Raw genomic sequence first — 136,427 nt, 5'->3', positions numbered from 1 at the left:
GTGCCCCAGGCTGGTCAGATAAAGTAAGGAACGCAGAGTTAAATTTGACTTTCTGATAACAAAAAAGTAATGTCTTAGTGTATGTCCCAAATGCTGCATTTGTTAGTTTTTATTTGCCAAATCCAGCAGCCCAACCCGTGGGGCTGGATTTATCTGTAAAGACCTAACCCAGCAAACTGAAAGTAGGGAGGTGACCGCTGCTCTGCCTTTCTTGTAAATACCCCAAACTCCCTGGGGGGCTCTTTCTGTACATTTCCTCCCCTTCCCTCTGCCCTCTGCCTCCACCCTCACCATTGCCCCCTGGACTGACTGCAAGGAGGGGTAGAGGGGAAAAGCTCAGACCCTCCCCATGCTCCCCTTCCTGCTGTTCACATCTTTACTGCTGGCAAGAGCCACCCTTCCTCCCCCTTGTCGCACCCCACCCACTCTCCTCCTATCTGCCTCACACCTGGCACAGAAGGCTTTGAACTGGCAGTTTGGGCCCTCCCTCTCTACTCCCAGCTGCTCTCATGGGGGCTGGTAAGAAACAGAGAACTTTGTCTGCTGTCTCAAGCTACTGTCCATGCCCCAAGCCAACCCTCGAGGCACATAGCCTTGAGCCTTGCTACAACCTGCCCATTTCACAGATGAGGACACTGAGGCTCAGAGGGGTGAAGACCTCACCCAGGCCCCCTGATGGTGAGTGATGGGCCACAGTCAGGTATCTCTTTCCAGGGCCCTGAGGCTGCCAGGCAGAGACTGCAGCAACTCAGTGGGCCGGCAAAGAGGGGCTGAGCTGCTGAGGCTCCAGTTCCCCCAACTTCTGAGTCCTTCCACATGGAAGCTGGAGCTCCAGCCGCCTGGTGAAGCCTCATCCCACTCCCCACAGCTAGTGGAGCCTCATGTGACATTTCCTCGTCAGAGATTAGCCACAGCCATGCTAGGCTGGTAGAGAAGGAAGAGAAGGGCCCATTATGCCCAGGAGAACTCAGAGAGTTCTGACTGTATGAGGTGGTCAGGCTCATGCATATGGGACTCAGGGATGGGGGAAGCCTCTCTCTGAACTCACCAAGGTCCTGGGCAAATCCCAGGCTCCAAGCCTCAGCTTTCTCACTCAACAAATAAATGGGGTCAACAATAGTTTCTATATCACAGGGCTGAAGGAAGGATTAAAAGTAGCCTTAAATAATAAAAATAACAGTTAACAATTATTTAGTCCATGTCATATGCCAGGCATTGCTCTGGGCACTTTACATAATAGAATAAATTATTGAATCCTCCCAACCACTCTGTGAGATAGATATTATGATCACCCTCATTTTATAGATGAAGCAACTGAAGCCAAAAAATGAAGTCTTTTGCTCAAGTCACAAGGCAACTGAGTCAGTATTAACTACCACAGCTCATGAGTGAATCACACAGCACAGAATTGCTTGATAAATCAGGTGGTACTAACTAAAATGGCCATAATGGACAGCCATCAGCAGAATGGACCAGAAAATCCAGAAACAAGAGAATTTAGTATAGCAGATGGCACCTTTTCAGGTTAGCAAGAAAATATGGATTATGCAATAAATGGGCAATGGGACAAGGCATAGCCATCTGCATAAATACTAATAAGGATGCTCCATACCTCACGCCTTATACCAGGATAAATGACATTAAAGATTTAAATACAAGCAATAAAACAGCAATAATATTAAAATAAAACATGTCAGATTTTTTTTTTTTTTTGAGACAGAGTCTCACTCTGTCACCCTGGGTAAAGAGCCATGGCATCATAGCTCACAGCAATCTCAAATTCTTGGGCTTGAGCAATCCTCTTGCCTCAGCCTCCAAGTAGCTAGGACTAAAGGCATGCACCTCTACACTGGCTAGTTTTTCTTTTTTCTTTTTTTTTTTTTTTGAGACAGAGCCTCAAGCTGTCACCCTGGGTAGAGTGCTGTGGCATCACAGCTCACAGCAACCTCCAACTCCTGGGCTCAAGTTATTCTCCTGCCTCTGCCTCCCAAGTAGCTGGGACTGCAGGCGTCCGCCACAATGCCCGGCTAATTTTTGGTTGTAGCCATCATTGCTGTTTGGCGGGCCCAGGCTGGATTCAAACCCACCAGCTCAGGTGTATGTAGCACCTTAGGCTAAGGCTGGCACCTTAGCCGCTTGAGCCACAGGCGCCAAGCCTAGTTTTTCTATTTTTAGTAGAGACAGGGTCTGGCTCTTGCTCAGGCTAGTCTTGAACTCCTGAGTTCAAGCATTTCACCTGTCTGGGCCTCCCAAAGTGCTAGAATTATAGGCAGGAGCTAGCCTGTAATCCCAGAAAAAAAATTTTTTTTTTTGAGACAGGGTCTTACTCTGTAGCAGCACTCTAACTTCAAACTCCTAGGCTCAAGCAATCTTCCTGCCTCAGCCTTCCAAGTAGCTGGGATTACAGGTGTGTGCCATCATGCCCAGCTAATTTTGTAGAGATAGGATCTCTCTCTTGCTCAGGTTGATCTCAAACTCCCGCCCTCAAGCGATCTTCCTGCCTCAACCTCTCAAAGTCTTGGGATTAGAGGTGTGAGCCACCAAGCTCGGCACCCATGTCAGAATTTTTTTTTTTAATCTCAGAATGGGGCCAGACGAGGTGGCTCACACCTGTAATCCTAGCACTCTGGGAGGCCAAGGTGAGTGGATTACCTGAGCAAGTTCAAGACCAACCTGAGCCACAGTGAGACCTCACCTCTAAAAATAACTAGGCATTGTGGCAGGAGCCTGTAGTCCCGGCTACCTGGGAGGCTGAAGCAAGAGAATCACTAGAGCCCAAGAATTTGAGATTGCTGTGAGCTGTGACGCCATAGCACTCTACTGAGGGTGACAAAATGAGACTCTGTCTCAATAAATAAATAAATATCTCAGAATGATAAAGGCCTAAGAAAACCTAGACATCATAAAATAAAAAACTGACAAACTCAACTATGTAAAAATAAAAAAGCTTTCCTGCAAACCCCAATGCATATTAATAGTGTCAAGTGACAAGTGAGAGGAGACCCCACTTTGGGAAGATCCAGCAAGCTGCACACTTCTGAATTCACACTGTGCTATGCATGTTGTATTCAGAAACAGGTTGTTGGGCGGCGCCTGTGGCTCAGTGAGTAGGGCGTCGGCCCCATATGCCGAGGGTGGCGGGTTCAAACCCAGCACCGGCCAAACTGCAACAAAAAAATAGCCGGGCGTTGTGGCGGGCGCCTGTAGTCCCAGCTACTCGGGAGGCTGAGGCAAGAGAATCACGTAAGCCCAAGAGCTAGAGGTTGCTGTGAGCCGTGTGACGCTACGGCGCTCTACCAAGGGCGGTACAGTGAGACTCTGTCTCTACAAAAAAAAAAAAAAAAAAGAAACAGGTTGTTGTTGTTTTTCTCATTTGAGACAGAATCTCACTATGTCACCCTTGGTAGAGTGCTGTGGAGTCACAGCTCACAGCAACCAAACTCTTGGGCTTAAGTGATTCTCTTGCCTCAGCCTCCCAAGTAGTTGGGACTAAGGCGCCCGCCACAATGCCCAGCTGTTTTTTTGTTGCAGTTGTCATTGTTATTTAGCTGGGCTGGGCTCGAACCTGCCAGCCTCAGTATATGTGGCTGGTGCTGTAACCACTGAGCTACAAGCGCCAAGGCATAAGAAACAGGTTTTTTTTTTCTTTGTAGAGACAGTCTCACTTTATGGCCCTGGTAGAGTGCCGTGGCATCACACAGCTCACAGCAACCTCCAACTCCTGGGCTTAAGCGATTCTCTTGCCTCAGTCTCCCGAGTAGCTGGGACCACAGGCACCCACCACAACGCCCGGCTATTTTTTTGGTTGCAATTCAGCCGGGGCCGGGTTTGAACCCGCCAACCTCGGTATGTGGGGCCGGCGCCTTACCGACTGAGCCACAGGCGCCGCCCAAGAAACAGGTTTTTTAAAAAGATAAGTGACAGGGAGGCGTCTGTGGCTCAGTCGGTAAGGCGCCAGCCCCATATACCGAGGGTGGCGGGTTCAAGCCTGGCCCCGGCCAAACTGCAACCAAAAAATAGCCGGACGTTGTGGCGGGCGCCTGTGGTCCCAGCTACTCAGGAGGCTGAGGCAAGAGAATCGCTTAAGCCCAGGAGTTGGAGGTTGCTGTGAGCTGTGTGACGCCACGGCACTCTACCAAGGGCCATAAAGTGAGACTCTGTCTCTACAAAAAAAAAAAAAAAAAAAAAAACAACAGATAAGTGACAGAGAAAATATATTTGCTCCTTGTGAAATAAATAAGAAAAAGCCTAACTATTCCAAAAATATGGCAATGGACATGAACAAATAGATCACAGCAAAGGAAATACAAATGATGCTTAAACATAATGCTCATCTCAGCTGGGCTGGTGGCTCACGCCTGTAATCTCAGCGCTCTGGGAGGCTGGGGCAGATGGATTGCCTGAGCTCAGAGGTTCAAGACCATCCTGAGCCAGAGTGAGCCAGAGTGAGACCCGTCTCTACCAAAAAAAAAAAGCCGAGTATTGTGGTGGGTGCCTGTAGTCCCAGCTACAGGCACCCCTTTGGGAAGCTAAGGGCAAGGGAATCGCTAAAGGAAGATAGCTGTGTAGCTCAGTGGGTACATGTAGCTCACTGGCTCCATGTACCCAGAGTAGCAGGTTCAAACCTGGCCCTGGTCAAACTGCAACAAAAAATAACTGGGCTTTGTGGCAGGTGCCTGTAGTCCCAGCTACTCGGGAGGCTGAGGCAAGAGAATCACCTAAGCCCAGAAGTTGGAGGTTGCTGTGAGCTGTGATGCCATGGCATCTACCGAGGGCGATAAAGTGAGACTGTCTCTACAAAAAAAAGAAAAAAACTTCAAACTAAGATGAGTGAAAGGCTTAGCGCCTGTGGCTCAAGCGGCTAAGGCACCAGCCACATACACCTGAGATGGTGGGTTCAAATCCAGCCCGGGCCCGCCAAACAACAATGACGGCTGCAACCAAAAAATAGCTGGGCATTGTGCCAGGTGCCTGTTGTCCCAGCTACTTGGGAGGCGGAGGCAGGAGACTCACTTGAGCCCAGGAGTTGGAGGTTGCTGTGAGCTGTAATGCCACAGCACTCTACCCAGGGCGACAGCTTGAGGCTCTGTCTCAAAAAAAATAAATAAATAAAGTACGATGAGTTTTAGCCAGTTGAAAGCAAAATTCAAAAAAAAAAAATGCTCATCTGTTTTCATCACCAGGCATGTAATTCCAGCTACTTGGGAGGCTGAGGAGGGACGATCCTTGAGGCTAGAAATTCAATACCAGCCTGGGGAACACAGCAAGACTTTGTCACTACCAAAAAAGAGAGAGAGAGAGAGAGAGAAAATATTTTCATAATAAGAGAAATGCAAATTCAAACTACAGTTTGGCAAAAGATTCAAGAGCCTGATAGCACTGTGAGCTGGCAGGGATGTGGGGTAACAGGCACTGTGGGCCACCACTTGTGGGAGTGTTAACTGGTCCCCTCCACCAAAGGGGGAATTTGACACTATCTATCAGAATCACACAGACATGTTCACTATGACCAAGTTGACTCCACTTTTAGGGATTTATTCTACAGAGATCCTCCCACGTATGTTAAATGACTTAAGTAGAAGATTGTTCATTGCAGCTTCTTTCTGGTAAACTATTAAACCCAGTCTAAATATTTGCCTATCACTGGAGAACAAGCTAAGGTCCATCCACACAAGGGCATACTATGCAGCTATAAAAAAGGATGCTCAGGGTGGTGCTGTGGCTCAGTGAGTAGGGCGCTGGCCCCATATTCCAATGGTGGCAGGTTCAAACCCGGCCCCAGCCAAACTGCAACAAAAAAATAGCCAGGCATTGTGGCAGGCACCTATAGTCCCAGCTACTTGGGAGGTGGAGGAAGGACAATCGCTTGAGCCCAGGAGTTAGAGGTTGCTGTGAGCTGTGATGCTACAGCACTCTACCCAGGGTGACAGCTTGAGGCTCTGACTCCAAAAAAAAAAAAAAAAAACGATGCTCAAGGCTTTGGGGTGATGATACCAATCTCCAAGATATAGCTTTATGTGAAAAAAGCAAGATACAAAGAGCACATACAATTGTACCACTCATGTAAAAAAGGAGGGGGGGAAGGGCGGCACCTGTGGCTCAGTGAGTAGGGTTTCGGCCCCATATACCAAGGGTGGCGGGTTCAAGCCCAGCCCCAGCCAAACTGCAACAATAGCTGGGCATTGTGGCAGGTGCCTGTAGTCCCAGCTACTTGGGAGGCTGAGGCAAGAGAATCGCCTTAGCCCAAGAGCTGAGAGGTTGCTGTGACTTGTGATGCCACGGCACTCTACCATGGGCAACAAAGTGAGACTGTCTCTTAAAAAAAAGGGGTGGGGGGAGAATGTGCATAGACATGTATTTGCTTACCAGAGACATGGAAAATCTTCAGGTAACCAATAATGACCCTACCTTGGGACAGGAACTCTGAGGCTGAGGATGGGGTGGGAGATATTTCCATGTATAACCTTTAGTACCTTCGGAATTTTTGTGTGGTTTTGTTTTTTAGAGATGGAGTCTCCCTCTGTCACCTAGTCTGAAGTGCAATGGTGCCATCATAATTCACTGCAGCCTCAGACTCCTGGGCTCAAGTGATCCTCCCTCCTGAGTAGTTAGGACTATAGGTGCATTCCATTACAACTGGCCAATTAAAAAAATTTGGTGGGGGGGGCGGCACCTGTGGCTCAGTGAGTAGGGCACTGGCCCCATATACCGAGGGTGGCGGGTTCAAACCTGACCCCAGCCAAACTACAACAAAAAATAGCCAGGCATTGTGACAAGCACCTGTAGTCCCAGCTACCCGGGAGGCTGAGGCAAGAGTAATCGCCTAAACCCAGGAGCTGGAGGTAGCTGTGAGCTGTGATTTCACTGCACTCTACAGAGAGCAATAAAGTGAGACTCTGTCTCTAAAAAAAAAAAAATTTTTTTTTTAAAGACAAGTTCTCTCTGTGCTGCCCAGGCTGGTCTGGAACTCCTGGACTCAAGCAATCCTCCCACTTCAGCCTTGTGAGTTGCTGAAATTACAGACAAACTCACCTTTGGAATTCTGAACCTTAGGAATTCACTGCCTGTTTTTTCAAAACACCTTATTAAAATTTAATTTTAAAACTTTTTTTTTTTTGTAGAGACAGGGTCTCACTTTTATGGCCCTCGGTAGAGTGCCGTGGCCTCACACAGCTCACAGCAACCTCCAACTCATGGGCTTAAGCGATTCTCTTGCCTCAGCCTCCCGAGTAGCTGGGACTACAGGCGCCCGCCACAACGTCCGGCTATTTTTTGGTTGCAGTTTGGCCGGGGCCGGGTTTGAACCCGTCACCCTCGGTATATGGGGCTGGCGCCTTACCGACTGAGCCACAGGCGCCGCCCAAAATTTAATTTTAAAACTTTTAAAATGAAATAAAATGGGGCAGGCGCTACTCAGCACTGGCCAGTAGTTGCCATGTGGGAATACAGGTCAAGTGTTGCTACATTGTTCAAGTGTTGGGGAGAAGGGGGAACTGGAATTTCTTTGCAGAAATCACCTGCGCACTTAATGTTGGCAAGGGTGGGGAGTTATGTACAAAACTCTTGTGTTTGAGGTTGCAATGTGCTCAGGTAAAAGAATACAATTCCTAGTCTCTCTTACAGTTAGGAGTGACCAGTGAAATCTAAACTATAATCTCCCGGGGAGGAGATTCATAAATTTTCTCCACTGGGGGCTTCTGATTGGTGGAAGAGGACTGATTTGCCCCTCCCCTTCTCCTTCTTCCTGTCAGAACACTGGCAGGAGCGTGAGCCCTGGGTTCTTTTTTGTGTGTGTTTACTCAGGCTGTCTAGGAGAATAGCCATGGGTTCTGATGCTGCATGCAGCTATCTATCAGAATCACACAGACATGTGATTCACTAGGGATGGTGGAGCAGAGAGTGGGAGGGACCTGGGTCCTGGCTACCCTGTGAAACTGGCCCATCTACCTGGATAGGGAAGCCACCACATCTGAAGGCTCACCATTCACGGAGTGTCCACTGCAGATTTATATGTGCATTGTGACAATTTTCTGGGGTATAGTAGTGGAGTGATTTATTCTAACAAAATCAACATATTACAACAATTTTTTTAAATGTGGAAACGAAGTCTGTAGAGGAGAGAAAGGGGAACTTTTAAGAGACAGAGTCTCACTTTGTCGCCCTCGGTAGAATGCTGTGGCGTCATAGCTCACAGCAACCTCCAGCTCTTGGGCTTAGATGATTCTCTTGCCTCAGCCTCTCAAGTAGCTGGGACTACAGGTACCCACCACAACACCCGGCTATTTTTTGTTGTAGTTTGGCTGGGGCCAGGTTTGAACCCGCCACCCTTGGTATATGGGGCCGGCTCTCTACTCACTGAGCCACTGGCACTGCCCAAATTTAATTCTATATGAAAACTTCCCATTGAATCCCACAACCCATAAATGTATACAGTTATGATTTATCTATTAAAAATAATATTGTATTTTTTGGAGACAGAGTCTCACTTTGTTGCCCTCAGTAGGGTGCTATGGCGTCATAGCTCACAGCAACCTCAAACTCTTGGGCTTAAGCTATTCTCTTGCCTCAGCCTCCCAAGTAGCTGTGATTACAGGCACCAGCAACAACACGCTCAGCTATTTTTTTTTTCTTTTTTAGAGACGGGGTGGGGAGGGGGGTCTCACTGTGGCTTAGGCTGGTCTTGAACCTGTGAGTCTTATGCTGTCACCCTAGGTAGAGTGCTGTGGCATCATAGCTCACAGGGACCTCAGATTCCTGGGCCCAAGCAATCCTCTCCTCTTGCCTCAGCCCACAACACCTGGCTAGTTTTTCTATGTAGAAATTGGGTCTCAGTCTTTCTTTTCTTTCTTTTTTTCCTCATTTGAGTGGTTTATTCCAGAATGTTCTATGGCATCATATTTCTTTATATTCACTCATGCAGTGAATACCCCCAGGGTTCCCAACCAGTAGCAGCAGTGGAGATGTCACTGCCTCCTCCAGGCAGCGCTCTAATCCCTTGTCCTCACAGACTTAGCTCAGTGCAGGCAGTAGCCTGCTGGCCTCAACTCCTGCAATGCATGCAGTATAAACTGTTTCAGAAGCCTTGTTTATCCTGCTTTGCACATGGATTTTGGCTAGAAAAATCAGTCCAGGCGCCTGTGGCTCAAAGTGATAGGGCGCCAGTCTCATATGCTGGAGGTGGTGGGTTCAAACCCAGCCTCAGCCAAAAACACACACACACAAAAAAAACTTATTAATAGAAAAATCAGTCCATTCAGAAAAATTCCCTGGTAGACACATGATAGTTTGTATTCTTCTTGAATTCCTTTTGACATTCAGCCACTCCCTTCTCAGCAACCTTCAAACTTTGCATATCAATAATTTATCTTTACAAGGACAGAAAGGTGCTATCTCACCACACAGCAGAGTTCAGATATGCATTAGTTTATATTAGTGGACGGCACAGACATAAAGATCAGAAAGATGTGGTCTCTTGGGGAAAACAAAATCTGAATAAATATTCATGAAATGATGCGGTGTGGTATTGGAATGTGAGTCTTCACAAAACAATACTTTTTTTGCAGATTTTGGCCAGGGCCAGGTTTGAACCCACCACCTCCCGTATATGGGGCTGGTGCCCTACTCCTTGAGCCACAGGCACCGCCCCAACAAAACAATACTTTGAAAGCTTACAGAAATAATATCTGGAACAAATACAGGAAAACACAGTATTTAATTATCTTTCCTGGACCAATCCAAATAGATTATCTCTATACTCATCGGATCACTCCTGCAGTATTAGATTCTATGTATTTATAAGTTAATGCTCATTGTTCCGGAGACTAGGACCTAATCCAAGATCAAAGTGCAGCAAGTTCAGTATCTAGTGGTGGCTCATTTCCTGGGTCATAGTGCCTTTAGCTGTGTTCTCACATGATGCAAGGGGTGTCAGTCTATTTTTAGTAGAGAAGGGGTCTCGCTCTTGCCCAGGCTGGTCTTGAACTCCTGAACTCAAGCAATCCACCCTCCTGGGCCTCCCAGAGTGCTAGGATTATAGGTATTAGTCACCATCTCCCAGTCTTTATATCCTAAAGGTTTAAAAGCTAGATCTCAAAGAGTTATCTCCACGCCCAAGTTCATAGCAGCATTACTCACAATAGCTAAGAGGTGGAAGCAACCCAACTCTCCACTGATGGATGAATGGATAAACAAAATATGCTATATCCATATGCCTTAGTCCGTTTTGTGCTGCTATAACAGATTGCCACCAACTGGGTAATTAATAAGGAAAAGAAATGTATTTCTTTTTTTTTTTTTTTTTTTGTAGAGACAGAGTCTCACTTTATGGCCCTCGGTAGAGTGCCGTGGCCTCACACAGCTCACAGCAACCTCCAACTCCTGGGCTTAAGCGATTCTCTTGCCTCAGCCTCCCGAGTAGCTGGGACCACAGGCGCCCACCACAACGCCCGGCTATTTTTTGGTTGCAGTTTGGCCGGGGCTGGGTTTGAACCCGCCACCCTCGGTATATGGGGCCAGCGCCCTACCGACTGAGCCACAGGCGCAGCCCAGAAATGTATTTCTTATACTTCTGGAAGCTGAGAAGTTCAAGGTCAAGGGATCTGCATTTGACTAGGGCCTTCTTGCTACTTCACCTCATAGCAAAAGATGGAAGGGCAAGAAAGAACTCAAAGGAAAGAGAGCATGAGAGGGCCAAATTATTACTATTATTATTATTTGAGACAGGGTCTCACTTTGTCACCCTCAGTAGAGTGCTGTAGCATCATAGCTCACAGCAACCTCAAACTCTCAGGCTCAAGTGATCTCTTACTTCAGCCTCCCAAGTAGCTATAAACACCTGCCACAATGCCCAGCTATTTTTAGAGAAGGGGTCTCACTCTTGCTCAGGCTGGCCCCAAAGTCCTGAGCTCAAGTAACTGACCAGCCTCAGTCTCCCAGAGTACTAAGATTACCAAATTAGGGCGGCGCCTGTGGCTCAGTGAGTAGGGCGCCGGCCCCATATACCGAGGGTGATGGGTTCAAACCCAGCCCTGGCCAAACTGCAACCAAAAAATAGCCGGCGTTGTGGCGGGCGCCTGTAGTCCCAGCTACTCAGGAGGCTGAGGCAAGAGAATCGCTTAAGTCCAGGAGTTGGAGGTTGCTGCGAGCTGTGTGAGGCCACGGCACCCTACCAAGGGCCATAAAGTAAGACCCTGTCTCTACAAAAAAAAAAAGATTACCAAGTTAATTTTTCTACGGACCCAGTCTTAGGATAATGAACTCACTCCCAAAATAATGACATTAATCTATTTATGGCCTAATCACTTAATGCTCCCTTAGTTGTCCTACCTCTTAAGACCTTAACAATGGTAATGAAATGTCTTTTGTGTTTTGTTTTGTTTTGTTTTTTTGAGTCAGGATCTCAGTCTATTGCCTGTGCTAAAGTAGGTGTCATTATAGCTCTCTGTAACTTCAAACTCCTGACCTCAAGTGATCCTCCCACCTCAGCCTCCCAAATTGCTAGGGTTACCAAAAAATGTAACAAGTTACAAGCCACCTCACCTGGCTAAATTTCAACATGAGTTTTGGAGGGGACAGTCAAACCCAAACATAGCCCTAAAAGTGAAGGAAATCCTGTTATATGCTACCACAAAGACATGAGCCCTGAGGACATTATACCAAATGAAAACAATGAAATAAGCCAGCCACATAGAACAAGAAACAGAAAGTAGAGTAGTGGTTATCAGGGGTTGGGGAGTTGTTTAATTGGTACAGAGTTTTAGTTTTGCAAGCTGAAAAAGTCTTGGAGATCTGTACAACCATGTGAATATACTCAATGCTATTGAACTGTACACTTAAAATGGTTAAGATGGTAAGTTTCACGTTGTATGGATTTTTTGTTTTTTTTACCACAATGTTCAAAAGTATTAAACACTTCAGCAGGCCACCAGTTTGCAATTCTCCTTTAGATAGTGCTTTCCCCAAGGCTGGGCACTTAGGACATGGTAGGGCTGGGAGGATCTGGGGGAACTTGTTATTTAGGGACTTACGGGCCTGCCTTAGCAATTTTTTAAATTCATTCACTCATCTATATTTGCTGAGCACCTACTCTATGCCAACCTCTGTACTGGGCCCTGGAGTGACAAAGACGGACAAGGAGCTCACAGTCTATAGAGGGACAGACAAGAAACAATACATGCATAAAAAGATCAGACTCAGCGCCTGTGGCTCAAGCAGCTAAGGCGCCAGCCACATACACCCGAGCTGGCAGGTGGTTCGAATCCAGCCTGGGCCCGCCAAACAACAATGACAGCTGTAACCAAAAAAATAGCAGGGCATTGTGGCAGGCGCCTGTAGTCCCAGCTACTTGGGAAGCAGAGGCAGGAGAATCGCTTGAGCCCAGGAGTTTGAGGTTGCTGTGAGCTGTGATGCCAGGGCACTCTACCCAGGGTGACAGCTTGAGGAGCTTTCCCAAAAAAAAAGATCAGCATTACAAAGCCAATTCAACAGGGTGATGAAATGCAGGGGGGCCCGAGGGGCAGAAAGTCACATGGAGTGGACAGTGAGGGCCCTCCAAGGAGGGGAAATTAGTTGGGATCCAAATGACAGAAGGAAGAGAACATGTGAGCACATGGGAGCTGAGCTCCAGGCAGTGGGAAGAGCCAGTGCAAACGCCCAGAGGCAGAAAGGAGTCCGGTGAGTTAAGGGTAGAGGGAAGAGGGGCCCACGGGGCTGAGTCAGGGAGCAAGTGGGAGTCGGATGGTTGGAACACTGCCAACAGCCCCACATGAATGGGGCGGGGGGAACCCATCTTTATCAGCATGAGCTTTTTTTGTGAGTTCAAATGTGTCATTGATCTTTTATGATAAAATAAATAAAGCATAACAACAAATTGCCTTGTCCTAGAGAAAGGCTAGATCAACAGAAACCCCTTAAGGCCTCACCTTTGCCTTGATGCAGCCCGTGTCTGCTGAATTCCTGCATTAGCGCCTCAGAGTTATTTACAAACCACTGCTCTTATTTTATTTTTATTTATTTATTTATTTATTTATTGATTTTAGATACAGAGTCTCACTCTATTGCCCTTGGGCAACTTCCTCTAACTCCTGGGCTTAGGTGATTCTCTTGCCTCAGCCTCCTGAGTACCCTGTTTCCTCGAAAATAAGACATCCTCCGAAAATAAGACCTACTTACAGGAAAGATAAGATGTCCCCTGAAAATAAGACCTAGTGCATCTTTGGGAGCACACCTTAAAATAAGACACTGTCTTATTTTTGGGGAAACAGGGTAGCTGGGACTGCAGGCACCTGCCACAATGCCCAGCTATTTTTTGTTGCAGTTTGGCCAGGGCCGGGTTCTAACCCACCACCCTCGGTATATGGGGCCAGCACCCTACCCACTGAGCCACAGGCGCCGCCAACAAACTACTGCTATGATTGACTCCCATGACCCCCACAGATAGGTGTACTGAGGCCCAGAGTGAGGAGAGGGCTCCAGGCAAGGGGTGGGGGGCAGAGCAGGACTTGGGCCTGGAGTGGGGGTAGAAAGGTATGAGAGAAGGAGGGTTCCATACTCCTTTTTTTTTTTTTTTCTTGAGACAGAGCCTCAAGCTGTCATCCTGGGTGGAGTGCTGTGGCATCACAGCTCACAGCAACCTCCAACTCCTAGACTCAAGCGATTCTCTTGCCTCTGCCTCCCAAGTAACTGGGACTACAGGCGCCCGACTATTTTTTGGTTGCAGCTGTCATTGTTGTTTGGCGGACTCAGGCTGGTTTTGAACCCGCCAGCTCAGATATATGTGGCTGGCACCTTAGCCGCTTGAGCCACAGGCGCCGAGCCCATACCCCTTACTTACGTAGGAGATGCCCTAACTGTGGGGCATTGAAGGGACCTTGGCCCCAATTCCCTTATGGGAAGCCCCCCACCCTACCCCTCCATACCTTCACCTCATTCCTGATCCCAGGTAGCCTGGGTGTGGGTGTGGAGCCTGGGTGGGCCTAGGGCACAGTGGTAACCAAAGAGGGAGGGACAGCTAAAGGAAAAGCCTGTGGCCTGATGGGCCGGATGGAGGTATCTGGGCAGGGCTGCTTCCTTCTGGTTTTCCTGAACTGCTAACCCTCTCCCATGATCCTCTGTGCCTGGCTACCCTTCCAGGCAATCTCTTTGGCATCAAACCTCTCCAGATGGTTTCTGTTGCTTACTACTAGAGACTCTAGAGGACCTGAAGGGTCTCCCAGCCTCCAACATCTTCACAATCATGCCTGCAGCACCTGCAAAGGCTGCTAGGATCCCAGCTCTGCCACTGATGAGCCATGTGGCCTCAGGCAGGTGATCCTGGACTCTGCCAGGCTGGAATTAGGACATAGTAGAGCTAGAAAAGGGCTCTCAGTCTTCGCCTGGCTCTGGGTTTCCTAAAATGCAATTATTTTTTATTTGTTTGTTTTGTAGTTTTTGGCCAGGGCTGGGTTTGAACCCGCCACCTCCAGCATATGGGGCTGGCGCCCTACTCCTTTGAGCCACAGGTGCCACCCTTGTTTTTTGTTTTTGTTTTTGTTTTGAGACGGTCTCAAGCTGTCACCCTGAGTAGAGTGCTGTGGTGTCATAGTTCACAGCAACCTCCAACTCTTGGGCTCAAGTGATCCTCTTGCCTCAGTTTTTCTGTTTTTAGTAGAGATGAGGTCTTGCTTTTGTTCTGTCTGGTCTCAAACTTGTGAGCTCAGGCAATCCACCTGCCTCAGCCTCTCAGAGTGCTAGGATTATAGGCATGAGCCACTGTGCCCAGCCTGTTTATTTTTGAGACAGAGCCTGCTGTGTTGCCCTAGGTGAAGTACAGCAGTTAGGACTACAGGCGCACACCACTGTGCCCGGCTAATTTTTCTATTTTTAGTAGAGACCGGGTCTCATTCTTGCTCAGGCTGGTCTCAAACTCCTGAGCACAAGTGATCCTCATTCCTCAGCCTCCCAGAGTGGCTAAGATTACAGGCATCAGCCACTGCGCTCCGTCCTGCCATAAAAATGCAATTCTTCTGAATCCACATTCACAATATTTACCCAATTCCCCATACCCAATTTTCTTATTAGTTTTCTTTCTTTTTAAATGACTTCCTTTTAAAACTTAAATTCACTTCAAAGGCAACTACATGTCACACCCCTAAATGGAAAACTAGTGTTTTCTTGCCCTAAATAAAAAGAAACCTGGGTGGCGCCTGTGGCTCAGTGAGCAGGGCGCTGGCCCCATATGCTGAGGGTGGCGGGTTCAAACCCAGCCCCGGCCAAACTGCAACAAAAAAATAGCCGGGCGTTGTGGCAGGCACCTGTAGTCCCAGCTACTCGGGAGGCTGAGGCAGGAGAATTGCCTAAGCCCAGGAGTTGGAGGTTGCTGTGAGCTGTGTGATGCCACGGCACTCTACCGAGGGCCATAAAGTGAGACTCTGTCTCTACAAAAAAAAAAAAAAAAAGAAACCTAAAAAGCAAATCCCAGAAAAATCAAAACAAATGATTAAATTCCATAGAGCTGCCTGCTCAGTGCACTGAACTTCCTCCCTCTGCCTGGAAGGGAGATTAGCACGTGTGTAAGAGTGTTAAATAGCTGCATCCCAAAGAGACTTTCTCTGCAACCATAATCCAAATTGAGAAGGAAGTAACTCTCTCTACACAGGATTTAAGAGGAATTAACACTGTGTCTGTTTATTTTTATTTTATTTTATTTATTTTTTTAGAGACAGAGTCTCACTTTGTCGCCCTTGGTAGAGTACCGTGGCATCACAGCTCGCAGCAACCTCCAGCTCTTGGGCTTAGGTGATTCTCTTGCCTCAGCCTCCCAAGTAGCTGGGACTACAGGTGCCCACCATAATGCCCAGCTACTTTTTGTTGCAGTTTGGCCGGGGCCAGGTTCGAACCTCCCACTCTCATATATGGGGCCGGCACCCTACTCATTGAACCACAGGCACTCCCCCAACACTGCCTTTGTTTAAAATGGACATGTATATGGCCAGCCCTGACTTTGGCATAAACCAGCCTAACTCATTCAGTGTCCTGTCATGTTGAGGGATCCTTGCTGTGTGACCTTGGGTGGGCCACTCAACCTCTCTGTGCTTCAGTTTCCCCATCTGTAAAATAGAGTTAATAACAGCATCCATCTCATAGGGCTATTGTGATGATTAAAGCAGTGAACATTAGAACGGGTCCATCACAGAGTAAGAGCTGCTAAGGTCTGCTAAAAGAATAAGCCTACCACAGTACGGATGGAACAACAGAGGCACAGGGAGAAAAGGAGAGGCTCAGATGCCAGGCCAGAGCCTCCCCTTAACCTCTCGACAGCCCCTGCTAGAACCTCAGACACCCTTGAAGGACACCATCCCTCCTGTCCTTCACTCACCCAAGTCCCTACTCTGCTCAAGCTACTTGATTTGATTTTCACACCAAGACCCTCAGCCCCTGAGGGAGGCAGGTTCATTAGGCCCAGTTCACTGGAGGATAGAACTGAGGCCTACAGAGGTGACAGAACCCCTCTGTCTGTCTCTTTGTGGACCAGGGCCAGGAGAGAGATGCAGATTCTGGGTTCCCGCCCCCACAACCCCCACCCACCCAGGCATTATCTCTAGGCAGCAGCAGCTCAGCCTCCCAGTATCTCTCTGATCCCCCAAATTTCCGGTTCCCCAAAGACAACTCAGGATGTGGGGAGGGAGGGGCAGGGAGAGGAGGAGGGAGACAGAGAGATCACAGAGAGCCACAGAGAGACAAGAGAAAGAGGGACAGGCAGAGTCACAGAGACAGATGGGGAGGGAGCACTCCTAAGACAGAGTGAGAAATACAGAGAGGCAGACAGGCCAAGGAAGAGAGAGAAACAGAGACAAAAACAGACCAGAGATGGAGAGAGAGAAAGAGCCAGAAAGGGGAGGAGTGACCCCTGGGACACACAGAGGTCAACCCTGTGTGACAACCAGGCAAATATGAAAGCTACAAGTGGGAAGGGAAGAGGGGGGCCTGGGGTATGAGGTGTAGGGGGACCCAGAAACAGAAAGAAATTTGATGAACCCAAGAGCCAGGTAGAAAAGGGTAACAAATGCTCAGAGGCCCACCAGGTGCACAAGGAGGAAAGCAGACAGGGACAGAGCCCCCAGCCATGCAGGCAGGAGGGCTCCCAGGGGGAGGAGGCCAGACACCTCAAGACATCTCTTTCTCAAGGCTCTGGGGATCCTTCCTGCCCCCTCAAGGGCATAGGTGCTCCAAGGGTCCACCTCACTGTGTCCTCAGCTTAGGCCCAGCCCTGGTGCCCCAGCAGCCTCCGTGAGAAGTCCAGGGAGAGGGAGGTGTGCTCTGAGTGGCCTCTCCTGCCCACCATGCTCAGGGACAGATATGGAGAGAGGGCCCTGAGGAGGGACATGATGATCCCCAGAAGAGGGACTTTGAACAGAGCTTATCTTGGACTGCTCCAGGAGGAGGAGCCAGTGCCCTGCTTGAGCAGGCCACCTGCATTCTCTGAGCCTCAGTCCCCTCATTTGTGAAAGGATGATAACAAGAAGAACCCTCCCAAAGGTCACAGTAAGGACCAAGTGTATGTACAGCGGGCGGCACTGTGCATGGCAGATGGTAGGCGCCTGACGACGGGAACTTGTTGGTGAAGGCTGATGCTCCCACAGCATCCTGTCTAGATGAGTCAGGGCACTTTCATTTGCAAACGACAGGAACCTTGCTGAAGCTAGATCAAGCCAAAGAAGGGTGCGCATTAACTCAGAGTAGGGAACCTATTCTTTTACTTTTAGGGACACCTTTTGGGGCTAGGGACCCCAAGGGTCTCATTCTAGGGACCCCAGAATGAGAAGGTTTTAGAACTTAAGTCCAACATCCTCAAAGGTCCACAAAGTCCCACCAGAGATCTAGCAGCTGAGTTGGGACTAACACTTAAGTCCCCTGACTTACATTCCAGTGCCCTTGAATATAAGTAGGACGTGCGTGGTCCTCTTTTGGAATTATTTGACACATCTGACACTAATAAAACCAAATATGTAAAACAAGAGTAAGGGAAGCCCAGAGATCTTCCTGGGGGCATTGAGGAAATGTGTGGGTACAAGTGCATGAGAGAGAGATCGCCTGCTATAAGGTGAATCAGGCTGGGGCAGTGAAACATGGAGAGAAATGTTGTCCAGGTACTCCTCAAGGGCAGTTAGAAGCGGTGCAGGAGGAAATAACTCAGTCTGGAAGTTTCTTAGATTGGCCACCAGGGATTACATCATTAGCCCAGGATGGCCTGATTGTGATTTAGTGGAAACCACAGAACCGTAGTAGTCATGGTTGTTATTTAGGAATATTTATCTGCAAATGGCAGAAATGGGCTCCAAGTGGCCTAAGGAGAGGAAGGGGTATTTGATTGTCTCATCTAGGAGTCATGGCTGCAGGCACACTGGATCCCAGGCGAGACCTGCCACCCGTACTCAATTTTCTATTTCTGACGCTGCTGTCTTCTGCAGTGCCTTCCCTCTCAGGAGGCTCTCTCCAGAAAGAAGCCTAAAAAGCTCCACCCCTCTGTCCTCCCAGCTTGGCAACCCCAGAGGAAAAAGAACTCTCTCTTCCGGGTTAGGAAGAAGGTGGTCTTTCCACCAAAAGCCTTAGGAACATATCTGATTGGTCTGGTTGGGGTCATGTGCCCCTGTATCAACCAATGATAGAGGCCACAGGATTGGCTATAATGATTGGCTCATCCCAGGTTACAAGCAGGTCTGAGAAGCCAGTTCCACCTAAGCCACCTAAACAGTTCCAGAAGGAAATCCAGATATAGTCATAGGAATGGATGCTGGGAGGGCAAAAACAAAAGACGTCCTCTCTAGATGTCTAAAGGGGTCTGCAAAATGTTAATAATAACATTTTTTTTAAGTTTGGGAAATACCACGTTAGGCAAAGAGAAATAAAGACATTCATCACTGATTTTTCAGAGCTGCTACCTTATTGTTGTGCGTTCTGACTCTGCAAGGGGTATTGTAGAGTATGCTGGTTTCCCCAGACTCTGCCCACTGCAGAAACCTTTCTTTAAGAAGCTTCTCACAGAAGCTGGGCCGGATGGCTCATGCCTGTAATCCCAGCACTCTGGGAGGCTGGGGTGGGTGGATGGCCTGAGCTCACGAGTTTGAGACTCTAAGCGAGAGCAAGCCCTCGTCTCTAAAAATAGCTGGGCGTTGTGGCGGGCGCCTTTAGTCCCAGCTACTCGAGAGGCTGAGGCAAGAGAATTGCTTGAGCCCAAGAGTTTGAGGTTGCTGTGAGCTATGATGCCACAGCTCTCTACACAAAGTGAGACTGTCTCAAAAAAGAAAATGAAGATTCTCACAGGACTCAGGTGCCACACATTTGGCGGGAAATGGCACTCACCATCACCAAGAGCCTGAGTACTGCAGCAGTCACTGTGGGTGCCTTGTCCACAGGCCTGTCCCCTCACCATTTCAGTTCCCTCCAGCCTGCCCTAGCTGCTGGCCACCAGAGCCCACTATGCCCATCTGTGTAGTATGTCAGAAATTCTGGAGAATTCACCCTGCAGGAGCAGCCCTCAAGTAGTGACTTCTGGGATGGGGTGTGTAAATATCCCAGCTCCCTCCATCAGGCAGGTTGACCCCACCCTGGCTACATGTGTCCCCTCCCAGGCCTGAGTTCCAGGTGCCGACAGTAGGACCAGGCTGCCTTCTCCTTCCTATCTCACTTCCCTGCTTCCCAGCTAGTGTGTTCTGGGCATACCTCCCAAATAAACTACTATCACTAGAATCCTCATCTCAAGGCCTGCTTCTGGGAGAACCCAAATTCAGAGAGCTGGTATCTCTTAATAATTTTTTTTTTTTTTTTTTTGTAGAGACAGAGTTTCACTCTATGGCCCTGGGTAGAGTGCCGTGGCATCACACAGCTCACAGCAACCTCCAACTCCTGGGCTTAAGCGATTCTCTTGCCTCAGCCTCCCAAGCAGCTGAGACTACAGGCGCCCGCCGCAACGCCCGGCTATTTTTTGGTTGCAGTTCAGCCAGGGCCGGGTTTGAACCCGCCAGCCTCGGTATATGGGGCTGGCGCCTTACCGACTGAGCCACAGGTGCTGCCCAATAATTTTTGTAAGCATCCATATGTCTCCTCAAGCAATTCCAGAAAAATGTTCTCTCTCACTTGTCGCTAAATCTACCTTTTCTAGAACACCAGAATTCAAGAAATATCTATTTCTGTTTCCCAGCTTCCACCTGCGGTTCAGCGACTGATGGAAGCAAAGCCACATCTCCTCTCTAGGTCCAAGACACACAAAAGAGAAGCTGATAGTGCCTCAGGGAAGGTCCCCATCCTCATCCACCAAGGCAAAGACTTAGTCATCCTGGGCCCTCCCCTGCTTCACAGCACATCATGGTTTCTTGGTTCCGCTTCTCAAATATCTCCTAATTCTCTCAGCCCTCTCCCTGGATCTGCTTCACAGCCTCCCTACTTCTGATCTAACAGACCTCACAATCCACCCTCCACATTAGGCAAGCCAGTGATGTTTTCTTTCTTTCTTTTTTTTTTTTTAGAGACAGAGTCTCACTTTGTCGCCCTTGGTAGAGTGCAATGGCATCACAGCTCACAGCAACCTCCAACTCCCGGGCTTAGGCGATTCTCTTGCCTCAGCCTTCCAAGTAGCTGAGACTACAGGCGCCTGCCACAACACCCGGCTATTTTTTTGTTGCAGTTTAGCTGGGGCCAAGTTCAAACCTGCCACCCTCGTATATGGGACCAGTGCCCTACTCACTGAGCCAAAGGAACCGCCCCAGAGATGTTTTCTAAAACACAAATCTGGGTTCTGGCGTGGTGGCTTATGCCTGTAATCCTAGCACTCTGCGAGACTGAAGCAAGTGGATTGCCTGAGCTCACGGGTTCGAGACCAGCCCAAGTAAGAGTGAGACCCATCTCTAAAAAATAGCCAGGCATTGTGGTGGGCACCTGTAGTCCCAGCTACTTTGGAGGCTGAAGCAAGAGAATCGCTTGAGCCCAAGAGTTTGATGTTGCCGTGAACCATGATGCCACTGCACTGTACAGAGGGTGACAAGTGAGACTATCTCAAAAAACAAAAAAAACCCCACAAATCTGATCACATGATTCTTTGCTCCAAAGCCTCCAGGGGCAGCTTGTTGGTCTCTGGATAAAGGTTTTATGCTTGCTCAGCCCCTATCTCCATCCACCCTTGCCTCTCCGTGCCTTCTCCAATCCCACAACATGTAATTTCTTTCAGTTCCTCAAGCACACCCCAGGGTCTTACATATGTTGTTCTTAAGGAGTAGAGCAGCGTGCAACTCATCTACTCTGCACAAACCAGATAGAGACTCTTGGCCTACTGTTCACTGTCTCCTAAAGCTGATTATGCCGCACCCTTCCACCCCCATCCAGTCCCTCCTCAGGCTTTGATCTCTCTTAGTTGTTATGAAACCATTCAGATCTGCAAATACTAAAAGAATAATGTGTCAAACGCTATGTCCCTCTCTCTCCTGCTCAAGAGTAAGACATTGCTCATCTCACAGAGCCCTCTTTGAACTTCTCCCTGGGTTACCTCTGTCCTGAGTTTGGTATCTTCACTCCTATGTCTCATATCTTGATACTTTTACATAAATGCACATCTCTGAACAATCAACATCATTTGTATATGCTTTTAACTGTATATACATCACTTGCTTTGCTGTGTCACTCACCTTCTGTTAGTGATACCCACTGTGTGGCTAGGCCTTGCTCCAGTTCATTTGTTCTGCCTGTGGTGAGCACCCACTGTCTGGCTGCAGTGTCCATTCTCCGGCCACGCGTGGTCTAAATTGTTTCCAGCCGTAGCTTCTACAATGCTGCCCTGAGCTTGCGTGCTACAGTTGGTCAGGGCTTGAACCCAGGCATTTGCTAGCTAAATGGGCATGCGCACATCTTTACTAGATGTTGCTAGGTTGGCTGCACCAGCATACCGTTGGCAAACTGTTTTGTTTTGTTTTTTAGAGACAGAGTCTCACTTTATCACCCTTGGTAGAGTGCTGTGGCGTCACGGCTTACAGCAACCTTCAGCTCTTTGGGCTTAGGCAATTCTCTTGCCCCACCCTCCTGAGTAGCTGGGACTACAGGCACCCGCCACAATGCCCGGCTAATTTTTGTTGCAGTTTGGCTGGGGCCAGGTTCAAACTCGCCACACTTGGTATATAGGGCCGGCGCCCTACTCACTGAGCCACAGGTGCCGCCCAGCACAAAGGTGTTCCTTCCCATTTCTATTTTCCCCAAATAAAACAATTTAACTCCACCTGTTGGTGTCCAGCCTCTAAGACTCCCCCTGCCCATCTTTTCCAATTGGACCTCTTCTGAGCCTCCCCGTTCAAGGCAGCTAGCACTTTGTATAATAAACAGGACAGGGTGGTGCCTGTGGCTCAAAGGAGTAGGGCGCCAGCCCCATATGCTGGAGGTGGCAGGTTCAAACACAGCCCCAGCCAAAAACCACAAAAAAATAAAACAGGACAAAGAGGCCCTGGGTCACAGCAGCAGTGACCCCCAGTAGCCTGGGGGCGAATAGCCACAGATGTAATCCAATCCCAGATTTACTTCTTAAGCTTTGGGCAAGTCACTTTGTCTTGCTGAGCCTGTTTCTGCACCTATTTCTACTTCCCAGCTTCCATCTTCCATTCTCCCCACTGACCACCCCAATGAGCTGAGAACTCCTAGTTCTAGCCCCAGAGATCCAATCGCATTGACGGCTCTGTCTGTGGTTCATCGACTGATGGAAGCAAAGCCACAGACTCTCTCTAGGTCCAAGACATACAAATGAGTGCCTCATGGAAGATCCCCATCCACCAAGGCCAGGCCCAGAGTGACCTGAGTCCTCCCCATGCCTTACAGCACACTGTAGTCCCTTGACTCTCTACCTACTAAGCAGAATAGTGGCAATGGCTGACAAGGGGAGGCCCAATCATTCATAAAATAAGCAGAACAAGCACCAGGTGCTTCACACCTTTAGCATCGACAGGGAACTGCCAACAACTTTGAGTATCAAGCAGAACCACTTTGATTGTAGTGACAGAAACCCCAAGTCAACCTAGTTGAAAAAAATTGTAATTTATTGGCCCAAGTAACTGGGAAGTCTGGAGAGGGCTGATATCTCACTTCAGGTGTGATCAGACCTATGAGTCCTAATGATGCCATCAGGAATCTGGCCCTGTCCTCTCGGCCATTCTCTCCTCCGTGGTGGCTTCACCCTTAAGCAGGCTCTCTGAGGGGTGTTTCCAGGCCTTCCTCCTCCCAGCTTAATAATTAAACTTCCGGGAACAAAAAGGGCTTCCCTCCCTGATGCTTCCTGCCCAGATCCCCGGGCTGCCCCTCCCGGCCCACCTGGGGCCACATGCCCACACCTGGGCCAGTCACAACGGCCAGGGAAGAGGACAATGGCCAGGTCCAGGTCTGAGTCACATGCTCACCTACTGAGGTGGGGGTGTCAGTTCAACAATCTCCAACACCACATCACATGAAGGGAGACTGGGAAAGAATTGGACCCCAGAGGAAAACTGAGGTGAAATTTCCAAAGTAAGGGGAAATGGACCCCAGCGAGTCAAAACAATAGGTATCCACCATACCACTGCTACTCAGGGTGAGGTTCATGGGACAGCAGTATCAGAGCCACACGAGAACTCCTTAGAAGCACAAAGTCTCAGGCCCCATCCCTGAACCTGCATCACAGCAAGACCTGCCAGTGAGTCGCCACACACCAAAGTGTGAAAGTGCTGTTCTGCATGTTAATTTTAGTTGCTTAGGCAACGTTTAAGTTCTATTTTATTTAGAACTACAAAAGGTAAGAACAAAGAGAGTCCTTTGAGGTTAGATCAGTACCTTGATCTAAAGATGCAGACACTAAGGGCCAGCAGGGAAGGGTCTTGCTGGCAATGCCCACTCCCCACCTAGGCCCCCACCTCCACCCTACCCGCAGGGGCTGCCTCTTGGGATGATGCGTTCAGAGCTCCAGCAGTGCCAGCCTGCGTCAGAAGGCCTCACTCAGGTAAGCATCCTTGTCGCCATCTGCTGCCACTCACATGCCAGGGCTGTCAGAAGTATGGGGCCCCTGTGGAGGATGGGAGACCCACAGATACACACACACACACATACACACACACACACACACACACACACACAGATCTAGGCTCTCTCTGGGTCAGATTCGTACACACACACAGACACATGCAGGCTGTCAAGCCCAATCTGACCCACAGGCCTCCCCTAAGGCAAGAGCACTACAGACCAAGCCGGCCTTTATTCTATTACAAGCAGAATGGGGCCAGTGTAGTTCATTCTCAGGCTGAGTCAGAAGGTGCAGAATGTCGGGGGGACAGACTGCACCCCAAAGTGACAATAAGTTAGGGGGGAAATTCTCAGACTGTTGTCATGCTGGAACCAGGGCAGGTTGCCGAGTGGAGCCCCCAGAGCCACTCCCAGCTGTCCAGCTCAACCCTCCCAGGCAAGGCTGTTTCCAAGACAGACATGGCCTCATACTGAAACACATCAGGGCAGAGGAGGGAGAGAGAGGTACTGGGGTCAGGTTGGCGGGCGTTAGCAGGGTGCCCAGGGTCAGGGACAGGCCTGAGGTGGAGGACGGGTCATAGAGGGTGTCCTCAAGGGAGGGACAAGGGCCTGCAGGCCAGGGGGAGGGCTAGGGCAGGAGGGCCTCTCACCAGGCCTCAGTTAAGCTCTTGCAGATTCTCGTAATCTGGAGCTCCTTCTTCCTCTTCATCCTCCACCTCCTGGGAGCTCAGGGTGGCTGCAAGGGGAAGGGTTTTCCGTTAATAGCTACAGCCATTCCTCCTAACCCAAAGCAGCTCCCCCAGCTTCTGCCCCCTCCCTCCCATGCACACACCAGGCTCAGTCCTGGCCACTGGCTGCTGCTCTTGGGACACATTCACGTACTCCAAGCTGCCATCTGTGGAGACGAGTTAGACAGAAGGCTGGACACGCACAGGGTAGGCCACATTGAGGGAGAGCGGGCAGAAGGACCCTCAGACAGAGAGGAAGGGGTGTGGGCAGCTCCAGGGGGAGGCCAGACCACACCGAGAGTGGGCTGGAGCACAGAAGGTTCAGGACAGGCATGGGGAGCACCAGTCACTCACCCAGAGACGCTTCTGCACTCTCCTCACTCTCAGGGATGTTCACATAATCTTTGCTGGACTCCACTGCAGGAAAGCCACAGAGCCCATCTGATCCCCAGCATTGGTACCAGAGACCTTTTACCACAGATTCCCAAAGATCCCCCAACCTCAGGTGTCCAGATCTCGCCAGGGGCAGACACCCAGAGGCTCCCAACACAGCCACCCTTCATCAGCCCCACAGGACATGATGAGAGCACTCCAGACTGTCAGTAATGGCGGCTAGAAAGAACAAGGGTATTCAGAGAGAGGAAGCCCACTTGACCAGGGCTCATGACAGTGAATGGAACTGTGAGAGGGCAGGAGGGTCAGAAGACACCAGGCAGGGGAGTGGGGACAGAGAGCAGCTCAGGGCCACAGGAGTTAGGTGGCACATCAGGAGGGAGAGGACATGCTTGGCCCAGCAGGCGCTTCCTGCCCTGACCCCTGCCTCTACCCATTAGCCACTGCCAAGGCTCTGTAGCACCTATTTGGTTCTTTTCTATGTTGCCATGAGGATGGGGCAAGGCGGGCTTTGGAGCTAGACTGCCCCAGTTCAGTCCCAGTTCCAGCATCAACCAACAATGTAACCTCAGACAAGTGACCTAACTTCTCTGGGTCTCAGGTTTCTCATCTGGAAAATAGGGCTAGTAACAATTCCTGCCTCATGGGATTGCTGTGACGATTAAAGCAGTGAATAGTAAAACAGGGCCTGTTGTCTAAAACGTGCTACCAAGTGTTTATTAAATAAATGCTGCCATCACACAGAGGTGACAACTGAGCCTTGAAGGGGCAGCAGCAGTCCCAAGAGCACCTGGGAACTATATTTTTGTTTTGTTTTGTTTTTTGAGACAGAGTCTCACTTGATCACCCTTGGTAGAGTGCCATGGTGTCATAGATCACAGCAACATCAAACTCTTGGGCTCAAGCAATTCTCTTGCCTCAGCTTCCCAAATAGCTAGGACTACAGTCACCTGCCACAATGTCCAGTTATTTTTAGAGATGGGGTCTTGTTCTTGCTCAGGCAATCCACCCACCTCAGCCTCCCAGAGTGCTAGGATTACAGGCATGAGCCACTGCGCCCAGCATGGAACCATGAGGTTTAATACACATAAAACACTTAGTGAAGCAGGAAGTGGGCCCTCAATGAACTATCACTACAGCCAGCCTCATTAACTGTTAGGTCCCTGGTATCAGCCCAGTAGAGGCACCCGGTAAGTGAGTGAAGGAATGAATGGATAAATCCAAGTGTGAAAAAAGGCACTTGGCCAGGTAGTCTGGAGCTCAAACCAGGCATGGAATCATGAGGTTTAATAAATTAATACACATTAAACTCTTAATGAAGCTGTAAGTAGACCCTCAATGAACTATCACTACAGTCAGCCTCTCTCAAGAGAGAGGTGGCAAATTTGGCATCTCGATGGCAAGTGAAGTGAGGGTGTGGAATTGATAGACTAGGAAGAGTATATTTAGAGAGGAGACAACAACAAAAAATTGAAATTCCCAGGACATCAAGGCAAGCCCAGAGGATGCAACCAGACAGGATGAAGGAAGAAAAGTAGCTCAAAAGATACTGAGACAATACAGGAACCAGAAGAAAACTTATACACACACACAGACAGACTCTAATATTCTTAGAGATTTACAAGATGATACCATCTCCATGAAACAAGAACAGGAGACTATGAAAAAGGAACATCTGAAGACCAAGAAAGAGCTTTTTAATAGGAGAAATGAAATTTCAGTAGAGGGCTGAAGAATCAAGTCAAGGAAATCTCTTAGACAGTAAAAGGAAAAGAAAGAGATAGGAAAGAGGAGAGAAAAAGTAAGAAAATCAGAGGAGGAGAGCAGGAAGTCTAGTATCTGAAGGATAGGAGTTCCTGCAGGAGAGATCCAAGAAAAAAGGAGGGTAGCAATCATCAATGAAATCACAGGAGAGCAAAGAGTGAGGAGCCCGCACCACACAGGGTAGTGGGAGGCCAGAAATACCTTACTCACCAGAGAAGGCACTGTCTCGGAGGCCAGGGTTGCTGGGCACCGGGGCTGACAGGGCAGCTGAGGTGCTGTCGGGAAGCACCTTCCTGAAAGGAAGTAACATGTAGGTGAGCGAGGACCCTGGCGGGCCTCACCCCCACTACCCACCTGGCCACTCACAGGTAGCCCAGGTAGTCATCCTCATCATCGTTCTCATCTTCATCCTCACAGGTTGGTTCTGGGGATAATAATACAGGGGTTACCTAGTCTGGGATAGGCCCCAGCCTCCCCACCCTGCCTGGGCACCCAGGATCCTGGACGCACCTTCATTCTCGTAGTTTGCCACACTGTTGGCTTCAGGGAGAGAACAAGAGGGAGACTGAGTCAGCTCAGGCAGGGCCCATTTTCTGCCCAGCCCCCAGCCCTTGGAGACCCTTTGTTTTTTTGAGACAGAGTCTCACTATTTTGTCCTCCATAGAGTGCTGTGGCATCTCAGCTCACAGCAACCTCAAATTCTTGAGCTTAAGCAATTTTCTTGCCTCAGCCTCCCAAGTAGTTGGGACGACAGGCACCTGCCACAACACCCGGCCATTTTATGGTATAGTTGTCATTGTTGTTTGGCGGGCCTGGGCTGGGTTCGAATCCACCAGCTCTGGTGTATGTGGTCGGTGCCCTAGCCATTGAGCTACAAGTGCCAAGCTGCAGAGATCCTCTTTTTTCTTGGTAGAGACAGACTCTTACTTTATCGCCCTTGGTAGAGTGCCGTGGCGTCACACAGCTCAGCAACCTCCAACTTCTGGGCTTAGGTGATTCTCTTACCTCAGCCTCCTGAGTATCTGGGACTACAGGCGCCTGCCACAATGCCTGTCTATTCTTGTTGCAATTTGGCTGGAGCCGGGTTTGTACCCACCACCCTAGGTATATGGGGCTGGCGCCCTACCCACTGAGCCACAGGCACCACCCAGAGACTCTCTTTACATGGACACTCACCACTATCTGAATCCTGCCGGGAAGATGGCATCCGGTGGGAGCCCCCAGGAGCCTGTGGGGATCTTCTGGGAATCAAAGGTTAGGGGTCATGCCTGGGGTGGGGCTCCAGGGACAAGAGGAGTTGCAAAAGGGAACAAGGCCCCCAACTGGAGAAGGTGAGGGGTAGAGTGGGGTCTGGAGGAAAAGGGGTTCCGGGGCTACTCACGGGATGGGGAGCAGGTCTGGCTGGCTCAGGGGTGGGTAGGAGGCAACAGGTGGGTAGGAAGTAGCAGGTGTCCAGGGAGCAAGTGTGTCTGAGAACACAGAACCAAGCTGGAAGGAAGGACTCCAGGCATTCTGCTCCTGTCCTGGACAAGGCCTCAAAGAACAGACTAATGCCCGAAAGCCTCTGTGCCCTGGACACACCTGGAGGATCCCATCTGCTCCCAGCCCAGCTCAGGTCAAGGCCATGTGGACAGCCCCAAGGGGGTAAAACAAAGGTACACACTCACTCATACACCAGGGGACCCTCTCCTCTGCACCCAAAGTGAGAGACCTTCCATGTACTTACGAGGCGGTTTGATCAGGATGCTCCGTGGGTACAAACTGGCAGGACAGACACTGCTTAGTTATGGGGCCAAGAAAGGCCCCAACCCCACCCTACCACAGGGCTAAGAGGGAGCCACAGGAGGGCAGGGCAAACTCACCTATCCGAGGTGGCACTGTCATATGAGCCTGGGAAGGAGATGGCAGGTGAGGCATGAAGGGGGTACTGTGGTGAGAGGCTGCTAGACCCCAGGGGGCTCTGCATCCCTGAGAGGACAGGCAGGGACAGTGTTGGGTGCACCGCCAGCTCCCCACTCACCTGGCAGCTCACGGCAGCGCACACAGAGTGCCAGCAGCAGCACAGCCAGGAAGGGCAGCAGCAGCAGGCCCAGCACATAGGGGACCAGGCCAGCCCCCTCCATCTGCAGGGGACCTCGCACCAGGCTGGCTGTACCCCACAACCCCTCCAGGACAGAGCCACAGTAGAGTGAGGACTAGGCCCAGCAGGGTCCAGGGGCCAGGAAGGCAGCAGACTGAGGGGCCGGGGGAGCCCCTCCTTGGGGTCCCTGGATCCCCTCCCTAGATGGGCTGAATGGGGGTCAGTGCTGGCTCTGGGAGACCTTTGGTTCCAGGGCAGTCAGGCCAGGCCCCGGGACTAAAGCCACCCGCTACACGGTCCCCACACCCCAGCCGTACCTGCCCCTTGCTGGCGCCCGCCTCCCCTCCACACCCGCCCGCCTGTGGCAGGAAGCTGTGGTGAGCTGGGCGAGGGCAGGAAATCATCGGGCTCCTCAGCTGGCTGCGCCCGCCCCTTCCCACCCCCACCCAGCCAGTGGGGAGGGGGCAGGAGGCCTAAGGAGCCACCCCCAGGCTCTTAAGAAGGTCTGCTGGCCTCCAGGACAAGAGACAACTCAAGCAATAGGAAGTGGAGACACCCTGGCAGGCCAGCCAGCAGCTGTGGCCTCCACCTCTGTGGGCCAGGGAGGTGGCAAGCCAGAGGCACTGGTAGCGGGAATTCTGAGGTGCAGAGGGCTGTGCCTACCCCCAGACCCGTGTGCCTACAGGGCCAGGTTCCAGGGAAGCATGGGCATGACTCATGGTCACACCGAGCCAGCTCACTCAGAGGACAGCAATCTACTCTTCAATCGCCCAGCCCAGAAGGCCAGAGACTCACCCAAAGCCCCACAGAAGTGACCCAAGAGTCCCCAGGAACCCTAGGGGTGGAGACGGGACATCCCCTGCTAGTCCAGAGGTCAAAGGTTACTAGCACCCAGAGAAAGACTCAAGCAGGCTCTTGAGGTCTGGTTACAAATTTTATTCCATTACAAATAGCACCAAGCCCCTGGGGCTGCCCCTGTGGAGGGGATTCCTCTCCTGGACCCCCACCTCCTCCCCAGGCTGCCCATGTAGTGTCTGGGAGCTGAGTCATGACCCAGGGTCCCTCCTGGAAGCTGGGCTGGGCCAGAGGTTTAGGCCCAGGCACCTCGTTGGGGAGGTCCTGGGTCACTGGTGAAAAACGTACACATAGGTACATGACGGCCTCTCAGATGAGTACACTGGACACAGGGACCCGGGTGGAGCGACCTCGTTGGGGTACCACGATCCGGTCATCTGTGGGCCCTGCCTCGGACAGCAGACCTGCAGGGGAAGGAGCAGAGCTGGGGCTGGATGGACTGACACAAGCCAGAGCAGAGACAAACAGTGGGAAACAAACAGGGCAGCAGCAGAGAGCACCAGGGCCATGGACCTAGGCAGACCTGAAGCTGAATGAGGGGAGGACTGTGGAGTGAGAGACCCCAAGTGTACAGATGGACAGACAGGCAGCACCAAGAAGCTAGGTGGGGGGAAGCCTCCAACTGACCCTGCACATGCAGCTGGGCCTGCCGTCGGTCACCCTCAATGAAGATGGCGGTGCCCAGGAAGGCCGCACCACCCAGTGCCCCGACAAAGGCGCAAAGCATGAGTGAGAACTGCAGGGCCCGGAACTCGGACAAGAAGGAGGGGGGCCAGCTCCGGCGGAGGCGGTCAGAGATCTGCAGGAGGAGGGAGGCAGGACAGTTAGAGACCCAGGGAGGGACCAGGGAGAGGGAGACCACAAACTCCAGGGAGAAAAGAAATGGAACCTGAGAAAGGGAAGGCAGTATGGACTGCCAGGGTGAGGTCCTTCCTGGCCTCACTGGTAAAATCTACCAAAACACAATTCTTCCCCTTTAGCTGAGAACAGAGCACAAGGATCATGGATACCTTAAATGGACCAGACCTTCTGATCTGGTCAGACTCAGGCCACTGGCCAGTGGCAGGAATGCCCAAGCCAGGTCCCCCAATCCCCACCCCCTACAGGCCAAGGGACAATGCTCACCAAGCCAATGAGGTAGGGGCTCCCAGCGTCACCCAGCAGGTGGGATAGCACAATCTGGAAGGCTTCAGCAGTGGAGCGTCGTGTGGGGATCACCACATACTAGGGGAAGCAGGAGCTCAGTGGGGTCTCAGGGGACAAGGGAAGGGGGCAAGGTCCAGGCGAAGGCTCAGCCTAAGCTGGGGTTTAGAGGTATGACCAGGGACAAGGTCACAGCAGAGTCCAAGGCTGTGACCCCTATAGGGCTGGAACCCATAGTTAGTCTGCGGCTGTGTTTGGAGGAGGGTAGAAGCCACACCCAAGAACAGGTGAGGCCTCCTAAGCTGCTCCCATCAGCCTCTGGGTTAACCATGGAGCCACCTAGCTACTCACCAGCAGAATGTCAGCCACAATGGCCCAGTTCATGGACAGCAGTGTCTCTCCGATAAAAATGAAAATCTGGAGGACAGGAGAGGGCAGGCTCTCATCACAGCAAGGTCTAACACACATGGCAGATGTACCTGTCCCAGGCCCCTCTATTCACTCAATCCTCACAACACTGCTGGGAGACAGGTGCTACTATTACTCCCATCTTACCGATGATAAAACTGAGCACAGAGAGGTTAAGTTGTTTCCCAGTGTCACACAGCTGGAAAGGGCCAGAACTATGATTCAAAACCAGGCATTTCATGGAGACTGGACTTGGAACCACATGCTGGCTGACCCCAGTCCTGCCTGATGCATTGTTTCACCGCCCAGGACTCAGATCACCCCTTTTGTCACCTTCTGGCTACTCACATAGGTGGCCACGATGCTACCACGGGCACAGGCAAGGGACAGGAAGAGGAAGGGTGCAGAGCCCAAGAGGCCAGCAGCACAGACCAGTGGATCCGCCCGGGGGTTGGTACGGCGCAGGCGGCGGCTGATCTCCACACCCAGGCCCACACCCAGGACCCCGGTCAGGCAGGTGATGAGCCCGAAGATGAGACTAGAGGGTGGGGAAGGGGTATGGGGGCCAGTCCCTCTGCCTACATGCCCCCCCTGGGCTGGCCCCCACGGCCTGTAGAGGAAGACGGCCCACCCCAGTACCCACTGGTGCACACAACCCCAAGAGGCAGGCACTGTCCCAGCATGTTTCCCAGGCCAGGAAACAGACTCTGGGAGAAGCAGCAACTTGTGGAGTCAGGATATGAACTCCCTGCTGGGTGTGGACCATGGACCCTCTTCACTCCACCCTTGCCACCCATAAGCCACCCAGCCCAGCCTCCTCCGGGTACCTGTCAGAGGAAGAGCAGGAATCTCCAGGGAGACAGGGTGGGGTCTCTCCCAGGACCACACGGGAACGCAACAGGAATGCAGGAGCCCACAGGGCCAGGGAGCCCGTGACAAAGGCCACAGCAGTGAAGCCAAGGGAAGAAAGGACGAAACTCGGACTGCAGACAGTCAGGGAGGGAGGAAGGCAGACCCCAGTGAGTGTCGAGGTAGGAGAGGTCCTCACTTCTCCCTTCCTTTCTGGCTTGTTTGTCTTTTTCTTGCCCAGTGTCTCAGCACTTGAAGATAGAACCAGCAGATAGAAAGCCACCAGCAACGTGACCCCGAGGGGGCTGGAGCCCTTTCCCTCTGCCTCTGCACATAACCAGGAGTGGGACCACATGCCCAGTTCCCACCAAGAAAAGCAGGGTGTAGCTTATTTTAGTAAGGTCAGAACGCTGGGACCACCTGGAGACTGTCCCAGCTCCTGGGACCTGGACCTGTAATTCAATAAGTTGCCACAAGGGGAAAGCAGTGACTGAATTCCTGGCCTTGGGGTGGGCCAGTTGGCAGAAAAGAAAAAAATAAACATGCTCCACTGAAATCTCAGATGTCAGGACCTCCCTAGGTTCCTCAGATGTTGGTCTAAGAAGGAACTAAACTTACTTTCTTCCCAGAGCCCTCAGATCTGCCCACCACGAGGTGGGGCTCAGGGGTGGTGAATCTGAGTGACGCTCCACAGCTCCCCTTGGTGGCTCCCGTACTACCAGGAACAGCAACAGAACAGCCACCACTCCTAGACCTGGTGTCACCTGGGGAGAGAATGGGCTTCAGGACAAGCAGACACATCCCCCGGGGCTGGGGGAGAGTGAGGGTATACAGACTACTTGGGCTCCAAGACCTCAAATACCCACATAACAAGATGAACCTGCAATGTGGAGGGGCACTATGGGCCACCCTATTTTTGCAAGCCTAATTTTGCTTCCTCTGGTAACTGCACCCTTTTCTTTTGGGAAACCACTCTCCCAACTTCTCTCAATCCACATAGTTCAAACAATTCTAGACTTGGCCAATGGAAGTACTGCAAGCCATTCCAGCCTCAGTTAACTGATTCCACAGCAGGCACACAACTCACATTCATCTAATCAAACACGATCCCAGGACTATAGCTCAAAGATCCAAAGTGTTGAAGTTTCTAAATGGGAAGATAATTATTTGGAGCTTTCACAGGCTTACAAATGAAGTTAACACAGAGGAAAGCAAAGGTAAGAAGAGGATGATTAAGTTCCTGTGATGATGTGGGAGCCCTGGATCCAGCTTCACCAGGAGCTCACCCTGGGACTTTCTACGAAGGAAGCCAATGTAGTCCCTTTTAAGGGCTTACAGTTTTACAATGGTCTTCCATCACCTGCAAGCTAGAGTTCTGTCTAGCATATGGCTTCATGGTGAGGGCAGCCAGCTTCCTGTGGGCTTTGCACAGTGAGCACTGCCTCCAAAAGGGGATGTCCAAAGATAGGAAAAAAGGATCATTGAGACTGTTGCTGCATTTCTCCAGGCCATGACCAGACTTACTCTCAGAGCCCAGTGCCAGTCCCCAGCCACATCCTTCACTTTGGAACCTGCAATGTAACCCAGACCACTGTGGGAGGAGGAAAAAAAAGGGGACAACCAGTCAGTCAAGTCTCCCATGCCAGGCATGTCTGCCACCCCACCAAGATGAAGAAGGCTCCCTCACCTGCCCACCGGGATGGCAAAGTAGAACACGCTGAGCATTCGACTCCGCTGGTCGGCCACGAAAAGGTCAGCAATGAGCGTGGGTGCAATGGTGGAGTAACTGGCCTCTCCAACCCCCACTAGGCCCCGGGTCAGGAGAAGCAGCCAGAAACGCTGAGGAAGGAGACAGCAGACAGGTGGCGCCCTGCCCTGAAGTTGCCTTGCAGGCTACCTCACCAGCTGGCTCCAGAGAGGCAGCAGGGATAATGGAAAGGCCTGGGTTTTATAATCAGACAGACCTGAGCTTGAATGCAGTCTCCACCACTGACTAGCTGTGACTCTGGGAAAGTAACTTAACCTCTCTGAGCCTCAGTTTCCTCATCTGCAAAAGGAGGATAACAACTTATTCGTATAGCTATTGTGAGGACTGGATAATAAAAGGTCTAAATAAGACTCCCTGGTGGTGAATAATAATCTTAGGTAGGGGATGATTTGTCTACCAAAGATACCTGAAGCTAAGGACAGGTATATTACCCAAGGAGAGTCGTTGGGGCTGAGGACAGAGTTCCGGGGCAGAGTGAGCTGACACAGGAGATTTCAACTGAGCAAAGAAGTACCATCTAGGGAGGCAGGAGGGAAACCAGAGGAGTGGCCTCATAGACATTAGAAAAGAGTTTCAGGAAGAAGTAGGTCAATCAGTGCTGGAGGCTTCCCAAGATCTAGCACCAGGAGGACGCTGCAGATTTTGGAAAGAGCAGGGTCATGGAGCAATGATTCCAGGGGTGATTGGGAGGTGAGGAAGGGATTCAGAAGGCCTTTCTGAAAGCCTGATCAGGAAGGTGAAGAGGAAGAGAGAGGTATTCCAGGTAGAGAAGCTTAAGTATCTAGGTAGGGAATGGAAGGAATCAGTGGTCAGGGGAAGACAGGACGATGGACAGAAGGTTCTGGAAGGAGTGGTTGCATGGGAAGATTAATACAAGTGTGTGTGGGGGGTGGGCAGGAGTAAGATGGCATGGGCCAAGGAAACTGCAGAGGTCTCCAGGGCCTAATCTGAAATGATTTCAGGAGCAGCAATAGTGACAGATGGGGACATAGGGACAGGCATTAGCAGGAGCCAGCTTGGAACCTCACCTCTCTGGGGATGAAGGATGACCCCAGTGTCACCAAGGACCAGAAGGCAATGCCCCCGCACATGAGATACTTCCGATTGTATCTGTCACCCAGGTAGCCAAACACAGGTGCCAACACCATGTAACTGGAGATGAACACTGGGGGGGAAACAGAGAGTCACAGCCCAGTCCCAATGCCCATGCCCCTACCCAACCCTAGCTGGAATAGCTAAAGAATAAAAGATGCTGACTTTCTCCTCCTTCACTGTATATCACCCCCACAGCCCAACCCTGAAACCCATCAGACCATCCCACCAAGGGGATAGCCCAGCCCCATCTTCAACATCTTTCCACATCTTCCATTGTAGAATGGATGGTCCTGCTGACTTGTCACTTCCTCCCACCTAGCCAAGAATAAACTCCAAACACCATACATACCATGACCCACAATGCCCTATACAATGTAGCCCCTCCCTACCTCTCCAACCCCATGGCCACTCACTTTACCTTCCTATCTCTGCATCCTAATGGCCCAATTGCCAAGGTCAATACAGTCTTAGGGATTTAGACAGTTGCTGCCCCCTCTATCTGAAACATTTTCTCTTCTCCCTTGAACTTTCTCCTCTCCCTGGAACCTGCAGGTTCCAGCTCAGATAGCTTCCCAGCCCACCACACATCCAGTCCCCATCTAATACATCTACTGTGTCCTTTTACATAATAAAGAAAACGATCCCATTTTAGTTGAGGGTTTTACTGACTTGTGTCCACTTGTGCACAACAAAATGTCAGCTCCCAAGGCAAGGACCTTGCCTGACATGGCCAATATTGTATTTCTTTCTTTTTTCTTTTTTGAGACAGTCTCACTTTGTCGCCTTTGGTAGAGTAACATGGCATCATAGCTCACAGCAACCTCAAACCCTTGGGCTCAAGCAATCCTCTTGCTTCAGTTTTTTTTTTTTTTTCACATTTAGTGGAGACAGGATCTCACTCTTGCTCAGGCTGGTCTCAAACTAGTGAGCTCAAGTGATCCACCTGCCTTGGCCTCCCAGAGTGCTAGGATTATAGGTGTGAGCCACTGCACCCGGCCTCAATATATATTTCTATCACTTAACACATAGCCTAGCATAAAACGGGTGCTCAAAAAATGTGTTGAGTGAAAAAGTGAATAAAAGGCCAGGTGTGGTGGCTCACAGTTGTAATCCTAGCACTCTGGGAGGCCAAGGAGGGTGGACTGCCTGAGCTCACAGGTTCGAGACCAGCCTGAGCTAGAGTGAGAACTTGTCTCTAAAAATAGCTGGGTGTTGTGGCAGGCGCCTGTAGTCCCAGATACTTGGGAGACGGAGGCAAGAGAATCACTTAAGCCCAAGAGTTGGAGGTTGCTGTGAACTGTGATGCCATGGCGCTCTACTGAGGGCAACAAGTTAGACTCTGTCTCGAAAAAAGAAAAGAAAAAGTGAATAAATGGGGCTGCTTAGAAAGGTCTGCTTCTTTGCTAATTCAGTAACTCTTCAGAGGTTTTCAGACCTTGCCTTGTGCTCCCATTCTCATTGCTCCAGACTTCGCCCCAAATGCATCCAGTTCTTCTTTGGCCCAGAGTAAAGAACACTGCGAGACCTGGTTTCAATTCCTGCTTTGATGCTAACTTGTTGCATGACCTTAGCAAGCCTCAGTTTCTTTACAAAATGTAGATAACACTACCTATTTTCTCTATAAAATAGAATAACAATATCTATTCCTCAGCTGATGTAAGCATTAGAAGACGACAGCATAAAAGGTTTTGGCAAAGTCTTGTAAAGTTGTTTTCATCACTTCCTCCAGGGCCTGGCACATACTGAGTTCTCAGAAATGTTTGAGAAATTAATGAAAGATGGAAGGAAGGAAAAGAGGACTTGGCTCTAGCTTTGCCTCTCCTACAAAACCCAAAGTTCTAAACAAATACAACTCACCTCTCCCCATTCCAGACACCTTCTTCTGCCATTATTTATTGGGTGCCTACCACATGCCAAACACTGCACTAGCCACTTCAAAGGCATTATTTCATTTAATCCTCACATCAGCCCCAAGAGATGATCTGTGTTATTACTATTACCAGGAAAACGAGGCTTAAAGGGGTTGAGTGCCTTGCCTCCCATCTCAGGGTAAGAAAGAACCGCGATTTAAACCTGGGTCTGTCTTCACCATTATGCTAAACTGATTCCCTCTTTAAATGTGGTGTGCTGGCTGAACTGGGGAGGGCGAAAGCACTATCAGAGCCATCAGCTCCCCAGCTCTGGCCACTTAAGGCCATTAATAAAGCCCCAGGCAGGGCAGCACGTGGCCCCACTTGGGGTAGGCAACGGAACAGAACTGCTCTGTGACCAGGAAGGGATCCTACTCACCGGTCTGGATGAGGCCAGAGCTGCTGTCTCCGATGTTGAAGAACTGCTCGATGTCCGGAAGGACCCCTGGGAAGGACACTCTGAATGGGCCAGCGAAGCAGCTCCACCCTCGGGATCCCCTTCTTTTCTCCTAGTTATCTTTCTCCCAGAAGTCAGTACCTACCGGCCACCGTGAAGCGGTCCATGTAATTCAGTAAGTTGATGTAGCACAGCACTGCCACTATGAGAGCCGAATGGCTTGGAGACAAGCCTGTGATGCGCTGCAACCCCTCCCGGTCCAGGACCTCAGGCTCCTTGGACTTTGGCTTCCCCATGGACCCCCCTAACCCCGGGGTGCCGGGCACCGGACAGTCATCCGGGTCATCCGCCTGGCTGAGGAAGGGCGCAGTGTCAGACCCAGCCATGGTCCCGGGGGACCACGCCCGCCCGCGCTCCGGTCCCACCGACGATCCCACCTGGAAGTGGAGGAGAATGGAGAAAGGGAAGATGGAGAGAACCCAGACGAGGAAAGTTCGCCCAGAGACCGGTAGGAGCTTGCCCCGAAGCACAGAGCAAGGCTGGGAAGGGAACCGGGCCCTGTCACGCCTCCCAGAGGGATGTGTGGGATACAGCTGACGTAGGGAATACGGGCAGGTTGAGGAGGACCCGATCTCCCATCCCTCGTCGAGGGTGCCCCTCACCCCAGTCAGGAGCCCACAGCGTTCGCTGTCACTCAGCCCCGGCACTGCACCGCGGCAGCCGCCATGTTGGCTTGGAGCCGGTCATGTGATACTGGAGTAGGAGTGGAAGCGTTCCAGCGTGCATGCTCTCCACACACGTGACTGGGCGCCCGACTACGGAAGCCTTGGGCATCTCTGCTACCTCCTGCGTCACGTGACTGTAGACTGGTCCCCCGGGTAAGCAAGCAGGGAGCTTGGTCCCAGACTCTGCAGCCCGGAAGCCCCACTGGCTGGACGCCGTAGCAACCCGGCTGCTAGTCCCGCGGAGACCTCAGACCCCTGACTGCATGGAGTCGCCTCTCTCTTTCAAATCTCAGTTCCTAAATCTGCAACGCCCACTTGGCGGACTCCTGGATCAAACGAGATCATTATATCACCGAAGGTTTTTGAAATAGTACATGTCTCTAGAAATGGCAATAAGCGGTTCTCCCTCTCGGGAATCCTTCTGTCTTCCTCCCAGTGTCTGGTCGGTGGCTTCTTACATAATAAATGTTGAATGTTCAGCAGCGCCCTACTCTTTGGAGAGTCTTGTTGGACTCTCCAAACCTGCTCGCCTTGTGAACCCGAGCCTTCACTGTGGACGCTTAAATACCTATTGAAGGAAGCGTCCCCTCCCTCCCGCAGTGCTGCAAGTTTTAACTCGCTCCAACTCAGGCACCTGTGGTCTCGTGTGGGCAGGCAAGGGATCTGAGCCTCCCGAGTTGGGGCACCAAAGGATGGCTTGGAATAGTTTTTTGGTGGCCTCACATAATCTCTATGCTACAGCTAGTAAACAGGTAGTCTAAGAAAACTTAGCGTAATTATACATAAGTGTCACTTCAAGACCCCTCTTCCAACCAGACCTCTAAGCCCATCCACTGAAATTCTGGAGTTTCATGGGGAGAGCATGGGACCCACAAGATGCCTTATTGGAAACAATTTTGAGTCCTGAATACTCCTCATGGGTGTTGAACCCCAGAAGATATCTCATGCTTCAGAACCTTAAAGCTGGTCTCCCCTGGTGGACAGGGAGAACTTCAGATTGCAGTCATTTAATTCCCTCAACAAAATATTGAGCATTGACTGTGTGCCTAATATTTTGCCAGGTGACAGGCAAAAGATGACTCAATGCCTTCCCTCATGATTTTTTTTTTTTTTTTGAGACAGAGTCTCAAGCTGTTGCCCTGGGTAGAGTACCTTGGTGTCACAGCTCACAGCAACCTCAAACTCGTGGGCTTAAGCAATTCTCTTGCCTCAGCCTCCCAAGTAGCTGGGACTACAGTCACTCTGGTAGAGTGACATAGGCATGGGCCATGATGCCCAGCTATTTTTAGAAATGGGGTCTAGCTCTTGCTCAGCTCCAAGTAGCTGGGACTACAGTCATCTGCCACAATGCCCAGCTATTTTTTTGTAGTTGTAGTTGTCATTGTTTGGTGGACTAGGGTTGGATTTGAACCTGCCAGCTCTGGTGTATGTGGCTGGCGCCCTAGCTGCTTGAGCTACAGGCTCAGAGCCTCCCTCATGAAATTTATCTGGAGACAGATATCAATATACATGTTAAACTGCACCTGTGAAATGAAAAGGCAAGCTGCACACAGAAATATGTGAAAAGCATACGTATGCTGAAGGACTTGCAGCCAGATATGTAAAGAACTTTTCAAACTCAATGATGAGACAAAAACCCAATTATTTATTTATTTCATGTCGCCCTCAGTAGAGTGTTGTGGCGTCACAGCTCACAGCAACCTCACACTCTTGGGCTTAAACGATTCTCTTGCCTCAGCCTCCCAAGTAGCTGGGACTACAGGCGCCCGCTAGAATGCTCAGCTGTTCTTTGTTGCAGTTGTCATTGCTGTTTAGCAGGTCCAGGCAGGTTACAAACCCACCAGCCTCAATGTATGTGGCAGACGCTGTATACCGGGTGTGCTATGGGTGCCAAGCCCTGAAAACCCAATTTTTAAAATGAGCAAAAGACCTGAACTTTCCCCTTGTAGGGGATTGGGAAGAAAAGATTTAAACGACATTTCACAAAAGATGATGTATGAATGGCCCACAAGTATATGATATAATTGGTCATCATGGAAAATAGAAATTAAACTCACGGGTGGCACCTGTGGCTCAGTTGGTAGGGCGCCGGCCCCATATACCGAGGGTGGCGGGTTCAAACCCGGCCCCCGGCCGAACTGCAACAAAAAAATAGCTGGGTGTTGTGGCGGACGCCTGTAGTCCCAGCTACTCGGGAGGCTGAGGCAAGAGAATCGCTTAAGCCCAGGAGTTGGAGGTTGCTGTGAGCTGTGTGATGCCATGGCACTCTACTGAGGGCCATAAAGTGAAACTCTGTCTTTACAAAAACAACAACAACAAAAAAAAAAAGAAACTCACAATACCAGAATAAATTTTTTTTTTTTGAGACAGTCTCACTTTGTCACCCTTGGTAGAGTGCTCTGGTGTCACAGTTCACAGCAACCTCAAACTCCTGGTCTGAAAGTGATTCTCTTGCCTCAGCCTCCCAAGTAGCTAGAACTACAGCCACAACGCCTGGCTATTTATAGAGATGGGGTCTTGCTCTGGCTCTAGCTGGTCCCAAACCTGTGAGCTCAGGCAATTCACCTGCTCAGCCTCCCAAGTGCTAGGATTTCAGGCGTGAGCCACCACGCCCAGCCAGAATAGCATTTATTTATTTATTTATTTTGTGAGACAGAGTCTCAGTTTGTCACTCTGGTAGAGTGACATAGGCATGGGCCACGATGCCCAGCTATTTTTAGAAATGGGTCTTGCTCTTGCTCAGGCTGATCTTGAACTCCTGAGCTTAAGCAATAGAATAGCTATAAAAAAAAAACTGCTGGGCCTGGGGCGGCACCTGTTGCTCAAGGAGTAGGGCACCTGCCCCATATGCTGGAGGTGGTGGATTCCATCCCAGCCCCAGCCAAAAACTGCAAAAAAAAAAAAAAAAATTGCTGGGCGGAATGGCTCACACCTGTAATCCTAGCACACTGGAAGGCCAAGGCATGAGGATCACTTGCAGTCAGGCCTGAGCAAGAGCAAGACCCTGTCTGTGCTAAAAACAGAAAAATTAAAGCTGGGTGTGGTGGCTATACCTGTAATCCTAGCGCTCTGGGAGGCAGAGCAGGTGGATTACCTGAGCTCACAGGTTCTAGATGAGCCTGAGCCAGAACAATACCTTGTCTCTAAAAATAGCTGGGCGTTGTGGCAGGGGCCTGTAGTCCTGTGATGTCATAGCTCACAGCAACCTCAAACTACTGCGCTTAAGTGATCCTCTTGCCTCAGCCTTCAGCCTCCCAAGTAGCTGGGACTACAGGCTATATATATATAGAAAAAAGGCAAATTGGCATATTGCTACTCTAGGTGGTCAGCTCAGCTTCCTTGTACCACCTGGGAGCGTAGAAGTTCGCTATCTTGGGCAGTGCCCGTAGCTCAGTGGATAGGGTGCCAACCACATACACCAGGGCTGGTGGGTTCGAACTTGGCCTGGGCCTGCTAAAACAACAATGACAACTGCAACAAAAAAAAGATAGCTAGGCGTTGTGGTGGGCACCTGTAGTCCTAGCTACTTGGGAGGCTAAGGCCAGAGAATTGCTTAAGCCCAAGAGTTGGAGGTTGCTGTGAGCTGTGATGCCACAGCACTCTACCGAGGATGATAATGTGAGACTCTGTTTAAAAAAAAAATATATATATATATATGGATATATATATATATATATATATATATGGATATATATATATATATATATATATATATGGCTCGGTGCCTGTGGCTCAAGCAGCTAAGGTGCCAGCCACGTACACCTGAGCTGGCAGGTTCGAATCCAGCACAGGCCCGCCAAACAATGACGGCTGCAACCAAAAAGTAGCCGGGCGTTGTGGCAGGCGCCTGTAGTCCCAGCTACTTGGGAGGTGGAGGCAGGAGACTTGCTTGAGCCCAGGAATTGGAGGTTGCTGTGAGCTGTGATGCCATGGCACTCTACCCAGGGCGACAGCTTGAGACTCTGTCTCAAAAAAAAATAGTTTCAAAGGTCTCTCTTTCAAACGTGAAAGATCACTTGATGAGTCTTTTAGACATGTGAAAGGATGAACTCTCCCTCATAAAATAAATGCAAATTCTTTCACCATAAGTAGTCTTCCCCATATTTTCCTAAGTCTGGAGAAAGTATAAGGAAACTAGAACATTCTTGCACTTGGTAATAGACTTATGAAGGGCTCCAGACTCTAGTTAGCAACCTGACAGTATTTAGGTTGAGAAGCAGGGTGGATGCATATTCAAGTAGTGACTAGTGATTCCTCTCCTGGAGAGAAACCTCTGAGAAAAATCTAACAAAGACACCCAAAGAGAATCACTACAACATTGCTTGCAGTGGGTTGATTACAAGTGACAGAAACCCTAAAGTAACATGACTTAAACAAGGCAGCAAGTTCCTTTTTCATGTAAAAGCCCAGAGGTCTGCACCATGGGACCGGAGAGGTACTACGTGGAGGCTGAGGCTCTTCCTCTTATCATCCTGTCTATGTGACTTCCATTCGCGTGGTCACCTTACATCAGTAGGGTTTCTCCACTTGCAGTCAGCAAGCAGGAGACAAGTGAAGGAGAGAGCAGTACATGCTGCCTGCTAGGGACACTTTCAGGAAGTGGTGCCCCTTCTTCCACTTATACCTCAGGAGCCTGAATTGGCACTTGCCACATCTAGTTGCAGAGGGTAGGAAACACTGTCTTTTTAAATGTTTTTCTTCTTTAGCTTTTATTTATTTATTTATTTGCAGTTTTGGCAGGGGCTGGGTTTGAACCCGCCACCTCTGGCATATGGGACCAGCGCCCTACTCCTTTGAGCCACAGGTGCCACCCGGAAGCACTGTCTTTATTCTGAGTGTTTCTGTGCTTTGCTAAAAACTATGGATTCTAGGGCCAGGCATGGTGGCTCATACCTGCAATCCCAGCACTTCTGGAAGCTGAGGCAGGGGGATCATTTGAGACCTGTTCAAGACCAGCCTGAGCAAAAAAATTTAAAAATTAGCCAGGCACACCTGTAGCCCCAGCTACTTGGGAGGCTGGGGCAAGAGAATCACTTACATCCCAGAGTTAGAGGTTGCTGTGAGCTGTGATGCCACAGCACTCTATCGAGGGTGACATAATGAGACTCTGTCTCAAAAAAGAAAAAAAATTAGCCAGGCATGGTGGCACATGGCTGTAGTCTTAGCTATTGGGGAGGCTGAGACAGGATGATTGCCTAAGCCCAGGTGTTTGAGGCTGCAGTGAGCCATGATCACACTACTGCACTTGCACTGGATGACACAGTGAGACTTTGTCTCCAAAAAAAACTCACCAAAAACTATGGGTTTTATTATTACCTTACAAGGAGGAAGAATAGAGTTGAGAATAACACGTGGTCACTGCCATAAGGATCTTCGTGGGTGGGTGGGGGCATATGAAGGCCACAAAGACACAAATTGAATGTATTCCCATTTATTCTGTTGAAATTGAATACATAATTTAAGTGTCCAGACTTATTAACGGACATAAAAGATCTGAAAAACTGGACAGCTATACCATATCATGGATTATTTCAATGTTATAAAATTCAAAGGAATGCCACATTTCAATAAAAACTTTTTTTAGATGTTGATATACTATTGCTAAAAGTATGCCACATATCTGTGGAAGATTAGTGGCTTTTTTAGTAGACAGTTCTAAGAAAACTGGCTCATTAGATGATAAAAAATAAAACTTAGGTCTCATATACAAAGGTGCATTTCTAGTAGTTTAAAGTGACGTTCAGTATTTAGTAACCAGTACGGCCTGGCATCAACCACACAAAACAAGTGTTTGTCCGCTCAGAACAGATCCCAGACTACACACCACACTAGGTGTACTAGCTGGACGTCAACTCTGTTTAGTGGGCTCAATATGAAAGGGAAAACTATTGAGCTAACAGAAGAAATCGTAATATATCTTGGCATCTTTTTATTATTTTTTTCTTCTTTAACAAAAAAGTCATACTAGGCATGTTAACAACTTTTAAATAAGAAATCAAAAAGCAACAAACTTTATGACAAAATAATTTATCTACATTAAAATTAAGAATTTCTGTTCAGTGGAGGATAGCCCTAGACACACAAATTTCTGAGAGTTATTTGCAATTGCCCAGGATTATAAGAGCAACTCCTTAGAATAAACCAAAAATAACAGGAAGCCCCCAAGAGAAAATGAGCAAGTTACAGAAAGAGAAACCAGAAAGGCTGATAGGTAAAAAAATTCCCCAAATTAATGGTGATCAGATGAATGTACATTAAAACATAGTACTGCTTTACACCTATCAGTCTGGCAAAAATCAGAAAGTTGGGCAACATCAAGTGCTAGAGGAGAAATAGGAAGCCCTGAGTGGGTCAATCACTATTCTAAAGAAAAATTTGTAAAACCATACAGAAATTAACCTGTATAACCTATAATACTATCCTAGGTATGTATGCCAGGGAATTTTTCATACAAGCACAGAGGACACATAAAAGAATGTTTATCACGGCCTTGTATATGGTGTCAAGGAATTGGAGGCACCAGGTGTCCACTACTTAAGGCAATGTGTGTAAAATGAAATCAGTGTCACTGTGGAGTACCACGTAGATGTTTAAAGCAATAACCCATATCTAGAATAGGCAACAGGGCTAGATCTTAACACACATTGAGTAAAAATACAAGACCTATTGCACACCACCACTATGTGCATTGAAAGCACACATTCACACATAAAAACACTGTATTTACAAGGATACATTCATATTCAAAGATATGTCAAAACAGCTGAATGTGCTCAGCTATGCCTTAAATGCCTGCACCTGGAAGAGTATACTAGAAAGGATGGCTTTAAAGGGTCCTTGGGACAAGGAAGACACCCAGGGCTAAGACTCCCCTACCTTTATCCTTTAAAAGAGCATCCCAATTGCTGCTTATTATGCATAACCCAATGGGGTGTGTGATCATTTATTTTCCTGCAAGCCAAGGAACCAAATGGTGTATATGCCTCAAGCAAACTTCATTTTTAAACCCTAAATGAGGCCACTGCTAGGCCTAGATGTGGCATAAAGCTCAGGCCTGGAAGCCCACACCCAACCCTCATTTATTTTAACTCACTCTCTAAATATGAGAATTTCAAAGAAAGGACATTTCGATGAAGGAAAGGGTGATGATGGAGGTGGATGAGTAGGGGTAAGTAACGTTCCCCATGTCACAGGGGCTACAAAACTCAGTACAACATGTGGATAGAGCCTCAGGCCACCCGGGGCAGCAACTATGACCACACACACAACTAACCAAGTAGTTAATGGCTACAAACCAGGGTCAGCAGGAAATGGGGTCAAAGGTCACACCTTGATTTTGCTTCAGTTGAAAACTATATTTTACTTCAGCTTCTGGTACCCCTATGAGATGTTCTCCCCAAGTTCAGGCTAGACCTCCTAACAGGGCCAGGAGTTTCAGCCCCAGACCTCAATAAGGTCCCCAGATTCCATGCCCAGATCAGCTGGCAGCTCCCTGCCTGAAAGTTTTGTCCCATCGAAGAAGAAGGAGAGCTTGTGTCCTGACAGTCCCATGGCCTCCTCATAGTGAGACATGAGGGTCTTGAGGGGAGAATCCTGGATGGAGACAAAATGGATATAAGAGTATGAAAGAAGGGGCTGGGAAGATCCTGCAGGGACAGAGAACTCAGGACAGGGAGAACAGAGGCTGAATCAGTGCAATGAAAGCCCCATGGAGGGAAAGGTGAGTGAACAAAGAGTCCAGCCCAGCTATGTCTCTCTCTGGGAACCAGGATGAACCTCTTCATCCCTGCAGGCTGCCTATTCCTCAGATAGAGAATGGGGGCCTCAAGCCCAAGGCCTAGGGGTGTAGATTCTGAGTTAGGTAAGTTCTTCAAACCTCTCTCCTGTAAAATGGAAGCATATATAACAATGATTAAGAGAGTCTAGATTTCAGAATAAGACTGACCCAAGGCAGAGGGCAGGCTCTTCCACTTACCATCTATGTGACCTCAGACAAGTGTTATAGGTTTAATTGTGTTCCCCCCAAAAAGATACTTTGTGAAATAGTACAAAAATAGTACTTTTGTACAAAAGTACTTTGTGTATTTCACAAAGTATCCTTTTGGGGGGAATATGGGCCCAACCCTGTGGCGCCTGCCTATAATCCTAGCACTCTTAGAGACCAAGGCTGGTAGATTGCTTAAACTCAGGAATTCAAGACCAGCTCTACTAAAAATAGAAAATCTTGTCGGGTACTGTGGCAGGCACCTGTAGTTCCAGCTACTTAGGAGGCTGAGCAAGATTGCTTGAGCTCAGGAGTTTGAGGTTGCTGTGAGCCATGATACTACATCACTCTAGCCTGGGACAATGGAGTAATAGGATTATAGGCATGAACCACAGGGCCCGGCCATAAAAATATTTTCTTCTTCTTCTTCTTCTTATTATTATTTTGAGACAGAGTCTCACTATGTGGCCCTTGGTAGAGTGCCGTGGCATCACAGCTCACAGCAACCTCAAACTCTTGGGCTTAAGTGATTCTCTTGCCTTAGCCTCCCAGGTAGCTGGAACTACAGGCGCCCACCACAACATCTGGCTATTTTTTGTTGCAGTTGTCATTGTTGTTAAGCTGGCCTGGGCTAAGTTTGAACCCACCACCTTCAGTGTATGTGGCTGCTGCTGTAACCACTGGGCAATGGGCACCGAGCCAATATTTTCAAATTATTTAAATATTTTCTTTCTTTCTTTTTTTTGAGACAGTCTCATTATGTCACCCTGGGTAGAGTACTATGACGTCACAGCTTACAGCAACCTCAAACTCTTGGGCTTAAGCGATTCTCTTGCCTCAGTCTCCCAAGTAACTGGGACTACAGGCACTTGCCACAACACCCGGCTATTTTTTCTTAATGTTGTTTCAGTTGTCATTGTTGTTTTAGCTGGCCCGGGCCAGGTTCAAACCTGCCAACTTTGGTGTATGTGGCCGGCACCTTACCCGCTGAGCTATGGGCACCACCGTATTGAAATATTTTCAAATTATCTCCCTGAAGTGGGCAGATCGCCTAAGTTCACAAGTTTGAGACCAGCCTGAGCTAGAGCAAGACCCTGTCTCTAAAAAAAAAAAAAAAAAAAATAGCTGGGCCTTTTGGCGGGTGCCTGAAGTCCCAGCTACTCAGGGGGCTGAGGCAAGAGAATTGCTTGAGCCCAAAAGTCTTAGGTTGCTGTGAGCTATGACACCACCATACTCTACCGAAGGTGACAAAGTTAGACTCTTGTCTCAAAAAAAAAAAAAAAAAAGATACCTTGTGGTCTTAATCCTGAGTAAATGTGAATTTGACCTTATTTAGAAATAGGGTGTTTGCAAATGTAACTGAATTAAGATGAGGTTATACTTGATTAGGATGGGGGCTAATGCAATGAATTATGTACTTATAAAACGGATACAGACACAGACATACTGGGAAAGTGCAAGTGATGACAGAGGCAGACTAGAGTGATGCAGCTGCCAGCAGTCCACCACCAGAAGCTAGAAAGGGAAGGAGGGAATCTACCCAGAGTCTCAGAGGGATCATGTGATATTATGAAACATATGTGGTCAGACAATTAAATTCAGGAACTTATGCTAGAAAAAGTGCTACATACTTCATTGCTGAATATCAGTAAGGTCACCTTCGAGGTACTCCCCTTGGGAAGCTATGCACCAACACCAGTGCCTACTTCACCCTTCAAAACAATTTTGGAGGGTGGCGCCCGTGGCTCAGTCGGTAAGGCGCCGGCCCCATAGCCGGGCGTTGTGGCACGCGCCTGTAGTACCAGGTGCTCGGGAGGCTGAGGCAAGAGAATCACGGAAGCCCAAGAGTTAGAGGTTGCTGTGAGCTGTGTGATGCCACGGCACTCTACCCGAGGGCGGTACAGTGAGACTCTGTCTCTACAAAAAAAAAAAAAAAATTTGGAACTCTCTAGAACAGCCATCACAGCTGTAATTGTATAAGGTTTGACAATTAATTTTGCAAACTCATTCTAGAAAAGTGCTACATACCTCATAGCTGAACATCAGTACATTTACCAGATGGCAAATGAATGTACATAATGGAACTTCCATAAAAAATCAAAAGGACTGGCTCGGCGCCTATAGCTCAATGTTTAGGGTGCCAGCCACATATACCTGGACTGATAGGTTCAAACCGGGTCTGGGCCTGATAAACAACAATGACAACCACAAAAAGAAAATAGCTGGGCATTATGGCAGGCGCCTGTAGTCCCAGCTATTTGGGAGGCTGAGGCAAGAGAATTACTTAAGCCCAAGAGTTTGAGGTTGCTGTGAGCTGTGACGCCATGGTACTGTACCCAGGGTGACATGGTGAGACTTTGTATCAAAAAAGAAAAAAAAGAAAGAAAAATCAAAAGGACCAAGTATGAACAGATTCCCCGTAGCTGAACCCATGGAGGTTCCAGAGGGGGTGTGCCTGCAGAGAGCATGGAAGCTCTCACCCTTGCCTCATCCTACACATTTCTTCACCTGTGTCCTTTGTTTTATTTTAGCCATTCAAACAAGCATTTCTCAGAATTCTGGGTGAAGCTCTAGCAAATTAATCAAACCTAAGGACAAAGCTATAGGAACTCTGATTTAAAGCTGATCAGACGCACAGGTAAAAACCACCTGGGGCTTCTGGCTGGCATCAGAAGTGGTAGTGGGACAGTCTTGTGGAACCAAGTCCTCAACCTGTGTGGTCTCACACTATCTCCAGCTAGACAGTGTCAGAACTGAATTAAAAGGACATCTGGTAATCAGCCTAGCCAAAGAATATGCTCTAGAAGAGGGCTCAGAGTGTAGCTTTTGACTAGAGAGATTAGATAGCTGACTTATGGATCTAAGCAACTATGTCAACAAAGGTCAAGAATTCATCTTTGTGTAATGGTGTAGATCCCTTTGATGTGCACGGAAGACCAATAAGGTTTTTGAGAATTGTATACCAGGCTCAGTGCCAGTAGCTCAGTGAGTAGGGCGCCAGCCACATACACTGAGACTGGCAGGTTTGAGCCTGGCCCGGGCCTGAGAAACAACAATGACAACTGCAACCAAAAAATAGCTGGGTGTTATGGTGGGTGTCTATAGTCCCAGCTACTCAGGAGGATGAGGCAAGAGCATCGATTAAGCCCAAGAGTTTGGGGTTGCTGTGACACCACGGCACTCTACCAAGGATGACATAGTAAGACTTTGTCTCAAAAAAAAAAAAAAAAATTGTATACCAGCATAAACACTATCCACCTGAGGCCAAGGACAGTGGCTCACACCTGTAATCCCAGAAATTTGGGAGGCTGAGGTAGGTGGATTGCTTGAGCGCAGGAGTTCAAGACTAGCCAACGCAACAGTGAAATCTATCTCTACCAAAAATAGAGAAAGTAGCTGGGTATTGTGGCAGGTGCCTGTAGTCCCAGCTACTTGGGAGGCTGAGGTAAAAGGATCACTTGAGCTCAAGAGTTTGAGGTTGCTGTGAGCTATGATGCCATAGAACTCTAGCCTGGGTGACAGAGTGAGACTGTCTCAAAAAAAAGGCAACACCCATAGTTCAGTAAGTAGGGCACCAGCTGAACCCACATACACCCAGGCTGGTGGGTTCAAACCTGGGCCAGTTAAAACAATGACAACTGCAACAAAAAAACAGCCGGACATTATGGCAGGCACCTGCAGTCCCAGCTACTTGGGAGGCTGAGGCAAGAGAATGGCTTAAGCCCAAGTGTTTGAGGCACTCTACCCAGGGTGACATAGTGAGACTGGGTCTCCAAAACAAAAAACACTGTCCACCTGGAATGAAAGAAACCAAGGACATAATCAAAGAAAAATGACTCAGGGGGCTGAGCTACAAACTCAAGACACTGGGCTGAAAAGACCTCCTTGGGTCTAGAGGGCAATGTCACCATCCTAGTAGGCTGAGAGGCCAGAGCAGAGCCAACGACAATTATTTTCAACCCTTGAAATCTAATAGGATTTGTCCTGCTGGGTTTTAGATTTGCTTGAGACCTGTGACCTTTTTCTTTCCTATTTGTTCCTTTTGAAATGGGAATGCTTAACCTATGCCTGTCCTACCATTCTATTTTAGAAGCAGATAATTTGCTTTCTAGATTGCACAGATCTACAGATGAAAAGAAATTTTGTCCCAGGATGGACCATACCAACTCTCACCCATAAGTGATTTAAAAGACTGGGATTTTTTTTCTAAAAATAGTCAGGTGTTGTGGCAGGCACCTGTAGTCCCAGCTGCTTGGAAGGCTGAGGCAAGAGTATTGCTTGAGCCAAAAAGTTGGACGTTACTGTGAGCTATGATTGTGCCACTGTACTCCAGCCCAGGCAATAGAGCAAACTAAGTAAAATAAAATAGAAAGGCCGGGCATGGTGGCTCATGCCTATAATCCTAGCACTCTGGGAGGCCGAGGAAGGTGGATTGCCTGAGCTCACAGGTCCAAGACCAGCCGGAGCCAGAGCGAAACCTCATCTCTAAAAATAGCTGGGTGTTGTAGGTGCCTATAGTACCAGCTACTTGGGAGGCTGAAGCAACACAATTGCTTAAGCCCAAGAGTTTGAGGTTGCTGTAAGCGGTGACGCCACAGCACTCTACCAAGGGCAGTAAAGTGAGGCTCTTTTCAAAAAAATAAGGGCAGCACCTGTGACTCAGTGGGTAGGGCGCCGGCACCACGTACCGAGGGTGGCAGTTTTGAACCTGGCCCCAGCCAAACTGCAACAACAACAAAAAAAATAGCCAGGCGTTGTGGCGGGTGCCTGTAGTCCCAGCTACTTGGGAGGCTGAGGCAAGAGAATCACCTAAGCCCAGGAGTTGGGAGGTTGCTGTGAGCTGTGTGACGGCACAGCACTCTACCGAGGGTGATAAAGTGAAACTCCGTCTCTATCAAAATAAATAAATAAATAAAATAAAATAGAAAAACTAGTTGGGGCTCGGCACCTATAGCTCAAGCAGCTAAGGCGCCAGCCACATACACCAGAGCTGGCAGTCTGAATCCACCCCGGGCCTGCCAAACAACAATGACAACTACAACCAAAAAATAGCTGGGTGTTACAGTGGGAGCCTGTAGTCTGAGCTACTTGGGAGGCTGAGGCAAGAGAATTGCTTAAGCCCAGGAGCAGGAGGTTGCTATCAGCTGTGATGCCAAGGCACTCTACGCAAGGTGACAGCTTGAGGCTCTGTCTCAAAAAAAAAAAAAAAAAAAAGAAAAAGAAAAACTAGTTGGGCGTTGTGGTGGGTGCCTGTAGTCTCAGCTACGCAGGAGGCTGAGGCAAGAGGATCACTTGAACTCAAGAATTTGAGGTTGCTGTGAGCTCTAACACCATGATACTCTAACCAGAGCATCAGAGTGAGACTCTGTCTCAAAAACAAAGAGAGAGGCGGCGCCTGTGGCTCAGTGAGTAGGGCACCGGTCCCATATGCCAAGGGTGGCGGGTTCAAACCCAGCCCCGGCCAAACTGCAACCAAAAAATAGCCGGGCGTTGTGGCGGGCGCCTGTAGTCCCAGCTGCTCGGGAGGCTGAGGCAAGAGAATCACGGAAGCCCAAGAGTTAGAGGTTGCTGTGAGCCGTGTGATGCCACGGCACTCTACCTGAGGGCGGTACAGTGAGACTCTGTCTCTACCAAAAAAAAAAAAAAAAAGAGAGAAAGAGAAAAAACAGAGCAGACAGTGACACAGAGAGAACATCATGTGGTGATGACAGAGCCAAAGATTAAGGTGCCGCTGGTGCAAGCCAAGAAGCTCTGGCCACCACCATCTTTACCTACAAAGAGGCAAGGAAGGATTTTACTCAGGGTCTCAAAGGGAGCAAGGCCCCGTTGATAGCTTGATTTCAGACTTCTAGTCTCCAGAAGTACAAGACAATAGATTTCTGTTGTTTTAAGCCACACAGATTGTGCTATTTTGTTACAGTTGCTATAAGAAACTAATGCAGCAGATGGGCAGCGCCTGTGGCTCAGTGAGTAGGGCACCGGCCCCATATACCGAGGGTGGTGGGTTCAAACCCAGCCCTGGCCAAACTGCAACAAAAAAATAGCCAGGCATTGTGGCGGGTGCCTATAGTCCCAGCTACTCGGGAGGCTGAGGCAAGAGAATCGCGTAAGCCCCAGAGCTGGAGGTTGCTGTGAGCTGTGTGACTCCACAGCACTCTACCGAGGGCAGTAAAGTGAGACTCTGTCTCTACAAAAAAAAGAAAAGAAAGAAAGAAACTAATGCAGCAAGTTACTCTACCTCTCTACACCTGTTTTCTTTCACAGCAATCTTTTCCTACATAGGATTACTGTGAAACTAAACAATATCCTGAATGTGAAGTAATTATCCCCACCACAGGGATTAGCACTTAAGACTATTAACATGTGGCCATCATTGTTATTTTGATGGGGTTTTATGGATTTATTTATTTATTTAGAGACAGAGTTTCACTGTGTCGCCCTCAGTAGAGTGCCATAGCGTCACAGCTCACAGCAACCTCCAGCTTTGGGTTAGGCAATTCTCTTGTCTCCGTCTCCCAAGTAGCTGGGACTACAGGCGCCCACCACAACGCCCAGCTATTTTTTTGTTGCAGTTGGCCAGGGCCAGGTTCGAACCTCCCACCCTCAGTGTATGGGGCCAGTGCCCTACTCACTGAGCCACAGATGCTACCCGGGGTTTTATGGATTTAATGTCCAAAGGTCCTTTCTGTTTTAACCAGGAGTTGGGAGACTAAGGGACAGAGGTTCCCAGAAGCAGGGAGGGAAACTGAACAACAGGCTTTTCCACTCACTGGGATGGGTGAGAACTCAAGAGTACTGAGGGTAGTGTCTCTAATGAGTAAGGATTAGGAGGAATCCATCCTCCATTAACTGAAAATATAGAAGGACAATAGAAGACAGAGGAAAGGGTGCAGGGGATGGGGAACCATTTCTTCCACTCACTCGAGACAGCGAGACCTCCAGCATCTGGTGTTTCTCCTTCCCCTGCACCCGAAGCTGAAGCTGCTGGGATGTCTCTGTGGCCTCCGGAGAACTTGCTAGCACCACACAGTCTGTAGGAGGAGTAGGGAGAAGCCAGGCCTAAGTGGGGGAAGGGGGGGGTTGTTGAACAGTAGGCCCCCATATCCTCTTCCCCTGGGAAAGCCTCAAGCCCCACCTCCCTGCCTTTCTCTCACCAATGATGTCAGCCACTCCAAGTCTTAGAGTCCTGGGGGTGGCCGAGGGAGATAGCTCTGTCTCTCCAAAAAGCAAGAGGATCCTGCTTGGGGACACCCCAAGATGACTGGCCATGTGGTCCACCACACTCTGCAGGGGCTCTGACTAGAGATGGGGACAAGAAGAGAAGGAGGCCTTCCTGCCTTGACATGCCCCACCCCATTCACTCCCATACCACCACCCCAAACACAAGTTTCTGGCCTTAGCTACTTCATCACATGAGTTTCATCATATTTACCTGGTAAGACAGAATAAAATTGTGTCAGAAAGGGGCTCAGGAAAGTAACACAAAGAAATAAGACAACCATAGGTTAGGAGGGAAAAAAAGGAGTGGTAGGAATTACAGCAAACTGGAACCCACATGCCGCATCTAAACAGAGCTCCAGCAGATTCGTACCATGTGGGAGCCAGTGAGACTGTATCTTCCTATTTTTAAGAGAAGCTAGAAACCTGGACCTTTGTATAGAAGTCACCCCTACTCCAAAGGCTGGCCACAAACTCATGTATTTCAAAAGCACACTACAGCGCAATGAAAGCAGATGCATTGTTGAGAAGGCCATTGGCTGCCCATCTGCAACCTTAGGCTTAGTTGCTTGACAGATGTATGGTTAGTGTTCAATATATGGTATTTTCTGTTATTCTTGGTGTTGAACCAGGGCCATCCCTACAAAAATATCAGCCTTTGCCAGGAAGCCGTGGGAGCTCAGGATAACTGAGTGACATCTGCCATGTCCAGTGCAGTCAGAGTAAGCACAGGCTTAGGGTCCTATGGAGGAAAAGAAAGGACTCCCTCTGGGGATCACTACCCAGAAAAGCTTCTTAGGAGACAAGATGCTTAAGCAAAGCTTTGAAGAATGGGCAGGAAGTTTGCCAGAAAAAGAGGGGAAAATGAAGGGGAAAATGCAGGCAGGGGGAACGGCAGGCACAAAGGCAATGGGGGTGCTGAAGAGTGGTGGGCAGCTCAGAGAACAGGGAAAAAGAGTGTGTGGTCCCTTTCCTATCACATCCCTGCTAGACACCACAGTCTCTCCAAAGGCAGTTCCTGGGTCCTTCTTTCATGGGCCTCAGGCACTCACTGTTCTTATTTTTTTGTTTTCAGAGACAAGTCTCGTTTTGTTGCCCTCAGTCAAGTGCTATTGTGTCCCAGCTCACGGCAACCTCAAACTCTTGGGCTCAAGTGACCCCCTTGCCTCAGCCTCTTGAGTAACTGGGACTACAGATGCCCACCGTAACACCCAGCTATTTTTTAGAGACACTCTTGCTCAGGCTGATCTCAAACTCCCAAGCTCAAGTGATCCACCTGCCTCGGTCTCCCAGAGTGCTAGGATTACAGGTGTGAGCTACCACGCCCAGCCCTGACACTCACCATTCTGACAGGCAATCTGACAAGGTCAGCCCAGCATCGGATTTTGAGTGGGAAGAGTCGGGGTGTCTCTGAGAGGGGAGGGCCCTCCACTAGGACCACCTCATCCTCTGGGCTCTCATGGTCTTGGCCCTGCTGCTGTTTGGGGCTCAGACAGGAACGGAGATCTTGGAGGCGCTTGTTTACCTCCCTTAGGTACAGACAAGATTTTGGGTCAGCTGGAGTCAGCCACTCACCCTCTCCAATCGCCACAACCCTCCATTCCAGCCACAACCCCTTCACTTGACACCTTAACTTCTGGAGTGCCCGAGTATGCTTCCTGCTTTTGGTCCTTGGTGGAGGTGGGGGCAATGGAGAGATGTCTTGTTCCCTGTTGAGAAAAGACAGGGAAAGGATGGAGGCAAAGGAGAGACCCTGGCCCCACTTGTCTTCATGGGCTATGGACCCATAGGAACCAGAGGGGGAGCTAGAGAATCAAGAAGGGAGCAAAGTCAGGCATGGTGGTTCACGCCTGTAATCGTGAAGCCTCTGGAAGGCTGAGGCGGGTAGATTGCCTGAGCTCAGGAGTTGGAGACTAGCCTGAGCAAGAGGGAGACCCCATCTCTAAAACTAGCCAGGCATTGTGGCAGGAGACTGTAGGTCCCAGCTACTTGGGAGGCTAAGGCAAGAGGATCACTTGAAGCCAAGAGTTTGAGGTCACTGTGACGATGCCACAACACTCTACCTAGGGCAACAAAGTGAGACTCTGTCTCAAAAAAAAAGTACCTCTGGTAATATCCATTTTATTGGAAGACAAGAGTACATAAGGGACAGGAAAAGCCTGAGACTTTTTTTTTTTTTTTGAGACAGTCTCATTATGTTGCCCTCAGTAGAGTGCTGTGGCATCACAGCTCACAGCAACCTCAAACTCTTGGGCTCAAGCAATTCTCTTGCCTCAGCCTCCTAAGTAACTGGGACTACAGGCACCTGCCACAATGCCCAGCAATTTTTTTGTTGTTGTAGTTGTCATTGCTGTTTAGTAAGGCCCCGGCCAGGATCGAACCACTGTTTCTTTTTGAGACATGGTATCACTCTGTCTCCCAAGCTACAGTGCAGCGGTGTCATCATAGCTCACCACAGCCTCTAACTTCTAGCCTCAAGTGATCCTGCTGCCTCAGCCTCCCAAAGTGCTAGGATTACAGGCCTCTACAGCCATCCAGTGACCATTTATGTCTGATAAGTGTTAACTCTTGATCTACTCAGCAATGTTTGGACATAGGTGCCACTATTACCCCCTTTTTACAGAAGAGGAAAGAGAATCCCAGAAAGGACAGGGAAGAGACAGCTGTCTGAATTGGAACCATATCCTTAACCCAAATTACTAGCATCTCAGACTTCACTCCCATGGGTGATCTTGAAGGGTCCACTATCATTCCCAGGGCGAGCCACCTCTTTTAAGAAGTTCACTCCCCACCTGAGCCTCAAAACTCCTTCCATCCCTTCTTATACTTTCAGGAGCCACCCAAGGGTCCTGCCTACCTTAACTTACCCCACCAACTCCCTTCCTGATCCTAAGGCCCAAGTTCCCTGGCACTCACATAAACACCTTCTTTTTCTTCTCTTCGTCTTCATCTTTACTCCTCAGTTTCTTTCTCCAGGGAGAGCCTGGAAATAGGGGATCCTCAGGGTAGGGGCTGCTAGAATCTGTCACATCCACCTCTGGGGGCAGAGGAGGAAAAAGTGGAAGAGGGTTAGCTAAGAGATGGCAGGGGGAGGCCAAGGAGAAATAAGTTGGAGGCTTCAAGGTCCTGGAAAAGGGGACTATGAAGCCCTCAACACACACTGAATAGTGGGAAAGGACTCAAAGAGCATGTTATTTGCTTAATATCTTTCCTTAAGCCACTCATTTTAGCTTAAATTATTATATTAAATAAAAGGAAAACAGGTATTATCTAGAATATATTTCCATTTGCTTGCCATCAATGAAAGAGCATCATAACTATAAATACTGTGAAAATAAACAGTGATAACAAACTCTAGATCATTAGTTTTCAACCTAGGGCCATTTCACCTCCAGAGGGACATGTGGCAATGTCAAGAGACAGTTTTGGTTGTCCCAACGTGGAAAAGGAAGAGGTTTGGTGTGCTACTGGCATTTAGTGGATAGACGTCAGGATGCTGCTAAACTTTCTACAATGCACAGGACAGCACCCAACAACAAAAAATTTTCTAGTTCAAAAGGTCAGTAATGCTAAAAAAAATAAAAAATAAAAAAAAAAATAAAAGGTCAGTAATGCTGAGGTTGAGAAATCCTGTACTAGCTAAATATGACAGCTGCCAAAAGCCTGAGTCTGCATTTCTAGCAAGCTTCCAGGGGATAGCCAACACTGCTGGCCTCACATTTTGAGTAGCAAGGATAGAGGTAATTTTCACTAGCACATCTACATTTTAGGTACTGTCCTGAACCATATACATAGCAAGAGACAGCTCTCTCTATATTTCCTTTAACTAAATCTCGGCAAAATCCTTTAACATGTGTCATTATCCCCACTTTCCTGATGAGGAAAATAAAGCACTGAGAGATTAAGTAACTTGCCCAAGGTCACACAGCTATTAGGAAGATATCACTAGGATTCAAACCCAGCCAGATGGTTCCTACTTCTGCTCTTAATCATTTAACCACTCTCTCATGGTACAGAAGTCTTTTTTTTTTTTTTTTTGAGACAGAGCCTCATGACTTGGATAGAGTGCCATGGCATCACAGCTCACAGCAACCTCCAACTCCTGGGCTTAAGCGATTCTCTTGCCTCAGCCTCCCAAGTAGCTAGGACTACAGGCACCCACCACACCGCCCGGCTATTTTTTGGTTGTTTGGCAGGCCCGGGCTGGATTCGAACCCGCCAGCTCTGGTGTATGTGGTTGGCGCCTTAACCAGTTGAGCTACAGGTACTGAGCCGGTACAGAACTGTTTAGTCCAAGGTCTGCATTTGCCCACTAGAACACTCCCTTCTTAGACTTAATTCCTATTTCCTGACCTTCAGTGGTTTGCAAAAATTACAATCCCTGGGGGAGGACAAAGAGTGGGCAGCCCTGATAAGACTTAAAGAACACTCTGCTGGCTCCAGGGTGTTCCCCAGGGAACTTGTTGAAGAGGTAACAAGGTATCACAGATTCCCAATACCTTCCCGGCCCCTCCTCCCAGGATTATAGCCTGTGGCTCAGTGAGTAGGGCGCCGGCCCCATATGCCGAGGGTGGCGGGTTCAGACCCAGCCCTGGCCAAACTGCAACAGAAAAATAGCCGGGCGTTGTGGCATGCGCCTGTAGTCCCAGCTGCTTGGGAGGCTGAGGCAAGAGAATCGCGTAAGCCCAAGAGTGAGAGGTTGCTGTGAGCCGTGTGACGCCACGGCACTCTACCCGAGGGCGGTACAGTGAGACTCTGTCTCTAAAAAAAAAAAAAAAAAAAAATCAGAGTTTCTGGGGGTGGCACCAGGAATCTTCATATTAACACACTCTAAAGCCAGAGAAGTAGGGAGGAGGGTGGTTTGACATAACTTCCTAAGTCAGCTTCTGTGCCTTCTGGTTAGCAATTCAGGTCCTTTCATAACTGGAGCCTTTTCTTAGCAAGGACACAGGACAGTCTTCTCTCCCATGACCTTCCCCCTAAGTCTCAGGAGACAACTGACTACAGGGATATAAACTTCAGGAAGTCTCCTCAGAGAAGCCAGCACTGGGTGCCTTTCCCTGGAATCTCTCCATTACCTTCCTCAGCCCCTGCAGGGTACAGCTTCAGGAGGGATAAGTGATCTGGGATAAGGTGGAGGCTGCTTTTCACCTGCAAAGGCAAAAAAGTAAGAGGGTCAGTCCCAAGTCCCCACATTACAGAAAGGGAAAACAAGATGATTCTTCCCTGACAGCTCCCAAAACTTCCCTAAGGACATCAATTCCATGGACCTCTCTTGGGGTCCCAGAAGTCCAGCTTCCCAGATATGAAATTGTAGTACCCTTCCAGTACCCCCTTTCCTAAGGCACCCTGAAAAGGCAAGTCTAGTTCTCCTTTTTAATTAAGTTGCTAGCCATTCCTTTACGCTAGACTCCTAGGGAGTCTCAGCCCCTTAGCTCACCAACCATTTTGAGACCCCAGCCTCTTGGCGACCCCCAGTCCTCTCTGATCTCCATGGACTCCAGCCCCCAATACTCCAGCTCCCGGGCTTCCGTAGCAACGGGTCCCAACCTCAAAATCCAACCCATCTCAGATCCCAGTCTCAGGCCCTCCCAGACCCTCTCTGAATCCTCAGAGACCCCAGCCCCTCAGTCTCCCTATGTCCCCAAGACTACAGCAACCAGAAATTCCATATAAGCAACATACTGCAAACTGGCTACACATCCCAAAGTCCTTCTCCTCCCCAGTCTGCAGAAACTCCAGGAGTCCTGCATCTCTCTGTTTCCCACACCATACCTAGCCCCCTTCGTTTAGCCCTTCAAGACCAGCCCCAGGACCCAGCCTCAACACTCGATAAATACATCGCCGCCCTCCACGAGCCTTTGGTCGCCCAAACCCTTCGCCCTTCATCCCTTCCACGCCAGCCCTCCCCGGGGACCTGGCTGCACCTTCCCGGAGTACACAGGAACCACCGGTGCCTCCTCCGGATCCAGCAGCAGCCGCCGCCGCCGCCGCCTGACCAGCTTCTGCGGAGATCCCGAGGGCTGTGCGTCCGCCCCTTCACTGTCACTGTCACTGTCGTCCTGGGTAGCTGCCGGCACTGGGGGGCCTGAGAGCGGAACCTCAATCGGGTCCGCAGCACTACGCGCGGTTACGACCTCCGGGATATCCTCGTCGCTGTCACTGACCAAGTCCACAAGCATTGAGTCCAGACCGCGAAGGGCTGGAGACCGCTGGGCGCGAAGACCCCGGCCCCGGCCGCCCCGGCCGCCCCGGCCCCCTCGAGCTCCTCGGCTGACGCCACCGCCTCGGGGCCGCGGGCCCGGTTTCCTCACAGGCTCCGCCATGGCACAAGCTCAGAGGCCGCACACGCCCGCCTCTACTCGCCTTGCCCGGCCCACTCCAGCGACTTCTGCCTTTTATTGGGCGAGTAGCCTGCCGGTCAGCGTCTCTCCCCGCCCACACACTCTGGGCCCGCCTCTCCGCCTTATCATTGGTCAGTGTACCCGCCCATCACGCATCTACCTCAGAAAGGAGGGCGCCAAGATTCCAATCGCCTCCGCTAAATTCGTCGCGCGGCTTTGGACTCCGGGAGGCTCAGCCATTGGCCAGACTTCCCCTCCCCTGACTAGCCTCTTATGAACCCACCCATTAAGAGACCGGTCTTCCCGAAGGGTGGAGGAGCAGAGCATGGTGGGGATTGTAGTCCTTAAGCCCGAAGGCTCTGCCAAGCAGGCTGGGAATTCTTCTACAAAGTGAGGAATGAGGCAGAGACTTTGAAAGTGTCTCCCGGCTACTCGGGAGGCTGAGGCAAGAGAATCGCTTGGGCCCAGGAGTTGGAGGTTGCTGTGAGCTGTGTGAGGCCACGGCACTCTACCGAGGGCCATAAAGTGAGACTCTGTCTCTACAAAAAAAAAAAAAAGAAAGTGTCTCCGGTGTTGTCCGCCTCGCCGCAGGGTGAACATGAGTAATTCCACTCAGACGCCTCACACACGCTTTCACATGAATATCCGTCCTCACCCCAGACACCTACGAACCCTAGGAACACATTCCAAGTCAACACAACGAACACCCCAAGGACACGCTCCCACAAGGTACACCTCCCCATAACACACTTAAAGACTTTCGGGGGTGGGGGGAGCACAGGGTTTCGCTCTGCCACCCAGGTTGGAGTGTAGTGGCCCGATCATAGCTCACTGCAGCTTCGAACTCCTGGGATTTGTATTTTAGTCCTTTAAGATGACTGTGATTCGGTGGCTCATGCCTGTAGTCCTAGCACTCCGAGAGACCAGCCTGAGCCAGAGCCAGAGCCAGAGCTAGACCTCGTCTCTAGAAAAATAGCCGAGGGGTTGTGGCGGGCACCTGTAGTCTGAGCTACTTGGGAGGCTGAAACAAGAGAATCGCTTAAGCCTAAAAGTTTGAGGTTGCTGTGAGCTGTGACGCCACAGCACCCTGCCGAGGGCAAGTGAGACTCTGTCTCAATAAATAAATAAATAAATAAATAATAAAATAGAAAAACTAGGGTGGCGCCTGTGGCTCAGGGAGTAGGGGTCTGGCCCCATATACCGAGGGTGGCGGGTTCAAACCCGGCCCCAGCCAAACTGCAACAAAAAAATAGCCAAGCATTGCAGCGGGCTCCTGTAGTCCCAGCTGCTCTGGAGGCTGAGGCAAGAGAATCACCTAAGCCCAGGAGTTGGAGGTTGCTGTGAGCTGTGATGCCACAGCACTCTACCGAGGGTGATACAGTGAGACTCTGTCTCTACAAAAAGAATATATATATATAAACTAGGTGAGCATTGTGGTGGGTGCCTGTAATCCCAGCTACTCAGGAGGCTGGGGCAGGAAGATTGCTTGAGCTCAAGAATTTGAGGCTGCAGTGAGCTGTGATTACACCACTGAGCTCAAGCCCAGGCAACAGAGATCCTTTCTCTTGAAAGAAAAGAAACTTTTCTGTCACTACTATCATTGTGGGTTTGGAGAATTAATTCGTTTTTTTCTTTTTCTTTTCTTCCTTTTTTTTTTTGCTCTGTCACTCAAGCTGAAATGCATGGTGTCATCACTGCTCAGAAAAGAAAAAGTAAGAAAGGAAAAGAAAGGCAGTGTGGTGGCTCACAACTGTAATCCCAGCACTCTGGGAGGTTGAGGTGGGCGGTCACCTGAGCTCACAAGAGAGCAGCCTGAGCAAGAACAAGACCCTTCTCTAAAAATAGCTGGGTATTGTGGCAGGCCCCCATAGACCCAGCTACTTGGGAGCCTGAGGCAAGAGAATCACTTGAGTCCAAGAGTCTCAGGTTGCTGTGAGCTATGATGCCCCAAAAAAAAGAAAAAGGAGGAAGGAAGGACAGACAGAAAAAGAAAGGAAAGAGGGAGGAAGGAGGGAAGGAAGGAAAGAAAGGAAAGGGAGAGAGGAAAGGAGGAAGGAAGGAAGTAAAGAAAGAAGGAAAGAAGAAAGGAAGGAAGGAAGAAGGAAGGAAGGAAGGAAGGCCCTTGAACTCCTGGGCTAAATTAACCCTCCAACTTTGGCCTCTGAAAGTGATGGGATTACCATCATGGGCCACCATAGCCTGGCCAGAGATTTTGTTTGTCTCCCTGAATAGAGTGCCATGGCATCATATCTCACAGCAACCTCAAACTCTTTTTTTTTTTTTTTTTTTTTCAGACAGAGCCTCAAGCTGTCGCCCTGGGTAGAGTGCCATGGCATTACAGCTCACAGCAACCTCCAACTCCTCGGCTCAAGCGATTGTCCTGCCTCCGCCTCCCCAAGTAACTGGGACTACAGGCACCCGCCACAACGCCCAGCTATTTTTTGGTTGCAACCATCATTGTTGTTTGGCAGGCCCAGGCTGGATTCGAACCTGCCAGCTCAGGTGTATGTGGCTGGCACCTTAGCCGCTTGAGCCATAGGCACCGAGCCCAACCTCAAACTCTTGTTGGGCTTAAGCAATTCTCTTTTCTCAGCCTCTTGAGTAGCTGGGACTACAGGCCTATGCCACTACACCCAGCTAGTTCTTCTTTTTTTTTTCTTTTTGAGACAGAGCCTCAAGCTGTCGCCCTGGGTAGAGTGCCTTGGCATCACAGCTCACAGCAACCTCCAACTCCTGGGCTCAAGCGATTCTCCTGCCTCTGCCTCCCACATAGCTGGGACCACAGGTGCTCACCACAACGCCCAGCTATTTTTTGGTTGCAGCCATCATTGTTGTCCGGCAGGCCTGGGCTGGATTCGAACCCGCCAGCTCAGGTGTATGTGGCTGGCACCTTAGCCGCTTGAGCTACAGGTGCCGAGCCATAGTTTTTCTATTTTTAATAGAGACAGGGTTTTGCTCTTACTCAAGCTGGTCTCAAACTCCTGAGCTCAAGCAATTCACCCACCTGGGCCTCCCAGAGTCCTAGTATAGACCACTGTGCCTGGCCGAGATTTTGTTTTTTAATTATATTTCCCCAACACACTCACCAACAACTCCCACAAATAGTATTATGGACCTCAGAGATTACTTAACCTCCACATGTCTATAATATTTGCAACTCTTGAATGATATACATCCCAGCACAACCCAACACCCTTTCAATACTTCACACTTTCCACTTTGCCCCCAACTTCATGACCCTCTGACACTTGAACATACATCCTATGCCACACTTCACACAGGACACCCCCACAACACACCCAATGCTACATGCTTCTCACTAACCCATGATGCTCACAGAACTAGCAATGTACACATCCATCCGGAACAGCATCTTGACTACCCCGCACACCTCCCTTCCCCTACACCTCCACCACCACAGCCCTATGATGCCCCCTGCCCTTACACCTCAGATCCGCGTGCAAACTCAGCCCTGGTCACGCGCACAGGCACACAATTACCATCAGGGGGCGCTATTTCCCAGGGAAGGGTAGCTCCCGGACTCCAACAGTGACTTCCCAGCCCCTCACCTCAGCCAATCTGAGCCAGGCTGGAGAATAGAGAATGCACCAAAGGCTCTGGGCCCTTTAGGGAGGCCATTGCAGACTAGAGAAGCTGGAGTCCTGAGAGCCCAAAACTTCACTCAAGTCTCCTTTTCCCCAAGCCTTGCTCAAGATCTGAAAGTGGTCCAGGTCCTGCCAAAAAAACAAGTCATGGGACACGAAGTTGAGATGCTTGGGAGTGTGGCTTCTTCCTAAGGAGGTGACTTCTGGCTTCTGGCACACAGTAGGCCCTCGATCAGTGCCAAATAATAATAGTGGTCAAAATAATAATAATAATAATAAATAATAGTGGTTAATGTTTGAATCTTTACAATGCCACTGTCATGTGCTTTCTATGTCATTTAAGACTCATCAAGGAGGGGTGGTGCCTGGCCCCTGTGGCTCAAAGGAGTAGGGCGCTAGCCCCATATGCTGGAGGTGGTGGGTTCAACCCAGCCCCAGCCAAAAACTGCAAAAAATAAAATAAAAAAATAACAAAAAAGACCCATCAAGGAAGCTCAAATTATTATGTTACTTTTACAGACCAGGAAACTATAGGGCAGATAGCTCAGAGTTACATAGCTAGAAGAGGGTGGATTCAAATAGCTCATAGTCTGATTCCAGAGCACTAGGCTGGAGTTAGTACACCTTTGTTCCAACCTCAGCTTCCCTGGAGACTCCCCTGGGCAGGCGAGAGTCTGGGGTGCCTTCTTCCTCTTCACCCAAATTCATTAAGTACTCCTCCTGGCACTTCCCACAGCCTTCCATTGACTCCTCCTCCTCCTCCCCTCACATTTCCTGAGCTCTTGACTTTGCCATCCTCTGGTAAGTACTAGGGGCACAGAGATGACTTGGACATGGATCCAGCCCCAAGAAGGCAGAATATTTTCAGCAGAAGTCACACATTCAAATGCTGAGCAGGCTGGGTGACAGGTGGTGGGAGCTTATTTTAACTGAAGGGTAAGGTGGGGGATCATGGCAATGTGAGGAGCTCTGGGAATCAATACTGAGCCAGACCTGGAATTGTCTTCTTTTCCTTAGTCACAGAGACTTATGTTCAAAATGGAAGCACAAGGAAATACTGCAGGTTTGTACCCCAAACCCCAAACCCATATGTACACCAAGCAAACTATAACAAGGAGCATTGCTTTAAAAAATAATAATAAGATAGTTGAGCTCAAAAGCTCAGAATGTGAAGTCAAGAAACCCACAGAAATGCTGAAATCCTGGAATCCCTATGATTGGAGTTTTAACACCTACGTGGAGACAGAGGTCAAGGCTGAGGCCCCAGGAACTGAAGAGAACAGAAACTGAGCTCCCTGAGCTAAGCTGGGAGCTGAAAAAGGGGTGTCTAGGGCTGGGCACAGGGGTCTGCTGCTGTAAATCCATTTACTTGGGAGGCTGGGAGGATTACCTGAGCCCAGAAGTTTGAGACCCTGTCTCAAATTTCTTTTAAAAGGATATCTCTTCTGGGAACAGAAGATGGAGAAGAAAAAAACAATCCAAAGGCCCTGGCATGCAACAGGGAAGCAAGTCCCCCAAAAGGCAGTGGATGGAAAAAGCCATCATGGCCAATCAGAATCCCTGGGCTTACCAATGATAGGCCTGGACTCAGACTAAACCTCTTAGTGCAGGAACCTGCTCTGAGGAACTCATGAATAAAATAACCAGAAAACTGTAAAGCCTGTAAGACTGTAGGCAGATGCCAAAGCAATCTGGCCCCAGGGGGGTGTCAGTGGGGCCTAGGGAACTCACAGCCTCCCACAGGCAGAAGAAACACAGAAAAGAAACCTTCTATGGTGATACCTGGAGAGCAAAGGGAAAATTTACACCACTTTTTTTTTTTTTTTTTTTTTTTTTGCCGTTTTTGGCTGGGGCTGGGCTTGAACCCTCCACCTCCGGCATATGGGGCTGGCGCCCTACTCCTCTGAGCCACAAGCACCATCCAATTTACACCATTTTAAAGGTCACAATAGGGGCCGGGCACTGGCTCACGCCTGTAATCCTAGCACTCTGGGAGGCCTAGACAGGTGGACTGCTTGAGCTCATGAGTTTGAGACCAGCCTGAGCAAAAAGTGAGACCCCATCTCTACTAAAAATAGAAAAACTGAGGCAAGAGGATCACTTGAGCCCAAGCATTGGAAGTTGTTGTGAGCTATAACACCACGACACTCTACCTAGGATGACAACTTGAGACTCTGTCTAAAAAAAAAAAAAAGGAAAGAAAAAGTCTAGTCAGACTCATAGGAAGCACTGACATTTCTTAAACAGGAGGGACTGGGATTCAGAAAACCACTGGAGCTGGGGAGAATAGTGGCATGGAGACCAGGCAGAAGCCGTCAGGAATCCCAGTGACCAATTCCACCTTTTCCTGAGGCAAGAATTTGTACATGGTGGAGTTTGCCACACAGTGGTTCCAGGGACTAATGACCTTTAGCTCTGAAAGTCTCTGTTCATGGTTTATATCAGGTAGGAAGGCAAGGTGACCACATGTGTAGCCAGATTTCTAGATTCACATCTAGCCCTGTGACCACAGACATGCTCCTAAGCCTCTCTGATGCTCAACGTCCTTCTCCTTCTGAGCCTCAGAGGAAGAGGGAGTGGGTCAAGCTTGAGTAGAGGCTCAGAATGAGATGGCTGGAACTCCTGACCCAAGCACTTTTTTTTTTTTTTTTTTGTAGAGACAGAGTCTCACTTTATGGCCCTCGGTGAGGGCCATGGCCTCACACAGCTCACAGCAACCTCCAACTCCAGGGCTTAAGCGATTCTCTTGCCTCAGCCTCCCGAGTAGCTGGGACTACAGGCGCCCGCCACAACGCCCGACTATTTTTTGGTTGCAGTTTGGCTGGGGCCGGGTTTGAACCCGTCACCTTCATATATGGAGACCCAAGCACTTATTAATGAGGCAAGTCTTGGACATGTTATTTAACTTCTCTGCCTTAGTCTTCTCTTCTGTGAAATGGTGGTAATATTATACCTGCTTACAGAGTTGTTTGTGAAGACAAAATGGGTATAACTAAATATATAATACACACATAAAATAGTTCGAATCCTGGCACTGTAAGGATTTAGTTAATTAATGTTAGTGCTTAGAATATAGTAACCAAAAAAAAAAAAAAATAGTTGGGCGTTGTGGCGGGCGCCTGTAGTCCCAGCTACTTGGGAAGCTGAGGCAAGAGAATCGCTTAAGCCCAGGAGTTGGAGGTTGCTGTGAGCTGTGTGAGGCCATGGCACTCTACCAAGGGCCATAAAGTGAGACTCTGTCTCTACAAAAAAAAAAATAATAAAAAAAAAAAGAATATAGTAGATAGAAAATATACTGTGATGATTAATGATATTTTCTAACTAGACTGCCAATTCTTCTTTTTCTTCCGTCCTTTCTTTCTTTTTTTTTTTTTTTGAGAAAAGGTATTGCTCTGTTGCTTGGTGTCCTCAGACTTCACTGCAACTTCACTCAAGAGATCCTCCCACCTCAGCCTCCTGAGTAGCTATGCCTATCAGTGTGTGCCACCACACCCAGCTAATTTTTTTTTTTCATAGAGATGGAGTTTCACTGTGTTGCCCAGGCTGGCCTCAAACTCCTGGGCTCAAGTGATTCTCCCATGTTGGCCAAGTGCTGGGATTACAAATGTGAGCCACCACACCTGTTTCTTCTTTACTGGACACCCAGTACACATCTGCTGGATGAACAGCAATTGAATAACTAGAGGGTGGGAATATGGCTGGGTGGCAGGCAAGTGAGGAAAATGGGTGAAGGCCAGCCACCAGAGGGGAAGGTCCTCTCATATGCAAAATGCAGCACTCTCTCCTCCACAGGATTCAAGAGGGGACAGATCTGTATCCATCTTCACCTTTCCTTCCTTCCCCTCCCATACAAGGGCACCACTTTGTAGGATTGGAAGAGCTCATTGAGTTTATTTGGGGAACATATAAGAGGCTGGAAGTTTCACTGGCATGTATACACACACACACACACACACGCACACACACACACACACACATATCTTGAGCAATGTTGCCCTGGAGGTTGACTTTATCTGCTTGGGGTCCTCAGGTTTCAGAGTCAGGTGTGGATTTCAGGGACCTAAGGAGTCCTAAATTATGTAGAAGAAACAGTGATAGGGAAGGGGCCAGGAGCCTTCCCTCTGCCCATGAGGCCTTGGGATCCCTGTTTCCTCTCCCTCCCTGAGAGCCAGCACATACTGCCATCCCCACCTCTTTTTCCCTCTTCTCCTTCCGCAGGGACAGTCCCAGCTCACCTGGCCCACTGGGGGTCACCTGGTGCTCCAGGTCCCCATGTGGCCCCCATCTTCCCATGCTGGCTGTGGCCCATCGGGATTATCCATGTTCTCATAAGAATCTGCATCTGGACAGGACCAGGAAGAATAAGATATAGGTAGGGCTGGAAGGAGGCTGGGAGGCACAGTCAGCCCAATGGCAGAAGTACCCACCTTCTTCATGATCAGGACCAGGCTGGCCTTGGACGGAGTGGAGCTGTGGGGCTGCATAGAGGATCCCTCTCATATCTTCATAGGACTGGGACCCTGCTTGGGCAGGTGTTGGAGAATTGGAGGCTTGGGGAAGGACAGTGCAACCTCAGTAAGGAAAGGGTCTGAGGGACAGAGGAAGGTGGAAAGCTTCATCTATGCTGTACTGAGAAGTGAATAGATCAGCATCAAGCTGGGAAAGGCCTGGGTAGTTGTAAGGTCTGGATTAGGTGCGGATTAGATTATGGTCAGAGAAAGGGCCAAAAACAGAACTGGATGGATTCAAAGCCAGGATCATGAGGAAGTTGTAGAAGACAGCTGGGGTCAAGGCAGGGACTGGTGTCAGAGCTGAGGCCAGGTGAGCCCAAGCTAGTGAAGGCAGGCTAGTCCCAAGCATCTCTCACCAAGAGAGGTTGCTTCCCGGCTGTGGTGCCACACAGACCCGTGGGGGCTCAGGAAGTCTGGAGAAGGAATAGGTAGGTTACTATTTCTCATGACCTTCAGGCCCCCTTACCCCTAGGAATGTGGCCATCCTCACACACACCCATTGTCCTGGTGACTGGCTGGGTCAGCTCTTCATCCTCGTTCTCGTAAGAGTCAGCTGTTGCAGAAGAAAGAGAATTCCAGGGACCACTCCTGCCTGCTAGGGGCTCCACAGTTGCAGCTTATCCTAAGTCTCTCAGGCCCCACAAGGACCCCAAGTTACCGTTGGAGAAGGAATCTTCATCCTCAGGACTCACAGGCCCATCCTCAGGGTTCTCATAGCCGCTGCCATCTAGTGGAGAAGGAGCAGAGTCCCACGAGGGTCCAGAGTACTCGCCGAGGACTGGAGGTAAGGGGAGGCATGGGGGAGGGCAGCCTTACCCTGGGAGAGCTGGTCCTGCCCAGCATTGGAGTCATTCTCATACAACTCGGAACCCTCCTTGCTGTCCGGTTCCTCAAAGCCCTCCCCTTCCTCTGGTCCTGGGCCTGGAGATTTGGGGATGGGAATGGGGAACCGTCACGCCCCCTCCTTCAGGCCCCAGTCCACTATTCCAGCCACAGACCGCTCAAACCCCCTCCATGGGAGGAACGACCGCCCCCTCATTCACCCGCTCCGGGCGGGCTCCGGGACCCCGCGGCTCTAGCCTCCTGGACGTCGCTGCGCGGGTTTCCGTGGGATCGGGATGCGCCCCCCAGGCCTGCCGCCCAACGCTGGGCGCGACCTGTAAAGCGGGGTCGGAAGAGATGGGGGCGAAGCAGGAGAGGATGCTTTGGGCTCTGCGAAAGGCCTTTGGGTCTAGGCATTGAGGCCTTGAACCAGGCTGGGATTCTTTTTTTTTTTTTTTTTTTGCTGTTTTTGGCCGGGGCTGGGTTTGAACCTGCCATCTCCAGCATATGGGGCAGGGCCCTACTCCTTTGAGCCACAGGCGCCGCCCGGGCTGGGATTCTAAACGTAGAGGTTTGGGCGGGGCGCGGGGTCTCACGCCTGTAATCCTAGCACTCCCGGAGGCCCAGAAGGGTGGATTGCCTGAGCTCAGAAGTTGGATACCAGCCTGAGTAAGACTGAAACCCATTTCTACTAAAAAAATAAAAATAAATAGCCAGGGTTTCGGCAGGTTCCTGTAGTCCCAGCTACTCAGGAGGCTGAAGCAAGAGGCTCTCAAGAGTTTGAGGTTACTGTGAGCTATGATGCCAGGGTACTCCACCAGAGCGACAGAGTGACACTCTATCTCAATAAATTAATTAATTAATACTGAGGGTGTGGCCTCAAGTTCCAGGGCAAAATTCTTTTTTTTTTTTTTTGCTGGGGCTGGGTTTGAACTTGCCACCTCCGGCATATGAGACCAGCGCCCTACTCCTTGAGCCACAGGCGCTGCCCATCCAGGGCAAAATTCTACACAAGCACAGAAGGACTTAGGGCTCTAAGTCCTTAGGGGCTCTAAGTCCTTAGGGGTGGGGCCCACTTCTGGGCAGGGTGCAGGACGCTGAGAACTCCCCTCAGGGGATGGGAAGAGTGAGGACAATGGAGGTGGAGCTCTAGCTCTGGGGCGGAGCTATAGTCTGGAACAGTGGGCCTGGGTCACAGGCCTGGCAAAAGTGCCTCTCACCCATGCCGGAGGTGGGCGTGGGAAGGAACAGTACGTTCCCGTACTGGTTCTGGGGCCCGCTTCCTGGGGGAGGTGTCACTTTGAAGAACCTGGAGAGAGAAGGGGAGATGCACTGTGAGGCCAGGCCTGGGAGGGACTGGGGGTTACGTTCAAGATTCAGGCCAGTCCTTCAGGGCTAAAACGTGGTCACTTGTGATTAGCTCTTCTGGCTGGGACAGCCTACAGAGGGGTCTAGGATCACTACAACGAGGTATCTTCACAGGGAAGGTAGCTTTGGAGTTAGGCCTTGAGGATGAGCAGTATTTCAACCAGTAGAGAAGAGTAAATAAAGACACCCTAGACAGAGCAAAGCATAAAGTGAGAGGGGTGTAGTGCACTGGCTGCATTACCTCCTGGTGGGGTCAGTCATTCGCTTTCTTTTCCTCCTCAGAATCAGGGCTGGTGGGAGTTAAGAGTAGTGATCAGAGGGGCTGCTTGGCAAGTTGAGGATTTGGGGGTGCTGGGGGAATCACTTGGGTTAATAGAGAAGATGAGTTCAAATTGCAAGGGGCTTGGCAAGTTTGAGGGGGTTCAAGGGAGGAGCAGGGGGACAGCATTCTGGGGTCTGTAGGGGAAGGATGGGAGGAGAGAAAGATGGTTGTCAGACTGGCCAGTGTGGGCTTATCTTGGGAAAGATAGTGGGTAGGGTTTCAGCTAACCAGCTGAGGGGTGTGACTCACTTCTTTGAAGGTGAAGAAAGCCCAGGAGGGAAACCAGGCAGAAGGTCAGATAAATCAAAGTCACAGCTGGGACCTTCCAGCCACCAGTTCTCAGCAGCCAGTGCCATAGTACTAGGGGAAAGGGGCTATGAGATGAGGACCCGAGGCTGGCATCTTATTTTCCAACCTCAAAACCTCAAAGGACTGCAAGGCACAGTTTCAAAGTCCCAGGCTATTAAAGAGGGCTCTTCTCTCTCCCTCTAAGGTGATGTCTCCTGGGAAGACAGAGACCGTGCTACAGAGCCTGGCACAGGGTATGGGGCAGTGTCTATTGAGCAAACCAGGGACAAACTGTGCCCATAGTCAGAGGCAATGTTAGGATGTAGGGGGGCATAATGATTAGCTTTCGGCTGCAGTTAAGGACAGTCACGGTCAACATGAGGGGCATAGTTGAGCTCAAAAGTTAGAGTTCTGATCCAGCATGTTTAGAGTGAAAGTTGAGACTGAGTTTGAGAACTATGGTTAGGATAGCATGGAAGGATTGTATGAAGGAGACAGAATGGGTAGAACATTGAGACCAATCTGAGGGTGGGGTGAAGAAAAGGAACGATGACCTGGATCCCAGGATCCCAGCTTGGCCAGAGGACTACACTAAGGGAAAATGTTGAGCCTGAGGTGTCCATGGGATATCAAATGGTAATTCTGGAAGATGGCTGGGTATGGGGTGTATGGAGCCTGGAATAGAGTCACTGTGGCATGGAGACCCAAGAAGCCATGGGAGTGAAGGAGATCGCAGACGGGTGAGTAGAGGATCAAGGGCTCCAACAGTGCGTAGTGAGGGAGGAAGAAAGACTCCACCAAAGCTGGTGGGAAGGATCAACCAGTGTAGGAGAAGACCTAGAAAAGTAATATCTGGGCAGCAAGGAAGGAAAGAATTGGAGTGAGTGTTCTATGTAGAAGTTGGGGTTTAAGATGGGGCTGGTACCAGCCCTCAGTTTGGGGGTCCAAGATTGACTGGTTTCCTCTTCCCAATAGCCTCACACAGATGCCTCACAATTGAAAGAAACTCTACCTGGCCGGGCAGTGACCTCCAGGTGCATTGAGATGGTCCGGTTACCACAGCGACAATAATAGGTGCCAGCATCTTGAGCTGTGGCCTGGGGCAACAACAGACCAGTCCCCAGGACCCACATCTCTCTGGCTGGGTGACCCTCAGTCAGGTTTAGGCTCATCAGTGAGAAGTTAGTCTTCTTGGGGTGCACATGAGTCCAGGAGATGTGGCCTCTGGCCACAGTGTCAGGAGGCACCCCACAAGATAGCCAGAGTGTAGAGCCAGGGGCCATGGTAAGGTCTGGGACAGGGAGAAACAAGACTAGGAAAGCCTAATTCTTGGGGCCTCATCTACCCCAAACTCTCCAGTTTCCACTCACCATTCCCCATCCATGACCCCCACTTTCTGGCATCTCCCCTGCACCTTACCTTGGCTGAGGCTCTGGTTCAGATTTTGCCTAGGTGGGACACACATGTGCTTTCCTTGCCAGATCTCAGGGTGGTCATTGGCCCATACATACAGCTGGGAGTTGGTGGGGTGACCAGAAGAGGGTCTGGGGTCCTCTGAGGACCTGTTTCCCAGGCTACAACCTAGGTCAGGCAGCTCTGAAGCATTCCACCGAAACAGCTCCCCTGGGAAGAGACCCAGAACCAAATGCAGAGACATCCAGGAGAGGGCAAGAGACAGAGACCCAGAAAGGCAGAGACAGAGAAGCATCTACTTGGACCCAGAGAGAAGAGAGAGGCCGAGAGACGTGGAGCAGCTCAGTGTTGAAGTCAGGAAGCTGCAGGAGTGTATCCTGCTATAATTAGCTTCTCTGGGTCCTGCAGCCCCTCTAGCCCCTCCAGCAGCTTCATCATAGCTACTGGGCCTCCTCTATCCAAGGCAGGCCATCCACCCCTCCTCCAGTGCCCTCACCCTCGCCCGGCCCAGCCCTCACCACTGTCCTCCACACTGACTGTCCAGCCAGGCTGCCCAGCCTTCTCAGAGGGGGGCCACGTCTGGCACACGTAGAAGCCCCCCATCTGGTCAGAGATGTTGAAGATGAATGTCAGGATGCCCAGGGCCCCCATGTGGATGCCCAGGTCTGGTAACCCCACGCTGAGGTCTAAGAAGGGAGCTGACTGGGACCCCCGATACCAGGTCAGCTGCTCGGGAAGACCATCTGAGGGACCCTTAAGGCACTGCAGCACAGCATCACTTCCCTCTGTGGAGAAAGAGGGAGAGGTGGGGGAGCCCTTGCCTCCTTCACTCCTCATACTAGGTCATAAAACAAAGGACCCACAAGCTGGACACGGATGAGCCCTCAGAATCCTTCCAAACCTTCCCTGAATTTTACAAATACGAAAATGGAGGCTCAGAGAGAGTAAGCTACTCAGCCAGGGGCACCCAGCCCCAACCCAGATTTCCAGCTCTAACTCCTTCCCTTTCTGCCCTTCGCACTTACCTTCTACCTTCACCAACCGCCGTTCCTGGGGCCTCACTCCCATAGGGGTAAGGAAGAGGAGAAAGGAGAAGAGGAGAGGAGTTAGCATGGTGGCCAGACTCCCTGGGGCACCCAGCTTCGCGCAGAGGATGCTGGGGCAGGCTGGAGCAGGTGGGGGCCTGCAGGGCACTGAACCATGGGTGTCTGCGGGGGAGGCAGGCAGTACCCGGAGAGGAAGGGGGTGGTCACACCTCAGGCCCACTTTTCCAGCCACCCCTCCAGGCCCACAAAACTTGCCTCCTCCCTGCTACACTGTTTTATTTTCATCCATTTCGCCATGTAAAATGATCTCATTTGTGTGTCTATTTGTACACTTGTTTCCTACTCTAGAATGTAAGCCTTTTGGAGTGGAGACTTTAGCTTGTTCACCACTAAATGCACAGGGCCCTAAACAGTGCTCAGCACATAGTAGGCACCTGGAAAATATTTCTTGAATCAGTGGATTCAGGCTTAGGGGCCCCTCCTTCTGCCCCGCTTCCTCCTCCTGCCCCAGGTTCTTTTCACATGCATACCCCTCCCCCCAATTCATTCACTCGGCAAACATTTCCTGGGCCTCTTTGGAACCACCTATTAACACACTTTGGAATCTGGCAGACCTGAGTTTGAATTCTCCACCTCCACCATTTGGTTAAATTTCTTAAGTGTTTTTTCTTTATTAACTGTGGGTACTAATAGAACTACAAACATATTGTTTGTGAAGATTAAATAGGACAATATGGCTCAGCGCCTGTGACTCAAGTGGCTAAGGCGCCAGCCACATACACCTGAGCTGGTGGGTTCGAATCCAGCCCGGGCCCACCAAACAACAATGGCGGCTGCAACCAAAAAATAGCCGGGCATTGTGGCGGTCACCTGTAGTCCCAGCTACTTGGGAGGTGGAGGCAGGAGAATCGCTTGAGCCCAGGAGTTGGAGGTTGCTGTGAGCTGTGATGCCATGACACTCTACCCAGGGTGACAGCTTGAGGCTCTGTCTCTAAAATAAAATAAAATAATTAATTAAATAAATAGGACAATATATGGAAGACATTATCAGCCCAGCACATAGTAGGCCCTCAGTTAATGGAGATAGTATTACATAATGGCTAGCAACTCAAATCAGACTGCCTGGGTTCAAAACTAAGCAAAAGCTTGGTGTGGTGGTGTACACCTGTAGTCCCAGCTAGGCCCAGGCGGTCAAGGCTGCAGTGAGCTATGATTATGCCTGTGAACAGCCACTATACTCTAGCCTGAGTAATATCTCTTAAAAAATAAACAAAACAAGGCGAGTTTCCTTATCTATAAATTGGGGTTGATGAGAAAACCTACCCCATAGATTGTTTTGAAGGTAAATCAGTCAATGTAATACACAAAGTTGACATGGTGCTTGGCAGCTATTTGGAGAAAGCAGCAGTTATTATAGCTCCTTTGCAGTGGTCCTTAGAAATTACATGATTGGGTGGTGCCTGTGGCTCAGTGAGTAGGGCGCTGGCCCATATACTGAGGGTGGCAGGTTCGAACTGGCCCTGGCCAAACTGCAAACAAAAAACAGCCAGGCATTGTGGCAGGTGCCTGTAGTCCCAGCTACTTGGGAGGCTGAGGCAAGAGAATTGCTTAAGCCCAAGAGTGTGAGGTTGCTGTGAGCTGTGACACAAGAACACTCTACAAGTGAGACTCTGTCTCAAAAAAAAAAAAAAAGAAAGAAAGAAAGAAAGAAAGAAAGAAAGAAATGAGGCAATTAGGACCCCAAGAAGGGTCTTGCCTAAGAGCACACATTGAGCTGGTGGTATAGTGAGGACTAGAACACAGCAGTCCCAACTCCTCAATCTGTCCTTATTCTGCCCTGGGCCTCCTCATCCTCTCCTCTCCCTTGCTCTGTAGGGGTACAAGTGTTTGTGTGTGAGTGTGTGTGTGTGAAAGAGAGAGAGAGAGAGTATGTGTGTGTTCTGTGTCTGTTACTGTTATAGGCACTCAGGGAAAGGGTCCAGAGACCCAAGAGACCTACTTTCTCACTGGCAGATTCCCAGGCCTGTCTCACCAAGCTGTGGCTTCCTGTTTGCCCCAGGGCAAGTCCCAGGGGACCCTCCAGGTGGCTGAGCCTCCACTTCCTTTGCCCAGCCCGGGGGCTGGGAGGGGGAAGAGTGGGGCACTGGGAAATGAAGAGTGCTCAACTACCCAGTTGTTTAGTCTAGCTCTCCCTAGAGCATGTGAGTGCCCTGCTTAAAACATGTCAGCAGCTTTTCATCTGCCTAAAACAAAACAATGCCTAGCCATGGCCTACAAGACTGAGTGCCGCCAACATTTCCTACCGGGTCACTCCACTACTCTCCTTCCACACCACGCTCTAACTTGCCAAGTGCTTTCCCACCTAAGGGCCTTTGCGTTTGCTGTTCTTCCTCCTGGATCTTTGTTCTGCTCTGCTTGACTGGCTCCTTCCATTATTCAGGTATTGGTCAAGGCTCTTTCCTTAGATAGGCCTTCTCTCACCCCCCTCCCTCCACACTGTACGTTTTTGATCTCACATCCTTATTATGTTTTAGAGACAGAGTTTCATTTTGTTGCCCTTGGTAGAGTGCTGTGGCGTCACAGCTCACAGCAACCTCCAGCTCTTGGGCTTAGGCGATTCTCTTGCCTCAGCCTCCTGAGTGCCGGGAGCCAAAACATATCACAAGAATGCCCCTTGCTATCTTGATTTTATGAGCAAACTATTCTCAGTAATTCAACCATAAACAGCAACGGTACTTTCCCCTTGCATATCTCCTCAAAAATGCACCCCCCCGCCTTAGGGTTCTCCTAGTAATTTTCCAGAAACTAGCCCCCTCCCCGCTCTGCTAGGAACAGCCCTTAGTTACTTCCTCGTTTGTGTGCTTATAAGCCCAGCTGAAACAATAAACTCTTCGGAGCTTGATCAGACCCTTGACTTGCTCTCATTCTTTCCTGTCTCTTGTCCCCTCATTCGACTGACCCCTTTGTTTCCCAGGTCCCCGTTGAATTCCCCGCGGGCCGGGGCACCTGAGTAGCTGGTACTACAGGCGCCTGCCACAACGCCAGGCTATTTTTGTTGTTGTTGTTGCAGTTTGGCCGGGCTGGGTTTGAACCTGCCACCATCGGTATATGGGGCCGGCGCCCTACTCACTGAGCCACAGGCACTGCCCCCTTATCATCATCCTCACCACCATCATCATCATCATTATTATTGGAGACAGAGTCTTACTTTCTTGCCCTGCTAAGTGCTATGGTGTCATAGTTTATAGCAACCTCAAGCCCTTGAGTTCAAGCAATCAATCCCCTTGCCTCAGTTTTTCATTTTTAGTAGCGATAGGGTCTCACTATTGCTCAGGCTGGTCTTGAACTTGTGAGCTCAAGTGATCCACCTACCTCAGCCTCACAGAGTGCTAGGATTACAGGTGTGAGCCACCATGCCTGGCCCTCACATCCTTATTTTATTTCCTTCCCAGCACTTGCCCCAATCTCAGATCAGGCTTGTTAATTTGTTAGTCTTCTCATCTGCCTCCCGCACCAGAATAGCCATTCTTCAAGAACACGGATCTTTACTGTCCTTAGATGTACACTGGCATCTAATAGGTACTTAGTAAGTATTTCTTGAATAAAAGAAAGTAAGAAGTCAGGAAGACTGAAAGTAAACTTTCTCTTCCCCTACATGTGTTCAGTCACCAGGGCTAGTTCATTTTATATCGTAAGTATTTTTTTTTTTTTTGTAGAGACAGAGTCTCACTGTACCACCCTCGGTAGAGTGCCATGACGTCACACGGCTCACAGCAACCTCCAACTCCTGGGCTTACGCAATTCTCTTGCCTCAGCCTCCCCAGCAGCTGGGACTACAGGAGCCCGCCACAACGCCCGGCTATTTTTTTGTTGTGGTTTGGCCGGGGCTGGGTTTGAACCTGCCACCCTCGGCATATGGGGCCGGCGCCCTACTCACTGAGCCACAGGCGCTGCCCTATCTTAAGTATTTCTATAATCAGTTTTCTCTTTCTGGCTCCGCATCTGTAGCTCAGCGGCTAGGGAGCCAGCCATATACACTGGAGCTGGCGGATTCGAACCCAGCTGGGGCCTGCTAAACAACAATGACAACTATAACCAAAAAATAGCTGGGCGTTATGGCCATCCCCTGTAGTCCCAGCTACTTGGGAAGCTGAGGTAAGAGAATCGCTTGAGCCCAAGAGTTTGAGGTTGCTGTGAGCTGTTACACCACAACTCTACCGAGGGTGACATAATGAGACTGTCTCAAAAAAAAAATTTTTTTTTCTTTATTTGGACCCTTCCTTCACAACTAGAAGCAATTCAATAGCTTCTGTCCTGGGACTCCTCCCCTGTGTCTTTTGCTTCCCACCTGTTTTCTGCATTTCAAGAGAACTTCTTTGATAATTAGTTTGTGCTTAACAGCCTTCAACAGCTCCCAGGACCCAGGCCAGATAAAATCCAAGCCAATTGCTGCTGTGAAGCCTCTTCCCAAACTGGTTGAAGCCTTATTTCTAGTCATCATGTCATCTACTTCTCCAGATACCCTGCTACATTTACAGGGAATGTGGACTTAATTCTGAGGGCAAGAAGCTATTGAGGATTTATAAATCAATCAGGAGTTGACTGGACCAGATTTGTGTTTTCCACAGCTCCCCCTGAGATCAGTGTGAAAAGTGCTCATTCATCCATTCACTCATCAAAGGTTTATTTGTTACTATGTTTAATTACCAGCACCTTGTTATAGGCTGGGGAAAAGCAGGCAACAAGAAAGTATTCCTAATCTCATGGGCCTTTGATGCAAGTTTTGGGGCCAAGGAAAGATAAGGGGGACAGGTAATAAACAAGTTAACCAATAAACAATTTTAGACGGTGAGAAGTGTTCTGATGTAATATAAGGGTAGACAGATGATGGAGGTAGTCAGAAAGGAGGTGACATTTAAGCTGAGACCTGAAGAAGGGGAAAGTTTGATTAAGTGCATGTTTAGTTTTGTTAGAAACTGCTACACTCTTTTCCAGAGTGGCTGTACCACTTCATATTCCCATCAATGTATGAGGCCCAGGCAGGTGAATTGTTTGAGGTCAGGAGTTGAGACCAGCCTGAGCAAAAGCGAGACCCTGTCTCTACTAAAAATAGAAAAAATAGCTGTGTGTTATGGCAGGTGCCTGTAGTACCAGCTACTAGGGAGGCTGAGGCAAAGAGGATCACTTGAACCTAGAAGTTTGAGGTTGCTGTGAGCTATGATACCATAGTACTCTATCCAGGTCAACAGTGAAACCCTGTCTCAAAACAACAAAAGCGCCCCCCAAAAAAGAAAAACCCTCCCAATATATGAGAAAGCGAGTTTCTCTGCATACTCACCAGCACTTGGTGTTATCACTCTTATTTTAGCATTCTGAGAAGTGTGTAGTGATTAAAGTGCCTGCAGCTTTTTTTTTTTTTTTTTTAGATTAACTGTTGCCTTCAGTAGAGTGCCCTGGTGACACAGCAACCTCAAACTCTCAGGTTCAAGCGATTCTCTTGCCTCAGCCTCTCAAGTAGCTGGGACTACAAATGCTTGCCACGATGCCCAGCTACTTTTAGAGATGAAGTCTCACTCTGGGTGGTCTCCAACTCCTGAGTTCAGGCAATCCAACTGCCTCAGCCTCCCAGAGTGCTAGGATTACAGGCATGAGCCACCCCACCCAGCCTGTACCTGTGGCTTTAATGTAAATTTCCCTAATGGCCAATGTTGAACATTTTTGATGCGGATATTGGCTACTTGTGACATCAGTGAAATGTCTATTCATGTCTTATTTCTATTTCCAAACTGAATAGGTTTTTAGCAGGGATGAGACATAATTTATATTTTACAAAAATCACTCTCCCAAATCAACTGCTTTGGGAGAATTAACTAACCAAGTGGCCAAGACACCCTGGAGCAGGTAGGATAGGCACTGTGGACCTCCAGGAGATGAGGGGAGCTGCGACTGTGTTAGCGCTGGAGATGGAGAGAAAGGGATACATTCTGGAATATTCAATACATTGGAGGGAGAATTTACAGGACTTCCAGGTTCCTGGAGTGTCCTTTATAGAGGAGAAACAGGTTGAGGTTCTCGAGGAAAGTTTGAATTGCCAGTCACCCTTCAGGAGTGAAGGTCACGGATAAAGAGCTCCTGATCTAGGCAAGGGGAGGGGAGGGATTTGTGAGGCGTTAGGAATGGAAGGGGGATTAGCAGGAAGCGGGGACTGGTTGAATATGAAAATGGAGGTGGGGACGTGCAGGTTTTGGCCCACAAGGACTGACTCCGCAGGGACTCAGGGACGCCCAGAAAAATGAGGCCGACCCAGCCCTGTCCCGAGGGACACTCCACGAGGGCGGAGGTGCAGGGAGGGCTCGGCCACAACTTGCTGCAGTGTTAGCCAGGCTGCGGCGGAAGCGTGGCCAGGGGCAGATCACAGCTTGGATGCCGCCTTGGCGGGAGAGAGAGCGCGCTTCGTCCTCCCAGGCCGAGACCCGCCAGCATCTCGAAGGCGTGATTGGAGCAGAACTTCCAAGGTCACGGAGAGACGTCAGGGTCTTTGAAGGAAAAAAACTTCTTTGGGGTTTGAAGAGCAGGAGTCCTCACTTAACAGCGCGACCCAGCCAAGTCGGGAGAGGGGCGGAGCCGGGGCTGACTCGGGCATCTTTCGTCCAGGCTCGGCACTCCCCCACCTCGGGCCTGGGGCCGATCCGGAAATAGCCGAGCGGATCCGGAAACAGCCGAGAGGACCCGGAAGCGGTGCGCGCCGTCTCCAGGGAGTGCGGGAATCCGCCGTTTGCGCTGAAGCTATGGCGGCGGCTGCGGGCGAGGACAGGCGGAGGCAACAAACGCGGACAGGTACGTGCGGGCCGTCTATGCACGCGGGGGGCGGTGAGGCCGGGGGCGGGGCCATGTTCGGCGGCTGACGGAAGGGGGGATGGAGAGGGGCGAGTAGAGAAAGGGGTGGGGCCACGCCTCTGGGAAAGGGAAGGCGGAGCCTGAAGTCCCTGCCTGAGGGGCGTGGCCTGCTGATGAAGGGGCGGGGCCACTGAAAGGTAGGGAATGCGTGGCAACGCTAGGCTGAGCAAGGTGGGGAAGGGGCGGGGCCAGGTGAGCTGGGCGGGGCCAGGTGAAGGCAAAGTAAACGTGGCCGCAGTACTGGGTTACAGAACCTGCTGATTTTGATGGGTGGCTTGAAGTGTTGGGGATCCGAGAAATGATGGGAAGAGGCTGATGCCTATTCCTTACAGCTCTGGACCCCCAGCCCCAGGAAGGGGCAAAGGCTGAGGCCGAGTCAGGCGAGCTGGGCCGACTTCGGGCTGAGCTGGCAGGCGCCCTCGCAGAAATGGAGACCATGAAGGCTGTGGCGGAGGTGAGCGAGAGCACGAAGGCCGAGGCTGTGGCTGCAGTTCAGCGGCAGTGCCAAGAGGAGGTGGCTTCGCTGCAGACCATCTTGAAAGGTGAGACCAAGGTTCCTCCCTCCCATCAGCCCCATAGAGGGGAGTACATGACTAAGGGGATAGGTAGGTTGCAGGACTGCATAGCAGGGGGCATGCCTGTGAGCAGGAGGAAGGGGCACCCTTTTCTAATTTGCCTAGAGGTACTACACATGATAGCAGCAGCTCTAACTTAGCAGTTTCAGCTAAGTTTAGCTCCGAGCTTCTATCAGTTCCCTTGCCCAGAGTCATCTCTTGTGCCTCACTGATGACTGATCAACCCTGAAGATGAAGAGAAACTTCTCAGTTCCCTGAACCAGCCTCATTTTAGTCTGGGCCCAGGCTCTGTGAGTCTAATCCTCTGATTTTCATCCTTCCCCAGATACGCCTACATCTGTCCCCCCATCCCCAAGTACCAGCTTCCCTCCCTCCACCTCAAATTCCCCATATTCAGGAAGTACCAACTCCCCCAGCCTCAGATACCTCAGCTGCCTTTCTTGTTTTCTCATCTCTTTCCCCTAGCCAAGACCAGAGCCTCTGAAACAGATGTTAGAGCTGGCCACACCCCTCTGCCTCACTGCCCTTGCTGTAGTGGAGCTCTGATCCTCCTAGGTGGTTGTCCAGCCTTCTCACAGATCTCCCTCTGTAGACTGGCCTTGACATTGATTTCAAGAGTAAACTTCCTAGAATTTCCGTCTCATCATGCTGTTTCCTTTTCTAACAACCACTCCTGACTCCAGACTACTCTGAGGCTGTATTTCCCATATTTCAGGCATCCACATACCTATACAACATAGTCGTATATACAACTTTCCCTGCTAGTTATTTAATATCTGTTCTTCAAATAGATACACTTTTTAAGAGCTCTAGCACTCTGGGAGGCTAAGGTGGGAGGATCGCTTGAACTTAGAAGTTTGTGACCAGCCTGAGCAACACAGTGAGATGTTGTCTCTAAAAAAAAAAAAAAAAAAAAATAGAAAAATTAGCCAAGCATGGTCACAGGTTCCTGTAGTCCCAGCTACAGGAGAATTGTCTCCTGCCTCAGGAGAATTGTTTGAGCCCAGGAGTTTGAGGTTTCAGTGAGTTACAATGATGCCACTGTGGGGTGGTGCCTGTGGCTCAGTGAGTAGGGCACCGGCCCCATATACCAAGGGTGGGATAGGGCCCCAGCCAAACTCCAACAAAAAAATAGCCAGGCATTGTGGCCAGCCAAACTCCAACAAAAAAATAGCCAGGCATTGTGGCCAGCTCCTGTAGTCCCAGCTACTCAGAAGGCTGAGGCAAGAGAATCGCCTAAGCCCAAGAGCTGGAGGTTACTGTGAGCTGTGATGCCACAACACTCTACCGAGGGTGACAAAGTGAGACTCTGTGTCTCTAAAAAAAAATAAATAAATAATGATGCCACTGCACTTTACCTGGGGTGACAGAGCAAGACATTGATTGTATAAAAAAAAAAAACCCACTTATATTTATTAAAGGAAAATTTCTTTACTGTATATAAAACACTAGATGTGTCCTAAATAATAACAGTGAGACTCTGTCTTTTAAAAAATTGCTATTATTAAATATTGATTATTATGGCATATATTAATAGGAATAGATATCTTGTTTGCAGTATTTATTATGTACAGGGACAGGGCTTACACATATTATTTAATCCCACAGCAGCTGAGCACTGTTGTCAATAGTATTCCCCTTTTCACCTGAGGACTTTGATGCACAGGGAAGCTATGTGATTGCCCGTGTGTGTCTCTGCAAAGCCCACTGTGGTACCCACTGTGGCAGATTGCCTCACAGGGAGAGTCAGCGCACTGAGAGCCTCCTGTTCACCTACAGGCAGGCTGGTGCACCGACCCTCCCTCTCCCCCACCCTTCCTGCCCCACCAGACTCCATCAGCAGCTATGAAGCCCAGATCGCTTCCCTGAAGCAGGAGCGGCAGCAGCAGCAGCAGGACTGTGAGGAGAAGGACCGGGAGCTGGTCCGCCTGAAGCAGCTGCTGTCCCGTGCTCACCCTCTGGACTCCTTGGAGAAGCAGATGGAAAAGGTTGGGGTTGGGATGGCTAGCCTCACCCCCTTGGGATGTCCCATTCCCCAGCCATCAGGCTCAGGGTTCCTAGTGATTCTAGGAAAAGTACAGAGCTATTGCATGTTGTGGAGGGCCTGGCTCTGTGCTTGGCAGGATCCTGACTTGCTCCTTACCAGTAAGTGACCAAGTTCACTTGCCTCCAAAATTAAGGTAAATCGTGTAGAAGGAAGGGAACCAACAGGCGAGGTAATTCCAGTCACCCTTGCCACATTGGCGCTGTGCTTAGTGCCCAACAGACTTTGTCTGTCTCCCTTTCCCTTGTGAGGGAGACCCTTGGACATGTCAGGTAAGGCTTGGAGAAGTTCAGTAATTAATTCTCCCTAAGTTGGGTACATAAAAAGGAGCAAAGTTGGAATTTTATTTTTTATTTTATTTTATTTTTTGAAACGAGTCTCACTTTGTTGCCCTTGGTAGAGTGCCATGGTGCCAAAGCTCATAGCAACCTCCAGCTCTTGGGCTTAGGCGATTCTCTTGCCTCAGCCTCCACAACGCCCGGCTATTTTTTTGTTGCAGTTTGGCCAGGGCCAGGTTCGAACCCTCGGAATATGGGGCTGGTGCCCTAGCTCACTGAGCCACAGGCACCACCCGCAAAGTTGGAATTTTAAAATCTAGGCAGGCTGGTCCTAAAGTTTTTGTCCTTAATCTTTATGATATATCACCTTTATTATTATTGTTGTTGTTGTTAACAATAATAGGAAGCTCATATTACCAAATACTTCAAAGCAAATTTATACTGTCACCTCATTTGATCTTCATGGCAGCCCTGTGAGATAGATAAAAAAAAATAAAAATTAATATCTTAGGCTGGGCGAGGTGCCCACACCTGTAGTCTTAGCATTCTGAGAGGCTAAGGCAGGTGTATTGCTTGAGGTAAGGAGTTTGAGATCAGCCTGAGCAAGAGTCAAATCCTATCTCTACTAAAAATGGAAAAATTGGCTCGGTGCCTATAGCTAAGTGGTTAGGGTGCCAGCCACATGCTCCAGGGTTGGCGGGTTTAAACCCAGCCGAGGCCTGGTAAACAATAATGACCACTACAACCAAAACATAGCCAGGCATTGTGGTGGGTGCCTGTAGTCCCAGCTACTTGGGAGGCCGAGGCAAGAGAATCACTTGAGCCCAGGAATTTGAGTTTGCTGTGAGCTGTGACCCCATGGCACTTTACCAAGGGTGACACAGTGAGACTCTGTCTCAAAAAAAAAAAATTAGGGTGGTACCTGTGGCTGAAAGGGGTAGGGCGCTGGCCCCATATGTGGGCGGGTTCAAGCCTAGCCCCGGCCAAAAGTTGAAAAAAAAAAAAATTAGCTTGGGCGGCGCCTGTGGCTCAGTGAGTAGGGCACCAGCCCCATACGCCGAAGGTGGCGGGTTCAAACCCAGCCCCGGCCAAACTGCAACCAAAAAATAGCTGGGCGTTGTGGCGGGCGCCTGTAGTCCCAGCTGCTCGGGGGGCTGAGGCAAGAGAGTCGCATAAGCCCAAGGGTTAAGAGGTTGCTGTGAGCCGTGTGACGCCACGGCACTCTACCCGAGGGCGGTACAGTGAGACTCTGTCTCTACAAAAAAAAAAAAAAAAAAAAAATTAGCTGGCTGTTGTGGTGGGGGCCTATAGGCTTAGCTACTCTTGAGGCTGAGGTGGGAGGATTGCTTGAATCCAGGAGTTTGAGGTTGCTGTGAACTAGGCTGACACCATAGCACTCTAGCCTGGGCAATAGAGTGAGATTGTGTCTCAAAAAAAAAAAAAAAAAAAAAATATATATATATATATATAGGAGGTGGCAGTGTTGCAGTCTGGTCACCAGCTCCTCATTTCATGGATGGGGAAACTGAGGCTCAGGAAGATGGAATAAATAACTTGGATGGAAGGCAGCGCCCATTGCTCAGTGGGTGGGTAGGGTGCTGGCCATGTACACCGAGGCTTGCAGGTTTGAACCCAGCCCCGGCCAGCTAAACAACAATGATAACTGCAACCAAAAAATAGCTGGGTGTTTTGGTGGTCACCTGTAGTCCCAGCTACTTGTGAGACTGAGACAAGAGAATCACTTAAGCCCAAGAGTTAAAGGTTGCTGTGAGCTGTGATGTCACAGCACTCTACCAAGGGCAACATAGTGAGACTTTGTCTCAAAAAAAATAAATAAATAAAATAACCTGGATAGAAGGACAAAGATCAGCTCGACACCTGTAGCTCAGGCGGCTAGGGTGCCAGCCACATACACCAGAGCTGGCAGGTTCGAATCCAGCTCCCCCCACCCCGGCCAAACAATGGCAACTAAAAATAGCCGGGTGTGGCTCAAGGAGTAGGGCACCAGCCCCATATGCCGGGAGTGGCAGGTTCAAACCTGGCCCTGGCCAAAAACTGTAAAAAAAAAATGGGCAGGCACTGTGGCAGGTGCCTGTAGTCCCAGCTACTTGGGAGGCTGAGGTAAGAGAATTGCTTAAGCCTGAGACTTCAAGGTTGCTGTGAGCTGTGATATCACGGCACTACCCAGGGTGACAGCTTGAGACTCTGTCTCAAAAAAAAAAAACAAGGAGGAAGGCACCTGTGGCTCAGTGGGTAGGGCACTGGCCCCATATACCGAGGGTGGTGGGTTCGAACCCAGCCTCAGCCAAACTGCAACAAAAAAATAGCCAGGTGTTGTGGCAGGCACCTGTAGTCCCAGCTACTTGGGAGGCTGAGGCAAGAGAATCGCCTAAAGCCCAAAAGCTGCAGATTGCTGTGAGCTATGACTCCACGGCACTCCTGAGGGCAACAAAGTGAGACTCTGTCTCTAAAAAAAGAAGGAAAGACAAAGATAACAACAACAACAACAAAAAGAAGACAAAGATCAAGACAGGAGCCCAGGAAGAGAAGGCTTCTAACCCACAGTTTCCCAGCAGAGGTTGGCACCTGCAGATGGAGTGTTCCTCAAGAAATACTTCCACAGGGGGGTGAAGGAGAGGGCTCTGCTCAGTGGAAGTCCCTGGCACAGCAGGAACATCCACTCTGTGGCTAGCTCAATTCCAGTTCTAGCCAACCCTACTGTGTGGGGACACCTGCAGATGATGGATTTAGGCCACTAGACAGGGTCAGGAGGTTTTGTTCGGGTCACATAGGCTTCAGCTTCCTGTTGTAATTATTCATGTAAGAGATTTGGAGGGGTGAACTGAGCTTGTTTGAGTGATTGAAGAGGTAGCAATGGCATGAGCAGAAAGAGGATGGAGATAGAGACAAGGATGACTGGTGGTTTTCTGCCTTGAACATCTAGTGGCTAGCAGGGCGTTCCTGCTGACCTAGTGTTTGTGCCAGGAGAAACGGCATTGTTGTGTGGTCAATCTTTGCTATATTAGTTTAGATGCGCCTATGTGACATCCAAGTATAGATGTCCAGAGGCTGTTGGCTGCACAAACGCAGCAGGATCCCAAGCTTGAAAAGAGATGACGAAAACCAGTTAGCCAGCCAGGCGTGGTGGCTCATGCCTGTAACCCCTTGGGAGGCCAAAGGAGAGGATGGCTTGAGGCTGAGAATTTGAGATGAGCCTAAATAAGACTCAATAAGATGGTGAGACACCATCTCTACAAAAAAAAAAAAATAGAAGGGCGGCGCCTGTGGCTCAGCCGGTAGGGCGCCGGCCCCATATACCGAGGGTGGCGGGTTCAAACCCGGCCCCGGCTGAACTGCAAACCAAAAAATAGCTGGGCGTTGTGGCGGGCGCCTGTAGTCCCAGCTACTCGGGAGGCTGAGGCAAGAGAATCACTTAAGCCCAGGAGTTGGAGGTTGCTGTGAGCTGTGTGATGCCATGGCACTCTACCGAGGGTGATAAAGTGAGACTCTGTCTCTACAAAAAAAAAAAAAAAAAGAAAGAAAAAAAAAATAGAAAAATTAACTGGGCATAGGGATGGCACATTTGCAGTCCTAGCTACTTGGGAGGCTGAGGCAGGAAGATAAACTTGAGCACAGGAGTTTGAAGTTGCAGTGAGCTCTCATAATGCCACAGCACTCTAGCCTGGGCAGTGGAGTGAGACTCTGTCTCAAAAAATAAAAATAAAAAAGGGAGGCACCTGTGGCTCAGTGGGTAAGGCGCCAGCCCCATAAACTGAGGATGGTGGGTTCCAATCTGGCCCCGGCCAAACTGCAACAAAAAATAGCCAGGTGTTGTGGCGGGCGCCTGTAGTCCCAGCTACTGGGGAGGCTGAGGCAAGAGAATTGCCTAAGCCCAGGAGTTGGAGGTTGCTGTGAGTTGTGATGCCACAGCACTCTACCGAGGGCAATAAAGTGAGACTCTCTCTAAAAAAAAGCTTTATTTTGGTGTATGACAGGTTGTTAGAAACTGAGGCTCCTCCTATATTGCTGATTTGCCATAGATAGCAGATTGCCTTGTGGTCCAAGATGATTGCTTTGAGTGCCACGCATCATGTCTACATTCCAGCCAGCAAGAAGGAGGAAAAGGAGGAATAAAGAAAGGCATACATGGGCGGCGCCTGTGGCTCAGTGGGTAGGGCGCCGGCCCCATATGCCGAGGGTGGCGGGTTCAAACCCAGCCCCGGCCAAACTGCAACAAAAAAATAGCCAGGCGTTGTGGCGGGCGCCTGTAGTCCCAGCTGCTCTGGAGGCTGAGGCAAGAGACTCACGTAAGCCCAAGAGTTAGAGGTTGCTGTGAGTCCTGTGACACCACGGCACTCTACCCGAGGGCAGTACAGTGAGACTCTGTCTCTACAAAAAAAAAAAAAAGAAAGGCATACACTCCTCCTTTATGGAGTTGTCCTGGAAGGTGCCCTTGGCACATCTTGTTTTCTGATTTTCTGTTTCCTTTTTTTTTTTTTGTAGAGACAGAGTCTCACTTTATCACCCTCAGTAGAGTACCATGGCATTACACAGCTTACAGCAACTTCCAACTCCTGGGCTTAGGCAATTCTCTTGCCTCAGCCTCCTGAGTATCTGGGACTACAGGCGCCCGCCACAACGCCCGGCTATTTTTTTGTTGCAGTTTGGCCAGGGCTGGGTTTGAACCCACCACCCCGGTATATGGGGCCAGCGCCCCACTCACTGAGCCACAGGCTCTGCCACATCTTATTTTCTGGAACTTCATCAGATGATCACGTTTAGTTACAGGGAAGCTAAGAAATGTAGATGGTGTTCTAGAATTTAGACCACATGCCCAGCTGAAAAATGTGAGGTTCTTGGACAAAAATACAAGTAGATGTTGGGGAAGAAAGATGTGACAAGTAAGTGAGTCACAGAAGGAAGTCATGACATTGGCCCCTTTGCTTTAGGCCCTGTGGCAAGTGGTGTAAGCTTCCAGAGCATCTGTGTTCTTGTCTCTGAAATGGGAGGATTAGGAGAGCTGATGTGCTGGGAAAGGGAGCTCTGAACAGACATGAGGGTCTAGTAGCAAGGAGGGGGGATTGTTACTGCCCAACACCCCCTGCCTCCAGGCCCATGAGGACTCGGAGAAACTGCGGGAGATTGTGCTCCCCATGGAACAGGAGATCGAGGAGCTGAAGGTGAAACTGCTGAGGGCAGAGGAGCTGATTCAAGAGATGCAGGTAAGGGGGCGGCCAGGGGACGCTGAGGGAAGAAAGGGCTCTGCAAGATCCTGGCCCCCCAGCCTCTTGCCTTCCTCTTCCCTAGAGACGGCCCCAGCAGCCCCCATCCCTGCACGGCTCCACGGAGTTGCTGCCTATGTCCCGAGACCCATCGCCTCCGCTGGAGCCTCTGGAGGAGCTAAGTGGAGACGGAGGTGCAGCGGCTGAGGCCTTTGCCCACAACTGTGATGACAGTGCCTCCATCTCCTCTTTCTCCCTGGGTGGCGGGGCCAGCAGCAGCACCTCCCTGCCCCGCAGCCGCCAGGGTCTGAGCCCTGAGCAGGAAGAGACAGCCTCTCTGGTGTCCACGGGTACCCTGGTCCCTGAAGGCATCTACCTGCCCCCTCCTGGTTACCAGCTTGTCTCAGATACCCAGTGGGAACAGCTGCAGGTAGAGGTGAGTGGTGTGGTCGTGTCCCCCAGCAGATGTACTGAGCACCGCCTGTGCCCAGGTCCTGAGTTGGAGCTGTGATTCCACAGGGGAGAAGAGCGGCTGCTTCCTAATGAAGGGAGCCAGATGTACACATGCACATGTGTGCACAAGGAAGATATCGTCACAGGGAGATGCTAAGGACGAACCTGAATAGGGTGGTGGGATAGGGGCTGGCAGTGAGGGGGACCTACCGAAGCTCAGGCTGGAGCTAAAAATGGGGTGATGAGGCTGGGCACGGTGGCTCATGCCTGTAATCCCAGCACTCGGGAGGCCAAGGTGGGTGGATTGCCTGAGCTCACAGCTCGAGATCAGCCTGAGCCAGTGTGAGACCCCACTTCTAAAAATAGTCAGGCATTGTGGCAGATGCCTACAGTCCCAGCTACTTGGGAGACTGAGGCAAAAGAATAGCTTAAGCCAGCTCGGCACCCATAGCTCAGTGCTTAGGGCTCCAGCCACATACACTGGGGCTGGTAGGTTTGAATCCAGCCTGGGCCTGCTAAACAACGACAACTACAACAAAAAAATAGCTGGGCATTGTGGTGGGCACTAGCCCCAGCTATTTGGGAGGCTGAGGCAAGAGAATCACTTAAGCCCAAGAGTTTGAGGTTGCTGTGAGCTTGATGCCACAGCACTCTACTGAGGGTGACATAGTGAAACTCTGTCTCAAAAAAAAAAGAAAGAATTGCCTAAGCCCAGGAGTTTGAGGTTGCTGTGAGCTATGATGCCACAGCACTCTACCCACAGGGTGACAAAGTGAGACTCTGTCTCAAAAAAAAAAGAACCAGGTGATGGGAAGGATGTCAGTCTGTTTGAGACTATGGGCAGAGCCGGGCATTTTGGGAGGCTGAGGCAGGAGGATCACTTGAGGCCAGGAGTTCAGAGACCAGCCTGGGTAACTTAACAGGACCGCATGTCTAAAAAAAAAATAACAAAAAATTAGCATCTGTAGTTTTAGCTGCTCAAGAGGCTGAAGTGGGAGGATCACTTGGTCCCAGGAGCTCAGGGCTATAGTGAACTGTGATCAGACCACTGCACTCTAGCCAGGTGACAGAGTGGGACCCTAACTCATGAAAAAAAAAAAAGTCTAGGGAAGAAAGAACTACTGCAAGTTCAAAGGCCCTGAGGATGGATAGACCACGGTGTATCTGAAGAACAAGAAGGCCACCAAGGAGTAGAGAGATCAGGAAGGAAGGCAGGGACCACATCAGTAGGGCCTCATGGGCTTGCCGTGGAGTCTGCATCTTACATGAGGAGAAATGGGCAACGGTACAGGGTCGAACCAGGGAGAGGCCTCCCAACTCTAGGCTTTTGTTAGTTCACGCTGTATGTAGGGGCAGCTTGTGCTGGGGCCACAGGAGGAGCTGAGTGGTTGGGACTACAGGAGAAGGGAGTGACTGGGACCACAGGAGAAGAGAGTAACTCCAGGAGATGGCAACGGTCATGGAAGGCAGTGGGAAGATTTGGAATCCACTTGGAGGTTAACTAGGCAATCCTGCTGGTGGGTTGACATGGAGAGTAAAGGAAGAGAAGAGTCAGCATCAGTCTTGGGCTTCTGGTATGAGCATGTGGGTGATGGCAGAGATAGGGAGTGAGAGGTGTGATAAGGCAGGAAGACCCCCTAGAAGATCCAGACTGAGGTCAGATTCTGTGCCAGGGGCGGCAGCTGCAGAAGGACCTGGAAAGTGTCAGCCGTGAGCGGGACGAGCTGCAAGAGGGCCTGAGACGGAGCAATGAGGACTGTGCAAAACAGGTGGGTTCCTGCTACCGCTTGAGCCTCCACAGGACCTCTGGCTGCCTGCCACTGCCTGGAATCAATCTGACCTACCCTTACCCTCCTTCCACCCACAGGTGCAGGTGCTCCTGGCCCAGGTCCAAAACTCAGAACAGCTGCTGCGGACCCTGCAGGGGACAGTGAGCCAGGCCCAGGAGCGGGTTCAGCTGCAGATGGTGAGTGCCAGGTGGCACAGGCAGGAGGGAGGGGTCAGATGGGAAGTGGTTGGGGCAATGTGGGGACATGTGGGAAACTGAGGCACCTTTCCTGCCCCCAGCTGCCCTGGCCTCACCCTGGAGTTGTGCCAAGTGGCTAAGAGGGCTTTAGAGGAGGCCGGTGCTGAAGCCAGAATGGGGGTTCTGGAGTCACAGGAGTCACAAGATTGTGAGCTAATCTCACAAATCCAGAGCCTTCACTTTGCCATCTGTAAAACTGAGATAATGGGCCTAGTTCTCAGAGTCATGGGGATTAACAGCAAATCAGATACTTACCAAGACTGGAGAGATGATGTTGATGATTGATTTGGGCCAGGTGTGGGATGGGAAGGGGTGCATAGCCTAGCAGGAGAGGCCTGGGCAAGGGTTGCTGCTCTTTGGCTGCACTGACCAAGAACTGCCTGGGAACTTGGGCTCAATGCTGCCAAATTTTCTGATTTTTCAAGAGAAAGCAGAAAACTGGGTATGTGTGTATTATCTGCTATCTTTTAAAGTTGGCAACTACTTTAAAATTTAAAAATAACACAGACCAAATAAAATAGCCAGCCTGGGCTCTGGCTGCCAGTATGTGACCTCTGATCAACAGTGGTGTCCAGGGCAGTGCCCCCATATGCCGGAGATGGTGGGTTCAAACCCAGCCCTGGCCAAAAACTGCAACAACAACAACAAAAAAAAACGGGTGTCTGAGGAGTGTGGCAGTCAGGGTGCTCAGTGAAGGATGCTCCTTTCTTGCTCAGGTGCTATGGGGTATGGCTTTCTGGCAGTTATCCTGAAAATTGGGTTCAGGGCTTGGCCTCATGGTCACCTTCATTGCATTGTACTGTCTGTCCCCAGGCAGAGCTGGTCACCTCCCACAAGTGTCTGCGCCATGAGGTAAAGCGGCTGAATGAGGAAAACCAAGGGCTCCGGGCAGAGCAGCCACCATCTTCAGCTCCCCAGGGCCTGGAGCAGGACGAGGGTGAGGAGGAGTCATTGCCCAGTGTGGTGCCGGTAAGTGAGGTGTGGGCTCTGAGAGTCTGGGCCCCCTGAGGGCCCCTGCTCCTTGGCCAAAGCCAGCCATTGGCTGGGACCCAAGTACTGGGAGCAGACCTAGGCTACTGGGTGTTAGCTTGGCCTACACATTTGACTTCTTGAAGGCCCAGTTTCCTCATCAGAAAACTGGGGCCTTACATGCTTCCCAGCATCGGCATGAGGAGAATAGAGTACTTGACCCCAAAGAAGCAGTAATCTGGTTTGTTTGCTATTTTTAAGTGACATAAAATCTACTATGTTAAAGTTCATGACCAACCTAAGCAAGAGCAAGACCCTGTCTCTATCAAAAATAGAAAAGCTAGCCAGGCATTGTGGCAGGCACCTGTAGTCTCAGCTACTCAGGAAAGCTGAGGCAAAGGGATCACTTGACTCCAAGAGTTTCAGGTCGCTCTGAGCAAGGTCACTATAGCACTCTACCCAGGATGTAGAGTGAGACTCTGTCTCAAATAAAAGAAAAAATCCACAATGTTGAATCCATTATTATCTTTGGTTCACAGCAAGCTGTTGTCATTGAACTATGCATGGCATCTGTTGACTTACCAGCATAATAGGGTTTATTAATTATTTAATGTGGGCAGTGCCCATAGCTCAGTGGGTAGGATGCCAGCCACATACACTGAGGCTGGTGTGTTTGTACCTGACCTGACCAGCTAAAACAACACTAACAAACAACGGCAAGAAAAAATAGCTGGGCATTGTGGCGGGTGCCTGTAGTCCTAGCTACTTGGAAGGCTGAGGCAAGAGAATCGCTTGAGCCCAAGAGGTTGAGGTTGCTGTGAGCTGTGATGCCACGGCACTCTGCCCAGGGCGACAGCTTGAGACTGTCTCAAAAAAAAAAAAAAAAAAAAATTAATTAATTAAAAATAAAAGAAAAGAAGCTAATGTATTAGAAATTATAGGCCAGGTACAGTGGCTCACACCTATAATCCTAGCACTCAAGGAAGCCGAGGAGTGTGGATTGCTTGACCTAAGGAGCCTGAGACCAGCCTGAGCAAGAGTGAGACCCTGTCTCTACTAAAAATAGAAAAAAATTAGCCAGGTGTGGTGGTGCCTATAGTCCGAGCTACTGGGAAAGCTGAGGCAGGAAGATTGCTTAAGCCCAGGAGTTTGAAGTTGCTGTGAGCTATGATGACGCCACAGCACTTTACCCAGGGAGACAGAGCAAGACTCTGTTCAAAAAAAAAAGGGAGGCTCAGCGCCCATAACTCAGTGGTTAGGGCATCAGCCACATACACCAGGGTTGGTGGGTTTGAACCTGGCCCAGGCCTGCTAAAACAACAGTAACAATTACAACAACAACAGCAACAACAAATAGCCAGGCATTGTGGCGGCCACTTGTAGTCCCAGCTACTTGAGAGGCTGAGGCAGGAGAATCACTAAAGCCAAAGAGTTTGAGGTTTCTGTGAGCTATGACATAATGGCACTCTAGGGAGGGTGACATAGTGAGACTCTGTCTCAAAAAAAAAAAAAGAGAGAGAGAAAAAAAGAAAAAGAAATTACAGTATAACAATCACCTGGATATCCCATACCCTGACTACTACAGCTGGCATCTGCTTTTGAGGACCCCACCTATTTCTGGCTGTGTTGTCTTTCTTGTTTTTTGGTGCAGGGTTCCTACATAAACAATAGAGTGCTGCTTAACTTTAGTTGTTGAGACTTTATAAAAGGGTATCTTGCCTTAGGTAATCTTCTGGAATGTTCACTTGGCACCCCTTCCAAGCTTCACCCACTGGCACTGCGGCTGTGGCTAGTCTGCTTCCACTGCTGTACCGCAGAGTGTTCATCCCTCTTCCCTACTGTGGGCATGTGGCCTCTTTCCCATTTTAGCCGTTTCCTTCCTTTCCCTTCCTTCCTGCAATCTCCATTTGGCCAGCGGGCCACACCATCCTGCTCTCCTGCCCCGTGCTCAGCCCAGCCAGTGACTCAAGTGTCTTCCAGGAGCTACAACAGCTGGTGCGCCAAACTCGGCAGGAGGCGCAGGCCCGGCAACAGGCCCAGGAGCACGCGGCTGAGCGTCTGCGGATTGAGATTGTGACACTGAGGGAGGTGCTAGAAGAGGAGAAGGCCACCAGGGCCAGCCTGGATGGGCAGCTGAGGGTACAGCGTGAGGAGACAGGTGAGGCAGAGGAGACCTCCCCAACTTGCTGGGTCGGGACCACCCAGGCCCAGTGTAGGCCACGGGAGGGGAGAGGAGTCCATGCGAACCCTGGCCATGACCTTTCCTTCTTTTCTTCCCACACAGAGGTGCTGGAGGGTGAGTCAGGACTGGCGCCCACCCAGGGGCTGGGTCAGGTTGGGAAGAAGAGGGGGTGTGGGCCTGACATTTTGCCCTGTCTTGCCCTCGTCTGACTTCCCAGCCTCCTTATGCAGCCTGAGGACAGAGATGGAGCGGATGCAGCAGGAACAGAGCAAGGTGAGGCTGCGCTCGGGGTGGACCCTCACCAGCTCCTCCTACCCTCTGTGTCTCCCTTCAGCCAAGGGTCAGGAAGTTCTGGGGAAGCTTCCAGGCTCCCACCAAACAGAGGAGGTCAGAGTCAGGGTGGTGTAGAAGGGGCAGCCGTGGGTGGCACCTGTGGCTCAAGGAGTAGGGCGTCAGCCCCATATACCAGAGGTGGCAGGTTCAAACCCAGCCCTGGCCAAAAAACTGCAAAAAAAAAGAAGAAGAAGGGGCAGCTGTGGTGTCTGGACCTCCTGTTGCTTTAGCCATAACCCCCCTTCTGACCTAAGGCTTAGCCCAGCCTGGCTCAGTGTCCTGTTCCCCTAGGCCCAACTCCCAGACCTTCTTTCAGAGCAGAGGGCCAAGGTGCTGCGGCTGCAAGCTGAGTTGGAGACCAGTGAACAGGTGCAGAGGGATTTCGTACGACTGTCCCAGGCCCTGCAGGTATGACATGTCCCTGCCACACCAGGCTGGCTGATTGCAAGTGACCTATCCTGGGTCTTGTAAGGACATTCCCCCAGTTGGGGCCATCCCTTCCTCCTTCAGAAGCTAACATGGTCCTTCTCTCCAAGCTACTGCTCCATAAAAAGCTGAAGCTCTCTTGTGCACATCTTGGCCAGTTGTGTGAAGCCCTTAGTGCATGGCCTTGCACATAGGCCTGCAGCGCCATTCATGGTATCAACCCCATGGTGGCCAGCTGCTCATGGGTCTGCTCAGGCTGCTCTTACAGGACCCTTTCCTCCACTGACTTTGATTTCACTGTGGGTTAGGGTGGTGGTGTGGCCACCATAGAAGCCTGGCAGGTGAAGTTGAGGCTGTGTCCCCCCACCCTACGCACAGGTGCGCCTAGAACGGATCCGCCAGGCAGAGACTCTGGAGCAGGTGCACAGCATTCTGGATGAGGCACCCCCAAGGGACGTCAGGGACATCAGGGACACCTGAGAGGCCGGGCAAACACCCCTCCTCCTAGGGAAGATACCTTTCTTTACTCCTGTACCATGAGGTCTGGGGTTTGGGGGTCTCGGATGGAGTCTTCACCCTCTCTTAGCCAGGGGTTGAAGTGAAAGGGCTGACACTGCCCTGCCTCTCTGGAGCCTCCTCTCAAGTGGTGGCTGGGCTTTCTGCTCTCAGGGATGATATCTGGATGAGGGTCCTAAACCCCTCCCAGAAACAAAGGGGTAGGCCCACCCCTGTGGCTTTCTGGCTGATATGCTGCCATCCCAGCCAGCTCGTAATGTCCCCTGCCCCAGCACAGTAGGGCTTCTGAAGGTTGGGAGTCCCTGTTCCATCTGTGTAGCACCCCCCACCCCCAGGCCCTGGGACAGATAGCTGCTCTCTAGTCTGCATGACACTAAGACGCTTGTCCACAGCGGCTCAACCCAGGCCTCAAGACAAGCACAGAGGCAAAGTCAGACTTTTCTGTCATTTATTTTCAATAAATAAGCAGCTCAGCTCAGTCGGTCGCCTTGTCCCTGCAACCCCCTTGGGGTCGGGAAGGGGAGATTTACAAGGTTGAAAGGGAGGGTTGGATGCTAAATGGGGAGGGGAAAGGTAGGGGGTACATTGTGTTTATAAACAGAAACACTTCAGGGGAGGGGAAGGATCTGTGCCACAGCTCTGGCTGAAGATGCATCACTATCAGGGTGGGGAAGACAGGACAAAAGGATGGTTACTTCCTTCTTTCATCTTCTGGATCTGGAAGGAGAAAGGGAACGGATGAAGCAAGTGGGGGTGGTTGGGGAGAGACGGTCCACCAGCTGAATTCTTGGCACACTCACCTGACCAGCTGAAGAGTCACCCCAGCCTCATTCTCCCCTAACTCACCTGTGCCCAGACACCATTCCCCCCTCTCTACCCCTGCAGCCCCAGCAATAGAGACAGCCCAGCCAGCGCGTCATCGCAGCGCAGCACAGCAAGACAGTGGTGCCCAGGGCACCTCTGGGAGCGGGTGTGGCCCACCCAGTTGGAGGCGCAGCAGTGGCAGCAGCGGCAGTGGCTCCAATTGGAGCCACAAGCGCAAGTGACCTTGAATGCGGAGGGGGCTGGGGGCGGGCGGCGAGGGCACAGCAGCTGGGGCTCTGGCAAGAAGGGGGTGATACCTGTGACACGGGTTCAAAGAGATGTAGGAGGGGGAACAGTTATCCTATGGCCAGAGAGGACAAGAGACACTATTGTCAAAGATGGGGGGCAGGTGGGGGCCGAGGAGATGGCCCCATGGGCACAGAGGGAGTGGGAGAGGGCTGGGGGCTGCTCCCTAGTGAACGCTGGTCCTGCCAAGGCCCAGGAGAACTTACTCACCTGGAAAGGAAGAGGGGGCAGCGCCCATCGCAGCGCAGAAAGTAGGGGCTGTAGGGGGTAGGGCCCACAGGTGTGAGGAGGAGCACTTCCTACCTTCCAAGTAGTTCCGGGCAACGAACTTGAGGACTTCATCAAGCCCAATGACGGGAAGTGAGATCTTGAGGACCATGAGCCACTTGGTGATATCCAGGGCCCGGAGCTTGAAAATCATCTGAGGGCGGGGCAGAAGTATAAGGAAGGACAGGTGCCCTCCCAGGAGTGGGTGGACAGGGAGTCAGGATGGCATTGTCCAGGCCAGTGGTAGTGGTCACAGTCCCTATGGGGGCTCCCTGGGCTGGGGCATGGGAAGGGGGCAGGCTCACCGGCAAGGGGTCAACGTAGAGGATGAGGAAGTGGAGGGACATGGAGAGACAGATAGAGCCCAGCAGCCAGATGTTCACCCAGGGTGGCATGCGCAACAGGGACTGGTTCTCAGATAGGCTGCGGGCAGCGATGGGAGATATAGGGCAAAGATAGTGAGGGGCTTGGAGGAGTAAGGACAGAAGCCTTGGGGGCAGGCAGCAGGAGTGGTGGGAAGGCCCACCTGTTGAGTGCATTGCACATCTCGATGGTCACCAGCACAGACAAGGCCATGGTCATGGGCTCAGGGGCCTCAAAGACCTCACAGTCCACACCCTCAAAGTCAGGGTTCTCCTCTGCGCACTGCATGAAGTGAGTCTGCAGGGGAATGGACGGGAGTTTGAGAGCCCAGAGATGTCTCCATGTCACCCTCCTAGCCCCTGCCTCTCTGTTCTCCTACCAGTTGGCTGTAGGTAACATGAGGCCCATCCTCTGCATACAGGAACCACCAGGCAGCTGCTCCCACTGTGGCTGCACCCACATAGCCTGTGACAGAGAGAAGGGAGTCAGGGATCAGTACTGGGGGCTGGGAGCCTCACGTGGCCATGGACAGATAGCTGGTGGAGGAAGGGGACCTATCAGGATAGCTGTACTCAGGGATCTGGTGTCCCAGAGAGGGGGTCAGTCTTGAGGGCTGGGAAGGGTTGTGGGTCCCATCTTGCTCACCCCCAATTGCCATGTAACGGAAGAAGAGCCAGCCACTGATGAGGGGCTCCTTAGGGCTCCTGGGGGGCCGGTCCATGATGTCCAGGTCTGGTGGGTTGAAGCCCAGGGCTGTGGCTGGGAGCCCATCAGTCACCAAGTTCACCCACAGCAGCTGCACAGGGATCAGGGCCTCAGGCAGCCCTAAGGCGGCTGTCAAGAAGATGCTGCCGAAAGGAGGCAGTTGCACATCTGCCTTGCCACCCAAACCTGTGGCTACCTTCCACCCAGCCCCTGCTCCCCGAGGATGCCTGCCCTGGTTGCTCACCAGACCACCTCACCCACGTTGGAGGAGATGAGGTAGCGGATGAACTGTTTCATGTTGTTGTAGATTGCACGGCCCTCCTCCACGGCAGCCACGATGGTGGAGAAGTTGTCGTCAGCCAGCACCATTTCAGAGGCAGTCTTGGCCACAGCAGTGCCAGATCCCATGGCAATGCCAATCTCGGCCTTTTTCAGGGCTGGGGCATCATTGACCCCATCGCCTGTCTGAGTATTGGGGGATGTTGCTCAGGGTGCCTTCTGCACACCCCTCCGTGAGACCCCTCCTTCGGGCCTGAATCCTCTCCTCATGCATCTCCACCAGGGCCCTCCCTGCCCTGGGCCCCCGTACTCCCACTAAGAAGCCCACAGCTGCTTGGGCGTCTCACCATCGCTGTGATCTCATCGAAGGACTGCAGGTACTCCACAATCTTTGACTTGTGTGCGGGCTCCACACGGGCAAAGCAGCAGGCACGTCGGCAGGCTTCTCGCTGCTCAGCCAGGGGCAGGTCGTCAAACTCTCGGCCTGTGTAGGCACGGTCTACTACTTCCTCATCCTCCCCAAAGATGCCAATTCTCCGGCAGATGGCAATGGCTGTGCCTTTGTTGTCCCCAGTGATCATGATCACTCGGATCCCAGCATCCCGGCACAGCTGGATAGAGCCAGTGACCTCCTTTCGTGGTGGGTCCAACATGCCTACCACACCAATGAATGTCAGGTCCATCTGGGAAGACAGAGCAGATAGCAACAGGTCAAGGTCAAGGAGAGACTTGGAAAATGAGTCAGGGAGGAAGCTGGTGGGGTGGGATGAGGTGAAAAATTGGGAAGTGGGGGAGAGCCTGAGTCCTGGGCTGGAAGCCTCAAGGCCTGGTGTCAGAACACTGCGGGACCTTGGAAGCTCAAAAGCGGATGTTTGTCATTCATCTGTGTATTTGCAGGTCCTGGCAAATGCCAGGCCTGCCATAGGTCCAGATCAGATAGTGTCTTTCATAGGAAGACATTTTGAGCTGGAAGTCAGGTTGGTGGTTTCTGCTTTCAGTGCCACCATTTGCCCCGCAACTTTCAGCAAATTGCTGGGCCCCTATCTTCCTTCTATAAAACTAAGGAAGTGGACCTTGGTGTTCAGAGGGCCAGTCCACCATAAGTAAGGAGCCTGTGCCAGAACACAGATCAACAGCCTCAGGACAGTCTCACTGTAAAACATGTCTGTTGGGCCCTGCAGTGTGCTGAATGATGTTGATTCCTGTTCTGATGCAAGTGCCTTACCCCATCAAAGACCAGTCCACAGATCACAATTTTTTTTTTTTTTTTTTTAGAGATGGAGTCTTGCTCTGTTGCCCAGGCTGGAGTGCCATGGCATCATCATAGCTCACAGCAACCTCAAACTCCTGGGCTCAGATGATCCTCTTGCTTCAGCTTCCTGGGTAGCTAGAACTACATGCACAAGCTACCAAGCTTGGCTCATAGATAACACTTAAAGTAGTACCTTGGACCATGGACTAGATGACTCACAAAGTTCTTTCAAACTAGAATGTACTGTGGATTGTATGGCTTGTTCTATAAATCCATGAATTTGACTGACAAGATAGGAAATAACAAGGGTGGTGAAGGGTGAGGCAGATGACGGAAACTCAGTGCTTTGCCAGCTTCAGGACAATGGCTGGCCTCATCTGCTCACCTCATACTCTATGAACCTGGCAGACTCATCCAGGACCATCTCCTCTCGCTTCGGGGGGGTGTCGCGGGTGGCCAGGGCCAGGCAGCGCAGGGTGTCCCGGCCAGTGCCCCACTCCTTGATCACTGCCAAGATCTTCTCCTTCACTGGCCCTGTCAGTGGCACCCGGGTAGTCCCAACTCGAACGTAGTTACAGCGGTCAATAACCCCCTCAGGGGCACCCTGGGAGACCAGGACAGCATTCAGAGCCTTCTGCCTGCCTTCCAGGGTGTAGGGAGAGGAGGCAGAGCAGGGTAGGAGAAGGGTCCTAGATTAGGAAGAAGGGGTTGGGGCTGAGGCACACTCCTGTTTCTGACCTTGATAAACATCTTGTTGCCCACAGCAGCCCGAGAAGATTTGGCTGGGGAACAGTAGACAGACATGGACTTTCTGTCTCTGGAGAACTCCAGGGTGAATTCCTTCTTCATTAGCTGACGGATCACCTGGGAGAGAAGACATAGACGGGGAGACCAGGTCTCTTAAAATCATCAAAAGATCTGAAGTGGGAGGCCAAAGACAGGCAGATAGCTTACGCTCAGGACTTCAAGACTAGCCTGAGTGAGAGCAAGACCCTGTCTCTACTAAAAATAAAAAATAAAAATCTTAGCTGGGTATTATGGTGGGTGCCAAAGAGCTGTGATGATACCTATGCACTCTACCCAAGGTGACAGAGTGAGACTCTGTCTTACAAAAAAAAAAAAGAAAATGGATCTGGAGGTCAGAGCAGACTACAAGCTGAGGCCTAGAAGAAAGCTAAGTCTGATGTCCACCAAACAAATGGAGAGAATTTCAAGGCTGGTGCTAGCTAGCGTCCAGTCTAAAGCACAACAGAAACAGTATGGCCTAGCGTGGCACTATCTAGTAGAACGTTCAGTGATAGTAGAAATATTCTCTGATACTCACTATCCAATATGTAGAATGAAGCAATCGCCATGGAGCTCTGGAGATGTGACTAATATGACCAAAGTACTGAACTTTTACTTTTTTTGAATTAATTTTTTTTTTTTTTGGAGATAAGAGTCTCACTATGTCACCCTCGGTAGAGTGCTGTGGCATCACAGCTCACAGCAACCTCCAACTCTTGGGCTTAAGCGGTTCTCTTACCTCAGCCTCCTAAGCAGCTGGGACTACAGGAGCCCACCACAACACCTGGCTGTTTTTTGGTTACAGTTGTCATTGTTTAGCAGGCACAGCCTGGTCTCAAACCCACCAGCCTCAGTGTATGTGGCAGGCACCCTACTGACTGAGCTATGGGCGCCAAGCCTTTTTTTTTTGAGACACAGTCTCACTATGTCACCAACAGTAGAGGGCTGTAGTGTCACAGCTGACAGCAACCTCAAACTCTTGGGTTTAAGCTATTATCTTGCCTCAGCCTCCCAAGTAGCTGGGACTACTGGTGCCTGCCATAATGCCCAGCTATTTTCTTTTCTTTTTTTTTTTTTTTGGAGACAAAGTTTCACAGCAACCTCCAACTCCTAGACTTAGGCGATTTTCCTGCCTCAACCTCCCAAGGAGCTGGGACTACAGGTGCCCACCACAATGCCTGGCTATTTTTTGTTGCAGTTTGGCTGGGGCTGAGTTTGAACCCGCCACCCTCGGTATACGGGGCCGGCGCCCTACCCACTGAGCCACAGGCACCACCCACGCCTGGCTATTTCCTTGTTGCAGTCGTCATTGTTGTTTAGCGGTCCCTGGCCAGGTTTGGAACGCTTCACGAATTTGCATCTCATCTTTGTGCAGGGGCCATGCTAATCTTCTCTGTATTGTTCCAATTTTAGTGTATGTGCTGCCAAAGCGGCACTCCTGGCCAGGTGTTTTTTTTTTGTTTGTTTGTTTTTTTTGTAGAGACAGAGTCTCACTTTATGGCCCTCGGTAGAGTGCCGTGGCGTCACACAGCTCACAGCAACCTCCAACTCCTGGGCTTAAGCGATTCTCTTGCCTCAGCCTCGTGATGTTTGTTTGTTTTTTGTTTTTTTCACATTTTATTTATTTTTTATTTTTTTCACTTTGGTTTTTTTCAATTATTTTTTTTTTAATAAATAAACATTTACATTCTATATTTACTAAGTTTCACATATACCCTTGTAAGATGCACTGCAGGTGTAATCTCACCAATCACCCTCCCTCCGCCCACCTCCCCCTTCACTCCCCTGGCCAGGTTTGAACCCACTAGCCTCAATGTATGTGGCCAGTGCTACGGGTGCTTGAGCCAACCTCAAACTCTTGAGCTCATGTGATTATCTTGTCTCAGCCTCCTGAGTAGCTGGGACTACAGGCGCCCACCACAACACCCGGCTATTTTTTGAGATGGGGTCTTATTCTTGCTCAGGCTGGGCCTCCCAGAGTGCTAGGATTACAGGCATGAGCCACTGGGCCCAGCCGAATTTTTTAAAAAATGAATTTAAATGTAAATGACCATGTGTGTTGTTGAACAAAATTAACAAAAAAAGCATGCATTTTTCACCAAATGCATCGTGTATCTTTCTCCACAAAATGAAACAAAAATAAAAATAACAAAATGTTAAATAAAAATTTATGTTTATAGTATCATTTTTAAAAATTGGGGGGGTGGGGACAGAGTCTCACTCTGTTGCCCTGGGTGGAGTGCCTTGGCATCATTATAGCTCACAGCAACCTCAAACTCCTGGGCTCAGGCGATCCTCTTGCCTCAGCTTCCTGAGTAGCTGGGACTACAGGCACCCACCACAATGCCCGGCTAGGTTTTCTGTTTTCAGTAGAGATGGGTCTTGCTCTTGCTCAGACTGGTCTTGAACTCCTGAGCTCAAGCAATCCACCCACCTCAGCCTCCCAGAGTACTAGCATTACAGGAGTGAGCCACTAGGCCTGGTCCAGTTATAAATTTTTTTTTTTTTTTGCAGCTTTTGGCCAGGGCTGGGTTTGAACCCGCCACCTCTGGTATATGGGGCCAGTGCCCTATTCCTTTGAGCCACAGGCGTCACCCACCCATTTGTAAATTTTTAAAATTAATCTTCATTGATAGATAGTTAGGGTTTTACTTTTTTGTTATATTAAATAAAGCAGCAATGAGCATCTTGAATACACAAGAAAAACCCAAATAAAAATAGTCACAGCTCGGCACCCGTAGCTCAGTGGGTAGGGTACCGGCCACATACACCAAGGCTGGCAGGTTTAAGCCGGGCAACAATGACAACTGCAACAAAAAAATATCCAGGCATTGTGGCGGACATCTGTAATCCCAGCTACTCGGGAGACTGAGGCAAGAGAATCACTTAAGCTTAAGAGTTTGAGGTTGCTGTGAGCTGTGATGCCACAGTACTCTACCAAGAGCGACATAGTGAGACTGTCTCAAAAAATAATAATAATAATGAGAGATGTAGGAAATATAATTCTCTAGAGAACTCAGCAAATATCCATAGAACTCAAAGTGAAAGCAACAGAATTAGCCTGGTCCATCTGGACAAGAAGAGTCTGCCCCTGTAGGTGCAGTAGCCATATTTCCCAAACCCTAAATCAAAATTTGAGTTCTGATAAAAACAGTCGTGCTTCTAGATACAAAGGAATAATAGTTGAAATTAAGGCTGCCTTGTGGTTTCTATGCCTAGCTCTGTTCATTTAAGCTTGGGCAGGCAGGGTGACCTTAAATCCAGAAGGGGCACTGTGTAGGCAGAAGGCACAACCAACTCCAGGAGCAAAAGGTCCCACACACAGCCAGCCTGGCCCAGATACACTATGGGAGGCTGTCTGCCAGCCTGCTTGGGGTCCCAGCATAGCCACAAAGCCCTGCTCAGCCCAAGCAGAACCTCTGCTTCCTGAGGTGGCTTAGGTCCTGTCTGCATGACATGGAGCAAAGAAAGCCCCTGGGACACGGCCCCAGACTCACCGAGTTGCAGGCATTGGCCCTCTCCACCTTTGAGAGGCTTCTCACATCAGTGTTGAACACATTCATCTTCTCCACCAGGGTGGTGAGTGCCGTCTCGGTGGCTTCGCCAACCTTCTCGTAGACACCTTTGGCCTGAGAAAGGCAGAGGAGAAGAGGAAGCTCCTCACCCTATGCTCCCACCTGTTGTACCCTCCTCCCAACTTAGTGTGAGAAGGAAGTGAACCATTCCCTTTCCTTGTATCCCAGAAGAGGACTCAGTACACTGGGCCCCTTCCTATGACCTCCTGGCCTATGGATGAGGCCCAGACTCTGAGCCAATCATAAAGAGGGAAAGAGGGGCTGATTTAGGGTTAGGGGGTTACCTCATTGAAGTCCAAGGAGGAGTCATTGCAGAGGGCACAAATGGTGGCCAACTCCACCAGCCCATCATACTGCCCTGCCCGGACTGGCTTATCATTCTTCAAGCTGGCAGCAAGCGGGGAGGGAGGAAGGGGCAGAGACAGTGAAGAAGAACAGGGAATGAGGTGCAGAGAGAGTACAGAGAGTGGGGAGGCAAGGTGGGGAGATGGCAACTTGGAGATCAGGAGAGAGAGAGAACAGGTTGGAGAAGGAAGGGCAGAGAAAGAAAAACAAAACCAAAAGGAAGGCCCTGGGGAGAGATGTGGTAGTGGTGGGAAAGGGGCAAGAATTGCTGGGGAGAAGACATCAGGGGCAACTTACACCTCTCCCTCTGGAGCATAGGTGGAGCCAGTGACAGAGAACTCATTCAGCAAACAGATGTCCCCATCTACCCTGTCGACGATGAACATCTACAGGGGAGAAGGGCACACACACGGATGTCCCCCTCTCCTCATTCCTGAAGGCAGGCATCTATATTGAGAGAAGCCTGTGCTCCTGACATTGACCCTCCCAGCAAACTAATTGAACATCCTACCATTCCCCACCCCCAACTTGCTCCTCCTTGTTCCTCCCTGAATTTCCCCTTCCCACCATACTTTTGCAATCATTGCTGATGGTCTGTTTCACTGGCCTTAAAACAGAAATTACCTCAGGTCATGCTGGAGTTTCTTTTGATCAGTTAATAAGAGGAACATGGTAAGGTATGGTAAGGACGGCAGCTAATCACCCACCTGTTAGAACCTGATCTATAGCACCAGCCCCTTGTGGTCAGATCTTCCAGTTTTGCAAAAGGAACTAGAAATCAGGTTATTTTCCTATGAAATCTCTTGACTTTCAAATATGGGCAATTAATTTGTTTTTATGAAACATTATAGGAGCCAAGTCACACCAGCATGCGGTCTGGATTTTTGGCCTGTACGTTTGAAGGATATGGAGAATGTGGTGTGCTCAGAAGGCAGTGGCCCACCCTGAACGCAGAGCTAGCACAAAAGGCATTGGGATTTTCACTCCCAAGACAGATTTTTTTTGTTATTGTTTGTTTGTTTTATTTTTGTGGCTGGGGCTGGGTTTGAACCTGCCACCTCCGGCATATGGGACTGGCACCCCATTCCTTTGAGCCACCCCCATGAGAGGGGGTGGCTCAAAGGAATGAGGTGCTGCCCCCCAAGAGAAATGTTTAAGATGGTCCAGGCACGGTGGCTTACGCCTTTAATCCCGGCACTCTGGGAGGCTGAGGCGGGTGGATTGCTTGAGCTCAGAGACCAGCCTGAGCAAGAGAGACTTCATCTCTAAAAAATAGCCCATGGCTCGGTGCCTGTGTCAGTGAGTAGGGCGCCGGCCGCATACACCAAAGCTGGCAGGTTCGAGCTGGGGCCTGCTAACCAATGACAACTGCAACCAAAAAATAGCTGGGCATTGTGGCGGGCACCTATAGTCCCAGCTACTTGGGAGGCTAAAACAAGAGAATCACTTGATTCCCAAGAGTTTGAGGTTGCTATGAGCTATGACGCCATGGTACTCAACCCCAGGGCAACTGAATGAGACTCTGTCTCCAGAAAATAAAAATTAAAATTAAGAAAAAGAGAAATGTAGGGCGGCGCCTGTGGCTCAGTGAGTAGGGCGCCGGCCCCATATGCCGAGGGTGGCGGGTTCAAACCCAGCCCCGGCCAAACTGCAACAAAAAATAGCCGGGCATTGTGGCGGGCGCCTGTAGTCCCAGCTGCTTGGGAGGCTGAGGCAAGAGAATCGCGTAAGCCCAAGAGTTAGAGGTTGCTGTGAGCCGTGTGACGCCACAGCACTCTACCCGAGGGTGGTACAGTGAGACTCTGTCTCTACAAAAAAAAAAAAAAAAAAGAAAAAGAGAAATGTTTAAGATGAATACCAAGAAAAAAGTTTTGTAGTTAAATAAACTCAGGAAACTGTGGGTTAAACAAGGTAGACTCTATCGTCTTTACATAGTCAGCCTTCTCTATTATTTCCTGTGCCAGTAGGCACTGTGGGTCTTCCAAGGCCCCAAGGGTTCAGCCTTTCTTGCTCTGAGACCACTCAGCCCTGCTTCTGAGAACAGCAATTGGTATTTCATGGACACATTATTCCACAGAACTCTATTTAAGGCAGGAGTTCTTTGCCTGGGATCCACTGATGGCCCCATAAAGGGTCCATAAACTTAGTCAAAAAAATGACATCTTTTATTTTTTCTCTAGCTAACATTTAGCATTTCCTTCTAGTTATGCATGTAGTTAATGGACCACATTAGTTAGCAAAGACTGTGACTTTGTCATGATTATAATCACAGATACAGGCAGCACCTGTGTCTCAGTGAGTAGGGCACTGGCCCCATATACCGAGGGTGGCAGGTTCAAACCTGGCCCCGACCAAACTGCAACAAAAAAATAGCCACGTGTTATGGTAGGTTCCTGTAGTCCCAGCTGCTCGGGAGGCTGAAGCAAGAGAATCGCCCAAGCCCAAGAGTTAGAGGTTGCTGTGAGCTGTGATGCCATGGCACTCTACCGTGGGCAATAAAGTGAGACTCTGTCTCTTAAAAAAAAAAAAAAATATATATATATATATATAATCACAGATACTTTCCTCCTATCATATTACTGTTGTTGCAGATCTCTCAAAATAGCATAATTAATGTTCATCACTAATTCAACATTTGATAGTTCTTAGACCCACTGCTAGAATTCACTATTTAATGCATTAATAAAGAAGCATATATGTTCAAATTACAAATTGGAGTTTAAAATATTTTGAAATGGACAGTGCCTGTGGCTCAGTGGATAGGGCACCAGCCCCCTATACCGAGGGTGGGAGGTTCCAACCCAGTCCAGGCCAAACTGCAACAAAAAATAGACGGGCATGGTGGTGGGTGCCTGTAGCCCCAGCTACTAGGGAGCCTGAAGCAAGAGAATCGCCTAAGCCCAGGAGTTGGAAGTTGCTGTGAGCTGTGATGCCACAGCACTCTACTGAGGGTGATAAATTGAGACTCTGTCTCTAAGAAAAAAAAATAAATAAATAAAATATTTTGATATAACTGCATTTCAACCATTTGTTTCCTCTATAATCCTAACTATTTTTTCTATGTAGTTTTAGAACAGAATCCTATGTGTTTTATTTTATATGTTTAAAATATACTAAGAAGATAGCCAGGCATGGTAGATCATGTCTGTAATCCCAGAACTTTGGATGGCTGAGAAGGGAGGATTGCTTTAAGGTTAGGAGTTTGAGACAAATGTGGGCAACATACCGAGATTCTTATTTTTATTAAAAAAGAAAAATTAGCCAGGTGGCACCTGTGGCTCAAAGGGATTGGGCACTGGCCCCATATGCCGGAGGTGGTGGGTTCAAAACCCAGCCCTGGCCAAAAAAACTGCAAAAAAAAAATTAGGCATTGTGTTGGGTGCCTGTAGTCCCAGCTACTTGGAAGGCTGAAGCAGGAGGATTGCTTGAGCCCAGGAGTTTGAGGTCGCAATGAGTTATGACGATGCCACTGTATTCTAGCCCAGGCAAAAGAGAGAGACTCTGCCTCATAAAACCCCCCAAACAACCAACCAAACAATAGGAACATTAAAGAGACCTTCCTCTGAACAGGCTGTTGTGGAGGTTCAGGAACAATGCATGACAGTGTCTGGTGCATGGATGGTGCCTATAGCAAGTGGTCTGGCATTGCATAAAGGTCTCCTCCGATCCCCTTAGAGCTGGAAAGATGGTGCTCTGTCTGCTCTTTGAGTGTTTCACGGGCCAAAAATGAGAAGCTGCTGGTAATAAAGGGACAGCTCTATCTTTGGAAGGCTCATTTCACCCTGAAAAGCATCTTTCTGAGGGACAGCACTGCCCACATTGCTCCTGACCTTGCAGACAGACATCTGGTTGGTGGTGAGGGTGCCTGTCTTATCAGAACAGATGACAGAGGTGCAGCCCAGGGTCTCCACAGAGGGTAAGCTCCTCACAATGGCATTCTTCTTTGCCATCCGGCGGGTGCCCAAGGCTAGGCAGGTGGTGATCACAGCAGGAAGACCTGTGGGAAAGGAGAGAAGGGCTGAGGGGATAATACAGATGGAGGGAGGAAGACTAGTGTGGTCAACTAAATAATGGCCCTCAAAGATATCAGGACCTAATCCCTAGAATGTGTAAATGTTACCTTACTTGGATTAGCAAATGGGAGGAGAAAGAAGTTGCCATACCTTCTGGGATTGCAGCCACGGCCAGGGCCACAGCAATCTTGAAATAGTAGATGGCCCCTCGGAACCAGGAGCCCCCATGGACAGGGTCATTGAAGTGGCCGATATTGATGAGCCAGACAGCCACACAAATGAGGGAAATGACCTTGGAGAGCTGCTCCCCAAACTCATCCAGCTTCTGCTGCAAGGGCGTCTTTTCCTGTTCAGTGGCAGCCATTTGGTCTCGGATCTTCCCAATCTCGGTGCTTACACCAGTGGTGGCTACAATGCCCAGTGCTTTCCCAGCTGCAATGTTGGTGCCCTGGGAAGAAGAAGAGTCCAGAAATCAGGTAAGAGGTGATCCTTATGTGGCATCCCCTCAGCCAAGGACCTCATGTCTTCTCACACCACCATGCTTCTCCCAAACCAGGGCCTCTGGCTTGGGTACATGACAGCTGGCCCTAGACTGCTCACCGAGAAAAGCATGTTCTTCTTGTCCTGGTTGACAGCACGGGGGTCAGGAATAGGGTCAGTGTGCTTGATGACAGATACAGACTCGCCTGTGGAGAAGGGGCCAAGGGGGTTTCAGATGACATCACATCCTCCTCCCTGATCTCTGGCTCCTAACTCTCTCCCCGCTCAGCAGAACAGAGCGGGATAAAGACCAAGTAGCCATCTTGGAGGAAGACTGGACTCCAGAGGAAGCCCTTGGAGGCAAATGGGAAGTCCATTACACTTAGAATAAAAAGACTTTGATCCTAGCCCTAGCATGACCACTTAAGGCTGTGTGACTATGATCACTTAACTTCCATTTCGTACTCTGTAAAAGGAGTGCAAGAATATGTACACCTCAGGCTCAGAGCCTGTAACTCAGCAGCTAGGGCACCAGCCACATACACTGGAGCTGGCAAGTTCAAACCCAGCCCAGGCCTGCAAAACAACAACTACAACAAAAAAAATAGCCAGGCATTGTGGCAGGAGCCTATAGTCCCAGCTACTTGGGAGGCTGAGGCAAGAGAATCACTTAAGCCCAAGAGTTTGAGGTTGCTGTGAGCTATGATGCCACAGCACTCCACTGAGGGTAACATAGTGAGACTATGTCTCAAATAAATAACTAAATAACTAAATAAAAGAATATGTACACTTCAGAACAATGTCTTGGTGGAAATCAAATAAGCTGATGTATTTGAAAGTGTGTGTCAACTGTTAAGCATGTTCCTGGGAAGGAGAAGTGGCCACCCTTAGGACTGGACCTCCTCCCTAATAGCAGGGACTCATGCAATCACCCTGGGCCAGCCAGCCTTGCCTCCTGGACCACAGAGACATGGGGAATGTTCACTGCTATTAACCCTCTCCCTCCTAGTGGAGAAACAGAAGCACCCATGGTTTTAAGAGTATCTGAACCCTCCATCTCATCCTAAAATCTTATGCTTCCTCCATTGAGGACTTTTGAGGACACTAAAGGAGATAGGACCGTTATCTGGATATGTGCCTCCCTGTGTCCATGTAGGAAGAATGGGTTCAAACACTCTGGCCCTCCCTGATGACTCCTTGTGTTCCAGACTTGTGACAGAGTGAATAAAGCTGCTGCTGCTGCTGCTGCTCCTGCTGCTGCTGCTAGGGAGCTGGGGGGCTAGCACTGGGGTTCCCCTCTGTCCATCTGTAATCTCTCCTGTCCTATCTACCCAGCTTCCTCTCTGAACCTTCCCCTCATGCACCCTCCCACCCACACCGGCAGACCTGTCAGGATGGATTGGTCTACCCGGAGGGTGGTGGATTTGATGGAGAGGATGCGGATGTCTGCAGGGACTTTGTCCCCCACTGTGGAGAGAGTAGAGAAGAGTGAGGTCAGATGGGAGTAGAGTTCTTTTCCTTTCTGAGAAAAACTCAATTGTGGCTGTCTTCCACCCTCATCCATCCTTTAGGTCTCAGGGAGTTCCCAGTGCTGGGGCCCAGCTGGGGCTCACTCAGGACCTTGCATGAACTCCTGCAGCCCTGAAAGCACCCCAGTCATACTGCCCATCCCTGCTGTCCTTCTATTAAAGGCATCTGTTCCCACCATGAGCTCCATGAGGAGAGGGCCTGTGTTTGCCTGGTATGTGGTATGTGCTTGACAAATGTATCCTGAGCGACTAAAGAGAAACTTAGGGACAGTCTAGTTGTAGGACAAGAAAGTAAAACTGAGAATCGCAGACAGTGAAACAGGGAAATAAGAGTGAGAAAGGTGGGGAAGGAAAAGCAACAAAAGAACTCAGAGAAGACGGTGAGAAGTGATATCAGGAAGAGAGACTGAGGTGGACAGCAAGAGAAGGCAAGAAGAGACAGAAGGAAATACAGGAATTGAGAAAATCAAGGTCAACTGAGAGAAAAAGTGGAAAATGAAGTGGGAGAGAAGAGAATGAAGAGGTGGGTGTGAGTAGGGAGGATGGGGGGAGGGAGGGGTGCAGGTTGGTGACAGAAACATGCCAGCCCAGCCTGAGCATCTGAGGGTGCAGGGAGCCAGGGTGAGTGACCTGAGGAGACAGAGGGGACAGATGTGGAGAGGAGGAAAAGCAACACACACTGTGGAGCTGGGGGATACACAGACCAGGCAGGATGGCCAGAGCAACCACCTTGGGAGGGGCTGACGGGGCCAGTGCCTCCTCAGACTCAGAGACATTTGGGGAAAGATAAACACCTCTGCCTGATTCCTGGGCCCATGGATGGTCCTGGGGACAGGTCCCACTGCTCTCCTTTTCCTCCATTTCTAAGGTCCCTTTTGTGTCAGAGGAAATGGATGGAGGATGGAGGAGGGAGGAGAGAGGAGGTTGTGATGGGACACCCTGACATCCAAGCCCAAGTGATATTTATAGACACTCATGGCACTGACTCCACACTGTCACCGCAGCAGGACAGCCCTGCAATAGAGCACCAGGGTCTTCAGCCCACCCCCACTTCCTCTCCCCAGGTTTCCCAGGCCTGTGACATGAGTGTCTTGTGGAGGGAAAAAGGCCTAAGAAGAGCCACTCTGCCTGCCAGGGCCCTGGAGCTGTGGGAAGGCCGGCATGGGGCAAATATAAAAACCGCTGAAGGGGGCAGAATCCCAGTAATCTTAGCCACCCGGCCCCCACCCCTCCCTGGTCAGGCATTAAGTGTCCCTCACCAGAGGGGTGGGGCACCTCCTTGAGCTCCCCTCCTCCGAGATCTCGTGCTCTCTCCTGGGCCTGAGTTTCCCTTACATGGTCGGGGGCTTGAGCCTTCAGCCTCCCTCCTCCCTTCCACACTCACTCCTTCCCGTCTGAGAGGCCTCAAGGGCATTGAGAGGTCAAGACTGAAAGCTGACCAAGCTTGAGGGTGGGTGGAAGGAGAGGGAAGCCAGGCCTCCTCGGGAGGGGTGGAGATGGGGCCATTGGCAAGGACTGGGTTCCACCTGTTGCTTGCAAGTGCTGGCTGAGAAGAGGGGGAACAGGGGGTCTGCCTGCAGCTTCAGGGACAGGACTGGCTGTTCCTGCTGAGACTGACAGGGAGAGGGTGCCGTGGTCAGAATGCCCTGGACTGACCTTCTGAGGAGTCTGGGAAAGAGAAGCAGACTCCACCAGCAGACTCCTGGACACCAGGATCAGAGGCTGACCAGCCCCCACCTTAAGAGAAGCAGACTCCACCAGCAGACTCCTGGACACCAGGATCAGAGGCTGACCAGCCCCCACCTTCTTCTTGGCCTTGGACCCAGGGCCTCCAATCCTGGACCACCCATTCCCAACACTCACCAGCCACCTCTACAATGTCCCCAGGGACAATGTCCCGAGCCTTGATCCTTTGCACTGACTTGCGGTCAGCTCGGTAGACCTTCCCCATCTCAGGTTCATATTCCTTCAGAGCCTCAATGGCATTCTCTGCATTACGTTCCTGAGGGGACAGGGCAGGAGGGTTGAGGACCTTCAGAGAAAGGAAGCTTGTGGGAAGGGAAACAGAGGAATTGGGGAAGGGGTGGGTAGAGATTGAGGAGCAGTGACCAGGATCCTTGGGAAAATAGGGACATAGCATAGGAGGCAGGGTTATGTAGTTCTGGCACAGGGGAGGAGACAAAACCCCACATGAAGGCAGGTGTGTGTGTGTGTGTGTGTATTGAGGAAACTATCACCTATGGCTGCAAATAAGTAAGTGTGTTTGGGGAGAGAAGTAAGGAGAATCAAAGAAAATCAGAACACAGGAGACTGAGACTAGGACTGGAAAAGTAGAAGGTAGTAAGGTAAGAGGACTAGTATCTATTGAGTTCGTAGTCTATAGCAGGCATATTCACCACCTTGTTGGATTTCATCATGAGTCTGAGGGACAGGATTATTAGCCCCATTTTATGGATGAGGAAACTGAGGCTCAGAGGGATGAAAGAACTTGCTCAGGGTTATACAGGGGGCAAGTGACAGTGGGTCACATTATCCCACTTTTTCTCCAAAACTCCATCCCATTTCCAAGCTGGGCAATAGAACCTAAGGAAAAGGCAAGCCCTGGGGAAGTGATGGAAGAGGAGGTTGAAGGGAGGGTTGGCCTCATGTTTAGTATCATAGCATGAAAGAATGAAAAGAGGTTGAAATTAACCTGCCAAACTCCCACGATGGCATTGGCAATGAGGATCAAAAGGATGACAAAGGGTTCAACAAAGGCAGTAATGGTCTCTTCACCTTCCTCAAACCAGGCCAGCACCTGGGAAACAGGGGAGAAGAGAATGACAGGTAATAAAGCCCCGAAAATGGGTAAAGAAAGGAAGCAGAGGGCGGCGCCTGTGGCTCAGTGGGTAGGGCGCCGGCTACATATACTGAGGATGGCAGGTTCGAACCCAGCCCTGGCCAAACTGCAACAAAAAAACAGCCAGGTGTTATGGCAGGTGCCAGTAGTCCCAGCTACTCGGGAGGCTGAGGCAAGAGAATCGCCTAAGCCCAAGAACTGGAGATTGCTGTGAACTGTGATGCCACAGCACTCTACCGAGGGCAATAAAGCAAAACTCTGTCTCTAAAAAAGAAAAGAAAGGAAGCAGAAGGATTCCAGAGGCCACTGCAGAGGTACAAACATGTACAGGTGCTAACAAGGAAGGGCATCTTGGGAGTACTGCAGCCCTACATCTATCTGAGGTTTTGTACACTTTAGTCTCAGACTCAGCATGCACTGCCACTGCCATTATTCAGTGGGAATAGGAGGGCACAGACAAGCACAATTTGGGGATTTACTGCGAATGCTTTCAGGTTTCCCTGACCTAATTGCTGGCTTGTAAGCCAAGCTCAGGGGACATGAAGGCCAACTACCCCCACAGCCACATCCATCCTGCAGGAGCCAAAACCCATAGGAAAAACCCTGTGGTCCTCACAGGCACTTGGCCCACCACAGCCCTCCCCCATTGTCAAGACAGGGGAGCTCTGATTTCATGAGGGAGCAGGAGGGGGGATAGTGTTTCAGGGCCTCTTGTACACGCCCGGCCTCAGCTGTTGCTACTGCCAAGCAACAGACACAGACAAATGTCAAGGAGCAAATCTGAGAAGGAGGAGTGAGGTCCTGCCAGCTTGTACTCAAGGATTGACGGGGCCCTCCCTTAAGGAGACCAAGGCACAGGGAGCTTTTCTTTTTTCTTTTTTTTTTTTTTTGCCTCCAGAGCCTTGTCTTCCAGTAGGACTGAGATATTAAGGAAGAAACTCGGAAATGCAAGCTGGACTGCTGGGATGGTGGGTGCTGTGGGGCTGTAGAAACTGGGGAAGCGCCCATGATGGGAGAGGCGGCAGGGCCCAGAGGAGGGTGCGGGAGCCCTGGAGCTATAAGGGGCAGGGCGAGGGCAGGGAAGTGGTAGTGGTAAGTCGGCTTGTAAGGGAGGAGGGCCCCGGGCCTTGGGGCATGTTTGGAGTCACCCTCGCACCGTAGCTCTTTCCCGCCTTCAAGAGCGAGTCTTCCCCTCAACCAATCAGAGTCAGGAGGCGGGGGAGGGTGGGCAAGGCGAGCCAGGAGGCTCGGGGATTGGTGGAGCGCACGGCCCCGGGGCATGCCGGGAGAGGTAGTGGCCCCCGGAGCCGCAGCCGGCAACAGAGTCCTACCGGGAGCCCTGCGCTTAGGGGGTAACCCGAGCCCTCCGAGCTCTTCAAGCTGAGAGGGTGGCTTAGCTTCAGTGTTTTGGCCAAGAACACCCCTAAAGGTTAAAATAAAACCTGCCCGTGGGGTGTAGGGAGGATAGAGGAGGACGAGACTCAGCCCTTCCGCGACCCGTCTGTAAAGTAGGATGCTCAGGGCTTGGACTAGAGGAGCCGGTGGCTGGGAGCCCCGCTCTCCTTCGCCGCGAGTAGACGAGCAGACGCCGCTGGTCCCACCACCCCCACAGTCCCAGGCAGCTCCAGACGCTCTCTCACACTTACAAAGGAAATGCAGGCGGCCAGGAGAAGGATCCGCACCAGGAGGTCTTCAAACTGCTCTACCACCAACTCCCACAGAGACTTCCCTGGGGGAAGAGGCACGAGGAGGAGCCCAGGGTTAAGGTCTAGAGGACTAGGGTCTGGGGGTTGGAATGCCCTGAGTTCCGGCCTCAAGCCGGGAGGCTCCAGGGTGATGGGCAGGCAGCTTGGTAGGAGAGAAAGGCTTAGGAAACACTTCGGGAGTCCAAAAACAGGCTCCTCCAAGTGGTGGGCAGTGTTCAAGGATTAGCTTCCTCCAGGAGAAAGTAAGTGCCTGGAAGACTTCTACTCCCACCCATGTAGGACTCAAACCTCTGGGGAGGGGTATTTGCCCAAGGAGTCTATGGAAAAGAGAATGGACACATGAAGAGGGGGGGTCATTTATGAGAGCTCAGGGATTCACCAATAACTTACCTTCCTCAGCAGGGAGTTCTACCCAGGAAAGAGGAAAAAGAAGAAAAAGACATATTCATTTGGAGTTCAGCCTCATGCCCGCCCCCCCAATCCTGGATTCTGTGGCAAAGGTAAGAGGATTAGGCCACCAAAAGGGCATCTGAGGTTCATCAAGGTCATCCCACAAAACCTCCCAAAACTTTAGATCTCAGGCATCCTCTTTGTGTGAGTATCCTCTTCCCCCTGCAATCGTTGGGCCATGGTCCAACTCTTCCCTAAGATACTCTGGAAAGAGAAACTCATCTGTGTGTGTGTATGTTGGGGGTGCAGGAGGGTATTACCAGCCTTTTATCTGAGGGACACTCACCATTGGGGCCGTATTTCTCCAGGTGCCGTTTAACTTGGTCTTGGGTGAGGCCTGAGGTCTCAGTCACCCCAAAATAGGCCAAACATTCTTCTGTGGTCTTTGCGTGTGCGGCCTCCATTGTGCTCCCTTCCTGGGGGCCAGGGCGTGGTGTGTTCTTCTGAGTTCTCACTTGTGGGGTCCTTCTTCAGTATGTCCACCTGCCTGTCTGCCTGGGTTTCTTCCTTTTCCTCTCCTGCCCCCGCCAGGTTTTTCTTCCTCTATGAAGCTCTGACCCCCGTCCCACTTGCAGCAGCCGGCGCCCCCTCACCCCCCAGCTGGTCCTTATGAGGGAGTGGGGGGGGCCAGGCTCCCCCCTTCCCCCAGATCAGGGATTGGCTGGCTTAGACTCAGCAGGAGGGGTCAGAAGAAAGAGATATTTCTGCTGACAGAGGGGGAACAGTGGGGCTGCAGCCTGAGATGTCACTCATGAGGAAAGCAAAGGTGGCCCTAGCCCCAGAGAAGAGGGGGCAGGGAGAGACTTCACTTTCTTTCATCTGCTTTGGACTTTGCCTGCAATTGACTCGACTTCCCCAGTTGCACTGAATTTCCTGTTCCAAACTCATCCCTCAGCTCTTCCCTTAAGCCCTCTTCTCCCAGGCCTCACGTTTCACTTCCACACGCCCCCCCCTTCTTGCCCCATCTGCCCTGAGCCTGTTGCCAATTGCTGCAGCCTCCTTCTCTCTCATCTAGTTGTGAAGAAGTGGCAGATACTCCAAGGCTTGGGTGACTCAAGAAGAAGGGAGGACATCTTTTGGGGACCAGAGGAAGTGGCTCTAGAGGTACAGGGGAAGTAAGGAGGGGAGAGGGTCAAGGGGACAGGGCAGAAGATGGTAACCCTACCCTAGGGAGGGGTTGCCGCAGCCATCAACAAGGGATTTAGTGTCCAGGCCCTGGTGAGCAAAGCCAGAGCTGTACTGCCTGTCTCTCCCTAAACTGCCCCCACCCCCATCTCTAACTCAGCGTCTGGGAGCATAGATAGCCCTCTGGGCTGCCCCATCTCTGATAGGGTATCCCCCCCAAGAAAATGGGACACCGAGGCAGCCGAGTAACCCAAGAGGCTACAGAATGTGCTGATGGCAGAGGGGTAAGGATAAATGTTTCAGGATGAGAGCAGGGGTCACCCTAAGTCATGGAATGAGGTTCACCTCATCCTACACTGAATTCTCTTTAACCCAAGGGATTCACATGGTGGCACCTGGTCCTCCACTATGCTTCACTCTATCTGTCAGCAAGAGCAAGGTGAAATGGGGATCTGGCCTATGGATTGTGCTCAGGACCTGGGCACACCCCACTAACAGATGTTAAGGAAAGGGGCCCAGGGAAACTGGGTAAAGCAGAAGCTCTGGACTAAAGGAACAGTGGGGACAGATTTCTGGGGACAAGTCTAGGGGAAATGAGGACAAAAGAGAGCTGGGGTGGGGATGGAGCAGAGAGACAGGGCCACCAGGGTCAGAGGGAAGTTTAAGAGCAGTGGGGAAAAGGGACAGCAGCAAGCTGGCTAGCAGCAGCCAGGTGGGCGGGGACCCCAAGGCTGGGTGCAAAAGCCACAAGTTGTTGCTAAGCGGCTGGCCCTGGTGTCAGCTTCCTCAGAGAAGCAGCTGCTATGAACCACCCCTCCTCACCCCTGCTCCAAGATGGGGGTGTCTCTCAGTTACCAAGAGGGCAGCTGCTAGAGAAGCAGAGAGGGTACCAAGGGATATGGGCAGGGGAAGAGAGGAAGGTGGAGGGGAGAGGCTCAATGAGTGTGTTGATGAAAAGTCAGTGATGGGAAAAAGCCTGGTGACCCTGGCCTCAAGTCTTTCCTCTGTCCAGGCCTGAGTTTCCTGAAATGAACAAGGAGGAGTATGTGCTATTGAAAGTATTTTTTTTTTTTTTTTTTTGGCCCAGGCTGGGTTTGAACCCGCTACCTCCAGCATACGTCCGGCATATGGGGCCGGTGCCCTACCCCTTTGAGCCACAGACACCACCCTTATTGAAGGTATTCTTAAGGTTGCTTCTCACTCTGGGGCTAAGTTCCTAAACAGAGAACAGCATAGGAGATAATAGGGCAGAGGAAAGAGAACCCCCCCACTTTTAGGAGGAGGGGTGGCCCGCAGGAATGGACAACCTAGAGGATTTAGCCTCCCAGATTCATCCCTTCTTCTGCCTGGACTTGGGGGAAGGCGTAGCCTCCTGGGTGAGTTGAGGACAAGATGCTCCTTCCCGCCCCCTTTTCACAGTTCCAACAAACTCTTCCCCTGAAGCAGAGTCCTGCTGTGACCTGGGTGGGGGTGGGGAGCTCAGACAATGGGATGTAAATTTTGGGGGTCACATCACCAGGTGTCTCTACCTGGCTCAGCACCCACTGTCTCCTGTTGGAGTCAAGCTCAGCATCTGCCAAGCCTTTTGGCACTGGCTGGCTTCTTCCCACCCACACCTCGAGGAGTGACAGAGGCCACTGTCTTCAGCAGCAGGAATGCCCAAACATGGAGAGGGGCAGACAGGAGAGATGGGCAGCTTCAGGAGAGTTGAGAGCATGAGGGCAGGAGGCAGGCTTTACAGGACATTCCTGCCAACAGGCCTTTAAGGTTATTGATTCCCACATCCCCCAGCTTCCCAAAGCAGGAAACTGAAGTCAAAGAAGGAAAGCCACCAGCTTGGAGCTGCAACAGGATCACTATCAGGGAGGCTGCAGGTGTGAACTGGGATGGAGGGAGGTTCCTTTCCTTTGGAGGTCTCCAGGGGCAGAAGGTGTTTGTTCTTCCTTTCACACCTAAAGACTGGAGCTGAGAGAATGGGAGAGACCTAGTTATGAAGAACGTAGAGATTGAGCCTGGCCAATCCCTGGCCAGTTCTGAACTTTGGTTTTGCCACCTGCAAAGAAAACCTTAAAGGTTAATAGTCTCTCAGGCTCCAACAGACAAGATGTGCCAGTCTGGGGTTTGGGTGGGTGTTCTTGGACCCCTCCCCTGGCCCATCTTTGGAAGGCAAGTGCCTGAAGGCTGGCAGGGTTTGGGGGAGGGGGAAGCCTCAGAGCACCAGTTGCTGCTAGATTAGGAGAGGATCAGGCCCTGCTTACCCTGGGGCGCCATAGCTTTCCATCACCATCTCACTTGGAGAACACAGCACCCAGATCTCTAAAGCATCCCCACTCTCCTTTTCAAGGCTAATTCTATCCCCATCCTCCTGAGGCCAAGGATTGAGGGAGCCCCAGAGATTACACAAAATAGAGAGCCAGCAGGCTTCCCTCGGCTAGCTCCCAGTCTGGGTGGCCTGTGAGCCCAGCTGTCTCCTGTCCATCTACCAACAGGACGCAAGGCCCAGAATAGCAAGGTCATGAGCATGGGTAGGGCCTCCTGGAGGTGGGAGGTGAGGCTGAGGGGCATGAGTATGGGCTCCGCACTGCCTGGAGGGACAGTGAGGCAGGACGGCAAGAGGCAGAGCTGGTTGGAGGGTAGGGAGAGGGCCAAGCAAAATAGGTGAGATTCTTCAAACCCTGGCCCCTCCTTATTGGCACCCGCCACCCCCAGAGCTGGGAAGCCCAGGGATGCCCTCTGTTGGAGAGCACAGCCACAGCTCAGGAAGTTAGATTCTGAGAGCACGACCTTGTTCAAGAGGGAAAAGGAGTAAGTAGGGAGGCATGCCAACTGGTGAGTGCCATGAGCTGGTGGAGGCAAGCAGGTGTGGAAGGTGGAGCTGTGCACCTGAACCTTCAGATTTTCAAGAGAAGCCAGCACGCTAATTTTTTTTTTTTTAAGAGAGAGAGTTTTTTTTGTAGAGATAGTCTCACTTTACCACCCTCGGTAGAGTGCCATGACATCACAAGACCCACAGCAACCTCCAGCTCTTGGGTTTATGTGATTCTCCTGCCTCAGCCTCCCGAGCAGCTGGGACTACAGGCGCCCACCACAACGCCTGGCTATTTTTTTGTTGCAGTTTGGCCGGGGCTGAGTTTGAACCCACCACCCTTGGTATATGGGGCCGGCGCCCTACTCACTGAGCCACAGACGCTGCCCAAGAGACAGAGTCTTTATCACCCTTGGTAGAGTGCTATGGTGTCACAGCTCACAGCAACCTCTAACTCCTGGGCTTAGGTGATTCTCTTGCCTCAGCCTCCTGAGTAGCTGGGACTATAGGCGCCTGACACAATGCCCGGCTATTTTTTTGTTGCAGTTTGGCCGGGGCCGGGTTTGAACCCTTGGTATATGGGGCCGGCGCCCTTCTCACTGAGCCACAGGTGCTGCCCAGCAATCTGAAAAAAAATTTTTTTTCTTTGCAGTTTTTGGCCGGGGCCAGGTTTGAACCCACCACCTCCAGTATGTGGGGCTGGTGCCCTACTCCTTGAGCCACAGGCACCACCCAGCAATCTGAATTTTTATGTGAAACTCAAATGGAAGCATTATCCAGGCCAATTTATGTCAGCAGCTGTAATTTGGTGGAAACTTCACATTTTACAGATGAGAATACTAGGCCCAGAGTGAGTATACCTTGCCCAAGTCCCAGCCAATGAGAAGCAGTCGGGACCAAAGCCAATGTTCTTTGTCATCCATTTTCCAGCCTGGTTCTGAGAGGAGGGCAGGCAGCCTGCCCTTGGGCCCTTCTGCAACCAGACTCTGTGACTACCACATTAAATCTCTCCCAACAGATTCAATGTGTCTCCACCATCTCTCCTACCTTCTCCCTAAGGCAAGAAGCCTTAACTCAAAAATTCAGAGCAGGGGCTTGGTGCCCTTAGCTCAGTGGTTAGGGCACTGGCCACATGCACTGGGGCTGGTGGGTTCGAACCCAGCCCAGGCCTGCCAAACAATGACAACAACAGCAGCAAAAAATAGATGGGCTTTGTGGCAGGTGCCTGTAGTCCCAGCTATTTGGGAAGCTAAGGCAAGAGAATTGCTTAAACCCAAGAGTTTGAGGTTGCTGTGAGCTGTGATGCCACGGCACTCTACCAAAGGTAACAAAGTGAGATTCTGTCTCAAAAAAACAAAAAATTTCAGGCCAGTCACCGTGGCTCATGACTAATCCTAGCACTCTGGGAGGCCAAGGTGGGTGGACTGCCTGAGCTCACAGGTTCGACACCAGGCTGAACAAGAGCAAGACCTTGTCTCTAAAAATAGCCAGATGTTGTAGCAGGCGCCTGTAGTCCCAGCTATGTGGGAGGCTGAGGCAAGAGAATCACTTAAGCCCAAGAGTTTGAGGTTGTTGTGAGCTGTGATGCCACAGCACTCTACCAAGGGTGACAAAGTAAGACTCTGTCTCAAAAAAAAAATTCAGAGCAGGAAGGGCTTTTGGAGATCATCAGTCTTGCATTTGCTGTGCTAACTTGTTTTTTTTGTTTTTGTAGAGACAGAGTCTCACTTTACTGCCCTCGGTAGAGTGCCGTGGCATCACACGGCTCACAGCAACCTCCAGCTCTTGGGCTTATGTGATTGTCTTGCCTCAGCCTCCCGAGCAGCTGGGACTACAGGCACCCGCCACAACACCCAGCTAATTTTTGGTTGCAGTTTGGCTGGGGCTGGGTTTGAACCCACCACCCTCGGTATATGGGGCCGGCGCCCTACTCACTGAGCCACAGGCACCGCCCTGCTGTGCTAACTTGTTTTTTTTTTTTTGTGCTAACTTGTTAAAAGAACTTGTGGAGGGAGGAGCCCCAGTGGTTCACACCTGTACTCTCGGAGGCTGAGGTGTTTGAACTCAGGAGCTGGAGACCAGCCTGAGCAAGAGGAAGCCCCTATCTTTACCAAAAATAGAAAAATTGGCCAGGCGCAGTGGCTCACACATGTAATCCTAGCACTCAGTGAGGCGGAGGTGAGTGGATTGCCTGAGCTCACAGGTTTGAGACCAGCCTGAGCCAGAGTGAGACCTTGTCTCTAAAAGATAGCTGGGTGTTGTGGTGGGCACCTGTAGTCCCAGCTACTTGGGAGAGTGAGGCAAGAGAATTGCTTAAGCCCAAGAGTTTGAAGTTGCTGTGAGCTGTCACACCATAGAACTCTACCAAAGGCAACAAAGTGACACTCTGTCTCAAAAAAAAAAAAGGAAAGAAAAATTAGCCAGGTGTGGTGGCAGAAGCCTGTAGAGAAGGCTGAGGCAAGAGGATTGCTTGAGCTCAGGAGTTGGGAGATAGCAGTGAGTTACGACCATAACACTGCACTCTACCTGGAGTGATGAAGATAGACTGTCTCAAAAAAAAAAAAAAAAAAAGCACTTGCTGGAGACCTGAAGAAGCACCACTTAGTTCTGGACTTACACTCAATAAACAAGACCCAGAGAGGCACCACCCCAGAAGGACAGGACTGGAGACTGACAGGCAAGACCTGGGCCAGCTCTGGTGCTCCAGCTCCAAGCTGCCTTCCTGACGCATCTGTCCCAGTCTCTACTACAAATACTGGCATCACAATGCAACTGAGATAAACCCTTTTATTTATTTATGCTTCTCCATTTTGTTTAAAACAACAACAACAACAACCTTAATATAACTGACAGCCCTTCCCCCTCTCACCCTTCTTGGGCTCAGGGGTGGTTAATGGGGAAATGGCCCTCAGGGATGGGGCTGACCACAAGAGCCCCTTAGGGAGGTAATGGAGCCCAAATCCCCTGCCCAGGGGAAGGGGGCACCTGTAGTGTATAAACTGGGGGCAGGGAGAGGGGGAATCAACAGGGCTCTTAAACCTCTGCTTGTACCAACATATATGCCCTTGGCCAACAAGGTCAGGAAGCATGTGGAAAGGATTTCTACCTCCTCTAAGTCCCTACCCAGCCCAGTCTCCAGTCTCACACTGAACTAAGGGCTGGAGAACATAGTGGAGGAGGGGTGGGTTAGGGCATCTCACACAAAGGAGTACTGGTTATTAATGGCTCTGGGGTGGGCCCCTTCTTCTTCGTCACCCCCTCGTGGTAACTGCTGGAGCTGCACCATCGGGGTCACCCCTGAGTCCCCACCAGATCCAATGCCTCCCTGGGCCTCTGTGCCTGGCACTATGGCCTCTTCCAATTCAACCATGGGGACCAACTCAGCCACGGGGACCAGCTCTTCCTGGAGCCCTCCACCGCCCGCTTTCTCTTTCTCTTGCCTCTCTTTGGCTGCTGTGGCTGTTGCTGCCGCCACTTCTGGCGTCCCCGACGCCTCTTCTGCCCCAGGATGTGGGAGATCTGTCCATGAAGGGGGTTCAGGGGGCTGGGGTAGGTCATGGGAGGTGTTTGATTCTGGATAGGAACAGTAAGAAGACAGACTGATTGTGGAGGGAGGCAAGCTCTTGCAGAGGCCTCCCCTTGGCTTGTCCCCCAGGAGCCATGTGCTATCTCCCCCACATCCCACGTCTCCTGAGTGAACCCCCCATCCATGGAAGATGGATCATGGGCGGTGGTGAGAGGAGGACCACACTTACACACAGTCACTCGCTCCGAAGGGCATGAGGGTGGAGGAGGCATCGGGGTGGCATCCATCTCCCTCGCACACCCCTGCATGGCTCCCAGCCTGTTCCCGGCCTGGGGGGAGGGGCAACGTGGGGACAGATGGGACGTGGGGTGGGGGAAAGGGAGAGATCAGACAGGGATATCAGACATCACAGGAGCAGGGAAGGGGAGCAGACAGAGCATCCGCAAGGAGGGCAGGCCAAAGGCCAAGCTGTGCAGAAGAGCAAAGACAAGGCCAGGGAGGATGGATTCAGGAGACAGACGATGGAACAGAGGGGTCTGATGGAATGGGAATGCACCAGCCCACCTTGCAACTGCCTCTCTGCTCCAGCAAGGAGCATTCTGCCTTTCTATGTCCTGTTGGCTTATCTGTTTCCCTCCCAAACCCCCAGGCACAGGAACCTTCTCTACCCTGCTCTCCCAAGCAAAGCCTCTCCTTACAGCACCCCCCACACCATCTTTCTGGCGCACACACCTCACTTCTTGGGTGCACGGGCACCTCCTCCCCTGCAGACCTGCTCTGCTCACCCTGCTGTCGCTGGGAGGATGGGACATAGCTGACAAGGACAACATCACTGGAGCCTCCAGACTCCAGAGGGATGGGGTGCACCCGGAAATGCTCAAGCATATCGAAAATGGACTGGAACCAAAGGTGCTGGACCCGGCACTGACCCTCCTCATTCAGAGACAAACGCAGGTGCTGAGGGCAGGATGAACAAGGTTAGAGAGGAGCCTAAGTCCTGCCAGTTACAAAACCCTCCTCCCCAGACAGTGCTCCCTTAATTCACCCACAAACTCAGCATGGAATAGAGCCTGTTCCTCAGTCACTTACCTTGGCCTTGCCCTGAAAGTTGAAAGTGAGGACGTATTCACCCTGTCTGGTCTCGCTCTGCCGTACCAGGAAGACACCATGGGAACCAGTGCCTCCTGTCAGCACTAATTGGGCAGCCTTGAGTCGAGAAAGCATCCCATGGAACCAAGGATATCCAGAGAGGGGCTGGTCCCCATCACCTCCCTCTGACTCCCCCTGGAACAGGAATGACCCTTCAGGAAGGAGAGAGGGAGGGAAACCAGGGTGTCAAGGAAGGGTGTCTCCCTATCCTGGGAGAAAAGAGCCCTGCTTTCCCCTTGAGGTACTTCTCTCCCCTCATGTGGCATTTCCCTCCCCGTCAGATCCCTCAGGATCTCAAGGTAGGAGTTTCAGGAAGGCAGGCAGCAGAGACACACACTCACACCTGTTACCTGTGGCTGTTTCCGGAGTGTCCAGGGGAGGGTAAGGGGCTGAGAGGGGATGAACTGTCCCTGCTGGGGGTCCTTCTTCAATGGGGATGCGGGGGGGCAATTCTGGGGGAAGCAGTTCCATTGAGTCAAAATGGGAGGCAGCAATGGAGGCAGAACTGGGGGAAATGGATGCTGAGGGGCGGTCTGAGAGACCCCCATATGCTCCTGGAAAAAACAGGGAAGGCAAAGTTGAGAACTCAAGAAGCTCCTCTAGGGCAGGACTGGTTTCCTGGGCCCATGCCCTTGCTAACAGTCTACCCCATGTACATGACAGAGGTCACCTGGCCGAAATGCCAACACCTCTGCAGGCAATGACCCCTGCTGGGTTTTCACCAATGGCTCCTAACTTATGCTTTTTGCACTGCTAAGGGACTGCAGAGTTATTGCAAGGAAGTCCTAGAATTCAAATGCCTGTATCTTTTCTGAATCAACAGCTGAAAGACTGATGTACAGGTGGACGGTAGAATGCCTCCAATATTTTGATGTTGGCTCGGTGCCTGTAGCTCAGTGACTAGAGTGGTGGCCACATATACCGAAGCTGGTAGGTTCCAGCCTGGACCAGGCCTGCTAAAGAACAATGACAACTCAAACAAAAACAACAAAAATAGCTGGATGTTGTGGCGGGCACCCATGGTCCCAGCTACTTGGGAGGCTGAGGCAAGAGAATCGTTTAAGCCCAAGAGTGTGAGGTTGCTGTGAGCTGTGAGGCCACAACACTCTACTGAGGGCGACATGAAATAAATAAATAATTGGGTTTTTGTCTCATCATTGAGTTTGAAAAGTTCTTTACATATCTGGCTGCAAGTCTTTCAGCATACGTATGCTTTTCACATATTTCTGTGTGCAGCTTGCCTTTTCATTTCACAGGTGCAGTTTAACATGTATATTGATATCTGTCTCCAGATAAATTTCATGAGGGAGGCTCTGAGCCTGTAGCTCAAGCAGCTAGGGCGCCAGCCACATACACCAGAGCTGGCAGGTTCAAATCCAACCCTAGTCCACCAAACAATGACAACTACAACTACAAAAAAATAGCTGGGCATTGTGGCAGATGACTGTAGTCCCAGCTACTTGGGAGCTGAGCAAGAGCTAGACCCCATTTCTAAAAATAGCTGGGCATCATGGCCCATGCCTATGTCACTCTACCAGAGTGACTGTAGTCCCAGCTACTTGGGAGGCTGAGGCAAGAGAATCGCTTAAGTCCAAGAGGCTGAGGTTGCTGTGAGCTGTGATGTCAAAGCACTCTACCAAGGGCGACATAGTAAGACTCTGTCTCAAAAATATATATATATTTTTTTTTTAATGTTAAAAAGGAGTTCTTTTTGGACCCTAGGACAAAGACCCAACTCTAAGAAGCATCAAAGATGCTCCTTTTTAAAAATCCCCTCAACTTCAATTTTGTTTTTTCTTTTTTACAGTTTTTGGCCGGGGCTGGGTTTGAACCTGCCACCTCTGGCATATGGGGCTGGCACCCTATTCCTTTGAGCCACAGGCACTGCCACAATTTTTTTTTTTTTAAAGTAGAGGTAGGGTCTCACTATGGACTCCTAGCCTCAAGCAATTCTCCTGCCTCAGCCTCTCAAAGTGGTGTGACTACAGACCTCAGCCATTGTCCCTGGCCTCTCAATCTTTACCTTGTATTCATGTATGCTTCACTTCAGTTCAATTATCCCATCCAATTTTTCCAAACCCTGGGCCTTCCCACTGCAGGTCTCTGTCTTCACCATTTGGCCTCCTTCGAGCCATGTTCTTTCTTCCATCTTCCCCTGTTCTCTTCTCCCTCTGAGCTCCCAAGGTACGTCCAATTTGTGCTGCTCAGGGGACACTAGCATAGACTCTCTGATTTGGGGACTTTTTTTTTTGAGACAGAGTCTCACTTTGTCGCCCTTGGTAGAGTCATAGCTCATAGCAACCTCAAACTCTTGGGCTCAAGTGATTCTCTTGCTTCAGTCTCCCAAGTAGCTGGGACTACAGGCACCCACCACAACGCCTGGCTATTTGTTTTAGAGATGGGGTCTTGCTCTTGCTCAGGCTGGTCTCGAACCAGTGAGCTCAGGCAATCCGCCTGCCTCAGCCTCCCAGTGGGGACCTGTTTTTTTTTTTTTTTTTTTGAGACAGAGCCTCAAGTTGTCACCCTGGGTAGAGTGCCATGGCACCACAGCTCACAGCAGCCTCCAACTCCCGGGCTCAAGTGATTCTCCTGCCTCTGCCTCCCAAGCAGCTGGGACTACAGGCACCTGCCACAATGCCCAGCTATTTTTTGGTTGCAGCCATCATTGTTGTTCAGCAGGCCCGGGCTGGATTCGAACCTGCCAACTCAGGTGTACATGACTGGCACCCCAGCTGCTTGAGCCACAGGTGCCGAGCCAGTGGACCTGTTTTTTAATAGTATCTTGCCAACCCAGCTAGGCTGTAAAACTAATGGGCAAAGAGCTCATCTCAGACATCTGTGAGTGCCCATATCCTGCCCCTGAGCCTAGCATAGGGCCACATAAATGCTAGGGCCTCCCTAAGTATCTGTGGAGCAGCAGGCCTGAGCCAATATGAATGTTGTACATAGTTAGTGCTCAGAAGACACGCATGTATGGACTGTAGAGAGCAGTGGCTCAGGAAGCAGGCTGGGTACAGCCCCAATCTTTGTCAGCAACTCTCACATGACTCCAGAAAAGTCCTTTTTACTCCCTGGTCTTAGCTGCTTGAGAGCTGATGACTTGTAAGATCCATTTTAGTGCTAAGACTTTATGCTTCATTCGTTCATTCAATGAACACTATGTGTGCTAGGCACTATGCAGCTGAAACTCAGAATGGGGGGTCAAGAGAAAAGGGTATGGAAGAAACTGAGCCTAAAAAAATGAGTTGGGACCAGGAGGTGATACGTGTCTTTATGTGTATCTGCGTGGGTAGGATATGTGTATTTCATCAGACCAAAAAGTAGAGGCAAAAGAAAATTTGGTGCCACTGACATACACACAGAGACACAAACTTAAGAGCATAACAAAGATTTCTACAAAGCTACTGGAAGCTTAGAGAAGAAAACTGTCATTCCAGCCAGAAGATGGAAGATTTTTGGTAAAATGACAAGGCTGGGTGTAGAAGACTGAACAGGAGTTTGCTTGGGACCTGTGTGGAGTTGGGGATGGTGATGATTCTAAAAGGCAAACTGTGGCTTGAGAATACCTGGCATGTGCAGGGACAAAAGACAAACATTCAGTGGGGGTAGGGCAGCTGGGAATAGCAAAGGGATGTACAACAGAGCCTAAGAGCATGAAGCCTGACAGCAATGGCTTGCATAACAGCTTCTGAGGCTCACAACTCTCTAAGGCTCCATCCTTACCCTGTGATAGGCGGTCGTTGCTCTCACTGGGTCCCAGCAGCACATCCTGGCCGGGCAGACTCTCTGAGTGATTCATGCAGGACAGCTCCAGGCTGTCTGTGTTCTCCTTTGTAAGGAATGAGGTCCCAGGGGCAAGAGGGAGGGTCATGGGGCGGGGACTGGTAGCAGGGCATGGTCTGCAGAGACAGGGAAAATGGTGCAGGGAGGAAAATCACCAGGTGAGAGGCACAAGGCTGCTCCCCACCTCCATGTCCCCTCAGTGACAGAAGTCAGGTTCCTCACCCTGGGCTTAGGCAGTCTTGGATGTCAGACACCCAGGCCTTCACATGTTGAGCATCAGCTGTCTCCAGGATATACTCTGAGGGGCCTTCCACCTATGGACACAAGAGGAGGGTCTCACCAAGCACAGGGGTCAGGGAGGAGGCCCACAAGTCACATCTAGGTCCTGAGTGCTTAATCCACCTCTAATTAGAACACAAGACATGTAGGCTATCTAAAAAAACACAGGCTGGGTGCGATGGCTCATGACTGTAATTCTAAAACTTTGGGAGGATCACTTGAGACCAGGAGTTCAAGACTAGCTGGAGCAACAAAGCAAGACACCATATATTCAAAAAACAGAAAAATAGGGCGGTGCCTGTGGCTCAGTCAGTAAGGCGCCAGCCCCATATACCGAGGGTGGCGGGTTCAAACCCGGCCCCAGCTGAACTGCAACCAAAAAAAAAAAAAAAAAAAAAAAAATAGCCGGGCGTTGTGGCGGGGGCCTGTAGTCCCAGCTACTCGGGAGGCTGAGGCAAGAGAATCGCTTAAGCCCAGGAGTTAGAGGTTGCTGTGAGCTGTGTGATGCCATGGCACTCTACCGAGGGCCATAAAGTGAGACTCTGTCTCTACAAAAAAAAAAAAAAAAAAAACAAACAAAAAACAGAAAAATTAGCCTGGCATGGTGGCACATCCCTGTAATCCCAGCTTTTCAGAGGGCTAATGCAGGAGGATCTCTTAAGCTCAGGAAGTGGGAGGTTGCAGTGAACTATGATAATGCCACTCACTTTAGCCTGGGTGACAAAGCAAGACTGTCTCAGAAAAAAAAAAAAGAAAAAAAATTAAACTCTTTTTGAGACAGAGTCCCACTCTGTCACCCTGGGGTTGAATGCCGTGACATCATAGCTCACAGCAACCTCAAACTTTTGGGCTGAAGAGATCCTCTTGCCTCAGCTTCCCAAGTAGCTGGGACTATAGGCACCCACCACAGCACCTGGCTAGTTTTTCTATTTTAGTAGAGACAGTCTCACTCTTGCTCTGACTGTTCTCGAACTCCACCGGCTTGACCTCCCAGAGTGTTAGGATTACAGGTGTTAGCCACTGTGCCTGACTATGGAGGCATTGTTTTTAAGAACAGGATAATCTCCCTTTCTACCCACCTTCCAGACAAGTTACAGCTCCAGGCATACATTCTCAAGAACACTTACCTACCCTATCCCACCAATGTTGCTTGCTTAAATGTACTGAGAGGTTTTTTCCCCCAACATAAGCATTTCCAGGGGGTAAGGAGCTCAGAGTTCTCACCTTAACCACAAATGTGTTCTCCCGGTCAGGCATTTCCAAGGCTGTGGTTGTCCGGACATCCGTGATAGTAGAGCAGGGAATGCTGAGTCGGGGCCGAGATGCCTAGGTTGGGAAGGAGAACAAGATCTGGGATTTGGGTGTATGGGGACCATCTTTCCTTCTAATTCCTAAAGGAGTTGGACAAAGGTAATAATGCTTTCTCAGTCCTGCCCATAGGTAACACACAGCCAGAAGCTAGCTTTAAAAACAAAAAGTAGGGTGGCACCTGTAGCTCAAGCAGCTAAGGCGCCAGCCACATACACCAGAGCTGGTGGGTTTGAATCCAGCCCAGGACTGCCAGTGACAATTACAACCAAAAAATAACTAGGCATTGTGGCAGGCGCCTGTAGTCCCAGCTACTCGGGAGTCGGAGGTAAAAGAATGGCTTAAGCACAGGAGTTGGACGTTGCTGTAAGCTGTGACGCCAAGCACTCTACCCAGGGTGATAGCTTGAGGCTCTGTCTCAAAAAAATAAATAAAGTAAGCAAAACTACATGTGTGGGCTGGAATACCCTACAGCTTCTGTGCAGAACCAAGTTACCACCCTGGCTACTCTATCACTGGCCCCCAGTCACCCACCCTCCTTGGAGCCTCACCTTGGGTGGTACAAAGAACTCCAGACGACTTCCTCCTCCTCCTTGACTTCCTCCTCCTCCTTCTCCTTCGCTTCGAAGCAGTAAGCGACACTTCTGCCACTGAGGTTGCCCTCCCCCTCCCCGACCCACACCTGCTGGGTCAGGAGCTGCCTCTTCAGCCCCCATGAAACTCAGCAGCTCTTCCCTCTGCACCATCCCAGCACCGTCTTTCAAGGTCCCCCCTCCCCGACTGAGTCTCAGCTTCTCAAAACGGTGAGTCCATCTTTCCCCAGGAGACGTTCCATCACTAGCCAGTCCCCTACCAACCATCCCAGCCCCGCCAGAGGAGTTGGAGTTGCTGTTTCCTCCTAAGACTGGGAGGCCTGATGAGGTCTCCAGGGGCCCAGCTGGGGAGGAAGGGTCAACGGTGCCCCTCCACTGCAGGATGCCACGGACTGAACCTCGGACGGAGCGACCCACTGAGCGCAGGGAGAAGCGTTTCTTTAGCTTCGGCTTTGAGGAGGTTGCAGAGGAGGAAGAGACTGAGGAAGGGAGGGGGCCGGCCAGGTCCTCAGATGATCGAGAAGGGCCCAGCACAGCCAGAGGCCCACCCACCCTGCAGCTCTCAAGGGACAGGTCATGTGAGATCTCCACACCAGGACTCAAGGGAGCCAGGATGGGTGGTGAGAGGGAGCCAGAGGCCCGGGCCACCTCAGCTTCGAAGTGCTGCAGGAAGAGCTCGGCAAAACGGCGGGAGAAGGCGGCCTCCGCCCCAGGCCCCGCATATTGGGGGTGGGAAGCCAGGTAGAGGCGAAAACGGTGGGCAAAATCCAGGGCAGCAGCCCGGGCATGGGACTCACAGAACTCCCGCCAACTAGGGGGAGGGGGTGGCGGTAGCGGGGGAGGGGAGAGGGAGGCCCCATCCTCTGGGGAAGGGGCACCATTCATGATGGCCCCCAGGAGGTGGAGAGGGGGAGCCTGTGGGGAGGGGCAGCAAAGAGGGAAGTGGCCAGAAGACACGGGCTGAGCGGCAACAGCTGCAGAAGAGAGAGGCACATACATGGGGTCACTGCTGAGGTGGGACTAAGACAGAGTCCCACCCCAAGCCAGAGACTCCCTAGGCCAGTTCAGACTCCTCATAAAGCAATGGGGGAATAAAACCAAACTGCCTTTCCTTCTCCCAAATCCTCACAGCCCACAAGCCTCATTCAATTAGTGCCCCAAAGTCTAGCCTGCCCATACCCTGCTGCCTTCCCGCCACCCCCCTGGCTTCAGATACAGGAGGGCTGTGGAGCACCTTCCTCCAGAAAAAAAAATCTATTCTAGATCACCTCTATGATGGATCCTCCAATATTCATTATACACTTCCTATGTGTCATTCTAGAGGATTCCACATGGTTTTCTTACCTTTCCCTGTGACAGGTTTTACCAGCCTAACAGCTGAGGAAATTGAAGCTCAGAAAAGTTTCAGAACTCCAAGTCTACTGTTTTTCCCACTGCGTAATCCTTGTCACTAGGAAGTAACTGGACCAGCCTCAGCCACAGTGCCTTACTGCCCCAGCTCTGGGGATGGGTGCAGAAGGAGCTGGGACTACAAAGCTCTGAGACCCTGCCTCCTGCATCTTATGGACTGGCTCATTAGAGAGAGGTTACCCATTAAGGAGGATGGGTGGATGATGGACTGAAATACCAATTATTTTGAAAGCTGACCCCGGAGTCTAGCACCCAAGCACTGTGAGAAGGAGAAGCTACAGCCCGCTCTACTTCTTTGGTGCTCCTTCCACCTGGGGCCCAGAGGCAATGGCACTAGAGACACTGTGGTTTGGGTGAGGGTGAGTCTCTGCTGACCACAACATCACAGGGAGCTGGGACCCCAGGATTTTTCACCTTCTTCTTCCCTCACTGGGGAATGTGCCCTAAAGGCTGCCTAGCCTGCTGGTTAAGGCCATAGGTTCTACAGTCAGACTTAGGCTGAAACCCCAGTTCAGCCACCTATTAGCTGTGAGAGCTTGACAAATTACATGTCCTCTCTGAGCCTCGGTTTTTGTATCTGTAAAACAGTTAACAATCCCCACCTGCTAGGATTATTGGGAGAATTAAGTGGAATATGTCAGTGCTTGACACAAATTAAGCATCCAATAAATGACTGCCATTATTACTATCTTCATGGGGGAGAAGAGTATTATGATTCAAATTTTCTAAAAGAGAAATTAGAGAAAGGAAGATCCTTTCCAAGGTCTTACAACTAGAAAGTGGTGGAGCTGGGTATGGAATTTACAACCCATGCTCTTCTGTTAGTGCTGCTCTTCTATGCTGTACTGGAAGGGGACTGGGGCCAGGACAGTTTAGGAAAGTCTCTACCAAACTCTCCACAACCTCAGACCCTTACTCAAACCTACATCCCGCTGTAAGTCAGTGACCCTTCCCCTCCCACCTTGACTTAGGCCCTACACATTCAGACGGACCCAACCACAGGACAACTCCAAACCAAAAAGCTGCCAGGAGACGATAGAGTCATGGAGCACGAGGGAACCGAGCCAAGAGGTGCAGACACAGCAGAGACCAATCTCCAGCTAGAGGCCACCTCAGCTCACAGGGGCCCACCCACCCCTCTGCACCACGGGCAGACCCAGCCCCTTCAGGCCCGCTGATCCTGCGGCTCCTAAGCTGGTGACTCAGTTTCCCTTCTGTCAAGCAGAACTCAAACACATTTTCCCGGTGCACCTGCCTCTTGGCTCAGTTCTGATATTCCTGAAGAGCGGGTGGTGGAGGGTGCAGGCTCCGCTCCAGGCTTGGACCCTCCCGGCCCGGTGGTCAGTCCACTCCGACCCGACCCTACTCCCTGGACACCTCGCACCCGCCCATTCCCTGGGGCCGCAGCCTCCTCGGGACCAGCCCTATCTGCTGCACTCTGTGGGACCGAGCGCCCCCTGCCCTACACGCCCACCCCCACCGAGTGCTCCTCTCAGGCGCCGGGGCCGGGTCGCGGAAAGGGACGAAGCATTTGAAGAGGGGGGTTCCGGTTCCGGTCCCACCTGCATCTCGGTCCCCGCGGTTAGCTCCGGCGGCGGCGGCAGCTCCCGCTCCCTGCGCCCCCCCCCTCGCCCCGCTCCGCGACTAGCACTCAGCCCAGTTCTGCGCAGGCGTCGGGACACCTTTTTCCGTCGCCGAAGGAAGCGACCATAGAGAGGAGCGGCGAGAGGGAAGGGCATCTTCGTACTTACTTCCGCCATCTTCCTGCACAACGCAGATCCTTAAGACCTGTAGTTGTGAATCTGGTAGGGCTTCAGTGACTTTTCTTTTTGCACCTAAAAGGGACCCCAGAGGCAGCCGTGGGAAGGTGTGAGATCCCACCAGAACGTCCTCCCGAAGGAAACTCGGGACAAAGGAGAGATGTCAACCATAGGAAGGCCACTTGAAGCAACAAAGTCCCTAGGCTTGGCTGAAGGCTAGAGTAGCCTCCGAGTACCGGAAACCAGCGAGATGATGAGGCTTTTTGAAGGGCCCGCTACAGCCTAGAGCGTCTGGCCCGGACGCTGAGGGGAACGCGGACACCGCCCCCAAGATCTGGGCAAGGGAAGAAGCGGGTGACCTTGCCGGGCGGGAGGCGGAGCCTTACTTAACTTAGGACCTTGGTTTTCTCTAAGGAAAAGGGTAGGCGGTCGAGGAGTTTCCATATCTGAGAGGGGAAATAAGGATAGGGGACAGAACTAATGAGGTCGATTTTGGATGTGCTTGTGGGACGTCAGGAAGTAGGTGGATATACAAGCCTAGAGCTCAAGAGTGACATCAAGGCCAATTATAGAAATTGAGAACAATTAAGTTATACAGGGTAGTTAAAATCATGAGCATAATGAGATCCTCTTATCAATTCTGTCTTTCATTGACCCAGCTGTAGCTGGCCTAAACCATAGGGAATCCATAATCTATGGCTCAGGTACTGAAAAGTCCACAGTGGATCAAACTTCTGGACAGCTGAATATAGGGGCCAAGATACCAGCAACCTGTGGTTCACCATCTTCAGTTCTGCTTTCCCTATGCATGTGGCATCATTTTCAGGCAGGCTCTCCTCTCATAGTGGCAAGATGGCTTTCTGTAGCTCCCAATTTAAATCCCAATAGCCTAGCAATTCTAGCAGAACAGTACTGTTTTTCTGAAATTCCCAATGAAATTTCCAGAACTGACCATCTGATTGGGTCAAGTGTCCCTTCTTGAACCTTACAGAAGCCAGTAACCCAATAAATTGGAGATGGATAAATACCGACTGTCATAAGAATTTTTGTTCAAGGCTGAGGCTGCCAGATGGAGTTGGAAAAACTTGTGGAAAGGCTTGGCCTAGCCAATCTTAGCCACCCCCCACCCCCCAACTCTAACCAAACTAACCTCAACTCACAAATGGCTTTTGTTGAGCCTATCACCAGCTTTGTTTATCCCTCTTGCCAGCTAAGAGGAAGATGTCAGTGAAAAGGACCCTATTCCTGTGGTCCATCCTACTCACACCCCCTTGCTTTGTAAGTTGGTCCATCATTGTCTGAGAGAGAGACAGTTGAAAAATACAGAAAGGCAAGTGGCTGGTGATGATGAATTAGGTTGGAAGTGGTATGTCTAAGCTGTCTAGTAAAACTTCCTGTGATGACTGAAATGTTCTACATTGGCACTGGCGCTATCCAATATTGTAGCCACTAGCCACAAAGGGCTATTAAGCACTTGAAATGTGGCTAGTGTAAGTAAAGAACAGATAGTTTTTTGGTTTTCGAGACAGAGTCTCACTTTGTCACCCTTGGTAGAGTGCTGTAGCTTCATAGCTCACAGCAACCTCAAACTCTTGAGCTCAAGCAATTCTCTTGCCTCAACCTCCCAAGCAACTGGGACTACAGGCACCCACCCCAATGCTAGTTTTTATTTTATTATGTTTTTGTTTTTTGAGGCAGAGCCTCAAGCTGTCTCTCTGGGTAGAGTGCTTTGGCATCATAGCTCACGGCAACCTCCAACTCCTGGGCTCAAGCGATTCTGTCTCCGCCTCCCAAGTAGCTGGGACCACAGGCACCTGCCACAACGCCGGCTATTTTTTTGGTTGCAGCTGTAGTTGTTTGGTGGACCCGGGCTAGATACGAACCCGCCAGCTCAGATGTATGTGGCTGGCGCCTTAGCTGCTTGAGCCACAGGCGCCAAGCCAACAACACTAGTTTTTAGAGATGGAGACTTGCTCTCACTCAGACTCCTGAACTCAGCTCATCCACCTGCCTTGGGTTCCCAATGTTAGGAGTACAGGTGTGAGCCTGCACCTGACCTAAGAACTGAGGTTTTAATTTCAGTTAATTAAAATTAAAACAGGTAGGTCATGGTGGCTCACATCTGTAATCCCAGTATTTTGGGAGGTCAAGGTGGGAGGATCACTTGAGCCTAGGAGTTGAGATGAGCCTGGGCAATGTAGCAAGACCGCATCTCTGCAAAATAATTTAAAAAAATGGTGGTGCATGCCTATAGTCCTAGCTATTTGTGAGCCTGAGGCAGGAGGATCCTGTGAGCCCAGGAGTTTGAGGCTCCAGTGAGTTATAATCATGCCACTACACTCCAGCCTGGGCGATAGAGTGAGACCCTGTGTCTAAAAATAAGTAAAATTAAAACAGCCACAGGTACCTAGTGGCTACTAGCCAGGGCAGGAGTTGCTGGAGTCATCCTTGGACAAATAGGTGGAGCTGTCCAGCAGAGATGGATTTATAACCTGAGCCGTACAAAGCAGTTTAGTGGTGATCAGACATGGGAAGTAGTTGAAGCCATGCAGGTCTTTAGAGAAGAGAGCCTAGGGCCTGGTCTGGGGAACAATCAACACTTAACAGGTAGGCAAAGAAAGAGAAGTAGAAAGTGCTAAGATGATGTCTTGGGTCAGGGTTCCCAGAAATGCCTTAAGATGAGGATTTGTGTACAAATGATTTATTAAGAAAGTGCTTGGGCGGCGCCTGTGGCTCAGCGGGTAGGGCGCCAGTCCCATATGCCAGAGGTGGCGGGTTCAAACCCAGCCCCGGCCAAAAAAAAAAAAAAAAAAGAAAGTGCTGTTAGGGGCAGCACCTGTGGCTCAAGGAGTAGGGCGCCGGTCCCATATGCCGGAGGTGATGGGTTCAAACCCAGCCCCGGGCCAAAAAAAAAGAGAAAGTGCTGTTAGTAGAAATCAGTAAGGGAGTGGGAGAAGGAGGAGAGGGAAGGAAAGGAAGCCAAGCAGTATGTGATGTCAGGCAGATAGTAGTTCAGTTTGATCTCACCAAAGAGCTCTGGATATAAGCATGCCTCAGATTTGTCCAGAAACAAAGGAGCTGGGCCTTTCATACACAAACATCCCTCAGTCATTGACCAGCAGCTACTACAGCCTGGGAGATGTCAGTTTCCAGGTACTTGCATCAAGATAAAGCCCTACAATAGCCTGACGATGTCACCAAAAAGAAAAAATCTGGAAGTCTTAACTCTTAAAACGACACACCAAAGACCAGGGAATGTGGGCGTATAGGAGGTGCATGTGTTGGGGGAAATGGGCAAACACACACACAAATGATAAAAAGGGATCCTTGGGGATTAGAGATGTGCACTCCCATTGTCTGCTGATTCATCATTAGTATAGTAATGAGAAAAAAAGATTTTAAAAAAGATGTTGGTAACTAAGAGATAGCTAAGTCACCTTGATGAGAGTAACTTTAGAGACATGGTGGTAGGAGAAGCCAAAGGGTAGTGGTTTGAAAAGTTAATGGAATTAATGGAAAGCAAGGTAGAAGGAATGTGGCTGAAAAGGGGAGAGAGGGTTGAGAAGGTGGAAAAGTTTATTTATTTTTTTTGAGGCAGAATCTCAAGTTGTCGCCCTGGGTAGAGTGCCATGGCATCAGAGCTCGCAGCAACCTCAAACTCCCGGGCCCAAGCGATCCTCTTGCCTCAGCCTCCCAAGTAGTTGGGACTACAGGTGCCCGCCACAACACCCAGCTATTTTTTGGCCTGGGCTGGATTTGAACCTGTCGGCTCCAGTCAATGTGGCTGGCGCCCTAGCCGCCTAAGCTACAGGCACGGAACCTTAATTTTTTTTTTTTTTTTTTTTTAAGAGGCAGGGTCTCACTCTCTTGCTCAGGCTGGAGTTCAGTGGGTACTCACAGGATGGATCCCACTACTGATCAGCTACTGAGAAGCATGGAAGTTTTGACCTGCTGTTTCTGACCTAGGCTAGTCTCTCCTTAGGCAACCTGGGGTCCTCCACTGCCAGTCACTATATTGATGCTGAACTTAGTGTG

General features: G+C 50.4%; 7 protein-coding genes and 2 non-coding genes across 20 annotated transcripts; 1 reads left to right on the top strand and 8 right to left on the bottom strand.

Annotated features, from left to right (window-relative positions):
• Window positions 1-23,075: 23,075 nt before the first annotated feature.
• On the bottom strand, window positions 23,076-29,325 carry LAT (linker for activation of T cells). Of its 2 annotated transcripts, none has more exons than XM_053557037.1 (12): window positions 28,903-29,325; window positions 28,745-28,772; window positions 28,609-28,643; window positions 28,264-28,351; window positions 28,059-28,120; window positions 27,393-27,422; window positions 27,249-27,306; window positions 27,093-27,175; window positions 25,080-25,142; window positions 24,830-24,892; window positions 24,648-24,733; window positions 23,076-24,467 (listed from the first exon to the last, which is right to left on the bottom strand). In XM_053557037.1, exons 1-11 carry the CDS (start codon window positions 29,003-29,005, stop codon window positions 24,654-24,656), a joined length of 693 nt encoding a protein of 230 aa, XP_053413012.1. In that variant the 5' UTR covers window positions 29,006-29,325; the 3' UTR covers window positions 23,076-24,467; window positions 24,648-24,653. The 2 variants fall into 2 exon arrangements, with proteins under 2 accessions (XP_053413012.1, XP_053413011.1); XM_053557036.1 differs by having other exon boundaries at window positions 28,059-28,123; window positions 28,903-29,324.
• Window positions 29,326-29,883: 558 nt separating this feature from the next.
• Window positions 29,884-38,496, bottom strand: SPNS1 (SPNS lysolipid transporter 1, lysophospholipid). 2 transcript variants are annotated; one of them, XM_053557016.1, is made up of 13 exons: window positions 38,050-38,470; window positions 37,533-37,824; window positions 37,370-37,435; window positions 35,014-35,150; window positions 33,905-34,056; window positions 33,742-33,808; window positions 32,836-32,981; window positions 32,196-32,351; window positions 31,717-31,906; window positions 31,312-31,377; window positions 30,943-31,041; window positions 30,445-30,616; window positions 29,884-30,221 (listed from the first exon to the last, which is right to left on the bottom strand). In XM_053557016.1, the coding sequence occupies exons 2-13, from the start codon at window positions 37,771-37,773 to the stop codon at window positions 30,127-30,129; spliced, it is 1,587 nt and encodes a 528-aa protein (XP_053412991.1). In that variant the 5' UTR covers window positions 37,774-37,824; window positions 38,050-38,470; the 3' UTR covers window positions 29,884-30,126. The 2 variants fall into 2 exon arrangements, with proteins under 2 accessions (XP_053412991.1, XP_053412992.1); XM_053557017.1 differs by lacking the exons at window positions 29,884-30,221; window positions 30,445-30,616 and having other exon boundaries at window positions 30,993-31,118; window positions 38,050-38,496.
• LOC128562977 (small nucleolar RNA SNORA57) lies at window positions 32,456-32,598 on the bottom strand. Its single transcript, XR_008373656.1, has one exon. It is a non-coding gene; the product is annotated as a small nucleolar RNA SNORA57 (small nucleolar RNA).
• Window positions 38,497-43,519: 5,023 nt separating the features above from the next.
• On the bottom strand, window positions 43,520-59,684 carry NFATC2IP (nuclear factor of activated T cells 2 interacting protein). Of its 2 annotated transcripts, none has more exons than XM_053557021.1 (8): window positions 59,242-59,684; window positions 58,393-58,465; window positions 56,231-56,297; window positions 54,943-55,023; window positions 54,657-54,843; window positions 53,251-53,395; window positions 53,018-53,127; window positions 43,520-45,705 (listed from the first exon to the last, which is right to left on the bottom strand). In XM_053557021.1, the coding sequence occupies exons 1-8, from the start codon at window positions 59,638-59,640 to the stop codon at window positions 45,547-45,549; spliced, it is 1,221 nt and encodes a 406-aa protein (XP_053412996.1). In that variant the 5' UTR covers window positions 59,641-59,684; the 3' UTR covers window positions 43,520-45,546. The 2 variants fall into 2 exon arrangements, with proteins under 2 accessions (XP_053412996.1, XP_053412995.1); XM_053557020.1 differs by having other exon boundaries at window positions 56,231-56,351; window positions 59,242-59,682.
• A 7,450-nt stretch (window positions 59,685-67,134) lies between these two features.
• CD19 (CD19 molecule) lies at window positions 67,135-73,151 on the bottom strand. Of its 2 annotated transcripts, XM_053557015.1 has the most exons (15): window positions 73,013-73,151; window positions 72,506-72,772; window positions 71,994-72,197; window positions 71,587-71,865; window positions 70,536-70,646; window positions 70,206-70,254; window positions 69,817-69,905; window positions 68,818-68,931; window positions 68,591-68,695; window positions 68,433-68,501; window positions 68,271-68,327; window positions 68,131-68,187; window positions 67,691-67,783; window positions 67,499-67,605; window positions 67,135-67,333 (listed from the first exon to the last, which is right to left on the bottom strand). In XM_053557015.1, exons 1-14 carry the CDS (start codon window positions 73,098-73,100, stop codon window positions 67,514-67,516), a joined length of 1,674 nt encoding a protein of 557 aa, XP_053412990.1. In that variant the 5' UTR covers window positions 73,101-73,151; the 3' UTR covers window positions 67,135-67,333; window positions 67,499-67,513. The 2 variants fall into 2 exon arrangements, 1 of the variants encoding a protein (XP_053412990.1); XR_008373386.1 differs by lacking the exon at window positions 67,135-67,333 and having other exon boundaries at window positions 67,550-67,605; window positions 67,691-67,851.
• A 6,152-nt stretch (window positions 73,152-79,303) lies between these two features.
• RABEP2 (rabaptin, RAB GTPase binding effector protein 2) lies at window positions 79,304-95,429 on the top strand. 2 transcript variants are annotated; one of them, XM_053557013.1, is made up of 13 exons: window positions 79,304-79,870; window positions 80,263-80,472; window positions 82,285-82,493; window positions 87,939-88,049; window positions 88,135-88,485; window positions 90,176-90,271; window positions 90,370-90,468; window positions 91,342-91,497; window positions 93,478-93,655; window positions 93,782-93,793; window positions 93,897-93,952; window positions 94,304-94,420; window positions 94,817-95,429. In XM_053557013.1, exons 1-13 carry the CDS (start codon window positions 79,822-79,824, stop codon window positions 94,916-94,918), a joined length of 1,746 nt encoding a protein of 581 aa, XP_053412988.1. In that variant the 5' UTR covers window positions 79,304-79,821; the 3' UTR covers window positions 94,919-95,429. The 2 variants fall into 2 exon arrangements, with proteins under 2 accessions (XP_053412988.1, XP_053412989.1); XM_053557014.1 differs by having other exon boundaries at window positions 79,307-79,870; window positions 82,336-82,493.
• Window positions 95,386-115,315, bottom strand: ATP2A1 (ATPase sarcoplasmic/endoplasmic reticulum Ca2+ transporting 1). Of its 2 annotated transcripts, XM_053557004.1 has the most exons (23): window positions 114,940-115,315; window positions 114,594-114,611; window positions 114,144-114,226; window positions 112,351-112,455; window positions 111,522-111,660; window positions 109,516-109,596; window positions 108,250-108,335; window positions 107,800-108,097; window positions 107,467-107,633; window positions 103,934-104,022; window positions 103,576-103,678; window positions 103,214-103,345; window positions 99,669-99,794; window positions 99,316-99,534; window positions 98,026-98,361; window positions 97,644-97,864; window positions 97,340-97,542; window positions 97,074-97,159; window positions 96,858-96,991; window positions 96,637-96,754; window positions 96,368-96,485; window positions 96,076-96,119; window positions 95,386-95,671 (listed from the first exon to the last, which is right to left on the bottom strand). In XM_053557004.1, the coding sequence occupies exons 1-22, from the start codon at window positions 115,055-115,057 to the stop codon at window positions 96,115-96,117; spliced, it is 2,985 nt and encodes a 994-aa protein (XP_053412979.1). In that variant the 5' UTR covers window positions 115,058-115,315; the 3' UTR covers window positions 95,386-95,671; window positions 96,076-96,114. The 2 variants fall into 2 exon arrangements, with proteins under 2 accessions (XP_053412979.1, XP_053412977.1); XM_053557002.1 differs by lacking the exon at window positions 96,076-96,119.
• Window positions 101,047-101,152, bottom strand: LOC128562894 (U6 spliceosomal RNA). The gene has a single exon (XR_008373593.1). It is a non-coding gene; the product is annotated as a U6 spliceosomal RNA (small nuclear RNA).
• Window positions 115,316-121,354: 6,039 nt separating the features above from the next.
• Window positions 121,355-132,629, bottom strand: SH2B1 (SH2B adaptor protein 1). Of its 6 annotated transcripts, none has more exons than XM_053557011.1 (10): window positions 132,384-132,629; window positions 129,181-130,196; window positions 128,546-128,647; window positions 127,265-127,356; window positions 126,983-127,158; window positions 123,610-123,813; window positions 123,200-123,411; window positions 122,843-123,067; window positions 122,340-122,439; window positions 121,355-122,157 (listed from the first exon to the last, which is right to left on the bottom strand). In XM_053557011.1, coding segments are annotated over exons 2-10 (2,040 nt in total). In that variant the 5' UTR covers window positions 130,108-130,196; window positions 132,384-132,629; the 3' UTR covers window positions 121,355-122,155. The 6 variants fall into 6 exon arrangements, with proteins under 6 accessions (XP_053412986.1, XP_053412984.1, XP_053412985.1 ...); XM_053557009.1 differs by lacking the exon at window positions 132,384-132,629 and adding an exon at window positions 132,195-132,348; XM_053557010.1 differs by lacking the exon at window positions 132,384-132,629 and adding an exon at window positions 130,567-132,182.
• Window positions 132,630-136,427: the final 3,798 nt, after the last annotated feature.

The sequence above is a fragment of the Nycticebus coucang genome, chromosome 12, assembly GCF_027406575.1.
Source record: "Nycticebus coucang isolate mNycCou1 chromosome 12, mNycCou1.pri, whole genome shotgun sequence".
Taxonomy (NCBI): Eukaryota; Metazoa; Chordata; class Mammalia; order Primates; family Lorisidae; genus Nycticebus; species Nycticebus coucang.
Note: the sequence above shows the minus strand (reverse complement) of the source record. Positions and strands in the feature narration are given on the sequence as shown.

Excerpts from the sequence above, each read along its gene's own strand:
- LAT (XM_053557036.1), bottom strand. The coding sequence starts at position 29,005 with ATGGAGGGGGCTGGCCTGGTCCCCTATGTGCTGGGCCTGCTGCTGCTG. Across the intron at positions 24,893-25,079 it reads GAGTGCAGAAGCGTCTCTGG|ATGGCAGCTTGGAGTACGTG; the intron begins GTGAGTGACTGG and ends TCGTCTCCACAG. Across the intron at positions 24,734-24,829 it reads AGTGGCCAGGACTGAGCCTG|CCACCCTGAGCTCCCAGGAG; the intron begins GTGTGTGCATGG and ends TTCCCCTTGCAG.
- SPNS1 (XM_053557016.1), bottom strand. The coding sequence starts at position 37,773 with ATGGCTGGGTCTGACACTGCGCCCTTCCTCAGCCAGGCGGATGACCCG. Across the intron at positions 32,982-33,741 it reads ACTGGCACTGGGCTCTGAGA|GTGACACCAGGTCTAGGAGT; the intron begins GTAAGTCTGGTC and ends TTCTCTCCCCAG. Across the intron at positions 32,352-32,835 it reads CTGAGGGCTCTGGGAAGAAA|TCCGAGTTTCGTCCTTTCTT; the intron begins GTAAGTTTAGTT and ends GACTGTCTGCAG.
- NFATC2IP (XM_053557020.1), bottom strand. The coding sequence starts at position 59,640 with ATGGCGGAGCCTGTGAGGAAACCGGGCCCGCGGCCCCGAGGCGGTGGC. Across the intron at positions 53,128-53,250 it reads TGGAGTGGCTGACATCATTG|ACTGTGTGGTGCTAGCAAGT; the intron begins GTGAGAGAAAGG and ends CTCCTCCTACAG. Across the intron at positions 45,706-53,017 it reads TGGAGGTCTCGCTGTCTCGA|GATTCTCCCCTCAAGACCCT; the intron begins GTGAGTGGAAGA and ends GTCTCCATCCAG.
- CD19 (XM_053557015.1), bottom strand. The coding sequence starts at position 73,100 with ATGCTAACTCCTCTCCTCTTCTCCTTTCTCCTCTTCCTTACCCCTATG. Across the intron at positions 68,502-68,590 it reads GCAGGACCAGCTCTCCCAGG|ATGGCAGCGGCTATGAGAAC; the intron begins GTAAGGCTGCCC and ends CTTCTCCACTAG. Across the intron at positions 67,606-67,690 it reads TGGTCCTGATCATGAAGAAG|ATGCAGATTCTTATGAGAAC; the intron begins GTGGGTACTTCT and ends GGTCCTGTCCAG.
- RABEP2 (XM_053557013.1), top strand. The coding sequence starts at position 79,822 with ATGGCGGCGGCTGCGGGCGAGGACAGGCGGAGGCAACAAACGCGGACA. Across the intron at positions 80,473-82,284 it reads GCTGCAGACCATCTTGAAAG|GCAGGCTGGTGCACCGACCC; the intron begins GTGAGACCAAGG and ends GTTCACCTACAG. Across the intron at positions 94,421-94,816 it reads GACTGTCCCAGGCCCTGCAG|GTGCGCCTAGAACGGATCCG; the intron begins GTATGACATGTC and ends CCCTACGCACAG.
- ATP2A1 (XM_053557002.1), bottom strand. The coding sequence starts at position 115,057 with ATGGAGGCCGCACACGCAAAGACCACAGAAGAATGTTTGGCCTATTTT. Across the intron at positions 97,865-98,025 it reads TCGATGAGATCACAGCGATG|ACAGGCGATGGGGTCAATGA; the intron begins GTGAGACGCCCA and ends CCCAATACTCAG. Across the intron at positions 96,755-96,857 it reads ATGTGCAATGCACTCAACAG|CCTATCTGAGAACCAGTCCC; the intron begins GTGGGCCTTCCC and ends CGCTGCCCGCAG.
- SH2B1 (XM_053557007.1), bottom strand. The coding sequence starts at position 130,221 with ATGTATGTGCCTCTCTCTTCTGCAGCTGTTGCCGCTCAGCCCGTGTCT. Across the intron at positions 128,648-129,180 it reads AGTTCTTTGTACCACCCAAG|GCATCTCGGCCCCGACTCAG; the intron begins GTGAGGCTCCAA and ends TTCCCAACCTAG. Across the intron at positions 123,412-123,609 it reads CACTCCGGAAACAGCCACAG|GGTCATTCCTGTTCCAGGGG; the intron begins GTAACAGGTGTG and ends TCCTTCCTGAAG.